This window comes from Eucyclogobius newberryi, unplaced genomic scaffold (genome assembly GCF_026437365.1).
Source record: "Eucyclogobius newberryi isolate DKJ021-1_F unplaced genomic scaffold, fEucNew1.0.hap1 SCAF_9, whole genome shotgun sequence".
Lineage (NCBI taxonomy): Eukaryota > Metazoa > Chordata > Actinopteri > Gobiiformes > Gobiidae > Eucyclogobius > Eucyclogobius newberryi.
In genome coordinates, this window is record NW_027316532.1 from 37,094,967 (window position 1) to 37,236,096 (window position 141,130).

Genomic DNA, 141,130 nt, shown 5'->3' on the forward strand with positions numbered 1-141,130 from the left:
TTGATTGCTTAAGGGACAGTTAGCGTTCATATTCTATTTATATGTCAAGTTGGAATAAACAATCAAAAATATAAAACTACTTTGTGGATCTTCTGAAAATGTCATTCAAAAACCTGGCCACTCCCATTTAGTGTCAAATTACCTGCTTAACAGAAAAATACTGAAAAAATTAGTTAATTGTGTGAATTTTACCAGTTGTGAACATTATTTGCATTATTTGTTCCCATAAGAAAAATGTCCTTTATGACTTAAAGAAGCACTTGACTTCTTCTTTAAAGGTGAACTATGTCATTTTGCAGGTTGAGGGTTCTCCACCCGCTCGTGTTCGTGGAGATGTCTTCGCTCAGTCTAGAATATGTCTAAATAGATTTTCAGTTTTCTCACCTGACATTTGCACCTTAATTGGACCGACAAATAAACCTCTTCATTTACTTTGCCTCGACAATCCCCCTAGCATTGTTTTCCTACCAGTTTGTTGTTGCTCTTTTCATTGCGACTAAATGTTTAATGTATCTTGCGTGGTGTGGATGAATGAGATTATACTGGCAGACAGACAGCAGCGAACAGAAACAGATAATTGCATTTGCACTTGGCTCTGATTAGAGGCTGCAGTGTGAGTGAGGGAGGTAAGCCTGCAGAGTTACACCAGATTAGGACATGTATCTATGGGATAAGGTTAGTTAGTGCGACCCTTCAGACCTCACCTCAGACCATCTGTTAGGACGTCCCAAAGCCTAACCGTCCATGGAACATAATCACATCCTAAGCGTCCTATACTGTAAAACTGAGCAGGAGGGCAGAGGTCTGAGGTAAAGTTACAGGGTTAAACAACATCTGATACCAATAGCACGAGGAAAATATGTCAATCACACCAAAATGTGATTAAAAATGTCTTTAAATGTATTAGTTGAGGTTTAATTATTGTAAACTGTATCACAAAAGTGCAGAAATATCACGATATAACTGGATTTGAACGTTTACATCATAACTTTTTAGTCAGTTGATTTTGTAGCATTTTTACTACAAACAATACAGTCAATATTAGAATTTTGCAAATTTTCAAAACAACTTTAAAACAACAAGAGCAATATTATCTACAGTTTGATATATTGACCAGCTCTGTTTCACAGTCAAATTAATGATGTGTTATAGTGGTTAGAGTTCAGTTCTAGCACCAAGTTCAAAGGTACACTGACTTTTCTGGTTATTGGAATGTTCCAGAGTATGGCATTTAAACATACAGTTCTGTACATGTCAATTATTATATGGACTGCTGATATTTAATATTTTTCTTCTAATACCAATTGTACTGTATATAATGTAAATGTATGTTTTGTATATTACAGCTGGACACTAAACTATAGCTTATAGTGGCACATGTGCACTGTCCCAGTTCAAATAAACTAATAATAAATCACTTCTTTTTTTTAAACCACTTGTTCCAAGTTACATAGATCTGTAGAAACGACCCTGCTAACAGTAAGAATGCATTTTCTGTACTAACAACATCTGTAATTATGTGTATACTGTATCTCCATGGTGACGAGCAGGTGCTGGACACTGCACCAGAAACGTTACATAGCGCGCCTTTAACATCTTTTCAGTCAGTGCGAGTGAATTAAAGTGACGATATACTTCAGAAAGTGGAGGCATTATTCAATCAATCCTTCAAAAATGATTAATGTCATCTAAAAAGAAATCAAACCGTAAGATTAAACTGAACATACTTAATAACCCTTTTAACATCCCATTTCAGCATTTGTGAATTTTGAGTTTGGATATTTCTTTCAAAAACTGTGAATGCAACTCACAAACTACACATTTACGGCTTTTTACAAACTGCTTATTGTTTCCCATTGTTTGCACACACTCCTCTGGTTAACCTAATTTAATTTTTGGCATTTAAACCCTTCTAAGACCCACTTTGAGAGGATCAGCGACGATATGAAAGGGTTAATTAGTATGACGCAGAGGTCAATCTAAGGTTCAGCAGTTTTAGGGGTACAGCACTGATGAAGTTGACAGGATTAAACGGACCGGCCTCTTAATCTTCACGGCATATTTCCTCATCCACTTTGAGGTCATTAAAGCGACGCAATTTCCCAACAAAAGCAGCCTCTTCGCTCCGGTTACTTCGGCGGCAGCGAAAAGTGTACTCGGGGGTCACCGTTCCTCTAAAGACCGGTGTATTACAGATCATTCGAATAGGTACTGCCAGTTCCCGTTCTACATTATCATTATCAATCTGCCGATGAATCAGAGCGTAAGGCTGGGACGTCCCACCTGGGGGTAAGGTGCACTGGACGGTGCCACGGGCCGCTTCAGGACAATGACTGGAGGGGTGCGGGCCGTGGAGCATGAGGTAAGTTCCTCTGTGTGTCTGCCCCCTTTGTCCTGATGCTCATGAGAGGCCCTGTTGGTTTAGGCCCTAAGCTTTCCCCCGGACACACCAACGATGGGCCCAGAGATAGAGAGTTCCAAAAAAGACAGGAAGAGAAAAACTAGAACATGTTAAAGAAAAGAGGACATATAATTTAAAACATACAAGTATCTGTATAAGGGGAAACGTTTAAGTTAAGATAACAATTGATTGGATGTGTTTGTCCCACACAGTAAATTTGACTTGAGCTTAAAGATAATTGATATTATCATGATTTGGAAAGGTTAACCGTCAATGAATCTTATTTGAATCAACTCAACAGGTCAAAATGACTACCTTAACATAAAACCCCTCAACAACAATGTAATGAATCAAAGAAAATAATATACATTTGAATCTATATGTATCCTCTGGAAATATGTTAAATGAATAAACACGTTTTTTTTCTGTTGATTGATTCTGTTGCAAATTGGAAAGCGCAAACTAGAGGATTTTTTGAGAGCAATTCCTGCCTAATTCAAGACCAGTGCCTTTTAGGTCTTAAATCCTTGTGTAAATTAATTTATTCATTACTACTTGTACCATGATAAACTATTGGTATTCCTTCTTTCATGAATCTGCACAAAACCTTCACACAAATGCATCTTTGAGACATTATTATTACCTTTATTTCCTTGAGTCAGCACCTGAAAGGTTTTGTTGCTGAATCAGATTTCTTAACTCACTGATTCCTCAACGAGACACCATATTAAGACACACTGAGACGCCGGATTAACAAGTTTAGCTTTTAAGGAGCAATGAGAAGTGCTTGTTTGGCGTTTCTCTGGCGGACTTAAAAAAACGATTAAATACACCCAGCGTGATGCTGAGTGAGGGCGACAGCGGACGCACAGGAGCTGCTCCTTTGGCAACACAAACAAACAGTGAGAAGTTGAAGAGGTGACATGTGCAAGTAAACAACTCAAACAGGTCCAGCCGAGGGAGACGCTCTGCCTTAGGGTGATGCAAATATAGGATTACTATAATATGGGACACGCTGGAAAATCCAATCATGGTTTTATGAGACTGGAAAGAAAATTCAAGATGAAAAAATGTGTTTGTTGAAGTTTTTCATGTATATTTTAAAAACTAGGCCTCAAAAAACAGGTGATGAAAAACAAAAAGACAACTAAATTATAAAAAAATGTAACATTTGAAAAAAATATAAATACAATTAGGTTGAATCCTAAATTTACTTAAAATCCTTAATTTTAAGTAATTTGTCCTAAAAATTGTTTGGTTGTTTGAGAAAATTCTCACATTTAAACTTTTTTCAGTAACATCTCAGCTCTCATTAGTTGTGCATATATTTGTATTCATTATATATTTCACCAATTGTAATTCCTAATAACTTAAAAAAACATTTATATATAAAATATACACACATCCTGCATTTAGATGATCCCACGTGTCTGTTTATTACTTTCAGCAAATATGAGAATGCGAAGACTACGAAACGCCAAAACGTGACAAATACCATTCAAACAGAAACAAACTAGCTAATGGGGGTAATACAGGTCGGGACATTGTTGGTGGACATGCCTGTGGACCATGGGACGAGGGGGGGCAGGGAATTTGTACAGAGGGGGCAGTGGTACTCGGAGCTGCACTCTCACAGACACACAGCAGCCTTCCTCTGTATCAGTCCAGCCGTACTTTAGTCCAGTGTGTGTGAGGGGTGTTCAACCGGACCCCGAACCACCACCAAACTCCACCTTTATGACAAACGGTAAGAGCACTTTTCCGCTTCCTCAGCTTTATCTCCGATCGCTGGTTTCATTTCTCTCTGAGTGTGAGTGGGACATTTTTGGGGTTGGCTTTTTGCCTGGTCCAGACTGAGGCCTCCACCACAGCCCAACACTGTTTGCTTTTCTTTTTTTTTACAATCCATTTGAAACGACAGGGGACAAAACTAATGAGCTGTAGCCAAGCTGGGCCACTATAGTCAAAGGTGGATTTTTAATTACAAGTTTCTCTTAATGATAACTATTAAACGTGAAGGGATGTAATTAGTATTGTCGGGCGAAACGACTCGGTGCTTCGACATCTTTCTTTGATGTAGTTCACACAGTAAAAATCCAATAGATCTGAAAAACACAGTGTTTTCATGTGAACTATGGGTTCGTAACGTTTTATAAAATGGTTTTCATCTACATTGGAGAAATTATGTGAAAGACAGACTATGTTAAACTAAAACTAAAGATGTTATAACCCAAAGTGTTCATGAGAATCTTTTTGGACACCTCACTTGTGACAGCAAAATATATACTACCTATAACCTTATTAATTATGTTTTCCTTATTGTACGCTGGCCTATTGAACCGTATCATCTCATTCATGTCATACAAGCAAATGCCATGTAGAGCAAAACGTTGCTGTTGGTAAAAAATAGCAAAATTAATTATGTTGAACTGTAAATTACTTGACAATTGCCTCAGTTTTTTCTCAGACAAATGGAAAGATTATGTATGTAGTATATATGTAATAATATATATGTAATATCAAGATCTCAGAGATGCTAATTGTTCTGGCGTCCAACTTAACAATATGACAAATGAAAATTAATTTTATAGTAGTAAAAAGGGCCATAATTAGCTGTAATTAGATTTTGTGAGCTCGTGGGGCATTGTGTGGTCCTGTGTTGGACATATTCATGGAGGTGATTGTTGTGTGTTATCCAAAGGCACGTGGGCAGGTAGTGGGGGATGTGTTGTGTGTGAGCGGCCCAAAGTACATACGTCTGTTGCAAATTCATAATAGTTACCACTGTACTAGTATTTTACCGTGACAATATTAGTAATGATTAATCAAAAGACAAACATCTGAACATTGTAACATGTTATGCTGCAACTAATAGTTAATACTTTTGTGTTGAATGTGTCAAACCCATTCTAAATAGATAAGATGGTTTAAGTCTAAACTAAAGTTTATTTATCTCACAGTCCCTGTTAAAATGATTATTTACTTGTCTACATAGTTTTGACTATTCTTTGTTCAGCTTTAGGAGAGAGGAGCCCAGGACACAGGCAGGGATCAGAGTGTCTATGAGCCACGCTGAGGCGGAGCAGTGGACCTGCTGTTGATCCTGAGCCAGGACTAGTCCTGACTAAGCTCCAGCACAGGCATCATGTCATCCCCCTCACTGCCCATGCCCTCACTGCCCCCCAGCCCTCTGGCAATGGAGTACCTCAACGACTTTGACCTGCTCAAGTTTGAGGTGAAATCGGACACTCCTCCTCTGCCGTCTCAGTGCTCCTTCTCTAAGTCAGGCCTGCCCCATGACCCCTCCAGCTCACCGTACACAGGACACCCTCCACAGGACTCCAGTCTCAACTCCAGCCCATACAACTCTCTGCCCCCATCGCCCACATTAAGTGATGCCCATCCCCCGCCCTCTGGAGCTTCCTCTCTGTCCTCCTCATCCTCCTCCATCTCCTTCCCTTTGTCCCTGTCCAGTGGCTTCTCCTCCAGCCTGGGCTCTGCGGCTCAGGGCACCGTGGAGGGCAGCCCGTCCCATGTTGGGGCTCAGGGTCCCACTCCGGCCTCTCTGGAGGACCTCATCTGGCTTGCAGCGCTGCAGCAGCAGTTTGGGGGAGAGGTGACAGGACCAGCCACCCTGCTGGGAGCCCTGGGGGGAGTCCCGGAGCGAGGGGACAGGGAGCGGGGGCCCGTCAATGGGTTCCTGGGATGTGAGGATGCTGTAGAGGCCCTGCTCAACTCTGCTGCTGCTGCTGTCAGCTCACAGGTAAAAGCCCTCAGAAAGAAAGCATAGAGGTTATTATTTCACTGTTCCATGATCAACTATTTAGAAAAACAACAAAGAAGCTAGTATTTGGTGTATATAATATCTTATTCTCCTTGTTTTCTTGTTTTCTTGTTCCCTGTAATGTTAGATAGTTTTCCTCACTTGGCAGGAACTCCCAAACTCAATGTGATCATGACTTGAATTAAGTTCCAAGATTTAACAAATGTTAAATAAATTAGCACTACTAATAATGCTAAAAGTGTAAAACTGTACATTATGTCAATGTCAAGAAGAGAAGCTACACTTGGCTGAATATTCTGTGTGTTTCAGTTCCCAGGCCTGTCCCAGAGCTCCAACAGTAACATGGGGGACTCGAGCAGCGACAGTGGGGCCGACATGTCGTGTGGTAAAGGGGCTGAGATGTGCCACCGCCCACTGGTCTTCCTCTCCTCTGGCCCTCAGTCTCTCAGTGGGGCAGGTCCCGGGACAGGGTCGTATCCTCAGCCCCTTAGTCCACAGGGCAGGCTACACCATCACCAGCACCACCCTCACCATTCCATGCACCATCACCACCATTCGCAACTGGGCCAGGTACAACCCAATACCACTGTCCCACTGACAAAAAAGGCCGGCAACATTTCCTTTGGATTCATTTAAATTGTGTCGAGAGAATAGCAGCTGAAAATAACAATGCGATTGGAGATAGAGGTCAAAAGAGAAGAGACAACCATGTATGCTTTTTTAGATTTAACCAGAATAAATGTAACCCAATTAACATGAACATATAAGTATTGCTATTTTTAATAAAATGTCCTCTTTGTAGAATTAAATTAACGTTAATTGAGCATAATTTGAGTGCTTGGGGTTAGTTACATTGTCGGACATTAATCTTTGAAGCAAATTGATGAATAATTAATTAAACCCATTACCTCACCCAAGACTCTTTTGATAAAGTACATTTTTAATTCCCGAACAATTGACACTCTCTTGGGCAGCATTTGTAAGGTTTTAATTAAACATTTTGAATAGTGTTAGGGACAATGGGCTGTCTGCTCACAGTGTGAACAGTGTATGAGATTATGATAATATCTGCTATTATTGCTGTGTGTAATCCTGATAACTGTCACCCACACTTAGTCAGATTACAGCACAGATTATGGACATGTGGTGCTCCAATGTGGCCCCTGACACACAGACGGCCTCACACGTCCCATATGATAAATCACAAGTACAACATTACGTGTATGATTAATAATGACTGTCTTCACCTCCTCCTTATATATAAGACTTTTAAATATCTGTCATTCCCAGTCTTTGGTCATTCTTTATAAAGTCTAATTAAAGAGTTCTTATTATAAAGTGTTGCCAGATTGTTCCGATAGGTGACAAATATATAGCGTTGTGATTTGGCAGGTTTTCATGCATAAAGCAGGCAACGTGGGCGATGACGGGTGACAGTGGCTGAGATCGGTTCAATCCCCGCTCCGGCCAGTGCATAATATTGTCATTGTGTTCTAGAGCAAGACACTTCCTCTAACTGGCCCATGTAGGTGTGTGAATGAGTAGTAAATGCCATTAGCGCAGATTGGTAACCACATTTACGTCAGTATGCCCCAGTGTGAGGATGGAATGATTTGAGACAGGCTTGTTTTCTGACAGGGTTCACATCAAGGCTGAAAACAGTTCAGTTTAGCAGTGCATATGACGGAAGGGATTTTACCTGCACTCTAAAAGTAAATTCATAATGATAATTTATGTTTTTATCTGTTTGTTTTGTGATTTTAATACATGTTGAAGCACTTTGAATTACTTTGTGTATGAATTGCGCTCTATAAATAGCCTTGCCTTGCCTAATGCAAAAAAAAAGGCCCATTTAACTGTCAAAAATATCAAGTCAAAGTATATTGTCTTGCCCAGGGACATAGCAACAGCATTGAACCAGCCTCTGTCCATTAAGCATACAACTGTGCCAATTCTGAAGTCCTTTGAACAAATTAAAAAACTAAAACCAAGGAAATGATACTTTGAACGTCACAGCCTTCATTTCAACACCAGGGCTCTGTCATTTTGCCTGTCACTTCTCACCATTAACAAATAACAGCATATTCTCCGCCTGTGTCTCCGTCTGTTCTCAGTGCGGGGCGAACGAGCGCTTCTCTGACGAGCAGCTGGTGAGTCTGTCGGTGCGGGAGTTGAACCGTCACCTGCGCGGCGTCAGTAAAGAGGAGGTGGTGAGGCTGAAACAGAAGCGCCGCACGCTCAAGAACCGCGGCTACGCTCAGTCCTGCCGCTACAAACGCCTACAGCACCGGCACGCGCTGGAGTCGGAGAAACACGTGCTCACACAACAGGTAACACGCTGTCATTGCGCTGGAAAAGATGCGTCAACAATGACAAATACATAGAAGATGAGTTGTAGGGGACGGCGGAGAATATTTATGTTTTTATTGTATTTTACATAGCAAGAACAAAATGCATTCATTATTTCAGTAAAGGGTATTTAGTAGTTTGTATCCTCCAAAATTGTGCAAACCCCTTTGTTGACTAAACATCTGACCTCGTCCCATTACAAAATAAAAACCCCGATCTGATGAAGCACTCTTGGTAAACATATTTTCTGGTCCTCTCAATAGCTCCGTATGGATGGATCATGCACAGGCTTAATGTTTCATCTTATTATCTGGAGGCTGCTTCTTACTCCAGGCCTAATTGTAACCTTCATATTAAGCTTCACATGTGGGATTGTGTGTCTAAAATAGCCTCTGTGGTCAAGGACAAGCAGTTTAACAAACATTAATTGCATTATAACCTCTTTGGAACAGATTTATCAGGTAAAGATCTAATGACTAAAGCCGGTTGTATTATAATCATTTATTTTACTCACTTTTTCAATTTGTTTTGGAGTCTTCTAGACCCTTAGGGTTTTCCCAGTAGATTTCCAATATTTTTAAATTACTCTCTGTCCTTTATAATGAAGCCTGAAAAGGCCAAAAATATAATTAGCGAAAGGCCAAGTCATCTGCACTACAAGATTTGTAGGTTTGACGTCAAAATTACACTTTTCCAACGTGGTTTTCTACCCAACAATGTCCAAATCAAATCTACTCTTCACGACAAATGTAATACATTTAAACAATACTTTTATGCCTTCAATAAACTCACAAGCCATCAATGCCCAATGAATAATAATAACAATTAGTAAAATAATTATATTATAAAAATATTAATACTTTTAAAATAATATTTTTTTTAATTTGACCCTGCTACAATATATAATATCAAAATACCATATTTTTGGCCTAAGGCCACCAACTGAGAATCAGTCATCTGTGTTTGGAGCAGTGATATTTACTTCCAGTCCATATAAATACAGTTTATGATCCACACACAATAACCACAACCTAACACTCTTCCCCTGCAGCTGGACCAGCTTCAGTGTGAGCTGAGCAGAGTCTTGAGGGAGAGAGACACCTACAAAGCCCGTTATGAGAAGCTCCTGGGCTCCACCCACAGCGGCAGCAGTGATGCCCCACCCACCCGCCTTAGTAACCCACCCTCACCGCCTCCGGACTACTTCCTCTAAGCTCAACCCACACCACCAGAGTGAACAAGACCAGAGCCAAGACCAGAGCCAAGACCAGAGCCAAGACCAGAGCCAAGACCAGAGCCAAGACCAGAGCCAAGACCAGAGCCAAGACCAGCCAACTCACTTACAGGTTGTGTTCATGTAACGTCACGGTATAGTTTCTTTCTGAGGTGAAGGACAGCTCAGCATCATATGGTTCAACTTGCCTGATTACTATGTCACTCCACATGAAACAAAAACTGGCACAAACCTCTTCTCTGTCAGCACAAAATGTTCTTTTTTTTCTTCTTTTTTTACTATAAAGGAAAATAGTAGTGGCACAAGCATTACTGATGACTATGGACAAAATATTTATGCCACAATCTTAATAACGCAAGTTGCTGCTCCAATCTCGATCCATTCTCTTTAAAAAATAGTTAGATAGCTGCGTTTTGTGGTTTGAATATCTCCTTCAAAGACACCTCATCATTAAATGCCAGCACGTGAACACAACCTATGAAAATCCGGCTGTGTGTGTCTGTCCAAAAGATGCACTGGCAAGTTACAACTGTGAGAACCACCTCCAGGGACTATTCTGAGCTCTGGACTGATACAGACTTGGCTTTAGGCTGCTTATTGAACTTACTTAACTGTGAATGATGGTTGCACATTTGGTTCCTTGCGATACTTGTGCAATGATGACAATCCTAAAAGGGCTTTATCTTGTCCATTATATTATCTATAACAGCAATGCAATATAGAGATGAAATGCACTTAAATGCTACACTTAAAGCAAGACACTTTGGGTGAATTCAGTGAGCTTTGTTTTTAAAGTAGTAATAAGGAAAAGGGTGCTTGCAAGGGCAACATAAGTAGTAGTGTATGACCCAAAATGTAGCTAAAAAACATAATGCAATTGATGAAAGAGCAACACGTTTCCCTACAGTGTCTCGCTTTATAAATGAGAGGCCTGGTTTAAAGTGTAGTTTTGTTTTTACAATAAGCTGCTAACGCTCTGGGGTCTTAGTGGTGCAGTGATGCTGATGTGGGGTGGTATCTGGGCTTGTATCCACATCGTGCAGTTGTATTTGCCAGCTAACATTTCACAGTTGCCTACCAAAAATCATGTTGAAGCTCACCAGGATTTGTTCTTCTGTGTAAGAATAATCATATATAAAAGAATGTATAAGGAGCTCTTTTAGGGGACCTCAAGTGATTGTGCTAAATAAATGATAGGATACTGACTTGGTGTACAAACCTTAAACATGTACCTTTTACTAGTTGGAAGTGGTGACTTGCTTGAAGTGGAGATGATAGTCCACACTACTGCCAGCCGCTGGTAAAGGAGACACAAAGAATTGCTAAATTGGGCGGTTGTGTCCACGGAAAGCTATCTGTGGCATTACCACTGATTCTGTGCAATGTGCAGCACACAGAGCGGGTCACTGTGGACTGAACTCTGTGAGCTACAGGTGCAACGTGAGGATGCAGGGAAACCAATACAAAAATACATTCTGACTCATTGCCAGGGTTAAAAGACTAGAGATATTTATTTTGTTTGGGTGTAGGTTCAGTACATTGTTCTTTTATTTATTTACTTATTTATTCAGTATTTATTATTTGTTTATGTACAACTCTGAGAACTGGACTGGTTTTATTTCACTACTTGGGTGTATTTTTACATTCTTACAGTTGATCATCAAGTGTTGATTTATCAATTGTGATTAGGTTCACACAATGGACCATCTGATGCTTCTCTTGTAGTGTGGTATACAAAATAAACAGTACTTTACCAACCCCCCCCCATGTGGCTCCTGGGTGCTTTGTTCCAAAAAAAAAAGAACAAAAAAAAAGGGTTTTAATCTCTGCCTCTTTTCCATTCATGGAGCCTCACAATTTGAGTCTTCCGCTGGCTTTTGGACGCACGACGCAGCGCCAGCTTCTCTCCCTAGTCCTACATATTCTCTGTGTCCCCTTCTATAGTGAGGCGTTGACCCTGGTGAGTGGTGTTTGGGATGACCTCATCTCCAGCTTTACCTCCGTCGCTCTCTGTCTCTCTCTGGACTGATATAATGGAGCAGGATTAGGGCCATAATAGTGTCCAGGCTGCGCACTGCCGGAGTCTATTGTAGCTTTGTGTGGGAGGGACCCAACCAGTGCTGCTTTCTCTGCTCACGACCAACTCTCACATACTGACAGAAAACATGTCCATCTGCACATAGAACAGGCCTGATTCAATGCAATGTAAAGGAGTCTGATTAGATGATGAGTGTAAGTGTGAGGCCGGTGACGACTAAAGAGACGAGACTAAGAGACAGACAAAGCATCTGAGAGCTGGAGTGTCTATTTATGTAGTCTAAGAATACACAAGTGGCACATTATAGCAATAATCCTCGAAGGACACACTTTCTGCTCATAAACAAGGCCAATTAGTGACAGGAAGGTGGTGATGTACCGCGCCCTAGTGGTGGTGGAGAGAACGGCAGTGCAACAGGAGACAGGCTCCTCTTTTAGGGACATCAGTGGACACCAAAACATCCATCCTGTGCCTGCATTGAAAGTTAAAAGAAAATCACATCATACTGGGATGGTACAGGTTAACACTTAAGTGCAAATACCAATGGAAGACAAACTACACAAGACAAAACACACATCAATAATGGACGGATAAAATACAGTCATCATTTGAGGAAACTAAGAAAGAAGGGAGTGACTAAGGAAGAGAGAGAGAGAGTGTGTGTGTGTGTGTGTGTGTGTGTGTGTATGTGTGTGTGTGTGTGTGTATGTGTGTGTGTGTGTGTGTGTATGTGTGTGTGTGTGTGTGTGTATGTTTGAGAGGGAGAGAGCGAGAGAGTGTGTGTGTGTGTGTGTGTGTGTGTATGTGTGTGTGTGTGTGTGTATGTGTGTGTGTGTGTGTGTGTATGTGTGTGTGTGTGTGTGTGTATGTTTGAGAGGGAGAGAGCGAGAGAGTGTGTGTGTGTGTGTGTGTGTGTGTGTATGTTTGAGAGGGAGAGAGCGAGAGAGAGAGTGTGTGTGTGTGTGTGTATGTGTGTGTGTTTGAGAGGGAGAGAGCGAGAGAGTGTGTGTGTGTGTGTGTGCGTGTGTGTGTATGTATGTGTGTGTTTGAGAGAGAGAGGTAGAGAGAAAGAGGGAGAGAGAGAATGGGCGCAGGGGAGGGAAAAGGAAGGAGGGACAGAGGGAAACAGCCGTGGCTCACTTTGGTCTCTTCCCGAGCGCCGCAGGTGAGCGAGCAGCAGCATGGTGGGCGGTCTGGGGTCCACAAAGTGAGTGGGTGGGGCTGATAGACGGTGAAGTGTGAGAGGTGGGGCATTCAGTTTCAGCTCTTTCTTTTTCTTTTCTTTTCTTTTTTTTTTTTACTTCTTCTCTGTGGGATTATTATTATTATTCACGAGGACCACTTCCTCAGCTCCTGTCTTCAGATGCCGACAGATGCGCCAGAGGAAAGCAGACTCAGCACCAATGAGGACAAGACCAAGGTGGGTTCAATAAGAGCGCGCTGCCTTCACCTGCTTTCATCGATCTGTGCATCCAACCAACAATCAGAGCGGTGTCTCGAGCTGCGGAAATGTTCAGTGAAAAGCCTTTAGTTAATAAGGACTAGGGATTGGAAATAAAGGCTTTATAGAGCGTAGTTCGTGCAGTATTGAACAAACTGCTCAATCTGTCTATTTTAATGCTTGTGTTAAAATAGTGTTAATAGTGTTAACATGACAACTATCATAAGGGTTTGGGTTAGACACTGACCGACAGTCCATTGTATATCATGTATTTGACAGAAGGGTTTAATTAAGAGTGCCATAGATGCTGCAGGGTGGAGCGGGGATGTCCTCCGGAATGACAAAAGCATTGCAACAAAATGACTCACTCACCTGCCAATCCAAATGTACCACACTGTGCAACTTTGACACAGTGTGACACGTTTGTCACTTTACTCAAAATGACAAATGATGTAATAGACTGTGCAAACTTAAGTGTTCTAATGGGCTTACACTATACACCCATCTGATGTGGTGGGGATGTTTTACTATAGGCAAAGGCTAATAGTTTTAGGTCTTTATTTCTTCTTCAATGCCCAACAGTTTCATCAGCCGTCAGACCACCTCAAAGAGTGGTGCACTTTTATTTAGCCCCAGATTCAGAATCTGATATAACCGTGGAGCCCTGGCGCCTGAGGGGAAAAACACAAAAACATGTACTTATGTACTTATTGTACGTGTTTATGGTGTTTGGGATAATGTTTTGGATCATTCTCCACTGAGGGAGTCACATTGCCGAGGTTGACAGACAGAATTCTTCTAATCTGAGCTAAACGTTTTGGAATTGTCATCTGTAACTCACTTGCTGTTGGTTTTAAGTCAAACACATGGCAATCTAATGTTTTTAGATAAATAATCCCTGTCACAATTCAGACATAGCCGACTGTGTCTTCTAAACCATAGAACTTTGTCAGTTGTGATGTTTGGTTGAGTCTCTTCTTATCCCCTTCCCAGAGTGAGAGCATGACTTTGTCCAGCGCCACAACAGTCCGCAGAGGAAGCACCCCTCTTCCCATAAAGCACCAGCTCAGACGTGAGGAGGCGGTCCACGATGAAGCAGACTGGTCCTCGGGTGCAGCAGGTCCCTCTGTCTCTCCGGCCTTTGACAACACTCTGACCATCACAGTGGACGGCAGGTCCGACTACGGCCCACTGAGGATCGCTCTACTTGGGCAAAACGGGGTGGGGAAGTCCTCTCTTGCCATGGCCCTCGCTGGAGACATAGACAGGACTGCATCTGTGGATTCTGATGGTACAAAACATTTAGATGTGGCTTACTACAGTACGTTGACACAGGTAGTCTACAGTTACTAAATATCCAAATACCCAAAACAGCCAAAATGGAACAAGATCAAAATCTTGAAGTGGCCTAGACCGAGATATGGTGAGATATGGAGCGGAGATGAAAAAAAAGCCCAAATATAAAGGCTTCCATGCTAAATTTCAAATTTGAAGAGTGTATAATTTTAAAATTGTGGAAGCTGCAGTATCTTTGCAACAGTGTCTGTCACAGTGTTTTGCCCCTCTGTAGTTTCCAGTTAGTAGTGGCACAGATACAGCTATATACTATTACTAACCTTTTTTTGGTTCAGTAGACTCCCACCAAAGCTGTGTTGTGCATTTAACCTTCCTTGCCATTTGTGATTGGATTTTACAACTCATACAACTCATGATTGTATGAATGTATCATTATGAAAAGCTGCTCGCATAGTTCCATGATGTAAAGTGCTATAAATGCACAAGGTGGAAGAGACGTGTCGTCTAAACATGACCATTAACTTAACATGAAAAATCGATATTAATATACATAGTATGTAGATTGGTGGAGGGTCTTGGTTATACTCAAACTTGTAGTTTTGAAATGAGCCTGAGTCAAACCAGTGAGTTGCAGGTACATGTGAGGGAATTGCAGCAGCGTTTGCCCCAGTGTGAGCCTTCCTCTGCTTTTGTGTGCCTAGGGGAGGGTTATGTGCGCACAGTCACCGTCGATGACGAGGAGAGCACCATCGTTATCTATGACAACTGGAGACAGGTGAGCCACACAACACTTCACCGCTGTTCCCTTGCTACAGAAACAGTCCCACTGACTCAATAATAGGGCTGCCAACATTTATTATCATGGTTATTGTGAGACATGATCGTATGATTATTGTCACAGAGAAAATAAACTGTTGCACTGGATAATATCCCCGGAGACATTAGACAGAGGGTGCATCATTCACACTTGCACATTCACTGAACCAGGGGCTGTTTCGAAAAACCTGCTCGGAAAAGTAAAACTTTATTTCATACTTCTCTCTTGACAAAGCATAAACATAAGATTTCATGCTTAGTCTGTTTCACTGGTCAGAAGAGGAGAGGAATTACATTAGTAAACAGGTCAACTTTATAACACGTGCTACGAATGGCCCTCTTAATAAAAGTACATGCAATTAATATTTTTATTTCAAGACCTACCGTTTTCATCATTTTCACACTTGAGCCATGAACAGCGTCTCAGACAGTTTTGGGGAAATTCACTGACGTGATGCTACAGGATCAGCAACTCATCTGGTTTTTCTTCACCTTTAGCACTTTTCTGTGGCCTCGTCTCTAGACTTTCTCGTGAATCCAAAAGAATCCAAAGTACCAGGAGCAGGTCCGTTTTGTGGGTTATAAGGCTCAAGTAAGTCGATCCGCTGCTCTTTTGAACTGACCGTTACGAAGTCGGCGTCAGGACGCTGCTCTGCCCATGCCCCGCCTCAGTCGATGCGTTGCCATTTTTATTACTCCGGAATAAATTGGTTTTCAAGATTTATTAGCCACCCATCTTTTTCACCCACGACTACCACAGACGCTCTCGCAGAACAGCCATGTGCCGGCTGACCTGGTCAAATAAACATTTGGGACGTTATTGAGTGTAGTTTTCTGAACTATGTGACAGCATCATATGTGACTTGCCAATATTGAAAATATCCATATTGTTAATAGGACATCATTTTTGATAAAGATTAACTTTTGTTGGTCTATCTACAGTATAAATCATAATTATAACTTTACAATTTGTAAATATCAAGTTTTCACAAGTCATATTCATCTCATAATAAAAACATGTTTTGGGACATTAATCCAGTTATTCTTTCCTCTTGAAAATGTAATAAAAGTGCAATGTTCACACAGAACTCAGACTCTTTAAATGCTCATTTAGACTTTAAAGGCCAATTTATACTTATACTTATACTCATAAGAAACAAGAAGTTTGTTTATTTACTAGTGCTGCGGCACAAGAACAATCATCAATCAAATCAATCATATTTCGACAGAGGCACCGCAGACGTCTCCTCTTAACCCGCCCCCCGTGATCTCCGACATCTATTTCTACGCTGTTGCTATGGAGATTATTATCACAGACAGCTCAGTTGATGTGGTTTAGCCAATCAGAGCCTAGTTGTCGGCAGTCTTCCTGGACAAAGTGCTGCTCAGCTGAGTTGTCAAGAACAAGCTGCGAGAACTGCTGAACAAAAGCCCGAGGCGCACAACAAACTTCTGGCTTCTTATGAATTGCCCCAGATCAGTCCAAGTTTACTGTCTAAGTTGCCATAGCGACTGAGTGAGCCTGATTTATGAAACTCAAATGACAACAAAGTAAGTCACACTCAGCTTAGAAAGTGAACGAGTTTTATGAAACATGCCTCCAAACTAAGCCCAAAACTCAGACCTGAACTAAACAAGGACTAGAACAGGTTAATTTAGGACCATATAAGTACAAATGTGAACACACCCTAGATTATGGTGGCGTCTATTTAACCTTTATTTCAGTTAAATTTTTATATATTTAGTATGGTTAATTTTATATTTATGGCGAAGCAAAAAGTTAAATTTGCTAAACTGACTTTGATTTGATCTCAGTTCATGCTTTTGTCTTTAAAAGGTGACAATGAATAATCATCTCTATTTGACAGCGTTCACTCACTCAAGTGTGACAAAGGCTGAAAAGTGAGAGGGAAAATGTGGCTGTGTTGATCATAGAGCTGCATGTGACCAAAAAGTCACTAAAAATCATATCATTTCACAAAACTGGTGGCTTGTCACAGCATAGTCCAGCCCTATTGGTTTAATACTTATTTTATGTTTAAAAATCAAATTAGACTTATAAAGCTACCACAAGTCATTACAACTGATACACTCGATGAAAAAATATAGCAAAGAGTATTTTGCATTTGTCTTCTCTCTTCTCTGCTCTTCGGGTGCTTTAAGGGTGCCACACACATTGTCGACCCCCCAGTGTGCAGTGATTTGCACATTAGGTTTGGCATTTGAGCATTTCCGACGGAGCCCCTGTGGCTCTTCTGCATTCCCCCAAATGGAGATGTTATCATATTGATTGCACCAGACAGCCCGAGATTAGAGTTTTATGAGGAGAATATGGTATGAGGAATTTGTGGGATTTTGGTTGTATTTGAAATAGTGAGTTTTCTGTTTCCTCTTTATGTTTTTGGGTAAGTCATAAATCATCTACCTCTAAACACGTTATGATCATAGAACCGTCCATTACACTATTTTAACGATTCATAATTGTAGTGCTTGTAGTGTCGTTTACTATGTACGTTTTCTGGCCAAATTACGGATCGGCTCTATGGAGAAGCGAGCTCGCTCACAGTAACAAGGTTTTTAGCAATAAAAGACCTTTTATTGAGTAAAAGCAAGATAGATAATATGTTTAATGCAATTCTTTGGAGCGTTACAAGTAAAGCTATAACAGCTCCATGGAGACAAGCAGGTGACAGAAAAGAAATACAGAGACAAACCTGATAATGTTCTTTGTTTTGTCACCGCGTCATGTAAAGGATATCCACAGGAGGACATTGAGTTGATAGAAAATAGTTCATAATTTGACTGAATACAATGGAGTTCATGCTCCTCTATGTTTCATCAGCGGGAGGCAGCGCATGCCATGAACCCAAACAAAAAACTTAATTGCTATCTTGCAGCCACGTTATTTTTTCCTGCCATGACTCATTTCTATTGTACTATATCTGCTCTGTATTTGATCAGCGGGTTCCATTGTTTGCACTAAAACCAACAAAAATGCTGGAGAGAAAGGCGAAAGGAGGACAATGGCGGCGCTGCATCTGCTCCGGGTTTGAGTGAGGAGGCTCATTATCAGCTTGTTTTGCACAGTTTTCCTTCTCGTCCCTGGAGTGTTCATCTGTGAGGGACGAGCGGCCCACGGAGCAGATGTGCCAAATGACAGATACACATTTAGGTTCATGTGTGGACAAATTCAACACACACAGCTCTAAGGCGAAGAATCCCAGTGTGTCTCATGATTCATCACAATATAAGACACTATAAGAGACAAAAACAGGTTTATTTTCTTCAAATAAGGAAGAAAATGACAAGTACTGACAAAATGTTCAGTCAGTCAGAAGTCTGGGGTATTAAGACAGTATCACAAAATAAAGTATCATTATACACGTTGTAGAAAAAGCTCCAGTTGTCAGTTTCTACAATGGAACACGCCTGGATGAATGAGGGATTACACCGACATATCATTATATATATTTAATAATTCCCTTCTCACCCTCCGCAGGTGGTCTCGTCCCTTCTTTATACGCATACATACATACACACATATTCATATACATACATGTAGACTCTGTATGCTACTCCATAATGAGCTTCCTTTGTTGTACCACAGATGGGAAGGTAGAACTCCCAAATGACCGGCCTTATGTAATTGCACTGACGTCATTAGGGAAAAAAACAACATAACAAAGAGGTTTTAAGGCTGGCTTTATTTCTGTTTGTCATCAGAGACATTCGACTTTTGTGAAGAGCCAAACCTTTGTTACTATGAGTTACAGCCATTGTCTGCGAAAGCATGTGACAAAATACATATTCAAATCCATGCACAGTAGGGGGAAGATTTTCGTTTGGTGACCTTTAAAAAGAACAGGCAAAAGCACTGCACTTATTTCCAACTGACAGTTCTGACAAAACACTGTCTGAATGAATTCACGATCTAAAATGAGAACGCTTTTGACAATGACATTTTAATGATACACATTTTATGACACTGCCACTGACATCTGAAAGCTTTAAATCACAGCTTTCATCTCTAAGCTCAATCAAGCCTTTATTCCCGCACGATAACGGTTGTGTAACGTGAGTGTGTCTGTCTGTCGCTCAGGACCTGTCCATGCTGCAGTGTGAGGTGTCTGTGCTGGTGTTTTCAGTCACAGACAGACGGAGTTTCCACCGCACGGCTCAACTACGACTGCTCCTCAGAGAGACCCAGCCCCAAACGTCCATAATCCTTGTGGGCAATAAGAGCGATCTAGTGAGGTCCAGAGAGGTTTCCGCTCAAGGTAACAAGGCCATATTTGTCTCTTCTACCTTGGAGTCAGTGCAAAAAAAAGTCAGTTGACAGTTCATACTTCACTATGGTTGGTTCATTTCACACATTCAGAAACACAGATTACACACTCTTATTTTATGTCTTTGATCTCCAATTATGTACACGAGAAGACCATAAGGAAACACAAGGTCATTTATTTGAATACAGAATATAATTTATATCACCTAAATATCTACAGAATTTTGTAATTGCTATTTTGACCGTTCTGATTGGGATTTGGTTTCAATTTCAATGTTGGTGGAGGGTCAGCCACCTGCTTGTCCCAGTGGGCATTGCTTTGCTTGGAATGTTCCACAATATGGCATTAAACATATCAGTCTCCATGGAAACAAGCAGGTCAATTGTACGTCAGATGTAGGTGGTACAAGTTGTTCAATAAAGATAAACAAGTTCAGTGCGAAACTGTAGCACATTAAGGCAAAGCAGTAACATCTCAAGACCCTCCAGCAGAAAAGTTACAGAGTGCTCCTTTAAATGATGATAAAGGGTCAGGCAGGATGTGAAGATGATGCAGAATACTGAGTAAATGCATCTGAATCTCGGTTCATCCCATGTCTTGCTTAGAACTGCTCACAGTAAGAAATAACGAATGCTTTATGTAAATGTTATCTTTTTTTTGTTCTCATGTGTAATGTGGGAGTGTAAAAGATCTGCATAAATGAAAGCACTTACTGTGAGCCCAAATACATTATTAACTTCAATTTATCTTCACCAGATGAGATAAAGTTGACTCCTAATGTTTCTCAAATGATCATGTTCAGCATCACAAATGAATAATAAATACACCCAGAACCATCAATAAAAATAATAACCAATATAAATTGGTTTTCTCTGCAGATTTTCTTCATTTTGTTATATAACCATAGAAATAATATTTACAAGCTGCGTTCATGTTTCATTTTGGCATTACATGGTACTTCAAATCATCCGGCCCAGCGTGGTCTGAACTGTGTGACTGCTTTGCTGGAGTGATGTGCAGAGTGTGCAGAGTGTGCAGAGTGTGCAGAGTGTGCAGAGAGTGCAGAGTGTGCAGAGAGTGCAGAGTGTGCAGAGTGTGCAGAGAGTGCAGAGTGTGCAGAGAGTGCAGAGTGTGCAGAGTGTGCAGAGAGTGCAGAGTGTGCAGAGTGTGCAGAGAGTGCAGAGAGTGCAGAGTGTGCAGAGTGTGCAGAGAGTGCAGAGTGTGCAGAGTGTGCAGAGAGTGCAGAGAGTGCAGAGTGTGCAGAGTGTGCAGAGTGTGCAGAGAGTGCAGAGTTTACATGTTCTTCGTGTGTTTGGGGGTTTTCTCTGGGGGCTTTGACCTCAGTTCAGGTCTTGATCAAACCAAGCTCCAGTGGTGGAAAAGTATAAAAGTAAATTTTACAGTGAATACTTTTTTCTTTACTATATTTGAGAATAGATGTCTGTACTTTCTACTCCACTACATTCTGCTACATAAAAAAACCTTTTGTGCAGCTTGAGGGGTTATTTTTTAGCACATTTATGGTGACATCTGGTGACTATGAGTTCTAGTCCAGGTTTTGATTTTGATTTAATTTTTTTAAATTTCTTTTACAGAAAATAAATATTGAGAAATATGCTACTTAGGAAAAAAAACGCAGTACTTCGTCCACCACTGCCAAGCTCCAGATCTAGGATCCTGGGGGCCGGTTGCTGCAGCAGCATTGAGGACGGGTCAAATGCAGTCAAAAAATAACATGGTGACAATAAGAGAACCTAAACCACAGTTTTTTTCAAACTCCTCCTTCAGGCGACACATGGATTTCTCTACAGTTCAAATAGTAGCGAAATTCACTGTTGACTTAACGTATATTTTGGGGTTAATCCTTGTTTATAACTAATATGGAAAGTCCTAATTTGCACCTGGTTTAGCCCTAAAAAATAATACAAATGTTACTAATATTTTCATTTTGCTTGACACTCGAGAACATATTACTGAGGTTTAAAAGACAGAAAGAATACAACTGGAAACACATACAATTAACAATACGGAAAAAGTTAAAAGAGGGTTTTGACCGTGGTTTTGAACATGGATAAAGAATCTGAAAGCTCTGCCCTCCACGAATAGTCCTGTTTTAGATCTGCTTTGGATCTGGTGGCACTCGGAAGGCCAAATATGTATGCAGGTGTTTGAGAGCCACTGCATTAACCTAAAGAAATGATCAAATGTGATACATATCTTTGTCTTCCCTTCAGAGGCCATGTCCAGTGCTGCCCTCTTCAACTGCCTGTACTTGGAGATCTCTGCCTCTCTGGACCACCGCACACCAGAGCTGCTGGAATGTGCGGTGCGGTTAGCGAGGGGCCAGTCTCCTTGGCCCCCGGGGACCAGTATGGAGGACATGAGCGGAGGAGGCCAAAAAGAGAGCATCACGTCGCGGGCCAAACGCTTCCTGTCCAGCCTCGTCCCACGCTACCCCAAAGAACGCGAGGTGGGCAAGTTTCTGAGGCAAAAATCGCGCTCGTGCCACGATCTCGGAGCCCTGTAATAATCAATGGGAGTAGTAATTAAGAATGTAGTAGACAAATAAATAAACAATGATCAGGCGTAACATTATGACCACTGACAGGCAATGTAACAAAGCGTGTGGGGTGTTCCCGGTGTGCAGCCAGGTCACTACGGACTGAACATCATTATATTTAAGATTTTACTAAATATTTTGACAATTTTTATGAAGTGTATAAATGTACATCCTGGTAAGCAGCAGATATGACAAAGGTCGCCATAACTGTTACCTAGCAACCATATTGTAAACAAGGCCCAAAATCCATATAAAATACACAATAATTATCATTTGACCAATAATAACACCTGATTACACCCTTATCTTGTTAAATGATGGCTGGAATGATGAAATGTCACTTATTGATGACAAAGACGGAGGCATTCTGTTTTATAACTCACCTCTACCTTTTCTCTAACTTCAACATAACTGCTGTAAAACCATGATAACATGTTCTATCCCACCAAACAAAGAAATCATTTGCACTTTAAGTTGTTCTACAAAAACAGTATAATGTCTTTGCTCAAACTTGATCATGCATTTGGCAGATGGACCTTACACATAATCTTCTGACTACTGCAAATCAGAGGTGGTCATAATGTTCTGCTTGACCGGTGTAAATTAGCCCCTGTGGGAGAGGTACTGTTGACCAATGGAGAGCGATTACAAACTTGTCATGAGGGCACAGTTGAGAACGCACATCGTAGAATCAATGCTACACTATTATTATTTATGATCTTAATGTTTCTTACAAAAGCAAATGGATAGCTGTTGTAGACCATATGTAAATATAGTAGTTATACTAAAAATGCCACTCTCAAAATAAAAATGTTTTTCTGAGTCTGGTTAGTCTGGAGTGTCATCATTGTTAAGACTGCACAGGCCTGATTGCACATAAAAACTCATAAGTTGGCAGAGGATTCATGTTGTTCTACTCTCAGCTGTTCTAGTTTCCAAGAAGTTTGTTAGATCAGAAATGTTCTTAAAAGGCCTTGAATAAAAACACAGAGACAGAGATGCAGTTTGTTGCACATGAACCGAATGTTGCCAGGTTACAGTCGTCTTGGAAACAGATTTGGATTTATGCTTTGTATTTTGGAACGCACAGCCAATCTACATGCTAAAATATGTGCGACCAACTGCATTCTCTTGGCATGAAAGTCAAGTTAAAATTCAATTGCAGAGGAATACATCTCCACTATAGTAGAACACTCTTCCCTCGGCGCTTCCTCCCACGGACACCCACACACGAGCAAAGATTCAGCATCAGAGGTTGTTAAATCCGTGATTGAAAGCCCTATAATAGAACAAATAAAATCAAATTGTGCCATGCAGTGAGTCATTCCCTTGGCTGAAATTTACTGGAACAAATTTAAAGGTTAAATGTGGCAAATACCGTTAGTCCATGAGCTCCCTCTAGTGGCATCACTGCTGCAATACAATTAAGGGATTTGTGATGAGATGAAAGCCAACTTTACTGTTTACACTTTTGAATACTGTTTTGTACCTGTAAAATATGTCGTAGCCCTTTTAAATCCCCAGTTTGCACGTGTCAGTGAGACATTGAGTCTTTCAAAGGGGGTCACCTACTCCGACTTGGGTTAACTCTGGATTTGGTGTTACGAGTTAAGATTATAATTTCAATTGAATTCTTTCAAAGCCCTTTGTATCCGCTGGTTCAGAATGCTGCAGCACGGCTTCTCTCCATTGCCTCCAAACAGGCTCACACCACTCGTCCTCCGCGCTCTTCATTGGCTCCCGGTGCAGTTCAGAATAGACTTTAAAGTGCTTGTTTGAACAAAAAGGTCCTCAATGGTCACTGCTCCAGCTGACCACTCAGATCTTCTGTCCACCATCCAATCGGGGCACTACAATACTCTGACCACACCCCTCTGGAGGTTCCAAGGTCCAGGTATAAAGAAGTGAGGCTTTTTCAGTTTATCGTCCCAGGCTCTGGAACGGCAGTCCTCCTGAAGTGTGGTCTATAACTGAACTGTCACTAACCAAAGCAGCCCAACCATAAATACCAGTCAAGTCAATAGTTTTAAAGAGATTTTAATGGAATGCAGTAAGTAATAAAGTATGTGACAATACGAGGCCGTTAGTTGGCCCAAGGTGAACAGAAATACACCTTTTAGAGCAGCACTCAGATACTACACGCTTGGAGCTTTTTGTCAGCCAGCTTTAGAGAGACCCAGGTGTTAAGCATGGACGCCCTGAGCTTGCACCACACCAGGTGATTTGTCAGTCCAAAAATCTGTGCAGCAAACTGGGCCGCAGCGTCAGGGGAAAGGACAGTGGAGCAGCCAAGACCTACGGAAACAAACACCATTATACAAAGAGATTTTTTTTAAATCTGGAATGTAATTCTTCACTAGGGCTACAATCTGAGTAAAATAATAATTAGCAGCAGGTTTGCAAACTAAAAATTAAAAAGCACAGTCAAATGTAAGAGAAATTAGGTCTTAGCTATTACAAAGATCACAACACCAGAGCCAAGTGGTAAATGACAATTTAGGATTTACAGAAACTTTGCTCATTTAAATAAAAGCAATGAAAAAGACCCAATTAAAAAAAAAAAAGTCAATCTGAGCACTGAGGCCAACAGCGCAACTGGTTTATTTTTGTAGTAGCCGGGTGAATGATATGATCTTACCACTTGGCATGCGGAGCGACGACCACACGTCTTGAGCACCCCAGTCTGGAGTGAGAGGAGGACAGTTGATCACTGGGAAGGCAGTGTTTCCGGACATGACGGGGCCAAGACCATTACTTCTGCCCGCTACGGCCACAAAGACGGTAGCCACGCCATCACCTAGCGATGACAGAAAAATGTGTGAAGAAACATTCAGGTTGTTCACCGCGGTAATCCAAGGGAAAGCATGCGATTCAAGTCTACACAAACCTTCATATTCAGCCTTAATGCGGAGCGTCTCGTCCGGGCCTTTATGTGCAGACGTCACTCTCAGAATGCAGGGAATGCCATAGGAAGTGCAGGCCTTTTTGATCTTTTCACAATGAGCCATGTCTGAAGTGGAGCCCATCAAGACGACCACTCTGCCATTAGTTTGGGATGCGTGCAGAAGCTGAACACAAACGCAGTGTGAATTTAAAATCATTCAAGTCATGTTATAATGGATTAAAAAGTTGGAAATGTTCAGCAAACCTGCACTTTCTCTGCAACCCACTCAAAGTTTCTCTTCACCATTTGCATCGCTTCAGGCGTAACCTCCTTAAGATCACGATAAACCTGGAGAAAGATGGATAAAGATTTAAGTCTGGGACAAAACATTCACCGTAAGTAAAACAAATAATCCAGGCAATGGGTACCTGCTTGTCCTTCTGGAGGCTTCGATCACCAGACGGCCACAACCTCCAGGAATCATTGTCAATTACGTCAGCCAGGACAATCTCTTGAGTTTTTACATTCACACCAAACTCAATCTGAAAACCAAGAGATTTAAGAGGTTATCATAACTTGTCCACAGTCAATGATGTTTAATCACTGAACAGCAGAAATGCATAGTAATGAGTTATATTTACCTAGAGGCTTTTAAAAAGAAATTGTACTTCTAAATATATTTTGCCCTTGACCAATAGCTACAAATAATATGCATTTTAGCTAGATTTATTTACCCATGACTAAATCCCTGAATTTGCCCAATATTTAAAAAGAACTCTGTATAATAGCATAATTTAAGTGAAAAAGATGCAGTTCGCCTAATATCTTTACTCTGCGGTATTTATTTAAATGACTGCTCTGAACAGCAGAGGACAGTGTTGCACAGCTCACCTTCATATCCACCAGAGTGCAGTCCTGAGTGGCCCAGGCCTTCTCCAGAATCTCAAAAATGGCCACAGTGCTGCGACTCATGACGTCCACTTCACATTTGCCGATAGCAAGTCCTGCCAGGTTGAAGTTGGCTACAAGAATCTGCTCCTCTGACCACTGAGGATCATTGTTGGCATCATCCTGTGAAACATTAGTAACAGCTATAGAACATTGACAGAACTGGAAGTATATTAAATAAAAAGGGTATTAAATGTGGATAAATGCACCTTGAAGAACATCTCCATCTTGAGAGGGGAAAAGCGGTAGCCCTCCTTGACTCCAGGATTTCTTTTGAGGAAAGAACCTGTTGCTATACGTCGACAAACCCACTCGATGGGAATCATTTCACAATGTGCTGCAATGAACGCAGTGTCTGAGTGCTGTTTTACGAAGGCAGTTTTAACACCTGGGAAAAAAATAAAATACACCAATATTAAGCATGATTATTTAATTGTATATTTTATACAGGTGCTTTTATCTGTGATTAAAGCTTTCGGAATTGAAAGCAGCAAGTCAGAGGTTTTTCATTTGGAAGTCGGCTGACACACAGCAGGTTTGTGAGCGTCATGTGAGGAAACTTTGCATTTTCAATTAAAATCTCAAAGTCCTCGGGTAAGTCGAGGTCTGTAATTAAAAGCACGTGGCAGCCATTGCCATTATACACAAGCATCTTGAAAGTTAAAACCTTCTTTGGTACTTTTCCATTATTATCTTAAACAAATAAACTAAAGGTTGCATTACAACCTCAGTCCCCTCATGACCCTTTATCAGAGGTCATAGGTCGGAGGACACATGTTGTCCGAGCACAAAAGATCATTAGAACCATACGATGATAAAAAGGATTGTGAATTGTGCACAACTCAGGTTGCAAAATCTGCAGAAGTAGTAGGAAAAAAAATTAAATCAGGCCAAAGAATTCATGCATTGGTAACATCACTTGTAAATTAATTATAAATGGTTGTGCCTGTAACTTTATTATTAGGCACAAACTACTAGTTTTTTCCCCTCGCCTCGACTAAAGTTGCAAAAAATGTAATTATAATTGTTGTCAGGCCTTCACACTCTACAAAAAGTGCAAATCCAATAATATCTAAACAATACAGTCAATCTTTTACCATTTTATTTCCATACAAGGCACGGGATAGTCCTAGTGCCCAACTATGAAGCCATGTGTGTCAGTGCAGTTGAACACAGTGTCACAACAGCTCTAGTCTCAGCTCTAATCTCTGCGCTTACAAGAGTTCTAGTCTCTGCGCTTACAAGAGTTCTAGTCTCTGCGCTTACAAGAGTTCTAGTCTCTGCGCTTACAAGAGTTCTAGTCTCTGCGCTTACAAGAGTTCTAGTCTCTGCGCTTACAAGAGTTCTAGTCTCTGCGCTTACAAGAGTTCTAGTCTCTGCGCTTACAAGAGTTCTAGTCTCTGCGCTTACAAGAGTTCTAGTCTCTGCTCTTACAAGAGTTCTAGTCTCTGCTCTTACAAGAGTTCTAGTCTCTGCTCTTACAAGAGTTCTAGTCTCTGCTCTTACAAGAGTTCTAGTCTCTGCTCTTACAAGAGTTCTAGTCTCTGCTCTTACAAGAGTTCTAGTCTCTGCTCTTACAAGAGTTCTAGTCTCTGCGCTTACAAGAGTTCTAGTCTCTGCGCTTACAAGAGTTCTAGTCTCTGCTCTTACAAGAGTTCTAGTCTCTGCTCTTACAAGAGTTCTAGTCTCTGCTCTTACAAGAGTTCTAGTCTCTGCTCTTACAAGAGTTCTAGTCTCTGCTCTTACAAGAGTTCTAGTCTCTGCTCTTACAAGAGTTCTAGTCTCTGCTCTTACAAGAGTTCTAGTCTCTGCTCTTACAAGAGTTCTAGTCTCTGCTCTTACAAGAGTTCTAGTCTCACCAGATTCCTGCAGCAGCTTAAACACGCAGCTCGTGGTCTTGTTGGCGATGGCAGCCTTGCCCTCCATCTGGTCCTTCCTCACCGCATTCCCGGCCGTGATCTGGTCCTTGGACTGGACTAGGACGTGTCCGGGCTCATCCTCCAGCACAAAGATCTGCTTCGTCTTTCCCTCGTTCAGCTTTTGTCCAACTTTCAACTCTACCAAAAAAATCAGCCATTAAAAAACAACAACACGTGCCGTTAGATGCGTCAATGCAATACAACAAAGACGCAGTACAGTGACAAATCTTTACCTGACGCGGGCGCCATGATCGTCTGAAAGAGTCCGGGGTCCTAAAAACAAAGAAATTAAAGGAATAAAAACTTTGGGAGAAGTTGGCGGAGATGCGGAGGTAGCAAGAGGCGCGCGGTCGAGGAAGAGGGAAGTGGAGGATTCTTACGTGCTCTCTAAACCAATCAGAGCACACTACCTGATGCCACTAACCAATCAATGGCTGTATTCTTGGTCACATGGGTGGGAGATGCCCCGCATGACAAATAATCGCGAGGATGAGTAACTTTTTGGAGATTATCGCAAACTACTCGCATTTTGCGTCGGACGTGGACAAAGATTGACTCAAGTTTGATGAACACGTGTCAATATCTTACTTTAAAAGACACACGTGGGTCCGCCAACTTATCGCTCAAAGACCACGTGTTATTGATTACGTTTTATTGATTTATGCGGAATCCCACAATTCACGGACTTTCTCTTCCCTCAAAGTCGCATTTTTTTGCCCGGGCCGTTCTGCGACACTCGGAGGAGGATGTCACCGTCTTTTTTGTCTTTTTGAATAACCCCACATTGTTGCATAAAGCGTGCAGCACGTGGTAGAAGACAGAAGAAGCCCCGGGGCCACGGACTGACGCACGGGCAGACGCAGACGCACGCGGCCGGAGATGGAGTTCGAAGCGTCGGGGATCGGGGAAGAGTGCGGGGTGTTCGGCTGCGTGGCCGCGGGAGAGTGGCCCACGCAGCTGGAGGTCGCACAGGTCCTCACACTGGGGCTGGTGGCTTTGCAGCACAGGTAAATATGATTTGAACATGCATAAACTCAACATTTACACATGTGATCAGAGGTGAGACACATGTGATCAGAGGTGAGACACATGTGATCAGAGGTGAGACACATGTGATTAGAGGTGAGAGACACATGTGATCAGAGGTGAGACACATGTGATCAGAGGTGAGAGACACATGTGATCAGAGGTGAGAGACACATGTGATCAGAGGTGAGACACATGTGATCAGAGGTGAGACACATGTGATCAGAGGTGAGACACATGTGATCAGAGGTGAGACACATGTGATTAGAGGTGAGAGACACATGTGATCAGAGGTGAGACACATGTGATCAGAGGTGAGACACATGTGATCAGAGGTGAGACACATGTGATCAGAGGTGAGACACATGTGATCAGAGGTGAGAGACACATGTGATTAGAGGTGAGACACATGATCAGAGGTGAGACACATGTGATCAGAGGTGAGACACATGTGATCAGAGGTGAGACACTTGTGATCAGAGGAGGTGAGACACTTGTGATCAGAGGTGAGACACTTGTGATCAGAGGAGGTGAGACACTTGTGATCAGAGGAGGTGAGACACTTGTGATCAGAGGAGGTGAGACACATGTGATCAGAGGTGAGACACATGTGATCAGAGGTGAGACACATTATGATCAGAGGTGAGACACATTATGATCAGAGGTGAGACACATTATGATCAGAGGTGAGACACATGATCAGAGGTGAGACACATGATCAGAGGTGAGACACATGTGATCAGAGGTGAGACACATGTGATCAGAGGTGAGACACATGTGATCAGAGGTGAGACACATTATGATCAGAGGTGAGACACATGTGATCAGAGGTGAGACACATGTGATCAGAGGTGAGACACTTGTGATCAGAGGAGGTGAGACACTTGTGATCAGAGGAGGTGAGACACTTGTGATCAGAGGAGGTGAGACACTTGTGATCAGAGGAGGTGAGACACATGTGATCAGAGGTGAGACACATGTGATCAGAGGTGAGACACATTATGATCAGAGGTGAGACACATTATGATCAGAGGTGAGACACATTATGATCAGAGGTGAGACACATTATGATCAGAGGTGAGACACATTATGATCAGAGGTGAGACACATTATGATCAGAGGTGAGACACATTATGATCAGAGGTGAGACACATTATGATCAGAGGTGAGACACATTATGATCAGAGGTGAGACACATTATGATCAGAGGTGAGACACATTATGATCAGAGGTGAGACACATTATGATCAGAGGTGAGACACATTATGATCAGAGGTGAGACACATGTTTACCTGCGTGTCCTGGGACGTGTCAGAAGAGGCCATGGAATGAACTGAATTGATTGTTATAATGGGAAAGTGGCCTTGCTCCTCTTTGCAGCAGTCCTCCCTCTGGACTGTGACTCCAGGGTTCATTCTTTTCCCTGAGATGGACTTGGCCGTGGCTGCTGAAAGGTGGAAGAGCACGTATCATCATCCAAATGTATATATTCTTGTATATTTTTGTCTTTGTTTTCACAGTTCATTAGATCAAACTTGTTATCTTGCTCTGATAAGATGAATGTTGAGTTGAGAAACGCCAACAATCTTCGTTTTACTTATTTAAAGCACATTATTGGTCCATGGCAGCATCATGGGACCAAGTGACTAGATTAGACGAGTCACTGAGGCCAATTGTTGTTGTCATGTGACTAAGTGATAACTGCAGGAGATAGAAAGTCAACCTTGGTCCTCTGCTTTCCTCTTCTGTCCACGATTTGTTGAAGGAACGGTCATTCTTTCTGGTCTTTTCTCCACCGGGATTGGGACTGCAGATGGAACACAATTAAAATAACATTCATAACCTTTTTGAGATTCACAGTTATAGAAATGTATATTATGTTTATTTTAATGCTTTTTTTCACAACATGCATGTGTTAGGCAAAATTAGTGACTCTAAATTGGCCCTAGTGAATGAATGTGAGAGTGAATGGCTGTCTGTAATGTCTGTGTCTCTGTGTTGACCCTGTGACGAGTTGTTCACTGTCCAGGGTGTGCCCCGCCTAAGGCCCGAAGTCACTGGGATAGGCTCCAGTCACCCGCGACCCCGAAAGGGAACAAGCGGTAGAAAATGGATGGATATAAACTGCCTTATTCATTTGGCCGGAAGCTCTTGTGTGTTGCCAGGATCATATGCCCTTGTCTGCAGTCTTTGGTTTACTGGAGTAAAGTCACTTTGTTCACAAGAATGTGTGAACAAAAACACTTTTTTCACACATTCTTGGACAGAGGGGTGAAAACAAAACAGTCAAACTTTTGTCCCTTTGAACTGTGACTTATTTGGTTGACTTCTGAACTTTCTGAGGAGGTGGATTTTACTCTACCAGGCTTGTACAAGGGATAAAAGTTTGTTGCAGCGTGTCTTAAATTCAATTGGGTTCACCAGGGGTGTTTGGAGGTGGTTTTGTAAATGCCGGAGGGCTCACCAGTGGCAATGAGGACAAATTATGGAACTGGTTGAAACAATGACCTCATCACAGGCCAGGTTTGAACCTGTGGCTATCCCACTATGCCACTGTCAAAATATAACTTCAACCTTACGTTTACACTGCTCATTGTCTTACCAGTCTCATGTTCTTGTTTGTTCATGCTGTTGTGTGCGTTTGTCGATCTCTTCTGCTCCTGACTGTTGGGCGTGAGTTCAAAGGTTACAGGGATCGCAGATTCAGAGGTGCTTTCCGGCAGCGCTGCGAAGAATGGGACATTATTAACTTCAGTCAAATACGCGTCCATGTGGTCATCATTGTCCAAAGTGGGGATCTGCGCAGTGTCCAGGCTGTAGTCCAGGTGCAACGTTGTGTCTTGTGGTGAGCTGTGGTTATTTTTGGGACGATTCATAATGATGTCCAGCTCCTCATAGAAGCGCATGAGGTGTCGGGGGTCGGACTTCTCTGTCTTGCTCCTCTGCAGTGACCTGTACAGGTACTTGAGGTTCTTGTACTTAGTGTGACACTGTTTCCAGTCGCGCTCAATGCCCTGCTGCATCAGCAAGTTTGAGATTTGGATGAAAATGTCCCTCTTTCTCGTTGAGCTTTCCAGTTGCGTCCGAACGCGCTCGTCAGACCATACTTGGATGAGAGCTCTTACTTCCTGGTCACTCCAGTTACGACCTGTGTCCGATATGGTCACCACCTGGATTTGGTCAGAGTTTGATGCATCTGTAGTGTGAAAAAGACCAATTAGTAACTGTCAGTTCACAGAAAAACAGCTTATCGATACATTTTAGAAATGCAAAAATAATATTGTAGTTTTATTTACCAGTTCCTTTCCAGTTCCCAGTGTCCACTTCTCCCTCAGCATCATACTCATCACTGTTGTCATCTGGCAACATAAAATTATCAATAAATTCATACATTCTTTTCATAAAACCACAATTTAGATCTCACTTTAGTAAAAGATGAAACAAAAACAAAATCCCTTCTCTTGTACTTTATACATTGCCCCGTTGCAGATCTTGTCTTGAATATTTCATGACCATTTATAATGCTCACCATCATCTATTTCAATGACCGCCTCATTTTCGGGGCCCCTTGTATTTAGTGTTGCCATTTCTCCATCGAACACTCTCTTCTGCATTTCCAGTGACCCTCGCTCCAGTCCATGGTCCAGCATTATGGCCTCCACTTCCTCAAAAAACTTCATGTACTTGTTTGGTCCCGCGACACTGCTGCTGCCACCCGCATCAAGAGTCGTCTTCACAGTTTTGTAGTCATACTTCAGGTTCTTGTATTTGGTGCGGCACTGCTTCCAATTGCGTACGATCCCAAAATGTTTCTCCATCAGGCGGGACATCTCCTGGAAGATTGTCTTGTTGCGTAGTGTACATTTGAGTCGCTCCCTAATGTTCTTGTTGGCCCAAACGCACAGGAGCGCTCTCACCTCGTCGTCTGACCAGTGGCGACCGCCCTCTTCAGGGGCGTCAGCGTTGTAGGGCAGTGCACGATGGACAATGACCTTCATCCCTGTAAAAAACATGTAAAGTAATTGGGATTAGAGGCAAGCAGATTATTGAAATGGAAGATGGAACTGTTATTGGCTTGAGCCTTCTTGCCATGGTTTATTATTATTATTATGCTTAATATTGTTTTGTATGCTAAAATTTTGCCACAATTCGGGCATTTTTGACCCCCTAACATTGATGAATGTCAAACATGGGGTCATAGGTCACACATGGGGACATAGGTCACACATGGGGACATGGGTCACACATGGGGACATAGGTCACACATGGGGTCATAGACGCGATCGGCTCGGCCCGAACTTGAATAAAATGGAGGTTGTGAGAATGCCCGTCACAACAGTGCCGACTAGTTCGCTTAATCTTTGGCCTAGGCACATGAGACTTGGGACAGTGATAGAGCTACCTTTGACCTCTGACCTTTGACGAGTAAAACACACCTGGCAGCATCGCTCTATGATAAACAGGAAGTCAGCCATGTTGAATCAAAGTGGCACCGCCACGTTTGACTTTTTTATTCAAAATCGTACTTGTCCTAGGTTTTTGTCCGATCGAGCTCAAAACAACACTTTTTGCCTCTAAAGACATTGGAATTTAATAAATATTCAAATGAATGTTGATATTCTTTACGGTCTCTGCGTAACACGCCCTCAAAAAAGGCTTAATTTCCTGTTTTTCAAGGACAAGTCACGCCTTTTGGAAATGATCTACGGAGCTCATATTTCAATCACTAATGTGTTTTTATGTCTGATTGGAAATAAATACCCATGTAACAAATTGACTCTATAGCGCCCCCTACCCATTGTGTGAAAAACTCAACATTGTCTGCTCTGTTTAAAACTCATGGATTATATTCTCCTCGAGACGCCATGAAAAAAAGTGCATTGCAGATATTGTGTATTTTCACAATTGGCCAGCAGGGGCGCAATGAATGCCTTCACTTCCTCTTCCGCTTTTATTTTGATGGGACATTTCCTCTCGTGCCACATTAGAATTATTATTCTTTAGACTTTATTCCTTAGGCTTTATTCTTTAGACTTAATTCTTTTGACTTTATTCTTTCTGCCACAACTCGAGAGGAAGAGCGATTGTAGGATTTTTGACGCGTTCCCACTCTGTAGCCCGGGTCATTTTGTAGTCTCACTCCATTTTTGTAGTTTCTCCTCTTTATTTTCCTGCCTCTGGACAGGCGGGAAGGCGGTTGTGTGGGAGGCGAGAGCCATCATTGCCGCTGCTTTAATTGTGATTTAATGTTGTTTTGAAGATGTAAAACATTTGTATTTTGTGTATATCTTGCACCTCAACTCCTCAATGCCTCCTTCTAAGAACTGAAGAGGACAGGCAACAAGTAAAGGAGAGCTTGATGAGGAAACGCATAAGTTCCATCAAGCAGCGAGCAACTCTTCATGCTCAAAGCACCTGTCCCTGTAGCCATGCTGATACAGACTCTGCTTCAATCAATGAGTTAAAACAGCAAATGAAGAAACTGCAGCAACAAATGTCAGCACTCCTCGCTCAAACCACCCCGACTTCGAAAAACACCAATCGCAGCAAAGCACATTCTTTCCAATCACCAGGCGGAAGCCAAAGCCAGAATGCAAGACCAAGACCCGGATTCTGTTTCAAGTGTGGAGAAGATGGCCACATTGCTAGTACATGCAACCAACCAGCTAATCCTACACTGGTACAGCAAAAGAAATTACGATTACAACAAAAACAGGCACAGTGGGAGCAGAACAACAATCAAAGCCATTTAAACTAGGATCAGTCTCTCCTGCGGGACAAGCGGAGGCTGCCTCATCTTGGTGTCCCAAACATGAAACTCGACAAGCTTTCAACACATTACCAAGGGGACTAATCGGTACCAAATGTACTACTCAAGTTGGATACTGGTTCACAAATTACCACCATTCCTGAATCAGTTTACAACGCTCATCTATCAGACCATCAACTCAGATCCTGAAACAAACCCTCCAGATCCTGAAAGTGATGACTCAATTGCTGACTGTCTCTGAACCTGACTCACCACATTCAGTGCAGACCCTACCTTCTGGTCCCGAGTCTGAAACATTCACCCCGGAACAACCAAAAAGAAGCTCAACAAGAGCAAGACGCCCACCAGACAGACTACACTACAGCCATCTGGGCCATCCAATCCTGAAAAGCATACAATCACTATTTGATGGACTTGGAAAAGTGTTTTCAATTGCCGTGCCTGAGGAGGATATTGGTTATCGACACTCTCCTGGCCATCCATCTGACAGCTGTCAGTCCAGCCCATGTACGGCGACGTACATGAGGTCAGGGGGGGACCCTGTAACTCATTTCTCAAATTCGGTTCTCAATGATTGACATTGCCCTCTTACATTTTCATTGGCCCAACCACAAGGGGCGCTAGTATAAAAATGACACGACCACCAAGCCATTTCCGCTTCCTGCTCCGGCTGTGGACTGAAACGTCTGGTTGTGAACTGTAGAAAACGTCTCGCAACTAACCGAATCGTTTACAGATAATTCCAAGACTCAATGGTGAGTGAATTACATATACATCTAATTGAACCGCTTTGTTAAAAATGTATTTACTTTCGTTGTTGTTTAGATATTTGAAAATGAATGAAGAATGAATGAAGCTGAATTTGATTTGCCATGAATGAACTACATTCAATTAACTTTACTTTTTTAATTAACTCGAATTGAATATTTAAGATAATGGTCAAACATTGTTATTGATTGTAATTATATATGTGTTGTATGTATATTATGGTGGATTTTTTTACTACACCTCTGTTTTATAGGTCAGGTTTTTTCCCCCCCTGATACCCCCTGATTTTTATCCTCCGCAAGAGGTGGCGAGCGACCGAAGTGAACTGAGAATCTGGTAGGATCACTCTTTGTTTTTTTCCCCGGATACGGACACCCTAAGTTGGAATATTTTTTGCGTTTCACTCGGAATATATTCACTTTTTTTGAGATCTTACAAACTGAACTTAAGAACCCAAAGGAACTGAACTTTGCTGGAAACCTTTTTGTTGTTTTGAATATTTGTTTATATTTATTTATTATTAATACAATTTATACTGTAACGTCCTCCTGTGTTATTACTTTCCCCCCCCATTCCCCACAAGCTCCTGTGGCCGAACTTAATCACTTCTGACAGTCACATGCGTATTATTCTCCTTGCTCATACTCAGCCTTATAAATACTCATACTTGATAAATAAGCTTTTAAGTTAGTGTTACACATTTAAAGACGAGTTTTAACACATATCTTTTAGGCTGACATAATATTGTTGAAAATGTCACCCCCAAGTACATATGATTTTATTTATTTAATATAAATACTTTTATATCTAAATAAATACTTGAATGATCAATAATCAAGTACTCATTCAGTTTTCTGTTCAGTGAGTATACAACAAACTTTCAGGTGTGGTGGAGACTTTGCACACACATGCTAAACTGACTCTTTACCTTCTTGCATTTGTGACTGGAACATTCCTCTGGTGTTGCCCCCTCCGTGCTCCTCCTCCCAGTCTTCCTTCACTGCGGTGGGGTCCATTCTGAGCCTCTCTGGGTTGTAGTCTAGGCCTGGGTCCTCCTCTTTAGTGTTGGTGCAGTGCAGTCCTAGAATCCTGCACTGGGCCTGGCACTCCCTCCAGCCGCGCAGCACCCTGAGCCTCCTCAGAGCGTCAGAGAGCAGCTCGTATGTGGCTCCGCTCTCATCTCTGGGCCCTAAGTCGCTCCACACTTTCATCAGGGCCAGCACCTCGGCCTCTGACCACTGCACCGTGCTCTCCACCAGGACACTGTCACCTCCTCTTTGTTTCTGTGCTCTGTTCTCCATGTCTGAGCTGACCTCAAATGAAACGCTTGCTTTGCTTTTCTGTCTTTTGCACCATCCCCCGTCTGGCACTGCTGCCTCGTTCCCTAGGCAACCAGGCGGCTAAGCCCGTTAGCTACGCCTCTGTTCCTGAGAGCTGCCTTATGACTGGCTTAAGCTGTGTGTTGTGGGGGAGGGGCCGGCTGTAATTTGAGAAGCAGCTTGGTGAATAGACTGAGAAACTGCAGCAATATGGCAGCTCAGAGTGAAAAACAAGCGGCTTGTTTTTCCAGTTTTACTCTGAGCGTCTCAAACTGCTATAAATACAGCTGGATGTACCTCAATTCTGACGTGGCATTCTGATTTTGAATCTTGTTGACTAGACATCAATATTGAAATGCTCCGTTAGGTTTCAAGACATTTCGCTTCCGCACCATCCCCCATCCGACTGAATCTGCCTTTTTATTACAAAAAAGCTGCTTTAGTGGCTTAAGCGGTGTGGTGCTGTAGTTTCACCAAAACATTACATTTTTAGCCCAATCCCACCAATTTACAGGGACTTCTGCGTTTTATCAGGCCTCAGTCGGGTGTGTCTTTAGTTTTTTGTATGAAATTAAACGAGATTATCAATTAAACATGCTAAAGACCCTTAAATAACTCATTATTGGACATTCACAGCTTACTCTGATGTAAAAGACGCACATGGATTTGAGAGGTTTCTTCACCAGAGACTTTTACTGTGAGGTGTTAGGGGCAAGTGTGATCTGCTTAGCCCTGTTCACTAACACAGGTTTGTGTGCTGAATAATGATAATATTATTATTTTATTTTAATTAAGAAGCAATCCTTAATGTCCTGATTTAGTTAAGTTTAGTTGTAGAATGGTTTCACCCTCATCATTTACATCCTGGCTCATCACCTGGCTTTAGTCAGTTACTTTCAAAGCCAACTCTTTCTAAGATTGTGAAACCAGTTTGTGATTTGCCTTGGGCTCAAATAGCATTGAGATAGTTCAAGACTGATCATGTCCCGTCGAATCATGCCAAAACAATGGTGCTTACAATCTGCCGCAGTGCTTCATATGTGATTTTGTTTCCCACAGGGGCCAGGAGAGTGCAGGGGTCGTCACAAGTAATGGAGCCAGCCCACCCACATACACCGCCCACAAGGTAAAGATTTGTCAGTCCAGTTTTGGTATATTAAAATGACTTCTACGCCTCATTAGTATATAACCTGCCACTGACTCTAAACATGTAACGTACAAGAGTGAAAGAGAAAAGAGATGGTAATAGATGCTTGTTTTCAGAAGATCATAAAAAATAACTTAATAGTATATAAAATTGTTAAGAATCTCCAAAAACTATATTTTGTTTTTTATAAATTTGTTTATGTTAAATAATGTGTTTCAAAGAGTTATCTGGAACAGCAGTAAGTTGCATTGATTGATACTGTGGCATAATAATAACATGAATAAGGTTCTATCTTTTGTATTGCGTGTCAACAAAACCTAGAATCACATTTCTGTACATTTTAATGCCAATTTCCTGTCAGCATTACAATGTTGTGTGTCCTGTTTAGGGGATGGGATTAGTGAGCACTGCCTTTCCCCCTGAAGCGCTCCAGAAACTGCGCCATGGAAACCTGGGAATCTGCCACACGCGATACTCGACGACCGGGTTCTCTGAGCTGCAGAACTGTCAGCCGTTTGTGGTCGACACACTGCACGGCAAGATCGCAGTGGCTCACAACGGAGAGCTGGTGAACGCACTGGCACTCAGGAAGAAGGTGAACTCTTGACTCTAGTGGATGGATTTAGATTCTGCTCAAATCTGTCAATGCCATTATTAATGTACAAACTAAAAAGTGTAAAAAAAAAACATGTGTGGACAATAAAGGATTATCTTATCTTAAAACTATCTTATCTTAAAACTATTGTCTCTGACTGTAATTCTCAGCATAAACACATTGTATTCTCAAATTGTGTATGCACTAATTACTGCCATTTATACACCTCATTATCTCATTATATGAGATGATTAACTTAATGATAGAACCATCATTCAGTTTAGGTCACGCTGTTGCTCAGTTTGTCTATAAAAACACAATCACACAATCATGACTTGACGTATGGTCACGGGACAAGTATTGAGTAAATTTGATCTGATGCTGCCACTTTGTTACAGAAAATACAGTGACATGAAATGTTATAAAATACTTGTCGTTCAGGTGATGCGTCACGGCGTGGGCCTCTCCACCAGTTCGGACAGTGAGCTGATCACCCAGCTGCTGGCCCTCACGCCACCCATGGAGGAGCTGGACAACCCAGACTGGGTTGCCAGGTCAGTGGAGTCGTACACCAAATACTGTTGCAGAATGCAACAGACTACAACAGGATTATTATGCAGTTCCCTCATCAAAATACCCCGTTGTGTGTTGTTTTATTCATGTGCACTTGTGTTGTGTTGCACACTGCCACTGTTCTGGTCAACGCAGCTTGCTCAGAAAAGCATTTGCCCTGCTCTACATTTCTTTCTCTGAACAAACACACATGGTTTGTTTAGCCAGGGAAGCGCGCATTCCCACAGAGCTCTGCTCACTTGTCATGGAAATCCATTTGGAGATCAGCTGATATCTTCTCACTTGGTTTACGGTGCGGCATTTGGGGTGAATAATGAGCTTAATGACATGCTGCATAATTAGTCCAGCTCCTTTTCAATTCTCCAAACACAGATTTACTGAATAGATTAGGGCCCACCGATATGGATTTTTGGGTTCCGATAAGATACCGTTATAAAAGGAGGTTTGCGGTGCCGAAAGCGAATATAACTGCCAATATATTTAGTCATGTAAAATAAATTATTTTATAGGCAGCTGATTATTAAAAACTCAGGCTCTATTAATTCTAAATGGAATTGTGTTCATTAAGGTGACATTTAGCGTTATTCTGCCGCTTAATAGTGAATTTTAAAGGCTTAGGGTCTATAATTTTGATATACTTTAATTATTGAAGTGAATTCATGAGCCTAAAGGTATGGTAAGCCTTATTGATGCATGCACCCTGCGATAATGAATATGTGTAAATGAAAAAAACCATGTGTTAATTAACGTCTCTTTTTAGAACTCAGAACATCACAACATCACAGACGTGAGCGTCACTCTGGAGCTGCATTCAGCTGCACTACGGCCTCAGACACACAACCAACTACTGCAGAGACATGGAACTATGTTACATATTGGGGGATTAATCTGTCAATAAAATTGTTTAAATGGTTCTATTCTAGAGAGTCTAAGCTTTAAAATGATGTATAAAAGACCCAGGTGGAATATCGGCACTATCTGCCAATTAGTGGGTGGTTTTACATGTTACGTTCTTTTACATAAGGACAAAGGACTAATAAAATCATTTGTGTACACAGTATTTCAAGTGTATGGTTGTTGTTTTTTGTTTTTTAGAATTAAAAACCTTATGACAGAGACTCCCACATCCTACTCACTGTTGATGATGTTCAAAGATGTGATCTTCGCTGTGAGAGACCCGTATGGGAATCGGCCTCTTTGCATCGGGCGGGTGGTCCCCGTCTCCAGACTGCACAGTTCAGGTAAAGCAATGCGAGGTACAAATGACCGCTAAAGGATGGCCCATTACTCAGAGCAGAACATTTTATCAGAGTTGGACTGTAACCGTTTAGTCACAGGTCAGTTTTGAGGATCCTTTTCCTTTTGTTTGATGTTCAGGAGCCGAGGAGGAGGACACTGAGGGATGGGTTGTGTCTTCAGAGTCTTGCAGCTTTCAGTCCATTGGTGCCAGGTAAGTGTCAAGCACTTTGCTAAACATTATTTCATGCTTCATGATGTGTAACAGTTTTATGTTCCTTTTTATATTATCAGGTATTACAGAGAAGTGTTGCCAGGGGAAATTGTACAAATCTCAAAACACGGAGTCAAGACTCTGAGCATTGTCCCCCGTCCAGAAGGAGACCCTCCCGCCTTCTGTATATTCGAATATGTTTACTTCGCCAGGCCGGACTCTATATTTGAGGGTAAGACTTGTGGTTTTACCCCTCATCTATTGTAATAAATTAAAATGTCCCAGTGTTCTTTAGGTCAGATGGTGTACACTGTGAGACATCGCTGTGGTCGGCAGTTGGCCATTGAAGCCCCCACAATTGCAGACATGGTCAGCACTGTCCCTGAATCTGCCACCCCTGCGGCCCTGGGATACGCACAACAGGTGGGTTCTCCCTCAGTCACTGATGTACACTAGCTAAATAATTACATTTTAACATGTATCGGCCCATTTCCACGCTTCTTTAATAATCTAGTTTTGCAAATGTATTGAAAGATATAATGGAACAATATTGGAAGCGAAAATATGCAAACTTTGGAGGTTAAATGAATAGGATGAAGCAGTAACTGGGCTATGGGATAGTTTTTGTCTGTACACGTCTGCAACAACAACAAATACACCTAGTGGTTAGTATTCTTTTTCTTTTCCAGTCTGGGTTGCCGTACATGGAGGTTTTGTGCAAGAACCGCTATGTTGGCCGGACATTTATTCAACCAAACACCCGACTGAGGCAGCTGGGTGTGGCCAAAAAGTTTGGAGCATTAACTGACAACTTTGCTGGGAAACGAGTTGTGCTCGTCGACGACTCCATTGTCAGAGGGAACACCATCTCACCCATTATTAAACTATTGAAGGAAGCTGGTGCAACAGAGGTGACATTCTATAAGAGAGGCACATAGTCAAGTGTTCCCTTTCAACACGCTATTAAAAATGTTTGTCCTTTTTTCTGTTGCAGGTCCACATCAGAGTAGCCTCTCCACCAATCCGATATCCTTGTTACATGGGTATTAATATCCCCACCAAAGAGGAGCTAATTGCCAATAAGCCAGAGTTTCAGGACATTGCTGGATACATTGGTATGTTGTGTATATTCAGTTTACTATTAAGTGAGTGTCGAGTTTACATTTTTCCTCACCTTTCTTTTGTCTAGGTGCTGACAGTGTTCAGTATTTGACCGTGGAGGGTCTTATTTTGGCTGTGCAAGGGGGAATTGCCTCAAAAAACAAAGATGAAATGATCAGTAGTAATAAGCCCAGCAGCAGAGTGGGCCACTGCACTGCCTGCCTCACAGGGAAATACCCAGTGGAGTTGGAGTGGTAGCAAATGCCACATTATACCATTTACATGAAAATATTCTTGACCAAAGCAAAAATATAAACTAGTTGCTTTTAAAAGCAACAAGCCATTTGCATTGACCATAATTAATACAGCAATATTAGTAATAGTGTATCTAAAAAAACTAAAGTGACAACCTTGTGTAAAATATTCTGGTGAACTTATGTAAGATTTGTTTGGTCAATACTCTTGCATCAAATTGTGCCAACATAGTTTTTGTGGTATTTTCAAAGTACCTAAGCTTGTGTATGTTACTTTTTTTTTAGAACTATGTTCTCTTTACACTATTTGTCAGAAACGCACACAAGACTCATTTCTTAACTGAATTATGGTTCTTTGTTGACCTGGTCTTTTGTAAATGAAAAATAAAATTAAAATGCATTATAATTTTGCTTCTTAATTTTACCCAATTTATGGATGATTGTCGTAAAGACCATTTCACAAATATGACAAAGCCATATGGTCTCTTATCTAGAGATTTTATTGATAAAACAAGTCAAATACATGTTTAAACCATTTGAATATAAGAAAGCATTAACATGTTTTCATTCACCTCATTAAACAAGGGAAAACATTTATACAAACAATCTTACAATAGTATTCTACTGACTTATAAAGAACATTAACATGTGTTCAGGCAGATAGCAGGAGCGGTTTCTTTTTCCTAATACAGATATTTGGTGAAGTGTCCTTCCTTGAAGCGCTTGGACTGAGGGAAACTGTCCAAATCCCGACGTCGTTTCCTCAGAAGTGGACGATGTGGCGACAACGCGAGAGCTGCCAAATTTGAGAAAGAGTGCCCCCTGGTGGCGTCAGAGTTCTTTGCACAGTATCTGCAGGGATTGCCTTGCATGGGGGAAGATGTGTTCAGACAGACGAGTTTGTGGTAGAGTTTTATGAAGTCGTTGTCAAAGTCCTTTGTTGTGTAAGACTCACGGCTCAATGTCAGAGAGGAGGAATCGAAAGAAAGATTGCGGCGGAATCCACGGGGTTGTCTCTGTGATTTGCTCATTTGAGGTGAACCCAGCTGAGGGGAGAGGTGCCAATCTGAATATTCAAGTGTCCTCCTGGGTACTGTGAGATTTGGCGACATGGATGGGACAAGGTTAGATGCGGATTTGAATCTACTCGCCTCTCTGAAGATACTTTGCTTCATATATGGGGATTTGGGGCTTGGAACATGATAAGTTGACTGCCGAGGACTTTCCTTGCTTAAGTGCACCTTGAAAGGACTTTTCCTCACAGGAGAGCCATAGATGTCAGTTTGTTCACCAAAGCCATTTCTGATCCCCGCCCTGGATTTGTAAGGGCTTTGACTGACTGGGGATGAATATGTTTCTTTGAATGGTGAGTTTTCTGCTGTATGCCCAGAGTAGCCAGCAGTTTGCATGCGGCGTGGAGACGTACAGGACTCCTTCATCCTAAAGGAGAGATCTTGGGATAGCCCATTTGAGGGATAGGAAGATCTTGAGGGACTAAATGTGTACGCGGAGGAGTTTACAGATGGTTCATATACTGTGAATGTTCTGTAAAGCTCTCTGTCATGCGGTTCTGAGAGAGCAGACATGTCCATCACAACTGCAGTGGCTGGTGCCATTCTTCTTCTCATTGGAGAGAAATAGTTGTTCGTTAACATCTTAGCAGGAGACGGTGAACCAGCTTTAATCATCGCAGATGTAAGGCTTTTTACTGGACTTTCGAGGTTGCGGTGAGGTTTATTGAAATCCTCTCTTTTCCTTGTCACTTTGATATTATTGGGTCTTTGTGGTGCATGGAAAGAGTTCATCAATTGCGTTCTGTTCGTACGCCATCTGCGGTATCTTCTCAGCACAGAATCAGCTGCTTCAGAGACATGTTGTCGTCGCACGGCCTTCCCGATCTGACTGATCATGTCTGGGTAGAGCTCTCCCAGAGAACTGCCTTGACTCAAGAGAGTCATTTCTAGTTGTTCATCTTCATCTTCTGGTTGGTCAGATGTGACTGTGTTGTTTCCCTGTATTTCATCCAGGCGGCTTACAGTGGGACTTGTGGCTTCAATTTCTGCGTCAAAAGGGGTAAATGGTACATTATAAATAATACAGTAATCTTAATCCCACGTTAACATGCCAAAGGTTTTAGACATATTAAAGTAAATATTTCTTAATATACATAACATTCGGTTACAATCACATTATTACCATCTTCTGATGAGCAGGTGATTTCAAAGTGGTCACTTCCATCTTTGAACGTGTAGTCCAACTATTAGAATGCAAACACAAGGAAAATCATCACTGAAACTGTTCAAATTAATGCAACTGTAAATTAAGTTAAAACTTTATCTGAAATAAAAGGTTTATACCTGGGAATATCTTCTACTGTCATGTACTGTGGAAAGAAATATAAAAACAATAAATTTGAGACATTATCTGAGTATTTCTATAATAAAACTTACACGGTTGTGCTTCCTCTTTTGATTCCGCAAAACTCTGAATTAAGAAACCAATTATTAATATCAGAAGTAGTTTTCCATTTGTGCATGAATAGATATTGAATGAAACCAAACCTTAGACATTTTGTTGAGATTCTTCTTTGACAAAGTCATATAACGCTCTAACGCTAATAAAGCAAAGATCACGTTAGAGAATCTTAATAAAGAGACATGTGCATAATAAAGAGACATGTGCATAATAAAGAGACATGTGCATAATAAAGAGAAATGTACATATTTAGGCACATTTGGATTGATTTGCGTACTTTCTATATGGGTATTGTCCAGGTCCACTTCTATTGCATAGTCTTCACATTGTTGTAGCTTAGAGTACTTTATAATAAAAAAGCATGAAATGGGTATGTTAAAATCAATCCACTTGACAGAAAAAAACGAGCTAATGTTAGCAACACTTAGCTCGTAACTTCGCACCTTTTCACCGAGTCTGTCCACGAATCGTTGGAAGCGCTTGGCATTACGCTGCAGTTGATGTTCAAACTCTCCCTCCATGGCTATGAAACTGAAATGGCTACTGCTGAGAATTAATCCAAGAATTTGACAGTAAATTAAAAATGAAATCCACAAAAGAGGGACAAAGGCGCTCAGGATTTGAAAATCCGTCAACCTCTGAATAGTGAGCGCTGATTGGACAAACGAATGCAATGTTCAAATGCAGTAAGAACATCTGGGTCATAATTCTTAAAACAACGAGAAATAAAAAAATAAAAAAAATCCAACGCCATACATATATAGTATAAAAGTAATTATTCAACAACACGTTCAAGATACGATAATGTATTTTAATTTAAAGCTAAATTTACCATTGGATCTACTAGACCAAGAGTGGTTAGCCAATTTCCAATGGTTGGTAAACTAGCGTTCATACATACGTCATATTTAGTCGACAAGTGCGCCACTCAAAACAACAGCAAATAAGTTTTAAAGGATGGTAACGGATATACAGAGCTTATAATGACTATGGAGTGTCCTACACTATACGACATGTTTGCTCAGGCTTCGTCCGTGTGCAGTGAGCAGACTGCGGTGACTTTTGACGACGGCACAGGGAAACCCGAGTGTCTGCGCTATAAACACCTGCGCGCACTCGCGGCTGAACTGTGCAGTATCCTCCGGGAGACGTGTCATCCGAATAAAGGCGTAATTGGCCTGTACTGTCGAGAAAACCTGCTATTGCCCGTCTGGATTCTGGGGTCAGTATCAAAAATCAGGGTGAATAAATGTTTCCCCAGTTTCCCCACGATGTGCTCCTTGTGCTGTCCAACAAACACACCTCAAACTACCCAAATGTCATCCATCAATAACGTGACACTTCATTATGTTTTATTTTGATTTTATTTATTTAATTTTTTGCATAAGAGCCATAACCATCTACTCTAAATGATATAACTAAACCTTCCCAACATATTCTTATACGTTTTGAATGCATGTCTCACATTGTAGACGTGACTCACATGAAAATCAGGCCTTGCTGCTCTGGGATGGTAACTGTGATTGTGTTTGGTAGGATCCTGCAGACGCCTGCTGCTTACGCCCCTCTGGACCCTGCTGACCCTGGTCTGCTCTCCTGCAGAGTCATGGAGCGCTGTGGGCTCCTGTACTGCGCTGTCCAGACCGAACTCCTACAGGTACAATACAGAATATAACACACAAGATAACGTGGACTTTGAACAAGTATGTTTTGTAAGAAAAACAAGACTGATGAAAATAATCTATGCTTATTGTTTAACTTTTCTAATGGCATTCATTGATTACATTATACCTTTTTACCTCACAGACGTGACGCAAATAATTGATTTCAGTTGCTTATTATATTATTATTATTATTATTATTATTATTATTATTATTAACCCCCACATTTTTCCTAAAACACCTAAACCAAAATGAGCTCCGAGTCAAACTGAAGCTGTTTCTGAACCCTTTGGAGTACAAACCAATGGCTAGACTCTTTGTAGAGCTGAGACTCTGTGTTTTTCTTTTTTTAATTCTGATATTCTGGTTTACTCTAATTATAAGTAGAAAAAAAGCTTTGCAGAGAGGAAAATCAGATTCTAAATTCCACTTAGGTTTTCTTTGTTAAATATAAAACATTCACTAAAAATTTTGTTTAGGGACAAGTATTTTTTTAAAGTCCTGACGGTCTATACAAAATCCTATTCATTTTTGTTTTTTAAGGGTCATTTTTTGGGTTACAGCTTTCTTTTTAAGTGAAACATATCAGCAGTTTAAGTTAGATGGTGGAAAACATTTAATAATAAAGTAAAAGTCCAGCATTCCACCTGTGGAATGTCCTGGTCATAAGATTAATATTACAATTCACACAACTTCTTTCTGCTATCTCTGAGTAGCAATAAAACAGTTTTGGTGTTTGTTGTCTTTGTTTTTTTAAAGAAATTCCAGAAAAGTCTTGGAGAAATGTTATTGCTGGCAGTTTGTGTGGTGTTGCCCAAGTTTCAGCTCACATTGGTAAGAGTGAAATACCCACATGAAGCTGAGCAGGATAAACAAACTGAACAAACCGAACCCCAGACAGTAGATGGCACAGCTGAGCACAAGGACAGTTTTGCCTATGTGCTCCATACATCTGGAACAACAGGAAACCCAAAGATTGTGAAAGTACCACACAAATGTATACACCCCAATATATCAGACTTACGGTGAGTCTAAACTCTTTTATCTTTGTCAGTGCGAAACATTGATTTATCTTCTTCATCTTTGTAGTTTATTGCTTCAGATTACAAAAGAAGATGTGATTTTCCTCGCATCACCTTTGACTTTTGATCCGTCTGTGGTGGAGATGTTCATGGCATTAACCTCTGGAGCAACACTTTTAATTGTTCCATCACTTCTAAAGAAGTTGCCAAAGCGATTGTCACAGCTGCTGTTCAAGTCTCACAAGACAACAATTCTTCAGGTAATGAATCTAGCCATTTATTATCTTCTGTCTGTACCTCAAATATGACTAAATCATTTCAAACAATCCTGGATTTACCGGTAATATGTGATCTGGATTCATGCCTAAATGAAGTTCTTTTGCAGGCTACACCATCTTTATTCTGTCGCTTTGGTCCAGATATCCTGAAAGAAGATGTTTTGTCAGCTAACTCCTCGTTGCGTATTTTACTTCTGGGGGGAGAGTCCTGCCCCACTCCAGAACATCTCGCAGAATGGAAACACAAGGAAAACCAAACAGAGATTTATAACATCTACGGCATCACTGAAGTGTCCTGCTGGGCCTGCTGCTACAGGATCACAGACAGAGAGCTGCACTCACGTCTAACGTGTGTATCGTCCATCAACTTTATTTTATTTGTTTGTTTTAGAGCTGCACAAACATGACAATGATGACGTAATTGATTAAATTAACATTTATATAATATTTTGACAAAACAAATCAAAATTGGGTATTTTCTTTGATCACATTTGATCATGCACATTCAGATTTCTGTCATTTTAGTGCCATTAAACATTTTGATGCATTCAGTTATTTCTCATTGTCTACTGTCTATTTGGTTTGATTCTCTAGTTCTCCCGTACCGCTTGGAGTTCCACTTTCAGGAACTGAGGTGGAGGTCAGAGATGAACATGGAGCTGTTGTGAAAGAAGGAGAGGGACAAGTGTATATCGGTGAGTGAGAGAACCTGTCAGCAAAGTATTACAAACCTGATCATGACCGATCATGTCATGTTACTACACAAGTACAAAAACACCTAAGTTAACTTTATAACATGCACTGGTTCAATAACTTTGTAAAATGTAATATACTTCTGCTCTAAACACAAATGTTTGCGTTCCTGGAGCAGGAGGAGAGCACAGGGTGTGTCTGTTGGATAATGAGGACACATTGGTCCCTGCAACGATAAGAGCCACTGGGGACTGGGTGAACCTCAAAGACAAACAGATGCACTTCCTCGGACGCAGAGACCGAATGATTAAACGGCATGGACAGCGCCTCAGTCTGGACGAGGTGCAGCAGGTGAGAAGTCACTGGTCCATGGGTCAAACTGGAAACATGGTTGAACATTCTGGTTGAACATTTAATCCTGCACCACTGTTGTCCCCATCTCATTTGTACACTCAACACAATGATTCTGAGTGGCCTAAACTAACGAAAAACTAAATACAATTAAATGCAAGTGTGATGATTGGTTTAGCCAGAATTACAACAACAAATAATCTAAAGTGTAATTCATGTATTAAAGTTATGTATTAGTTCACTTCTTTTTAAAAACTATTTCAGGCAACAGTAAACAAACAACTGACATTAAACCTTTCAGGTGGAGAGGTGCCATTTGCTTGTCTTCATTGAGATATCATTGGTTTGCCTGGATGGTTCCACAGTATCAACATGTCTATCTCCATGGAAACAAACTGATGGCAGACCTCCCCACCATAAAAGTCACATAGTGCACTTTTAACAGTGCACTTCCTCCTCCACATTACATCATAACCACCTACATTTTTACACACTAACATTTTATTTCTATGTTTTCAGCTGATCTTAACTGCACCACTGGTGGAGGCCTGTGCTGTGGGTCTTTATGAAAACCATCGGCTCATTGCGTTTATAGCGACGTCTCAGTCTGAGGACAGTAGAGCGTCACCGGTCGTCGTGTGCGATGCCACAGAGGCGCAGGAGGGAGGGGCGGGAGAAGTCTGTAGAACCATACTAAAAGAGTTATCCCAAACCCTGGCACACTTCAGTGTACCAGACACTGTGGTGATTGTCCCTGAAATACTACTGACCGCTCATGGTGAGTAATAATCCAATTCGAAACTGTAAAAGCATTCAAGGCGTATTCACTGATAAACTGTGTATAAACAGGTAAAGTGGACACGAAGGCTCTTATGAAGATTTATCAAACACATAGAAGTGGATTACTGAGGACTTCACTGAGAGACTTCACAAAGGAAACTCTGGAGTCTTTGTGGCAGGTATTGCACAAATCACTGAACAGAATTGTCCTAATTTGGGCTTATATTAAGTATACTCTTACCAAAATTGCGACATATGTACAGTACTAGGCAGATGTTGAATTCATATTGTATTTTTGAGTTTTCTTTGGACACCCACACTGTTCTTTTGTGTGTTCAACAGACTTCTCTTGGCCTTCCTAAAGACATGCCCATAAAGGAAGACTCCAACTTCCTGCTCAGTGGAGGAGACTCTCTCAAAGCATTAGTTTTCCACGAGGACCTTGTCGCCACGTCTGGTCTAACCTCTCCAAATCTGTTAGAAATCATTCTCGATGGCACTTTCACAGATATATTACATCACATTTCTCTGGTTGGACAGCAAGTCAAACAAGAAGCAACAAAACGGCCTTTGGAAAAAACATATGAAGTAATAGCAAAACGAGAACGCACTTTATCTGAAATGGAAACGTTTAAAGTTATCAAAAGAGGGAGTCAGATGATTGAGATGCATTGTCCTAAATCTACAGGACTAACACAGACCATTGGGGATGTAAAGTTGAATGAAACCTGTGGACTGAAAACCGTGTCATTGAAAAGGCACTGGTTGTCTGACACTGGGAGATGTGTGGACGCCTCGCCTGTTGTTCTCCTGCACCAGAGCGACAGAAGCACCGTGTTCATCGGGTCTCACTCGCACCGGGTCCAGGCCCTGGACTTGGACTCAGGAGGTCTGGTTTGGGAGCGGGTTCTGGGGGACAGGATCGAAGCCTCAGCCACTGTGTCTCCGTGTGGGACTCTTGTGATTGTAGGTCAGTACAATTTATCAATCTGCAGTAAAATGTTGAGGACACCAAATGGCACTAAATTCTGAAACTAACTTTGTATTTCCATTCTAATTGTACAGAAACGTAGAACTGTCAGTTTGATGTGAACATTATTTACAAGTATTAAGTTAAAACAAGAACATTTACCAGTTATAACAAGTTAAGTTTCAGGCTTTAACAAAAAAGAATTCACGTTTAAAAAAACATATTTTCTTGTTGTACCAACTTGTTGTGTCAAGACATTTCCGTCATTAAAACCTGAAACTCGTTAAAAGAGATACAATCTCCATAGAGACAGCAGGCGGCAGACCCCACCAGAAAAGTGACAGTGCACCTTTAAAGCACTTTACATTTGACAAATACCTTGACTCATAGTCACTTAATGTACCACTGTCTAAAATGTGGGTTAAATGAAGTGTTTTGTTTATTCTTCAGGTTGTTACGACGGCGGTGTATATTTCTTAAATGTGTCGTCGGGGGAGACGGAGTGGGTCTTTAAAACTGGAGACGCAGTAAAGTGCTGTCCTGCTGTTGATGCTGAAACTGGTTTGGTTCTGGTCGGGTCACATGACGGACACGTTTATGCTCTGGACCCAAAAGTGAGTTTGTCTGTCATCTTTGACTTTATTTGGTTAAACAATATCATCATGTTTGGATTGAACCTGATTTTAGGTCCAATTATGGGATTTATACATTTATAAAACTACGTAGAATTATAACTAAGTGTGCGTACGGACAAAACACAAACCCTGAGCTGAAGTGAGAATCTTTCCTCTTTGAGCTCAGATTTCCTTCTGGTCTGATTTGAAAGCCAGAGTTTTGGTGCTGCCCGGTGATGGAGCGATTGGGACGCACAGCACACGTGTGACGGGCTCCTGGGGCCCGCCGCGGTGTCGTGGGTTTGGGTCCTGACTCCAACGTTTTGCTGCGTGTCCTCCCCTCTCTCTCATCCCCCATTTCGAGCTGTCTTTTCTGTTTGGTAAAACCTACGGGTCAAAAACCGTAAAAATGAAAAATAAATAAGAAGGCAGCCAAGTTCAGAGTTTTGGGACCGAACACACATTTTAAAGTTAAGTGGTCGTTTTATAGATGACAAGAAATCATACATAACATTTTTTAAAGTTCACTCGCATATAAATGAGACCTCTGACCTGTCACTGGGCCTGATGGTGCCAGGGGCAGACGTGCAGGTGCAGACGTGCAGGGGCAGACGTGCAGGGGCAGACGTGCAGGGGCAGACGTGCAGGGGCAGACGTGCAGGTGCAGACGTGCAGGGGCAGACGTGCAGGTGCAGACGTGCAGGGGCAGACGTGCAGGTGCAGACGTGCAGGTGCAGACGTGCAGGTGCAGACGTGCAGGTGCAGACGTGCAGGTGCAGACGTGCAGGTGCAGACGTGCAGGTGCAGACGTGCAGGTGCAGACGTGCAGGGGCAGACGTGCAGGTGCAGACGTGCAGGTGCAGACGTGCAGGTGCAGACGTGCAGGTGCAGACGTGCAGGTGCAGACGTGCAGGTGCAGACGTGCATGTGCAGGTGCAGACGTGCAGATGGAGAAAAGTTACACGCTGATGCTAAAAATAATGTTTTATTCATGCAGACTCACCATTGTGTGTGGAAGCGTCCGTGTGGAGGAGGAGCACTCTTCTCCTCTCCGTTCATTCATCCCTCACTCAGACATTTGTTTGTGGCGACTTTGGGAGGTCGTCTTCTGTGCCTAAACGTGGTAAGAAGAACAAAAACGTCAATCTAACTTAAACTAATATATGTTTGCTTTTGATTCATTTAGATTCTTCCTTTTATTTTCTAAATCCTAGGACTCTGCGGAGGAGCTGTGGTCCTTCTCCAAAGATGTGCCCTTTTTCTCATCTCCGGTCAGCTCTGAGACACACGTTGTGATCGGTTCTGCCGATGGGAACATTTACAGTTTGAGCCCGGATGGAAAACTGGTGAGTTGGACTTACGTTGCGTTTGATTCAATACTATTATATCATTTAATTCCAACTACTAAACAAACAAAGTAAATACATTTGAATGGTAAATATAAGATTTAAAACACTATCAAGAATACTTCCTTTTTAATAGATCTTCCTTTCTGTGCTTGTAATACTCTCTTTGTAAACATTTATTTAATGTTAACCACTAAACCAGCCTTGACTAGGTGTAAAATATAGTACATTTATTTTTTTCTGATCATGTCATTTGAATAAGCCATTATCTTATTTATCTGTGATCTCCTCTGCAGCTCTGGCAGTTCTTGACTCAGGCTCCGGTCTTCTCGTCCCCGTGTCTGACTCCAGACCAGCAGCAAGTGCTGTGTGGCTCTCACGACGGTCACATCTACTGCTTAAACCTTTGGGACGGGGCCCAGGTTTGGAGATTTGAGACGTCAGGTAGAGTCTACTCCAGCCCTTTTGTGTTTGACGCCTCTGCTCTTGGGACGAGGTGCTCTCTGGTGGCTCTGGCGTCCACAGACGGGACAGTGTGGATCCTGGATGTTAAAACTGGACTGAAGAGAGCCTCACACAAACTTCCAGGAGAGTTGTTTTCGTCCCCGGTCGTGCATAAGGACTCATTTCTTATTGGCTGCCGAAATGATTACGTGTATTGTTTAAAACTGGAGGTAACTTAAGACATTTCTATCAGTAATTTTAAAATCTATATAATTAAGCTCTCAAGAGACATAAATATGATCAAATGTGTGACTCATTTAATCACATTGTGAAATAAATATAAAGTATCTTTTTACCCTTGTCAGTAGTTTGTATTTCAAACTGGACAATTCCCTTTTACCTTTCCAACTGTAGCAGAAAATATAGAAGAAATAGACATTTGATTCAGACATAAGTGTTTAATTTACTTTATTCATAACATTTTGTTTCTCTTTTTAGAATTTTCTTTTTTATATCTCTTAAGTGAAACAAAAAAAAGTGCAAATTATACCAAACATTTTGTTACATTAACACTGCGTACACTACACTATTGTGCAGACCAAAGTTATAAACAAAATGAGGGAGTGACTGAGCTACAGCGCCTCCTTCTCTCCAAAGCTCGTAGTGCCTTTGACTTAGTTACAGAAGTACTCACAAACATACAGGTCTTTGAGTGGAAAGGGAGGGGTTGTCTGTTCATTCAGGAAATGTTCCATTACGTTTACAGAAAGAGATGGCTAACAAAACACAAGTGTGAAATGGAATAGGTAAGAGTTTTATGTTACAGCAAGCAGGAAGTCCAGATACATCTGTGAGGAGAAGTGCAGTCAATGCCCAGGTAACACTTGTGGTCTTCAGTGCTGTGTTCAGGTGCATCCACCTCATTATAAATCACCAATCAGCCAAAACATTATGGCCATCTACCTGTTACATTCTAGCCTCTAATGAAACAAACTGGAGCCAAGTATTTTGTGAGGAAAGAGTTAAACTTTCTGGTAGTTTGAAGCTACATAACTGGGTCTGTCAGGCCACATATAACGGCCCACACTCCCCATCTTTGGGCATAATGTTATGGCTGATCTGCGTATTGTTACTGTCACAGTCAACACGGACACAGTTATTTTCCATTAAGTAAAAAAGAGAAAAGGCTCATAAGATACAGTAGTGTTAAACACAGACAAATCCATTGCTTTACATAAATAACACCGGCGGGGCAGCTGGAGAGACGCTTATAACACTTCTCATATCAGATCATTGTTACTGTAGCCCTTAAAACACCATTCATAAACACTGTAATATATTCACCTCTCATACAGAAGTGTCCCGATTATGTTAAGTGAGCTATTTACATCCATGGTGGGGCAGTTGGCTACTAAATACAAAAGTTGGCTATTGCATTGGCCAGCCACGTTTGGGATTGGCTGCTTGGAAAAGTCCCCTGAATGTGGCAGATTTAGCAAATATTTTCTCCCTTCGTTTGTACATGAAGTGATGTGCGCATGCCTGCAGTACATACTACATAAGAGTGTACGTTGTATTTTTAGATGATGCGCACGTTAGCAAGATAAGGGAACCATCCAGTGTGGATATAAGGTTATGGGGCAGGAGATTAGGGGTACAGCTTTATGGAAAAATAAGAGACCACCATTCTCTCACCTCCCTCTACGTTTGACATAATCCCAGGCTGGTTACAGTAAGTACTTACAACACATAATCGGTTGTTCTTAAATATAAATGGGCTCAGGATGAACATTTGGACCATATCAAAACCAAAATCGAGACAAAATGTCAAATATTTAGGGATTAAAAAAGAGGAGTTGTCCCACAAACTGAAACCCTGTGAGTCTGATAGTTCTTTTTGTTTTACATGAAGCTAGTCCCCCATTTGTTTACCCATTACTATGGTGATGCCCACAGCGTAGTGATATAGAACAGTGCGTTAGCTGTTGCCGAACTACTTGCACGTTATGCAATATTAATGCATGCCAGTTAGCATTGGATTTCTCATTGACCGTGGTATACGTACTTATAACTAATATTATTTTGCCATAACAATACTCTGCTCACCCACCAGTGACAAAGGAATATTTTCATAGCTTAGTTTTTTTGATATTGCACCAAAAGACACAAACTTCTTCTCACATTGGTCTCTTATTTTTCTCCGATCTGTATATGTTACAGAGCCAAAGTCTATTTAAGCCACATCAGAGGCGTCTGTGTCTCTATTTGATTATCTGTGGACAGTCGCTCCAGGCTTTGGCCTTCCTCTTGGCCAGAGCCAGCCAGGCTGGCTCAGTGGAAACCTGCGCCGAGTCGCTGGAGGGGAAGCGCTTTGCCACGTCCTTGACAGCAGGAGGCGAAGGTGTAGAGTCTGCAATCTCCACTGCAAAGAAGCACACACCACACCATTTATGAAGCAGAGCATTCACCATCACGGCACCGAGGAAAATGCAACTCAAACAACAGGCCAAAAAGATCTAGGTATAGAATCTACTAATGCAGGTCAAACTGAGCTGTTGTTTTGCATATGAATTTAGTTTTATTCCAGAAATCCCTGGGTCAGGTGGTGCTGCTGACCAAGACGGGCTCAAGATCTAGAGAGAAGGACCTGCTCCTGACAGCTCGCCCCAGCACCCGCCAAAAATGGATGAAATGCACAGGTCAGCACAGATATTCAATCAATACACAATTAAAGATAATGAGCGAGATGTGTTTAGGAGGAAGAAGATGTTTAGATATAAAAGAGGTTCATGTTTGTGGTGTTTGTTCTCACCCGTGACAGAGCTGGGGAGGGTGCTGGCCTTCTTCAGTTGTTCTCGCCGCTCGAATCGTCCCAGAAGAGAATCCGGTCTCTTGAGCTCTTCAGGGGTCTGAGGCTTTGAGCTCGGGCTGGTGCTGCCACTTCCTCTGCTCTCTGTGGGACTGGGTAATGTGAGCTGCAACAAGAGGAAGTGACCATTGAATGATTATCAAAATGAATGAGTACTATCTAGACGTGTTGTTAAATAATGTATAAAACCAAATCAGAACTAGGACTAAAATGTGGATGGAACCAGGACTAAACCAGGAATGGATCAAGATTAATTCAGGAATGACCCAGGGCTATTTATAAACCAGGTCAAAACTAAAACTCATCTTATCCTGCATGAACTATTTTAAGAAGCTGAGATTAACTTGAGTAACACCAGAAGCTGACTTCCCACTACAGTTTGAGATTATACTCTAAACATAAAACCATGTGACAGTAGAAATATGAGCTTGTACATACACTGTCCCTGTCCCTGCTCTGTTTCTCTGCCAGTTTGGCCTCTCTGAGGCTGCGTCGGTCCTCTCGGTTCTGCTGCTGCTCCCTGAAGCCCTTCTGCTTCTGCAGTGCCAGGTGAATCCACAGGGGGGCGCCCTCCTTCTCATGGACCTTAGCACTGTCCAGAGAGTGCCTGCTCTGAAGAGATGGTTTCTCTGTGGAACAAACATAATGACATATTATCATTGTGTATAGATCACACTCAAATGAAGCTTAGATAAATACATTCAGTGCATTGTTAAAATGTCTTCATTTGGAAGATTATTGACCCATTTCATTTCTGTTTCTCTAAATTGATTCAATGTTCAACTGGCTGACTCATTTTTGATTTAATTTCAGTTTTATTGACTAGCTTGCAGAACATAAACATGTATCAGTGTTATAAAGATACACACATGATATTTTCTGTCCTATCCCCACAAAGCTAAACAATGTCTTTTCTTGGTATTGTGCTCTCATTAAGCAGCTTTAAACAGCTCTAAGAAGGTGTGTTATTTCTTCAGGGTAAAAATGACATCTGCAGCTGTATTTGTCAATGAATGAATACAAATATTAATGGTAAGAACATGTTTTTTCCATAGTGAAAGACTTGGGTCTGGAGGCAGTGCTGAATTAGGTGACGGTAGAAGGTGGACATAGATAATCAATGATTTAATATGTTTTATTGTGTAGATAAGAATGAAATAGCAGAATCATTATTATATAATCTGTGCGGCTTTGATGCAGCACCACCCGCCCTGCTGCATCATGGGACTTGTTTGCATATTTGGTGAGCAGCAGTAGAACAACTCCCTCGTTCCTTTGCCCAGTAATAGTATTTGGGGTTAACATTTGGTGTGTGGAAGAAAACAAACACAAACCAGGGAAAAAATGAGAAATAAAACACATATTGAAGGTTTTATGATTTAAAAAAATCACCAATATAACATGTATTTTAACCATCCCAAACTTTTTACCTTTATCAATTAACACCTTTCACTACATGTATTTAATATGAATGTATTTAATGGCATTTAGTTTACTTTAACAAATGTTCTCACTAACACAAACTGTACATGTAAAACAACATTTACCTAAAGTTCGTCTGTTATTCAGCTCATTCATGATTATATACTACCCATAATACTACCCACTGTTGACAAAGTTTACTTTACATTTGTGCTTATATTGTTGTATTTTAGTTATTTATTTATTATACTATATATATATCTGGATGTTGTAGGACTGTCTTGGTTGACACGTCTCTGCAACATCGCGTGGCGTTCGGGGACAGTGCCTCTGGACTGGCAGACCGGGGTGGTGGTCCCTCTGTTCAAGAAGGGGGACCGGAGGGTGTGTTCCAACTACAGAGGGATCACACTCCTCAGCCTCCCAGGTAAGGTCTATTCCAAGGTACTGGAGAGGAGAATCCGACCGATAGTCGAACCTCGGATTCAGGAGGAGCAGAGTGGTTTTCGTCCCGGTCGTGGAACACTGGACCAGCTCTATACCCTCCATCGGGTGCTCGAGGGCTCATGGGAGTTTGCCCAACCGGTCCACATGTGCTTTGTGGATCTGGAGAAGGCTTTCGACCGTGTCCCTCGGGGTGTTCTTTGGGGGGTGCTCCGGGAGTACGGGGTCCGGGGCCCTTTGCTCAGGGCTGTCCGGTCCCTGTATGACCGGAGCAGGAGCTGTGTTCGCATTGCCGGCAGTAAGTCAGACCTGTTCCCAGTGCATGTTGGACTCCGCCAGGGCTGCCCTTTGTCACCGGTTCTGTTTATTGTTTTTATGGACAGAATTTCTAGGCGCAGTCAGGGGTCGGAGGGTGTCCGGTTTGGGGACCACAGGATCTCATCTCTGCTGTTTGCAGACGATGTTGTCCTGATGGCTCCATCAAACCCGGACCTGCAACATGCACTGGGACGGTTTGCAGCCGAGTGTGAAGCGGCTGGGATGAGAATCAGCACCTCCAAATCCGAGGCCATGGTTCTCGACCGGAAAAAGGTGGCTTGCCCTCTCCAGGTGGGTGGGGAGTCCTTGCCCCAAGTGGAGGAGTTCAAGTATCTCGGGGTCTTGTTCACGAGTGAGGGAAGGATGGAGCGTGAGATCGACAGGCGGATCGGTGCAGCGGCTGCAGTGATGCAGTCGCTGCATCGGACCGTTGTGGTAAAGAGGGAGCTGAGCCGAAAGGCAAAGCTCTCTATTTACCGGTCGGTCTACGTTCTGACCTCACCTATGGTCATGAGCTTTGGGTAGTGACCGAAAGAACAAGATCGCGGATACAAGCGGTCGAAATGAGTTTCCTCCGCCGTGTGGCTGGGCGCTCCCTTAGAGATAAGGTGAGGAGCTCGGCCACACGGGGGGAGCTCGGAGTAGAGCCGCTGCTCCTCCACGTCGAGAGGAGCCAGCTGAGGTGGCTCGGGCATCTGTTCCGGATGCCTCCTGGGCGCCTCCCTTGGGAGGTGTTTCAGGCATGTCCCACTGGGAAGAGGCCCCGGGGAAGACCCAGGACACGCTGGAGAGACTATGTCTCTCGGCTGGCCTGGGAACGCCTCGGGATCCCCCCGGAGGAGTTAGAGGAAGTGTCTGGGGAGAAGGAAGTCTGGGAGTCCCTGCTCAGACTGCTGCCCCCGCGACCCGGCCCCGGATAAAGCGGCAGAAAATGGATGGATGGATGGATATTTATTATACTTTCCATGTTAATCTGTTCTAAATTAATATACTTAATTTTAGCAGTGCTTGATTAGCTATTTTTCCATTTTGCCTTCCAATATTAAGCTTAATTATACTTTAAGTACTACTTTTTACATTTACTTGAGTCTTTTTGCTCGAGTACATCTTTTATTACAAATGTCCTGCCCTCAAAGGAGCTTAATCCACTGACCTTTTCGGAGGAGCTCTGTTTTGCGGTCCGTCTTCTCTCTCCAGGGAATGTTAATAGACGGAAAGAAGGACCTTTTCTCCTTGTGCTCCTCCTCTCCCGGCGAGTGTCCTTGCGAGTGTCCTTGCGAGTGCCCTTGCGAGTGTCCTTGGCCGCTCCGCAGCATCTCCTCTCCTCTGCCTCCGCCTCCTACCAGTTCATGACTCGTGGACTCTACCACCGCCTCCCTCGGACTGTGCATCCCGTGTTGCGCTTTAGGCAGGGGCGATGGCGGGGGAGTCGGGACGGACCCGGATGGTTTGGGCGAGGTCGCGGGCCTCCTGTAGACCGGAGGTTTGGAGATCACTTTCTCACTCTCGGCGTGCGGAGTGGGGCTTGGTGACTTTGCCGGTTTGGCCCTGGGGGACTGGATGTACTTGCTGCCCACGCCGTCCTTTTGCGGCGACATGGGGCTGAGTCTTTCCGAAAAAACGGAGGAAACGTCCGAGTCTGGCTCTATGGGCGTGAGAGGTGAAGGAACGCCGTCGAAGCTATCCCCATCGCTGTATCGTTTCTTTCGCTTTTCCGTCGATTGTTCATTATGGAAACGCAAAGAGAAGTTAGTCCGCCTCAGCTTGATCCCAAAAGGAGATGGCGCATCGTCTCCGTCCTGGTTCAAATCTTCTTCTAATTCCTTACTTTCATAGCTCTCGCTGTACGTCCTAGTCTTTAACATCTCTGAATCAGGTTTAGCACCAGGGACGAGGAACGATGGCAAGTCTTTGGCAAAAACGCATTCATCTGAGGCCCTCTCCACAATTCTGACACTTTTGCTTTTAGGTCTGGGCGCTGGAGAAACTGGAGGTTCATAAGACGTTTCACTGACATCTTCTGGGCTAAAAACCTCAGAGTTCCTGTTTGAATCGCCAAATTTCTTTTTTGCAGGCGTGATCGAGAACTTGGCGCTGGCTGACATGGTTTTTCTGAGATGCGAGTGGGAAAAGTCAGATTGCTCTTCTGGGGACGGTTGGGATTTTGTCACCTCTGGATCGGGATAACTTCCATCTTCAACCCCTTTGAAAATCTTTGATCGAATGCTTGCCCACTCTGCCAGGGCATCTGAACTGGGCTGGTCGGTGGTATAGGAGGCTTCGCTGAGGGATTTGGTTTTGCCAGATTTTCGGTCTGGTGAAGTTTTGTTTTTATTTGGGGTCCCGGGGGTCTTCTTCTCCTCCAAACCCAGGAGAGATTTGCACGCCGTGTCCTTGATCTGGTCCAGGTTCACAGCGGGGCCACAAAGCTGCGCCCCAGTCACTAAGATGGCCGTGTGCGGGATGTAGGTGGAGGGCGACACGTTCGAAGTGTCTTCAGAGGGCTTAGTGCTCTCTTTGTGATCTGCCACAGCGCCGCCCTGGTGGTGAGTGGATCCATGTGTTACAGGCGTCAAGTTAACCTGGAGAGGGGAAAATAATAATGTCATTGTGTCATTCTATTTGTCATTCTAAGCATATTTATTATTATTACTTTGCGTCTAACAGCACATTCTTAGTTTGTGGCTTTGGTTCACTCATATTGACAGTAAAGCTTAATATGATTTATTATATAAGACACATAAATAGTCTTGATACTCAACCTTTTGGAACAGGATCTGCTTCTCTCCAGACGACACCTTGAATGAGAATGGCTTCTGTCTCTCCTCCATCTCCTTCCACCTCAGCTCCTCCTCCTTTTCTTTCCTCACTCTCTCCTCCTCCTGTTGTTTCCTTTTGTCCTCTTTCCTCTTCCTCGTTTCCTCCTCCTCTTGCCTCCTCCTCTCCTCTTCTTCCCTCCTTTTCCTAGCCTCCTCTTCCTCCTTCAGTCGCTTCTCCAGTAGTTCCCGCTGCCTTCTCGCCTTCTCCTCCTCTTCTCGCCTCCTCGTCTCCTCTTCCTCACGTCTCTTCCTCTCCTCTTCCGCTCGTGTCCGCTCCTCTTCCTCCCTCTGTCGCCGCAGCAGCTCTTCCCTCGCCCGCCGCTCCTCTGCCTCTCTATGAAGCCTCTCCTCCTCTTCTCTGCGTCTACGCTCTTCCTCCAGCTCCCTAATCCTCTGCTCCTCGGCGCGTTTCCTTTCTTCCTCCGCTCGTCTCCTCTCCTCTTCCTCCCTCCTCTTCCTCACTTCCTCCTCGTGCTGTCTCCTCCTCACGCTCTCGAAGGGCTGGAGCGGCTCGGAGGCTGATGCTCTGCGCTGGGCGTCCGCCGCAGAGAAGCAGGGAGCCTCAGAGTCCTCCTCCAGCACGCCCGGGATAGAGACCTCCTGTAAGTCCTGGGTCAGAAACCATCATTTTAGCCCAAAGAAATGCACTTACAACACGGTCAGAGGGATCGTGTCAAACATCTGAGAAAGGAACAGAACTATATCTTACACAGTATAAAGCCAACTGCAATCAGAGAAAGATTGTAACTTGTGAGCTCGATGTAACTTTTCAGGTGGATGGTCCAAAGCCTTGTTTTAACCAGGAAAGTTCCACAAAATGGCACAAAACATTCCAATCTCCATCATTCAACATTAAACATCCTTTAAAAATGAACTTAATCAATGTTTCCAAGCTAAAATCTCAAGAGTGTTTTAGTCAATCACGATGGAATCCTGTTACTACGATACTTTCTTTAACGTATTGAGCCCTCTCGTTATATCACCATAAACAATCCCGTCCTCGTCACTTCTCACCTGTGTGAAACGCCGGTGTTTGCGGGACACTCTCTGGTTCTTGGGTTTGACAGACAGTTTATGCTTTGCCGCTGCGTTGTCCAAATGAGGGCCGCTCTGTGGAACTGCGTCCAGGTTTATGGACTCGATGGTGCCAGTGCGTGGAAGAACTCGTTTGGATCTTGGAGACTTTGCCGGGGGGCTACTGTGAGGGTCGGCTGGTGGGGCGGCCTGGAGACATTGAATAAAAGAACATCAGCCTTAAACATGCTCAGATGTGCATGCAATAGTGCAATGAACTGGAAACATTATTGTTCTCAGCTTATGCAATATCCGTTTATTTTGTCAAAGAGGATAATAAAATATTGCAATAATAACATCACATATTAAAGAGAACAGACGTTTTTCCATATGATACATCCATACTATGTTATTTATCTGCTGAGCATTTAGATGTCCTATGGAGAGGAGATTGCTACAGTTGTTACGGCTAACTCACTTTCGGCTCAGGTTGGGGCGGTTCTGCTTCGACCGGGGCCTGGACTTGAGCCTGGACTTGAGCCGGGACTTGAGCCTGGACTTGAGCCCGGACTTGAGCCTGGACTTGAGCCGGGACTTGAGCCGGGACTTGGCCCTTCATGGGACTCCTGAGAACCTCCTCGTCGTCTGTACTCCCCTCATCTCCTTCACTTCGGCGCATGGAGGGCGGCTTCTGTCCAAACTTTATACTCGATGCAATCTGCCTCTGTCAAATCATGAAAGACATGTTTATGCATCATGAGTTTAGCATCAAATTAATTAAAATGGCTTTGGATTCAGCGCCTTTTGAGATACTAAAAGTGGTTTACAATGATTTAGTCATGATGCCACATGAAAGGGCACATTTCCATATCGCTCAAATATGGACTTATCCATGTTTACAATTAATCAAATTAGATTTTCCTTTAGAGATTACTTTCAGATGTGTGTTTTGTGTACAGGAGCTGAGGGTCTGGGACAAATAAACAACACGCGAGAGGGTTCTGGGTCCCCCAGGAAAGTTTAGATTTAATAGATGTATTTTTCTTGTGGCATTCTTGGCATTGACATGTGTTTTAGTCTCCGTGTGCAGCTTCAGTTTTTATGCTTATGTTCTTGTGTTATGTTGCCTTTATGAGAATTAAACTGATCTGTTCTGAGAAATGTGCTGCACTTTGCCGTGGTATACTTGTGTATTTGGTCTGCAGACATATTATTTCAACTGTTTTGCTCTTAAAATGATGAATTAGAGGCGCCTCATAATTATTTTGTAAAGTTTGCATCCGAGTTCAAGGCTAAGCAACTTGAAGTTGACATTGGGAGTGCTTCTAATGACCACTAAACAACCTTTAAATGTTATATTAGTGAGAATGACAGGTCATGGTACTCATAATTTCATTGTTATTAATTTATGGACACAATACTCAATCTGGCAACAACAAAATAGTTACGTCTAATGCTTTCAACCCATTTAACCCGTTTCATCTGTTAAATTCGTACTACTACTATTACTTACTACTTACTACTACCACTACCACTACCACTACTACTACTACTGTAAACAAAGCTCATTACATATTTCTATTGATAAGCATGACTAAAATTACATTTCCCGCTCCCCATTGACCACAGTACTTTGACCACAGTACTTTGACCACAGTACTTTGACCACAGTACTTTGACCACAGTACTTTGACCACAGTACTTTGACCACAGTACTTTTAGTGGCAAAGTCACATTTATGGCAGGATCTATACCATCTCTAAATGTCTGCACTCAGTGATTGACCTGGTTTGCATTACTGGAAATAATGTTCCTGTCACTGCCTTACCTCTTTGTGCTCATTGCCTCCCTGACATGTCTGACTTCTGCCTGGATTTCTGTGGAACTCACGATCCCATAAATTAACCAGTTTTCCCATTGACAAACCTGCAGATTCCTGACTTTATCGGAAACGTTTTCCTGGGACATGGTGTGCTCTCCGGCTCCGTCTTCCTCCTGTTTGGACGTAGTTTCTTCTGGGATAAAGATGCTGTCGTGAGAGAGCGCACGAGCTCCTATGGGGTTCACCTTCCTGAAAAGGAATTAAAATACATTTCAAATAAAAACCTAAAACATAGCACCATTTGGCAGGATAGAATCATCGTCTATCACTGACAGAACTTACACGCTGCAGTGTGGCTCGCTCAATCATTCTCCACAATAGAGATGAATGAGCTCTCTACACACCAGCACTTTTACTACATAAATAAAACCTGTCAAAGGGCTTTTTATGATCTGTTTTTGACCAGAGCCTCACCCTTTACTCAGCTGATTTGGTAATTACAGCCTTTACAGACGTGAAGTTTAGCTCCGTGGCAACACACGTGGTGGACTGAACCAAACTCTAAAGCTGTAGTAGGCTTATAATAGTAACAAAACATAAACTAAAATGTAGTGTTCAACAAGGGTCTATAGCTAAACAAAATCAATGCTTCTCTGCAATAATTGAGTTGTGAAATGATCCTAAACATAAAACAGAAGTTACAAGAACTCAAAGGATTAAAAATAGCAAGAAGGAAAGAAAAGAAAGACAGCAAAGGGGATATTTACCACTGGGCTGTTAATAAATGATGCAAAACACTAAAATAGAACAAAGGGAGACTGAAAAGGAACAACATGAAATTAAAATTAGGTCATGATTTTGAAATATTTGATCATTTTCCCTCAGGGACAAAAGACTGGTGGAAGGACACATTTCATGCCTCTTGACTTTACTTCACAACTTGACTTTACTTCAACACGTAACCGCAGATGCTGACGGAATTCCTCATTATTTGACACTACTTGCTCACAATACAGTGAAAAATGTACTATGGCATTACCAAAATGTCCTGCTATTACAAGAGACAAAAAGAAAGATCACTCCATATCCTGCTGTAAGTTCATTCCCTCATAAAACTAATACTACTACATTATTATTAAACGGATCTTACCTCAGATGTTGACTGGCCTCTTCATCCTCGGACACTACTCCATTGCAAACCTCTCCAGTGGAAAAGCTGGGCTGAAGCGTAGCGCCATCAAACCCAGGTTTGGGATCTCTCTTCTTCTTTTTCCCAAAGAGTCTTTTGAACGGCTGGAATTTGCCCTGTCGCCTTCTCTCTACGGACACAAAACACATGACAATAAAAATCACCTTTATATCACCAGATAAAGTCCAAGGACACATGAAGAAGCTGACGTAATGAAGTAGTGTGACTTTGGATATTGGGGAAGTGAATCTTAAGTAATGCATGAGATGAGGACGCTGACTCGTCTTCAGATGTGATCACACGAAGGAGGAAGGACGGATAAACAACGGAATATTTCCAATAGAAAAAAGTGAATCCTTTGAATGCCAATTAGTGTTTACGCAGACATTTAAAATAATGCGTGGAGAAAGTAATTGAGTACTTATACTGGAACATATTTTGGTGCATTTTTCATTCAAACACACAAACAACTGCACATTATCCCATTAATACCAAGAACATGTCAACAGTGCTGAATAATGCTGGTGACTGAGGAAAAGAGAGACAATTTCTTTCTAATTACACTGATTCAACTAGTCATGGGTTTGTAAGGTGGACAATTTTCACATAATCTTTTATCCACAATTTCATTAAACATATGATTGCAAGAGAAATACTGACAGGGTCTTTTGAAATGTGATTATGCTTTGTTTCTACTAAGAAGAGGGAGCATTTCCTAGGGACTTACACCCATGATCTTGTCTGTAACCATGTGTCTTAATTCATCTTTGTATAGCCCTGGTGGTGGAAGAAAATACTTTTATATCATGTTGGACGTGTGAAAAATCAAGCCAACCTGTCAGAAAGACTAAGGGGGGAACCAAAGTTTAGTTCCGTGTTTCTGGACGGCCCTCTTTTACTGTTACTATTCAAGCTAACTATTCAGCAGCACCACATATTGTGTGCGTAATTACTATAAAAGTGAGTATTTGGTCGTGTTAATGTTTATCAATTGTATATTGTTGATGTTTATCCTTATCTTTGACAGTTAATGCACTGTATTCAGCTAAACTGCCGCGATCCATTACTTATCGCTGTTTTCGCCGTCAACTAGCTTGTTCTAAAAATAGCTCCGTCATCGGCGCATATGTAGGTTACTAATGTAACCCGAGTTCTATACCGCATATACTGTGCAATGTAGAAGTTTAGTAATGTGACTTAATTCATGTTTACTGTCTTTCTGTTCCCAGACCACACACACCACCAATTTGTAATATGTACAAATTAAAGGACATTCTCAATCAATCCAGTTTCCCCTGATTCTCTAACCGGAATCAACGGCCCATACTGTCCGCTCCAATCAGCGTTATTTCCCCTTGGCTAATGTGGATATTTCTACACAACCAATCCAACAGCTTCTACCTTCCACCCACAGGATGAATGGATGGATGAGGATGGGGAGAACTGAAGGAAAATGATCAACTTTCTGTCTGAACAACCCACAAATCAGAGCGTGATAGAGGCTAGTTGTAGATCTGTGTCTGTGTCTGTTTGAGCATCGAGCTGCATTATAAAAAAAAGTACGAATCACAATACAATAACACAGAATTTAGTCTGTGGAGCTACTGTATTGTCTCATTAAACATTTAAATGTCAGTTTCCATGTATCCATATAAAGGTGTTTCTTCTCGGTTGCTTTGATTGTGCAGAGGCAGCTGTTGGTTAAAGGCAGGGGGTGATAAAGGAGGCTTTCCCCTGTCCTCAACACAATCTCGGGGACAGAAAAGGGTAGTTCATAAATTTAGTGAGTCATAAATGTGTGACCTTTCTTTTATTCATAGGCAGTCAACTAGTACCATAATATATATAGTATGAGGACAATAACTGTACCACTGAAGCTATTATGAAAAAAACATTCCTTTTTGTTTCTTGTGGATATGCCACAGAGATAATTACAGAGATATGAACCATAAATGTGGTCTGACATCTGCAATCTGACAGTTAAACAGATATTTTTACCATATAATTCTGACTTGTCCAGCTCAATTTTAAACTATAAGGATTCTAAAACGTTGTGATATCACATGAATGCAAAACCCATGAACAATCTCTCAAAATGAGGAGATTACAATTTGATTTGATGTTGTTATTTAGGCCAACATTTATGAAACAAACATTCCCAGTAGCAGCAGGCAAACGTCCATGTGTTCCGTGACATGATGTAATCCTCGTGTGTAAACATTGCAGCTTTAATAGTCAGTAGTGTGGTGTCATTTGTATGCGGGTGACTTCCTGGTTGGTTCCACGGCCCTCAGAGTGCAGTGGGTGAGCTCACAAGGCCACTCTACACCAGACTTCTTCAGCGCGGATCCCTTTACGGCTAAAAGTAGAAACTGGTGTGGGATTTCACTGGCCAACCCTCCACAGCACCACAGGAAATGTAACAAAGAACTCACAGAGACGCTGCTGTCTGGAGGGACGGGCGATATTTTGGGCCAAAAAAGTAAACACTGGGGTTTGTTTTAGGGTTTAAGCTTTAGAGACAACACACTGAGTCAAGAGAGGACCGGCAGTTATCTATAATGTCCCCAATAAAAACACGATTGCAACTACATTTATAAAAGTTGTATGTAGGCTCGTTACAAAATTTACTATAGCAATTTATTGTTCAACAAATGATAGTAGAATAAATATTTTGGAGGACTAAACATTTATTGCATGTACCTTTTATATGCACTTATTTTTATTCTATTACATTCACATTTGAGCTGTATAGTGTTGAATGATTAACATACTGTATCTTTTTTTATATCGTAGCTCGTGTTTTTATGATATCTTGATTTCAGAAAAGGTTTATTGGGATTATCCTGCTTTAATATTATTTTGTCAGTGGCAAAAAGTAGCTTCAATATCATCGTTTATCACATTCATTTCATTTGCAACATATCATGCTTCAAAATGTGTCATGACAGGTGTATTTGTATGATGTGAAAGAGAAAAGTAAAGGAAAGTAAAGTAATTTGACCTAACAAAAACTAAACAACACTAACAAAAAATATACTTTCTCATTGTATAATGCTTTTGGAATAAAATGTAAGCTAACACGAGTTCACTGGGGACAGAATGTGATGTTGCACTGATGCTCAGACTTGTCCCTTCTCTGCACTTCCCATAATGCTTTGCTCTGGGCACTCTCACACACTCATGCATGAAACAGGACAGGGCACTTTTGGAGACACGGCACATCACTCGGTTTAACTGCTGCGTCTGCTGCTCCCGTCTGCTGCTCCTACACTTTTCAGCTGCTCTGCTCCTGCAAATGCACCTGTTTTTTATTTTATTTTGCAGAACATGTGAAAGGCTGGATCACGTCAAGGCCTTTTGAAGTGAACACAGCGGATTATATGCAGTACACCCACATGGAGGCAGTCAGGGTTCTCACGAAAGTCAATCGAAAACATGCTTCGAATTTATACGGTCTCTCTATGGACAGCGTATATCAAAAAGTATTGACCCAGTGCAAATCGTAGCATCGCTTTAGAATGGGGAACATATTCAGAGTTTAAAGACTTAATTAATGGTTGGTTGGACACCTACTAGGCTGTGTTTGTTACATAAAAATAAGTTATAGTTATTAACCGTTAATAGGTAAAAAAACACAGCTCATATTACCAAATGCAAATTAAGATCATAGTTATCTCTTAACAATCTCTTAACATCATATTAATCAGAAGTTATAAGGAGTTTATGAATAGAAAAGTGTTAATAAATGTCTAATTAGCAGCAGAATAAGGTTATGCTGAATAAGACATTAATAAGGGCAGATTAAGTACTAATAAGCTACTAATTTACCACTTACTAGTATGTTAATTAGCATCTAGTTAGACGTTAATATGTAAAGTGTTACCAATATTATTATTATTATTATTATTATTATTATTATTTATTATTATGCCAGCTGTACGGTACAGTTGTTATATCATTATTATATTGTCAAAGAAAACTAAGATCACATAACTAAATCGTGGCTGTTGCTATAATAAAGATAGTGGCAAAACGATTAGGATTTATGGTGACTATTTGAAAAGTCAATAGGTCAAGAGTCAAGAGCAATATAATAATAAGAATGAAGCGTCAAACTTTGTATAAACCTGAACCACAGCAAACTGTTTAAAAACAGTGAAATCCTCAAACCAATCACAGCACACCATGCATCACTTAAAGGGACAGTGCTCTCGTGCATGTGGAGCGTCAATCAAATCCTGAACTGTCCCTTTAAGATGACAACGCACTCCTTTTCCTGTTTACCTGGGCCCTTGGGTTGGGTTACCTCTACACGCATGTCACTCCGGGTTTCCGTGGCGTCTGTTGCCATGGTTGCTGCAGCAGAAGAAGCAGGAAGTGAACGAGAGGAGAGGGTTTGAGTGTGGTTTTAATTATGAAACACAACAACCTTAACTCTAAAATGTATTGAGATGTTCAAAGTGACACAACATTTACACCGTCTCTAGTTTCCCCACTGGAAGTTCCAAAAAATATACAATACTTTAAAAACACAAACAAGCTGATTTATTTGATTTAGGGAAAAAAATTAAAATTTGTAACCTACAGATAAAGAAAATAATGATGATCAAAGCCAGTTCCACCTCGGACTAAACCAGACAGAACCAGGACTAAACCAGGACTAAACCAGACAGAACCAGGACTAAACCAGGACTAAACCAGACAGAACCAGGACTAAACCAGGACTAAACCAGGACTAAACCAGACAGAACCAGGACTAAACCAGGACTAAACCAGACAGACCCAGGACTAAACCAGGACTAAACCAGACAGAACCAGGACTAAACCAGGACTAAACCAGGACTAAACCAGACAGAACCAGGACTAAACCAGGACTAAACCAGACAGAACCAGGACTAAACCAGGACTAAACCAGACAGAACCAGGACTAAACCAGGACTAAACCAGACAGAACCAGGACTAAACCAGGACTAAACCAGACAGACCCAGGACTAAACCAGGACTAAACCAGACAGAACCAGGACTAAACCAGGACTAAACCAGGACTAAACCAGACAGAACCAGGACTAAATCAGGACTAAACCAGACAGAACCAGGACTAAACCAGGACTAAACCAGACAGAACCAGGACTAAACCAGGACTAAACCAGGACTAAACCAGACAGAACCAGGACTAAACCAGGACTAAACCAGGACTAAACCAGACATAACCAGGACTAAACCAGGACTTAACCAGGACTAAACCAGACAGAACCAGGACTAAACCAGGACTAAACCAAACAGAACCAGGACTAAACCAGGACTAAACCAGGACTAAACCAGACAGAACCAGGACTAAACCAGGACTAAACCAGGACTAAACCAGACAGAACCAGGACTAAACCAGGACTAAACCAGGACTAAACCAGACAGAACCAGGACTAAACCAGGACTAAACCAGACAGAACCAGGACTAAACCAGGACTAAACCAGACAGAACCAGGATTAAACCAGGACTAAACCAGACAGAACCAGGACTAAACCAGGACTAAACCAGGACTAAACCAGACAGAACCAGGACTAAACCAGGACTAAACCAGACAGAACCAGGACTAAACCAGGACTAAACCAGACAGAACCAGGACTAAACCAGGACTAAACCAGGACTAAACCAGACAGAACCAGGACTAAACCAGGACTAAACCAGACAGAACCAGGACTAAACCAGGACTAAACCAGGACTAAACCAGGACTAAACCAGGACTAAACCAGACAGAACCAGGACTAAACCAGGACTAAACCAGACAGAACCAGGACTAAACCAGGACTAAACCAGACAGAACCAGGACTAAACCAGGACTAAACCAGGACTAAACCAGACAGAACCAGGACTAAACCAGGACTAAACCAGGACTAAACCAGACAGAACCAGGACTAAACCAGGACTAAACCAGACAGAACCAGGACTAAACCAGGACTAAACCAGGACTAAACCAGACAGAACCAGGACTAAACCAGGACTAAACCAGGACTAAACCAGACAGAACCAGGACTAAACCAGGACTAAACCAGACAGAACCAGGACTAAACCAGGACTAAACCAGACAGAACCAGGACTAAACCAGGACTAAACCAGACAGAACCAGGACTAAACCAGGACTAAACCAGGACTAAACCAGACAGAACCAGGACTAAACCAGGACTAAACCAGACAGAACCAGGACTAAACCAGGACTAAACCAGGACTAAACCAGACAGAACCAGGACTAAACCAGGACTAAACCAGACAGAACCAGGACTAAACCAGGACTAAACCAGGACTAAACCAGACAGAACCAGGACTAAACCAGGACTAAACCAGACAGAACCAGGACTAAACCAGGACTAAACCAGACAGAACCAGGACTAAACCAGGACTAAACCAGGACTAAACCAGGACTTAACCAGACAGAACCAGGACTAAACCAGGATTAAACCAGGACTAAACCAGGGCCAAGAGCTAGACCAATATACTGGGTCGATATACGCTTTTTAACAGCTTTAATTGTCCAGCACAGGTCAATTTTTTAATGGGCCAACTAAGAACACACTTCAAACTTTATTTTAATATATAATACACTCTTACGGGTTTGTAGTCAATTTTAATAACACAATTTGCAAAAATGTAATCAAAACTGGTCCTAAACATCGGTTTCAAGTTCTAAACAATAAGTATCACCACATGAGTCGATCTCAAGTTATACTATTAGATCTAAATGATATCTAAACTAGAAATCTGACCATATCAAAATTAATTTTGTCCAAATACAACTATTAACCATCACCAGAACTATATTTTATAATACAGTTCATAATAAGGCACAAGCCAGAGGTTTCCTGAAGCACAGAAATGCTCATGTCCTAAAACACAAGGAGACAACAGTGTGTGTGAGACTGTGTCCTGAGAGAGCGTGTCCCCAGTGGGATCAACATGCCATAGGCTTCCTCTTCCATTGGAACAGAGACTCTAACACTCTTCCACTGATGTCTGGCACAGAAAAAGGAACTCTTTGTCCTGCAGACCAGAGCAGAACAAGCAGCAAACAGGCTTAGAGTTTGCCCATCTCTGCTAGAATTGAACCGCTCTTTAGAGAGATACAGTGAATCTCAAATAGTCACACCAAAATACCACAATCAGGCATAACATTACCACCACTGACTGGTAATGTGAAAAACAGAAATGTAACAATATTCAGACAGTACAATAGAATCAACTGTATATGTATTATAACATTGTTAGGCTCACTGTTCATTTGATGTCAAAATGACCTGAGGTTCCCATATGGTTTTCATTTAGGGCTGCAACGGTTAATCTAGTGACAGTAAAATATGAATTCTTGTCTTATTTTGATAGATTGTTATCTAGACTACAGACACTAACACAGATACAAAAAATATATGTTAAAAAACAGTGGCATTAATAAATCAAAATACTCCAGATTGGTTGGTTAATCATTTATTTTAAAAGTCCAAATGTATAATAGAAATAATTGTTTGACTAATCAGTTTTTTAAAATGCTGTCTAATCGACTACACGTTATCATTACTATCTTATTCCAAAGGATTAGTAATTATTCTATATGATGTATTATTATACAGTTATGAGAGATTTTTGTTATTGTTAAATTGTTTAAAGTCATAAACAAGACCTCAACACTCAGTAAAAGGAGGTTAAGCGTTGACATCTTCAGAATTCCTTTGCCGTACATTGTGCTTTTAATGCAATTTATTTCTATCTTGGTGATGAGTAATTAACCTCTACGAACAGAAAGTAGAAATAAGATCTGCAGAGGCAAGGCCAGTATATTTGTAGAGCACAATTCAAACACACAACAGGAAAAATGCATTAAACTCACAAAACATCATATGCGCAGCTAAACAAAACTGTTTTTAGTTTAGATTTGAACATTGTCAGAGCAGAACCCGTCTCACATCTTCAAGAAGACTGATCCAGATTTTAGCTGCATAAAACTGAAACACAGATTCTCTATGTTTAGTCCTGACTCTGGCACCAGCAGGAGGCCGCTCCATGTTTAGTCCTGACTCTGGGCACCAGCAGGAGGCCGGTCCATGTTTAGTCCTGACTCTGGCACCAGCAGGAGGCCGGTCTATGTTTAGTCCTGACTCTGGCACCAGCAGGAGGCCGCTCCATGTTTAGTCCTGACTCTGGGCACCAGCAGGAGGCCGGTCCATGTTTAGTCCTGACTCTGGCACCAGCAGGAGGCCGGTCCATGTTTAGTCCTGACTCTGGCACCAGCAGGAGGCCGGTCCATGTTTAGTCCTGACTCTGGCACCAGCAGGAGGCCGGTCTATGTTTAGTCCTGACTCTGGCACCAGCAGGAGGCCGCTCCATGTTTAGTCCTGACTCTGGGCACCAGCAAGAGGCCGGTCCATGTTTAGTCCTGACTCTGGCACCAGCAGGAGGCCGGTCCATGTTTAGTCCTGACTCTGGCACCAGCAGGAGGCCGGTCCATGTTTAGTCCTGACTCTGGCACCAGCAGGAGGCCGGTCCATGTTTAGTCCTGACTCTGGCACCAGCAGGAGGCCGGTCCATGTTTAGTCCTGACTCTGGCACCAGCAGGAGGCCGGTCCATGTTTAGTCCTGACTCTGGCACCAGCAGGAGGCCGGTCCATGTTTAGTCCTGACTCTGGCACCAGCAGGAGGCCGGTCCATGTTTAGTCCTGACTCTGGCACCGGCAGGAGGCCGGTCCATGTTTAGTCCTGACTCTGGCACCAGCAGGAGGCCGGTCCATGTTTAGTCCTGACTCTGGCACCGGCAGGAGGCCGGTCCATGTTTAGTCCTGACTCTGGCACCAGCAGGAGGCCGGTCCATGTTTAGTCCTGACTCTGGCACCAGGAGGAGGCAGGTCCATGTTTATTCCTGACTCTGGCACCAGCAGGAGGCCGGTCCATGTTTAATCCTGACTCTGGCACCAGCAGGAGGCCGGTCCATGTTTAATCCTGACTCTGGCACCAGCAGGAGGCCGGTCCCTGAGGTCCTCAGAGTCAGAGATGGTTCATATGGCACTAACAATGCAATGCAAAGCAATGTTTTGAGTCCATTATTACCACCAGATTTCTAACTTGGTTTGTAGGTTTCAGAGCGAGACTCTGGAGGTGACGCTAACACTTTCTCTCGTTTCTGTGACAAAGACGATGATTTCAGTCTTGTCTGAGTTCAGCTGGAGAAAGTTGTTTTGCCTCCACACACTGATCTGTTTAATGCAGTGACAGAGTGAATCCACTGGTCCATATTCACCTGCGACAGTGAAATATTGATCTGCTTGCACACATTTTCGCTGCGTATCAACTGACCTAACGGCAGCATGTAGAGGTTGAACAGAAGGGGTCCCAGGGCTGACCCTCGGGGCACCCCACAGGTCAGGGGCATGTGGTCTGAGACACAGCTACCAATTTCAAGAAAGTACTTCCTGTCTTCCAGATAGGACATTAACACATTTTGGGCAGTGCTCTATTTTTACATTCAAAAATACTTTTAATTTCAACTTTTGAGAAATGTAAGCAGAGATATTTAGCGATTCTTTGGGCAAACAAAGTTATCCAACTCCATTCTTGTATTGTTTGTTCATATACGAGTGGAGCATCTGTCAGTTCTATCTTTGCAGACGTCTTTATGTGTTTTATGCTGAAAACAAACTCTGGGCTGGAGACGAGGGAGGCACAAGGAGACGAAGGAGGCACAAGGAGACGAGGGAGGCACAAGGAGACGAAGGAGGCACAAGGAGACGAGGGAGGCACAAGGAGACGAGGGAGGCACAAGGAGACGAGGGAGGCACAAGGAGACGAGGGAGGCACAAGAAGACGAAGGAGGCACAAGAAGACGAACGAGGCACAAGGAGACGAAGTAGGCACAAGGAGACGAGGGAGGCACAAGGAGACGAGGGAGGCACAAGGAGACGAGGGAGGTACAAGGAGACGAGGGAGGCACAAAGGAGGCACAAGGAGACGAAGGAGGCACAAGGAGACGAGGGAGGCACCAAGGAGACGAAGGAGGCACCAAGGAGACGAAGGAGGCACAAGGAGACGAGGGAGGCACAAGGAGACGAGGGAGGCACAAGGAGACGAGGGAGGCACAAGGAGACGAAGGAGGCACAAGGAGACGAGGAAGGCACAAGGAGAGAAGGACAAGGAGACGAGGGAGGCACAAGGAGATGAGGGAGGCACAAGGAGACGAAGGAGGCACAAGGAGACGAGGAAGGCACAAGGAGAGAAGGACAAGGAGACGAGGGAGGCACAAGGAGACGAGGGAGGCACAAGGAGACGAGGGAGGCACAAGGAGACGAGGGAGGCACAAGGAGACGAAGGAGGCACAAGGAGACGAGGAAGGCACAAGGAGAGAAGGACAAGGAGACGAGGGAGGCACAAGGAGACGAGGGAGGCACAAGGAGACGAAGGAGGCACAAGGAGACGAGGAAGGCACAAGGAGAGAAGGACAAGGAGACGAGGGAGGCACAAGGAGATGAGGGAGGCACAAGGAGACGAGGGAGGCACAAGGAGACGAGGGAGGCACAAGGAGACGAGGGAGGCACAAGGAGACGAAGTAGGCACAAGGAGACGCATGTGCTCCAGCGAGGAAGAGAATGTGATCTGACAGGAAAACATCAGCGGTGATACAGGGCGACACTGAAGAAAGATAAAAATAAAACTCTTCACATGATAATTATTGTATTTTGTATATTTGAATAGAGGCCGATACAAAACATGGACAAACTGTAGCACAAGAACACAGAAACCTTCCTTATTCATTTAATTATAATACTAAAAGCAAGTAATTACATGGATATTATATGGTTGGGATAATAAATAAATAAAATAAATAAATGCAAATTCAAGACGATTTTACACTTGGTTTAACACTTATTTACATATATAACATTACATTATTCTCTTTACTGTCCATTTATTTAGTTGTTTTGCTGATGGGCTGCTCTAATGAGAATGCAATATTATACAAGTGTGAACTGGGACACACTGGGACGCACTGGCCCACACTGGGACACACTGGGACACACTGGGACGCACTGGCCCACACTGGGACACACTGGGACACACTGGGACGCACTGGCCCACACTGGGACACACTGGGACACACTGGGACGCACTGGCCCACACTGGGACACACTGGGACACACTGGCCCACGCTGGCCCACACTGGGACACGCTGGCCCACACTGGGACACGCTGGCCCACACTGGGACACACTGGGACACGCTGGCCCACACTGGGACACACTGGGAAGCACTGGGACGCACTGGGACACACTGGGGGGGTCACAGCCCTGCACCTCAACAATGGCGCTACAAGAGCCTCATAAAACGTGTCTTTGCCATTACCATCAGCACAGATCAGACCGCTGACTAAGCAGACTAAGTTGACTAAGCAGACTAAGCAGACTAAGCTGACTTAGCAGACTAAGCAGACTAAGCAGACTAAGAAGACTAAGAAGACTAAGAAGACTAAGCAGACTAAGCTGACTAAGCAGACTAAGCAGACTAAGCAGACTAAGCAGACTAAGCAGACTAAGAAGACTAAGCTGACTAAGCAGACTAAGCTGACTTAGCAGACTAAGCAGACTAAGAAGACTAAGAAGACTAAGAAGACTAAGAAGACTAAGACTAAGAAGACTAAGCAGACTAAGCAGACTAAGAAAACTAAGAAGACTAAGCAGACTAAGCTGACTAAGCAGACTAAGCTGACTAAGCAGACTAAGAAGACTAAGAAGACTAAGCTGACTAAGCAGACTAAGCTGACTAAGCAGACTAAGAAGACTAAGCAGACTAAGAAAACTAAGAAGACTAAGCAGACTAAGCAGACTAAGCTGACTAAGCGGACTAAGCTGACTAAGAAGACTAAGAAGACTAAGCAGACTAAGTAGACTAAGTAGACTAAGCAGACTAAGCTGACTAAGCTGACTAAGCAGACTAAGAAGACTAAGCAGACTAAGCAGACTAAGTAGACTAAGAAGACTAAGCAGAATAAGCTGACTAAGCAGACTAAGAAGACTAAGTAGACTAAGCAGACTAAGCAGACTAAGAAGACTAAGACTAAGAAGACTAAGCAGACTAAGCAGACTAAGAAAACTAAGACGACTAAGCAGACTAAGCTGACTTAGCAGACTAAGCAGACTAAGCAGACTAAGCAGACTAAGTTGACTAAGCAGACTAAGCAGACTAAGAAGACTAAGCTGACTAAGCAGACTAAGCTGACTTAGCAGACTAAGCAGACTAAGCAGACTAAGAAGACTAAGAAGACTAAGAAGACTAAGCAGACTAAGCTGACTAAGCAGACTAAGCAGACTAAGCAGACTAAGCAGACTAAGAAGACTAAGCTGACTAAGCAGACTAAGCTGACTTAGCAGACTAAGCAGACTAAGAAGACTAAGAAGACTAAGAAGACTAAGACTAAGAAGACTAAGCAGACTAAGCAGACTAAGAAAACTAAGAAGACTAAGCAGACTAAGCTGACTAAGCAGACTAAGCTGACTAAGCAGACTAAGAAGACTAAGAAGACTAAGCTGACTAAGCAGACTAAGCTGACTAAGCAGACTAAGAAGACTAAGCAGACTAAGAAAACTAAGAAGACTAAGCAGACTAAGCAGACTAAGCTGACTAAGCGGACTAAGCTGACTAAGAAGACTAAGAAGACTAAGCAGACTAAGTAGACTAAGTAGACTAAGCAGACTAAGCTGACTAAGCTGACTAAGCAGACTAAGAAGACTAAGCAGACTAAGCAGACTAAGTAGACTAAGAAGACTAAGCAGAATAAGCTGACTAAGCAGACTAAGAAGACTAAGTAGACTAAGCAGACTAAGCAGACTAAGAAGACTAAGACTAAGAAGACTAAGCAGACTAAGCAGACTAAGAAAACTAAGACGACTAAGCAGACTAAGCTGACTTAGCAGACTAAGCAGACTAAGCAGACTAAGCTGACTAAGCAGACTAAGCAGACTAAGCTGACTAAGTAGACTAAGCAGACTAAGAAGACTAAGAAGACTAAGACTAAGAAGACTAAGCAGACTAAGCAGACTAAGAAGACTAAGCAGACTAAGCGGACTAAGCGGACTAAGAAGACTAAGCTGACTAAGCTGACTAAGCTGACTAAGAAGACTAAGCAGACTAAGCAGACTAAGCAGACTAAGGAGACTAAGAAGACTAAGCAGACTAAGCAGACTAAGAAGACTAAGTAGACTAAGCAGACTAAGCAGACTAAGAAGACTAAGACTAAGAAGACTAAGCAGACTAAGCAGACTAAGCAGACTAAGAAGACTAAGACTAAGACTAAGAAGACTAAGCAGACTAAGCAGACTAAGAAAACTAAGACGACTAAGCAGACTAAGCAGACTAAGCAGACTAAGCAGACTAAGAAAACTAAGACGACTAAGCAGACTAAGCAGACTAAGCGGACTAAGCAGACTAAGCTGACTAAGCAGACTAAGCAGACTAAGAAGACTAAGCAGACTAAGAAGACTAAGCTGACTAAGCAGACTAAGCAGACTAAGAAGACTAAGCTGACTAAGCAGATTAAGCAGACTAAGCTGACTAAGCAGACTAAGCTGACTAAGCTGACTAAGCTGACTAAGCAGACTAAGCAGACTAAGACTAAGAAGACTAAGCAGACTAAGAAGACTAAGCAGACTAAGCTGACTTAGCAGACTAAGCTGACTAAGCAGACTAAGAAGACTAAGTAGACTAAGCAGACTAAGCACACTAAGCAGACTAAGAAGACTAAGACTAAGAAGACTAAGCAGACTAAGCAGACTAAGAAAACTAAGAAGACTAAGCAGACTAAGCAGACTAAGATGACTAAGCAGACTAAGCTGACTAAGCAGACTAAGCTGACTAAGTAGACTAAGCAGACTAAGCAGACTAAGACGACTAAGCAGACTAAGCAGACTAAGCGGACTAAGCAGACTAAGCTGACTAAGCAGACTAAGAAGACTAAGCAGACTAAGCAGACTAAGAAGACTAAGCAGACTAAGCTGACTAAGCAGACTAAGCAGACTAAGAAGACTAAGCTGACTAAGCAGACTAAGCTGACTAAGCAGACTAAGAAGACTAAGCTGACTAAGCTGACTAAGCTGACTTAGCAGATTAAGCAGACTAAGCTGACTAAGCAGACTAAGCTGACTAAGCTGACTAAGCTGACTAAGCAGACTAAGAAGACTAAGCAGACTAAGCTGACTTAGCAGACTAAGCTGACTAAGCAGACTAAGAAGACTAAGTAGACTAAGCAGACTAAGCACACTAAGCAGACTAAGAAGACTAAGACTAAGCAGACTAAGAAAACTAAGAAGACTAAGCAGACTAAGCAGACTAAGAAGACTAAGATGACTAAACTGACTTAGCAGACTAAGCAGACTAAGCAGACTAAGCAGACTAAGAAGACTAAGAAGACTAAGCAGACTAAGCTGACTAAGCAGACTAAGAAGACTAAGCAGACTAAGCTGACTAAGCAGACTAAGCAGACTAAGAAGACTAAGAAGACTAAGCTGACTAAGCAGACTAAGAAGACAAAGCAGACTAAGAAGACTAAGCTGACTAAGAAGACTAAGCAGACTAAGCAGACTAAGAAGACTAAGAAGACTAAGAAGACGAAGCAGACTAAGCTGACTAAGCAGACTAAGAAGACTAAGAAGACTAAGTAGACTAAGCAGACTAAGCAGACTAAGCAGACTAAGAAGACTAAGACTAAGAAGACTAAGCTGACTAAGCAGACTAAGCAGACTAAGAAGACTAAGAAGACTAAGAAGACTAAGCTGACTAAGCAGACTAAGCTGACTAAGCAGACTAAGCTGACTAAGCAGACTAAGAAGACTAAGCTGACTAAGCAGACTAAGCTGACTAAGCAGACTAAGAAGACTAAGCTGACTAAGCAGACTAAGTAGACTAAGCAGACTAAGCAGACTAAGCAGACTAAGAAGACTAAGACTAAGAAGACTAAGAAGACTAAGCAGACTAAGAAAACTAAGAAGACTAAGCAGACTAAGCTGACTAAGCGGACTAAGCAGACTAAGCAGACTAAGCAGACTAAGAAGACTAAGAAGACTAAGCAGACTAAGAAGACTAAGAAGACTAAGCAGACTAAGCTGACTAAGCGGACTAAGCAGACTAAGCAGACTAAGCAGACTAAGCAGACTAAGCTGACTAAGAAGACTAAGAAGACTAAGCAGACTAAGCAGACTAAGAAGACTAAGAAGACTAAGCTGACTAAGCTGACTAAGCTGACTAAGCTGACTTAGCAGACTAAGCAGACTAAGCAGACTAAGAAGACTAAGACTAAGAAGACTAAGCAGACTAAGAAGACTAAGAAGACTAAGCAGACTAAGCAGACTAAGCAGACTAAGAAAACTAAGAAGACTAAGCAGACTAAGCTGACTAAGCAGACTAAGAAGACTAAGCAGACTAAGCTGACTAAGCAGACTAAGAAGACTAAGAAGACTAAGCAGACTAAGCAGACTAAGAAGACTAATACTAAGAAGACTAAGCAGACTAAGCAGACTAAGAAGACTAAGAAGACTAAGCAGACTAAGCAGACTAAGAAGACTAAGAAGACTAAGCAGACTAAGAAAACTAAGACGACTAAGCAGACTAAGCAGACTAAGCGGACTAAGCAGACTAAGAAAACTAAGAAGACTAAGCAGACTAAGCTGACTAAGCAGACTAAGAAGACTAAGAAGACTAAGCAGACTAAGCAGACTAAGCAGACTAAGAAGACTAAGCAGACTAAGAAGACTAAGACTAAGAAGACTAAGCAGACTAAGCAGACTAAGAAGACTAAGCAGACTAAGCAGACTAAGCAGACTAAGAAAACTAAGAAGACTAAGCAGACTAAGCTGACTAAGCAGACTAAGAAGACTAAGAAGACTAAGCAGACTAAGCAGACTAAGCAGACTAAGCAGACTAAGACTAAGAAGACTAAGCAGACTAAGCAGACTAAGAAGACTAAGAAGACTAAGCAGACTAAGCAGACTAAGCGGACTAAGCGGACTAAGCAGACTAAGCTGACTAAGCAGACTAAGAAGACTAAGCAGACTAAGCAGACTAAGCAGACTAAGCAGACTAAGCAGACTAAGCAGACTAAGCTGACTAAGCAGACTAAGCAGACTAAGCAGACTAAGCAGACAGGGAACAGCTGCAGTAAAACCCGGGGGACATGGAGTTGGCCCTTTGCACAAAGATTATTTTACACTGACGAAACAGATGCACTTTTCTCTGCTGCATGTGCTCGGGAAATGTGAGAATGTTGGATTTTCTTTAGTTTTGTTGCCTAAATTAATAACTAATAGTATTTTCTTCTGCCTTTTATACCGCTTTTAAATCACCAAGACAAGTTCCTATGTTTTGTTCATTGACAACGGCAATAAATCTATTCTGATTCTGATAAACAAAGCTCCAAATCACTCGCTCTTTTGGTGGTGAAAAGCCACTTGTGCTTTGTGTTCTGCTCTCGGACAGAGCACAAAAGGGAAAACTAGGGTCAAAGAGTCAAGAATATGAACTAAAACGACTATAATAACTAGAACGCAGGAGAACTAGTAACAAGACGTTTAATTCCAGGAAACAATGTCGACTGAAGCCATTGGTTCTTTCGTTTTCTATTTTATTGTAGCATAGAAACTACCAAATAGAATCATACGAGACAGTATAAGTAAAACAGCCTAACATAAGCAAACAAAGACAAATTCAACATCCCAGGAATCCCAGTATAGTTCTCTCCCACAGCCCTGGTTACTATGGCAACCTGATTACAGCCAGACACTCTGAACGAGCCTCTCACTCTCACTTAACGCTACAATGAGAACAAACCTGTCCAGACAGATGAGCGTGTAAACAAATATTAGAGCAAATCATTATGTTCTCCAACCAGAGTTCATTTGGAGGACTAAACGTTTAGTTTTCTGTGTGTTTGTTGATGTGTTTGTTGATGTGTTTGTTGATGTGAATGAACAGAAGACGTTTTTATTGTATTATTTAATTCATCTTTTGAATTTCTTTTCTTTTTAATATATGTTATTTCGCCACCGCTCATGTAAAACTAGTTAATACATTTTAAATAAAAGTTTTCAGTAATAGTAGTAGTAATATTTTTCCATTCTAAAGCTAAATGACTAAAATTTTGACTAAATTTAATGTTTAATTAATAAAAAACATACAATGTCCTTAAATAAAGGACAAGTGGAACCTATCCAAGCTCCTTAATGTAATACTTTGTACTGTGCGATAATACATTTCAAATATATATTCATTTTCTCAACTAAACGTACATATATTCAAACATCCAAATTTAAGTTAAACATCTTCCTCTGGACTTCCTACAGGACATCCTCTTTGCTTTTCCCAAACATTCTTCACACGTTCCTCTGGTCCACGTCCCACCACCAGATGCAGTGTTATTTGTGTCCCTTAATGCACACTGTAGAGGTGGAGGTCAGGCCAGTTCTGAATATGGAAAATAAACACTGTGCAGTGATTAATAACTCGGCATTTACAGCTGCCAAAAGTGTTGACATGGCAACTTCAGCACAAGGAGAATGAACTGTCCCCTGGTAGTACGTTTGATTTGCATGTAAAGAGATGTTGGCAAACACATTTATTTTTAATTTTGTGTGTGTGACAGTTAAAGGCACCAACTGCTCGTTTCCATGGAGATGTTATTGCTTTGCCTGGAATGCTCAACAGTGTGGCATTAAACACATCTGGCATTCATTCAATTACAGGTGCTTTTATGAGAGTGGGGTTGACTCTCCACTGACGGCTCCTGTTTGTCTCCATGGAAACAGATACATTTAAGGCCATACTATGGAACATTCCAGGCACCTCTGTGACGTTTTTATTTAGGAGAAGGAGGAGGAGAAGGAGGAAGAAGAAGAAGAAGAAGAAGGAGGAAGGAGAAGAAGGAGGAAGGAGAAGAAGGAGGAAGGAGAAGAAGGAGGAAGAAGAAGAAGGAGGAAGAAGAAGAAGAAGAAGAAGGAGGAAGGAGAAGAAGGAGGAAGAAGAAGAAGGAGGAAGAAGAAGAAGAAGAAGAAGAAGGAGGAAGGAGAAGAAGGAGGAAGAAGAAGAAGGAGGAAGAAGAAGAAGGAGGAAGGAGAAGAAGGAGGAAGGAGAAGAAGGAGGAAGGAGAAGAAGGAGGAAGGAGAAGGAAGGAGGAGGAAGGAGAAGGAAGGAGGAGGAAGGAGGAGGAAGGAGGAGGAAGAAGGAGGAAGAAGGAGGAAGAAGGAGGAAGAAGAAGAAGAAGAAGAAGAAGAAGGAGAAGAAGGAAGAAGGAAGAAGAAGAAGAAGAAGAAGAAGAAGAAGAAGAAGAAGAAGAAGAAGAAGAAGAAGAAGAAGAAGAAGAAGAAGAAGAAGAAGAAGAAGAAGAAGAAGAAGAAGAAGAAGAAGAAGAAGAAGAAGAAGAAGAAGAAGAAGAAGAAGAAGAAGAAGAAGAAGAAGAAGAAGAAGAAGAAGAAGAAGAAGAAGAAGAAGAAGAAGAAGAAGAAGAAGAAGAAGAAGAAGAAGAAGAAGAAGAAGAAGAAGAAGAAGAAGAAGGACCACTTGGGTATCACTCAGTTGCAGAGCTGTGGATGTAACTGACAGGACTGTGGACTTGATAAACTGAGAGGCGTATGGAAAAACTGGTAATTAGTTTTTCTCTGTCGCTGTCAAAGTATCAATTCACTGTAAATGACTGAAGCCCATTCACTTTGCATCATCAGCAGTAACAAGCTGATCACCCACTCAATCATCAAGTACAAAACAAGAAGATTAGTGGCTTTCGTTTCAATTTAATGCACCTGAATCAGAACTAATACAGGTCTGAGGACTAAAATGCAGAAATATTAGACTGTTAAATAAAGTCAACAGAGGGATTTCAGAATGAAGTCTAAACCAGGACTAAGCCAAGTCCAATAAAGGTGGAACCTCAAACTGAAGTACTAAATCAGTGTTGAACCAAACCAAACCAAACCCAGATAAAAACATGGATCAACCCTGGACTAACCAAGGACAAAACACAACCAGGTTTAGGAATAGGCCTGATATAAGGACTGCTAAACCGGGACAAAAAAAAAGTCCAAAAGCGAAGTGGAAGTAAGAATGGGCTAAACCAGGACTAGACCTGCAGATCTTCAGTCATACATATACATACATATTTACTATGAGGCTTTGCACTAAGCTGCTATTGAAGCCATACATTAATCCATTAACCATAAAAGTGGTTACATTACACTTTTATCGCCGCTTTATGCATGTAGGTGTCCTCAGTATTTGTTATTTCTGTATTTATCCAGGGCGTGTGGAGAAACAATGGGCATTAGAGGAGCCCGCAGCTAGTATTACAAGCGCGTGCTTAATTTTTCCACACTACTCAACGCTCAAGTGGACAAAAACAACACGAGCAAGTGCTGAGTTTCCTGGTGAATATCCCAAACCAAAATGGGATAACCAGGATTAAGGAATCAAGCTGACCAATAATGGTATGGAATTTAATAAATGGCACCACTCTGTTTACCAAACTAAGCTGAGACAATATATGCAGACATTTTTGTTTTATCTTTGATGTTAGGATTTTATTTGCTTGCTCTCTGTGTTGTGTCCTTTGCTGTGTATTTAATTTTTTTAAATTTAAAAATATTTGGAGAAAAATAAAATAAAAGGTGTTTGAGGACAATCTACTGTTATATAAATATATAAGCTACAAAACAAAGCAAACAGCACAAACTACTACTATTCAGTCTATGCAGAATACTGTACAACATGCCACAGACAGACTAGACAGACAATAAAATAAAATAAATGTAATTTTAGTGTACTTTATTCGATTCAAGTTTGTTCATTAGAGTACAAATACTACTACTACTTACTGTATGCTATTATTAAAGCAACTTGTGTAAACATAATCCACATTATCCAATCATTTGTGCCCTTTATTGAGGGTGGACCTTTAATTTGCCTAATTTGGAAACTCAAGATTAGATTCAACAATTGGATAAAATGGCAGAGGAAAAAAAAGCATGTATGAGTCTGTCTATGCTCAAAGTATTGAAACAGGAGATGCACAAGGAGAAGCATTAATGATGGACAAGTAGTCTATAAACATGCTACTACAGTCTGTGTGAAAACCATATCCAGTCATTATTGCATTGAGTTATTTTAGCATCTTCAAACCTCTCACACTGACAACTGTTTAATGGACAAACAGATCCACTTGCTCTCTAGAACATTCTGTATAGCTGCTTCCTCTCCGTGTCACTTAAGTCCAAGTGTAGCCTAAATATTGCTTGTCTGCATGTCTTACCGTGCTGTGGTCTCTCTGTGCAGGTCGTGTTTGAGAGTCCCTGTGTTCCACCTGCCTGCTGTCACCGAGCATCTAGGGCAATACCTGGAGTCAGGTGTCAGCAGCAGTTTATGTGTGAGCGAGGGAGACGAGCCTTTACTATGAACGTGTAGGCGGGCAGAGCATCCACTCTTACTCTGCTGTATGTATGAAAAATTGATTGTTCCTCCGAGGCGCAGTCATGTGGAGTAATGTAAAAGAGTGGTTCAAGGGACATACAGCACTGGGCAGAAGCGCGTGGGCAATGGCACGGTGTATATGCATGTAAAAGTATATGAAAATCTATGACATGGTGCTGGGCTGGTCCATGCAGCATCCAGAGGGGGGTCTTCTACTTCATGGGTAAATGCTCTTTTCCTTTGGCAAAAATATAGGAAGTATGTTGGTCAAAAAGGTTTAATATCCTTAAAACAGTTTATGGTTGCACTGGGGATTCATTAAGTTAAGTGATGTGGCCCTGACATGGCTGGATCCTTGTTTATTGTCTTGATTTAAAGGTAACTTTTTGTTATCGATCGATTGATTCAAGAGCATAGCGTTATTCTGTGTTGAAATGTACATTCTACTGTGTAAAAGAAATGTGTTTATTATCATCCTGGTATTGAAATCAGTAATCAAGCTTTTTCCTTAATACTAAAATGTCAACGTCGTCTCTTAGCATCAGACCTTTGCCCAGTGCTGAATATTCTTAGACTCTGAATGTAGAAGGTGTGTCAGCGAGTACAGGGCCCGTCTGAGATCTGCTGAAGAGGCACAAAGTGATGCGTTGTTTCCTCCGGCGCGTGAGAACAGAACGGCATTCAGCCTTTCAACAGACCACCTCCACAAAGACGCTCATTGTGGGGCCCGACTGTAACTGTCCATACACGTGCTGTTGTTGTTGTTGTTGTTGTTGTTGTTAAAAAGCCTCGTAATGTGGTTCACCGCAATTTATAGATGTAATGTATGCATTATAGAGGGCCAGATGTGCGGTCAAATGGAGATTATACATGTGTGGATAAGCTTTCATGTGGATGCTCTGTTGATGTCACAGAAATGCATTAGAGTGCACATATTAAAGGTTTATTTACCATTTCAATGTAGAGCAATTCAAACAGAGCGTGAAATAGCTTGACCAGTGTTTGATAAACCGTCTGCACTGATGACATGGAACAAGGATGTCTAATCACACACTGCAGGGGAATAGAAGACTGGAATTGGGATCTTCATAAATATAAAAAAATATTTATCATCAAATTAATCATCATGTACTGTTGTTGTATAAAAATAATATTATATAATATTTCAGCACATATATGAGGCACCAATAGCACTGTAAGAAGGTTAAAAGCTCTGAAAAGTCCATTTCGCCTGATATGGGACCTTTAAGGCATCTGTAAAATGGCCCAAAAAATAGATAAAGCAAGGTTTAAATCAAGACTTTTTTTGGGGGTTGACATTTAGACATTTACAGAGGGGATTTTATCTTATTCTGTATTTAGTGAATTAGTACAAACTGAAAATGGTTGTAAAATTGTCAGTGGTGTACAGTATTGTAGGTGCTGCTAGTCCCAAGTAAAATTAAACATGCAAAGTGGGAAAAAAATATGTTGGTACAGATTGGACAATATGATTTTTTTATAACATGATTATGCGATGCAAAATAAAGAGAGACACAAATAAAAAGAAAATATGTTAAAAGATGTGTTTACCATAAAGAAACACTCATGGGAGTAAACCAGGCTTTTTTGAGAATCATCACAGTATAATTATGAATATGGAATTATCCTAAACAAAGCGAAGACCAAGGACGAAACATCACATCTTATAGTATATTCTCAAACTAAAGTAATGAAGGCCCAGTATTTCATAAATATCAGAATTCTCGCTCGCTCTCAGTAGATTTTGGCGTCCTCTCAGCGCTACGCTAATGATGGGGCTATAGCAACCTGCTCTGTTGCCTCCAATACAGCAGCAGCAGCCTCACACTTCAAAGACACAGAGCTGACTGACTGAGAACAGAAATAGTCTCCCCCGGTGGTAAACATGCACATTAATATCACATCCACACATATAAGGCTGGGCAGACGTGTGGCTGTCAGCATTAGTGCACTGCTTGACATTTAGTGAAGCCGACTTAGGTGATCTTTACTGATATTAATGCCTGGAGTGTTCAAGTAAAGCTGGCATTCAATATTTCAGAGCATCAATGATAATACAGTAACTCTTGGTGCAGATGTCAGTGGTAAAGCAGGGGCGGGGCCAGGGGGAGTGGGCGTCGCTCTCTGCAATGGCCAATACAATCCCCAATGACCGGTCCAAAGATTTTCCTCTTTTTCATAAGACTTCCAGTCGCAACAACAACAACAAAAAACTAAAAAAAAGCCACACAGTGTTCAAAATGAGGCTACAATAACGTGACTTTTACACTAGGTTTTATAAATCTCTGCAGGTACAATTGTTAAAAACACTGAGGCAAACATGAAATGCAAGCTGTATATTTGCACTTCAGAAAGTCAGTAAATAAAAGAGATTGTTCTGTTCACAACTGAGCTCTCCTCCTGTTACTTTGACTGATCATTGACTGTTGCCGTAGATTGATCGTAAATGCAAAAGGACCAAGATTCCAAAATAACAGACACTGCTCGATATCACAGCTCGTCTTTGATCATACAGCCATTTTAAGTTTAATCTTTGTCCCTGTTTTTGAGCCATGGCACTTTTTATTTCTTCCACAATCAGTCATCTTCAATCACAAATAAAATACAAACGTATGCTTTGTATTGTGGCACTGATTTGATAATAAAGCCATTATTATTATTATTATTTGACAGGACAACAGAGCAATGGCAGAAAAGCATGAGAGGCGGCAGGGCAAATGTTGTAAACATAATTGTAGTAATGATAGCAGCAGTAGTTGTATTAGCAATAGTAGTTGGCTATAGTTAAGATTTATAATATCTATTTTGTAGATCTAGTGTAGACCTCCCAAGAATTTGTAAAATGGTAAAACTGCCTGTGTGTCCTTGACTCTCATACTGTATGAACCGTACTATGAGAAGCAACGCTGAAACGGCCAGTTCATTATACAATGGTGTTTGAAAGAGAGAAAAAATAACAAAAAAATGTACAGAAGAAAAACAGAATTGAAAAATATTTTTCGAATAAGTCAAATAAGTAATTTGTTTGTGCAACAAATTAGTTTAGAGAATACATACAACTATAGAGCGTTAAGAGTAATCAGTGTAATATCACTGTAATTACTGTTTCAAACTGAAACAAAAACAGACAAAAAAGTGAAATATCTTCTCCGTCAGGACAAATATGAGGGGAAACCACAAACATCAGTTACAAAAGCATTCTCAGTTGAATGGACTTTATGCCATAAGACCACATACATTTGTGGATCTTCAGTATTGTTATTTATTTCAAAAATAGTGAAGTTATAAAGGTCTTATGACGTCTAGTTTGTCGTGAACACAACCTATTACATCCTTTAAAACTGTGCTAAAAGTCCAACATGAACATGGTAACACAGGATGAATGTGCAGACTCAGGAATCAAACTGTAGGCGAGAGAAGCACTAACCACTCTGCCACTGTGTAACCAAACACTTTTGATCTGGATGTTTTAGATATGCAGTGTACATGTTTGTGTAATAGGCCGACTTTGGAACTTGAACTGCAGCAGGATCCAAGGCCAAATTTGACATCTAAATATAGTTAGACTTCCTATGCAAATGTACGGGAAAGATCACTTTACTTTGTATGCAAAATACCTGCATAATTAGTTTGATTAGTCATGGAACGGCCCGAACACTGCAGCACCGGCCCTGGTTTACACAGTGAATCTACAGTGGCCCCTGAGTCAGCCCCTGTGATTACATTCAAGTCAATAGTTACAGTCTGGAGTCGACAGGGCAGGAAATATGGATCGGAGGTTTTGCATATCGCAGCCGCTCCATATGTTCATTAAATGTGTCTGTGAGTCAGCTTTTCTCTGATGACAGCGTTGTTTACTGTGCGATCCAATTTGACAAACTCAATCACGAGCCTCACTCAGAGCAAATGCACAGAATGGTTAACAGTGATCACTAAAGCCCTTCTGTTGCTGTGACATTTGAATCCATTGAATCCATATCAGAGCCATTATTGCAATAACTGCTATAAATGACTTTGAATGCCCGTGTTTGTCTAGAGCTCCTTAGACAATTATGCAAAACCAGTTAGAGTTTTATAAGGTTAAATGGTCATTATCAGGTGAACCATTCAGTAAATGCAGATAATTTGGGAATTGTCATACACCGCACGCTTAAATAAGACATTTCATTCTTGTAAAATGTTGTAAAGAATATTTTCAGAAGCTCTTATCTGACTTAGGGAAGATTATTTAACTTGATACACAGCATTTCTACAGCTTGTAACGTTATTGCAACTATTTACAACCAAATTCCATTGTTGGCAGAGAGAAACCACTGCATCTTTCTACCCGTGCATCCTCCTCTAGACATGTCCTCTCACCTCAGGACATTAAATACTCCTCTGGTGAGCACTCCATTCCAATCTTGACCATCCTCGTCACTTTCATAGAGAATCTCAGCATGTTCACACATAGATTTTTAAATGCACAACCACTGTAATAGTCAAATATCGTGTGACCTACTTTCGTTTCTTCCCGTCACGCCCCTGTAGCATCCTTTACAGAGCACATGACCGACTCTCAGGTGATAACGACCACAGCACAGACTCCACAGACGCAGACACAAGCTTAAGCACACACACAAAATCAAAATGTTGTTTTTTTCTCCACTCGCTCCACCACTGGGCCTCTGTGGCACACGCCAATGGAGCTGACAGCGCGCGAGATTGATTTAGGGGGATCCATAATTTCATTTCGCACACCGAGGCCCACGCCACAGAACGCAATCCACCTGACGCGTCCATAGCCGCGTTGTCCAGCAGCAGAGAGAGAGCTTCCACAGTGAGAGCATCCACAGTGAAAGCTTCCACAGAGAGAGCATCCACAGTGAAAGCTTCCACAGAGAGAGCATCCACAGTGAAAGCTTCCACAGTGTGAGCATCCACAGTGTGAGCATCCACAGAGAGAGCTTCCACAGAGAGAGCTTCCACAGTGAGAGCTTCCACAGTGAGAGCTTCCACAGTGAGAGCTTCCACAGTGTGAGCATCCACAGAGAGAGCATCCACAGAGAGAGCTTCCACAGAGAGAGCTTCCACAGTGAGAGCTTCCACAGTGAGAGCTTCCACAGTGAGAGCTTCCACAGTGTGAGCATCCACAGTGAAAGCTTCCACAGAGAGAGCATCCACAGTGAGAGCATCCACAGAGAGAGCTTCCACAGAGAGAGCTTCCACAGAGAGAGCATCCACAGTGAGAGCATCCACAGTGAGAGCATCCACAGTGAAAGCTTCCACAGAGAGAGCATCCACAGTGAGAGCATCCACAGAGAGAGCTTCCACAGAGAGAGCTTCCACAGAGAGAGCTTCCACAGAGAGAGCTTCCACAGAGAGAGCTTCCACAGAGAGAGCTTCCACAGAGAGAGCTTCCACAGAGAGAGCATCCACAGAGAGAGCTTCCACAGAGAGAGCATCCACAGAGAGAGCATCCACAGAGAGAGCATCCACGGTGAGAGCATCCACAGAGAGAGCATCCACAGAGAGAGCATCCACAGAGAGAGCATCCACAGAGAGAGCATCCACAGATAGAGCTTCCACAGTGAAAGCTTCCACAGTGAGAGCATCCACAGAGAGAGCATCCACAGAGAGAGCTTCCACAGAGAGAGCATCCACAGAGAGAGCATCCACAGAGAGAGCTTCCACAGAGAGAGCTTCCACAGTGTGAGCATCCACAGTGTGAGCATCCACAGAGAGAGCATCCACAGAGAGAGCATCCACAGAGAGAGCTTCCACAGAGAGAGCTTCCACAGTGTGAGCATCCACAGTGTGAGCATCCACAGTGAAAGCTTCCACAGAGAGAGCATCCACAGTGAGAGCATCCACAGAGAGAGCTTCCACAGAGAGAGCTTCCACAGAGAGAGCTTCCACAGAGAGAGCTTCCACAGAGAGAGCTTCCACAGAGAGAGCTTCCACAGAGAGAGCATCCACAGAGAGAGCTTCCACAGAGAGAGCATCCACAGAGAGAGCATCCACAGAGAGAGCATCCACGGTGAGAGCATCCACAGAGAGAGCATCCACGGTGAGAGCATCCACAGTGAGAGCATCCACAGTGAGAGCATCCACAGAGAGAGCTTCCACAGAGAGAGCATCCACAGTGAGAGCATCCACAGAGAGAGCATCCACAGAGAGAGCATCCACAGAGAGAGCATCCACAGAGAGAGCATCCACAGAGAGAGCTTCCACAGAGAGAGCATCCACAGAGAGAGCATCCACAGAGAGAGCTTCCACAGAGAGAGCTTCCACAGAGAGAGCATCCACAGAGAGAGCTTCCACAGAGAGAGCATCCACAGAGAGAGCATCCACAGAGAGAGCATCCACAGAGAGAGCTTCCACAGAGAGAGCTTCCACAGAGAGAGCATCCACAGAGAGAGCATCCACGGTGAGAGCATCCACAGTGAGAGCATCCACAGTGAGAGCATCCACAGAGAGAGCTTCCACAGAGAGAGCATCCACAGTGAGAGCATCCACAGAGAGAGCATCCACAGTGAGAGCATCCACAGAGAGAGCATCCACAGAGAGAGCATCCACAGAGAGAGCATCCACAGAGAGAGCATCCACAGATAGAGCTTCCACAGTGAAAGCTTCCACAGTGAGAGCATCCACAGAGAGAGCATCCACAGAGAGAGCATCCACAGAGAGAGCTTCCACAGAGAGAGCTTCCACAGTGAGAGCTTCCACAGTGTGAGCATCCACAGTGAAAGCTTCCACAGAGAGAGCATCCACAGTGAGAGCATCCACAGTGAGAGCATCCACAGTGAGAGCTTCCACAGTGTGAGCATCCACAGTGAAAGCTTCCACAGAGAGAGCTTCCACAGAGAGAGCTTCCACAGTGAGAGCTTCCACAGTGAAAGCTTCCACAGTGAAAGCTTCCACAGAGAGAGCATCCACAGTGAGAGCATCCACAGAGAGAGCATCCACAGATAGAGCTTCCACAGTGAAAGCTTCCACAGTGAGAGCATCCACAGAGAGAGCATCCACAGAGAGAGCTTCCACAGTGTGAGCATCCACAGAGAGAGCATCCACAGAGAGAGCTTCCACAGAGAGAGCTTCCACAGTGAGAGCTTCCACAGTGAGAGCTTCCACAGTGAGAGCTTCCACAGTGTGAGCATCCACAGAGAGAGCTTCCACAGTGTGAGCATCCACAGTGTGAGCATCCACAGTGTGAGCATCCACAGAGAGAGCTTCCACAGAGAGAGCTTCCACAGTGAGAGCTTCCACAGTGAGAGCTTCCACAGTGTGAGCATCCACAGTGTGAGCTTCCACAGTGAGAGCTTCCACAGAGAGAGCATCCACAGTGAGAGCATCCACAGAGAGAGCTTCCACAGAGAGAGCTTCCACAGAGAGAGCTTCCACAGAGAGAGCTTCCACAGAGAGAGCTTCCACAGAGAGAGCTTCCACAGAGAGAGCATCCACAGAGAGAGCTTCCACAGAGAGAGCATCCACAGAGAGAGCATCCACAGAGAGAGCATCCACGGTGAGAGCATCCACAGAGAGAGCATCCACAGAGAGAGCATCCACAGAGAGAGCATCCACAGAGAGAGCATCCACAGATAGAGCTTCCACAGTGAAAGCTTCCACAGTGAGAGCATCCACAGAGAGAGCATCCACAGAGAGAGCATCCACAGAGAGAGCTTCCACAGAGAGAGCTTCCACAGTGTGAGCATCCACAGTGTGAGCATCCACAGTGAAAGCTTCCACAGAGAGAGCATCCACAGTGAGAGCATCCACAGAGAGAGCATCCACAGAGAGAGCTTCCACAGAGAGAGCTTCCACAGAGAGAGCTTCCACAGAGAGAGCTTCCACAGAGAGAGCTTCCACAGAGAGAGCTTCCACAGAGAGAGCATCCACAGAGAGAGCATCCACAGAGAGAGCATCCACGGTGAGAGCATCCACAGAGAGAGCATCCACGGTGAGAGCATCCACAGTGAGAGCATCCACAGTGAGAGCATCCACAGAGAGAGCTTCCACAGAGAGAGCATCCACAGTGAGAGCATCCACAGAGAGAGCATCCACAGAGAGAGCATCCACAGAGAGAGCATCCACAGAGAGAGCTTCCACAGAGAGAGCATCCACAGAGAGAGCTTCCACAGAGAGAGCTTCCACAGAGAGAGCATCCACAGAGAGAGCTTCCACAGAGAGAGCATCCACAGAGAGAGCATCCACAGAGAGAGCATCCACAGAGAGAGCATCCACAGAGAGAGCATCCACAGATAGAGCTTCCACAGTGAAAGCTTCCACAGTGAGAGCATCCACAGAGAGAGCATCCACAGAGAGAGCTTCCACAGAGAGAGCATCCACAGAGAGAGCATCCACAGAGAGAGCTTCCACAGAGAGAGCTTCCACAGTGTGAGCATCCACAGTGTGAGCATCCACAGAGAGAGCATCCACAGAGAGAGCATCCACAGAGAGAGCTTCCACAGAGAGAGCTTCCACAGTGTGAGCATCCACAGTGTGAGCATCCACAGTGAAAGCTTCCACAGAGAGAGCATCCACAGTGAGAGCATCCACAGAGAGAGCTTCCACAGAGAGAGCTTCCACAGAGAGAGCTTCCACAGAGAGAGCTTCCACAGAGAGAGCTTCCACAGAGAGAGCTTCCACAGAGAGAGCATCCACAGAGAGAGCTTCCACAGAGAGAGCATCCACAGAGAGAGCATCCACAGAGAGAGCATCCACGGTGAGAGCATCCACAGAGAGAGCATCCACGGTGAGAGCATCCACAGTGAGAGCATCCACAGTGAGAGCATCCACAGAGAGAGCTTCCACAGAGAGAGCATCCACAGTGAGAGCATCCACAGAGAGAGCATCCACAGAGAGAGCATCCACAGAGAGAGCATCCACAGAGAGAGCATCCACAGAGAGAGCTTCCACAGAGAGAGCATCCACAGAGAGAGCATCCACAGAGAGAGCTTCCACAGAGAGAGCTTCCACAGAGAGAGCATCCACAGAGAGAGCTTCCACAGAGAGAGCATCCACAGAGAGAGCATCCACAGAGAGAGCATCCACAGAGAGAGCTTCCACAGAGAGAGCTTCCACAGAGAGAGCATCCACAGAGAGAGCATCCACGGTGAGAGCATCCACAGTGAGAGCATCCACAGTGAGAGCATCCACAGAGAGAGCTTCCACAGAGAGAGCATCCACAGTGAGAGCATCCACAGAGAGAGCATCCACAGTGAGAGCATCCACAGAGAGAGCATCCACAGAGAGAGCATCCACAGAGAGAGCATCCACAGAGAGAGCATCCACAGATAGAGCTTCCACAGTGAAAGCTTCCACAGTGAGAGCATCCACAGAGAGAGCATCCACAGAGAGAGCATCCACAGAGAGAGCTTCCACAGAGAGAGCTTCCACAGTGAGAGCTTCCACAGTGTGAGCATCCACAGTGAAAGCTTCCACAGAGAGAGCATCCACAGTGAGAGCATCCACAGTGAGAGCATCCACAGTGAGAGCTTCCACAGTGTGAGCATCCACAGTGAAAGCTTCCACAGAGAGAGCTTCCACAGAGAGAGCTTCCACAGTGAGAGCTTCCACAGTGAAAGCTTCCACAGTGAAAGCTTCCACAGAGAGAGCATCCACAGTGAGAGCATCCACAGAGAGAGCATCCACAGATAGAGCTTCCACAGTGAAAGCTTCCACAGTGAGAGCATCCACAGAGAGAGCATCCACAGAGAGAGCTTCCACAGTGTGAGCATCCACAGAGAGAGCATCCACAGAGAGAGCTTCCACAGAGAGAGCTTCCACAGTGAGAGCTTCCACAGTGAGAGCTTCCACAGTGAGAGCTTCCACAGTGTGAGCATCCACAGAGAGAGCTTCCACAGTGTGAGCATCCACAGTGTGAGCATCCACAGTGTGAGCATCCACAGAGAGAGCTTCCACAGAGAGAGCTTCCACAGTGAGAGCTTCCACAGTGAGAGCTTCCACAGTGTGAGCATCCACAGTGTGAGCTTCCACAGTGAGAGCTTCCACAGAGAGAGCATCCACAGTGAGAGCATCCACAGAGAGAGCTTCCACAGAGAGAGCTTCCACAGAGAGAGCTTCCACAGAGAGAGCTTCCACAGAGAGAGCTTCCACAGAGAGAGCTTCCACAGAGAGAGCATCCACAGAGAGAGCTTCCACAGAGAGAGCATCCACAGAGAGAGCATCCACAGAGAGAGCATCCACGGTGAGAGCATCCACAGAGAGAGCATCCACAGAGAGAGCATCCACAGAGAGAGCATCCACAGAGAGAGCATCCACAGATAGAGCTTCCACAGTGAAAGCTTCCACAGTGAGAGCATCCACAGAGAGAGCATCCACAGAGAGAGCATCCACAGAGAGAGCTTCCACAGAGAGAGCTTCCACAGTGTGAGCATCCACAGTGTGAGCATCCACAGTGAAAGCTTCCACAGAGAGAGCATCCACAGTGAGAGCATCCACAGAGAGAGCATCCACAGAGAGAGCTTCCACAGAGAGAGCTTCCACAGAGAGAGCTTCCACAGAGAGAGCTTCCACAGAGAGAGCTTCCACAGAGAGAGCTTCCACAGAGAGAGCATCCACAGAGAGAGCATCCACAGAGAGAGCATCCACGGTGAGAGCATCCACAGAGAGAGCATCCACGGTGAGAGCATCCACAGTGAGAGCATCCACAGTGAGAGCATCCACAGAGAGAGCTTCCACAGAGAGAGCATCCACAGTGAGAGCATCCACAGAGAGAGCATCCACAGAGAGAGCATCCACAGAGAGAGCATCCACAGAGAGAGCTTCCACAGAGAGAGCATCCACAGAGAGAGCTTCCACAGAGAGAGCTTCCACAGAGAGAGCATCCACAGAGAGAGCTTCCACAGAGAGAGCATCCACAGAGAGAGCATCCACAGAGAGAGCATCCACAGAGAGAGCTTCCACAGAGAGAGCTTCCACAGAGAGAGCTTCCACAGAGAGAGCATCCACAGAGAGAGCATCCACAGTGAGAGCATCCACAGTGAGAGCATCCACAGTGAGAGCTTCCACAGAGAGAGCATCCACAGTGAGAGCATCCACAGAGAGAGCATCCACAGAGAGAGCATCCACAGAGAGAGCATCCACAGAGAGAGCATCCACAGATAGAGCTTCCACAGTGAAAGCTTCCACAGTGAGAGCATCCACAGAGAGAGCATCCACAGAGAGAGCATCCACAGAGAGAGCTTCCACAGAGAGAGCTTCCACAGTGTGAGCATCCACAGTGTGAGCATCCACAGTGAAAGCTTCCACAGAGAGAGCTTCCACAGTGAGAGCTTCCACAGTGAGAGCTTCCACAGTGTGAGCATCCACAGAGAGAGCTTCCACAGAGAGAGCATCCACAGAGAGAGCTTCCACAGAGAGAGCTTCCACAGAGAGAGCATCCACAGTGAGAGCATCCACAGTGACAGCATCCACAGAGAGAGCATCCACAGAGAGAGCATCCACAGAGAGAGCTTCCACAGAGATAGCTTCCACAGAGAGAGCATCCACAGAGAGAGCTTCCACAGAGAGAGCATCCACAGAGAGAGCATCCACAGAGAGAGCATCCACAGAGAGAGCATCCACAGAGAGAGCATCCACAGTGAGAGCATCCACGGTGAGAGCTTCCACAGAGAGAGCATCCACAGAGAGAGCATCCACAGAGAGAGCTTCCACAGAGAGAGCTTCCACAGAGAGAGCATCCACAGAGAGAGCATCCACAGAGAGAGCATCCACAGAGAGAGCATCCACAGAGAGAGCATCCACAGAGAGAGCATCCACAGTGAGAGCATCCACGGTGAGAGCCTGCATCATCAACAAAGAGCACGAGCGTGGATCAATACGCTGCGTTAATGGCAGATAAGCGGATGCAAGGCGCGCGGGGATGACACAGTCTAATAATTGAAGGATACATGCACAAGGAGAACAAAGAACCTATAGCCTTAAGAGCCTGGGCATTTGGTTACGCAGTGAAGACACTACTGACATTTCTTTTTAGAAACAACGTTGGTTCAAAATTGGCATGTTGACGTCCCTTTTACGCATTCAGGGCAGATGAAGACGGGAAGCACCGGCCCAATGCTCAGGAGCGCAAGTCCGGCTCCAGGACGGAGGCGACGGTACAATGTGTGCGGATCGATCAGGACCGAGAGGTGAGCGATGCAAGGTCACGAGTGGCGCGAGACCGGACGACAAGGAGACGCACAGACGCAATAAACATGGAGCAAATGGAGAAAATGGCACGGCACCTTTTTTGGGACGCGATTCCTCGTCCTCGCGGCTCGTGCAGAGGTAGAACCCGCGACTCTATTGTGTTGCTGATGCTGCGGGTGCGCGACGTGAGCGGGGCGCGGAGGGAGGAGGCGGACCATGGATGAGAGGCAGGCGCGCAGGCGAAGCAGTCGGTGCCCCCTGCACAGCTGCACACGCGGAGGAGCTGGAGGAGCCGGAGGAGCGGGATCTGGGGAGGATCTGGAGAGGGTGTGGCAGCGATCGGGAGCAGGCGAGAGATGATGGCACACGCGAGCTTCTGTCACGACGTTACAACGACCTAGGCTCGTGGACTTGGACTGAACCAGAGCGTCATCAGTCAAGATAAAACGTCAATGAGGCGACTGGTCCCACTGGTTGATAGAGTGGACAGGCTGTAATGGGGTCATATGTCTGCTGGATGAAAACCAGAGCATTGATTATGAATAGGCTTAGTTATAGCCATCAAAAGGCTTAGTTATAGCCATAATATATATATATATATATATATATATATATATATATATATATATATATATATATATATATATATATATATATATATATATATATATATATATATATATATATATAAGATAAGATATTCCTTTATTGTCCCACATGGGGAAATTTCATTGGTGCAACGCAGGTAGATACAGAGGTAGATACAGAAGAACAGATCACTTATAGGAAGTCTGAAAAACACTTTCAGTAGAAGATCTCCTATAAATAAATAAATACTCCCAATATATATATATATATATATATATATATATATATATAATATGTATATATATATATATAAATCTAAAATATATATATATATATATAAATCTAAAATATATATATATATAAATCTAAAATATATGTATCCATCCATTTTCTACCGCTTGTTCCCTTTCGGGGTCGCGGGTGACTGGAGCCTATCCCAGTGACTTCGGGCCTTAGGCGGGGTACACCCTGGACAGTGGCCAACTTGTCGCAGGGCCAACACAGAGACATAGACATTACAGACAGTTCACGCTCACATTCATTCACTAGGGTCAATTTAGAGTCACCAATTTTACCTAACACATACATGTCTTTGGACAGTGGGAGGAAGCCGGAGAACCCGGAGAGAACCCACGGTAACACGGGGAGAACATGCAAACTCCACCCAGAGAGATCATGTGATGTTGGTCTGGTCCAGGAATCGAACCCATGATCTCCTTCTTGGGTATATCTATATATATATATATAAATATATTTATATATATCTATCTAAAATATATATAAATATTTATATATTTATAAAATATATATATATATATATTTTAGATAGATATATATAAATATATTTATATATATATAAATATATATAATATATATATATATTATATATATTATATATATATAATATATATATATATTATATATATAAAAATATATATATAAAATATAATATATATATATAAAATTAATCGAAATAAATCAAAAATAAATAAATATATATATGTATATTATAATGCTATAATATATGATAAAATCAGTTATACCATCAAATTAATGTTTGTGAGTTTTAACATGCACAATATAGGTCTTGGAGTTTCCATTTCATAGCCATCTTTCTTTCAGCGTATCCCTCGATGAAATAAATATTGAAATATACATTATTTTAATATTTTATAAATAAAACAAATTTAAATCATTGTTCTCTGTTGGCCTCGGCTATTTAGAGACAAAACAAAGAAAATATGTTTTTGTGCCTTTTCTTCACATTTTTGTGTGAGTAACCGGAAGAGGCGTGGCTTTCTTCTCCGAGCTCCCAAACTTCTGCTTCTTCAAACTTCACTCATGGACTTCAGTGGACGTGGGAGCGGACCTTACGGACCTGAACGGACCTGAACGGACCTGAACGGACCTGAACACGCTGCAGCTCGATAACGGGCCGGAGCATGTTTCCTCTCCAGGCGGAGCGCTCGGGGCAGAGGCTCGGGGCCGCTCGGAGCGGACCGCACGGGAAACTTCGGGTCACCATGAAGTCTGCGCCGCCGGGGCGCCGCAACTCTGCCGTGCTGCCGTCCGTGCTGACCTTCCTGGTGATCGTGGCATCGGGAGGCCTGCTCATGATGATCGAGAAGGGCATGTTGAGCTCCGTGGAGGCTCCGGGACCGCGGGCCATGGGCGGGAGGCTCCACAAGGCCGAGGGGACTGGAAACAGCCATGGAGACGAGGACGTGGACTTCCAGGTAAAACCCCGGGATCAGCGTCAGAGACTTAAAGACACAAACAGTTCTGCAGCTCAAGCTTCTCCTGAACAAGAGGAACAAGAAGCACAAAGAGACAGGCTTTTTGCGTCTAATGCGTCATTAAACACATGTCTTTGTTACTAACGCGCTCTCTGCACTTTACATGTTACAGAAGGTCATTTAGAGAGAGTAAACAACATAATAATAATAATGCATAAACACTGTCTGAGGTGTTATTGCTCTGATTTTACTCACTATTTGCTTGGTAAACAGAAAGTCATGTCTGATAGGATCATGATTACATTATTATTTACATGTGTTTATTACAGCAGATGTATGAAGTCTTCAAATCCTGCAGTTTGGTACAAAATAAGTTGTGTGAATAGAGGTAAATAATAATAACCGTTTGTATAGTATTGTTGAGCGCTCAGTGAAGTTCTGTTGAAAGTACAGCTCTTTGGTTTGTATAACTGCTGTTTATAGAGCACATGACGTCATAGAAAATGGACCAAACGGTTTATTTTGAACAGTTTAGCAATTACAGTGCGTCGCTGTGAGTTTCAGACGTGTAGGTTATACTTTCCATGTTATGTCAAGTACAAAGTGTGTGTGGCAATATGGTTCTCACACAGACACACAGAGAGACACAGACAGACAGACAGACAGACAGAGACACACACAGACAGACAGACAGAGAGAGAGAGAGACAGACAGATAGACACACACACACAAGCTTGACAATTTGATGAATGTCTCTCCCCATGTCACATCAAAGTGCAGCTGCTCAGTCAAATAAAACCTACAAGACCAAAACTGTTCATAAAGTTAATGGTCTTAACTTTGCCGTCTGTCATAGTGAGATTGTGATCGTTCCGGTTTGTGTGTTTGTGTCTGAAGGTTTCCCAGGACATCCGGAACCGGACCATCAAGACCATGTGCAGTCAGAGGAACACGCCTCACGACATTTGGTCCCTTCACCCGGCGCAGAGGCGGATGTTACTCCAACACATCCTCGTCAACGACCGATACGGTTTCCTCTACTGCTACGTGCCCAAAGTCGCCTGCTCCAACTGGAAGAGGGTTCTGAAAGTTTTGAGCGGGGCCCTGGAGAACGTCAACGTCAATATCAAGATGAACCACAAAAGCGATCTTGTGTTTTTGGGATCGTTGAAACCAGATGAAATAAAGTACCGACTCAAGCACTACTTCAAGTTTATGTTCGTGCGGGAACCAATGGCGCGTCTGCTTTCCGCGTACAGGAACAAGTTCGGCGAGATCGAGTCGTATCAGAAGAAATATGGCGTTGAAATTATAAAAAGATACAGGAAAGGATACATCAAGGACTCAAAGATCGCGGGAGATGACGTGACGTTTGACGAGTTTGTCCGTTACTTGCTTGATGAGGATATTGAGCGGATGAACGAACACTGGATGCCCATGTACAACTTGTGCCAGCCTTGTGCCGTGCCCTACGACTTCATTGGCTCTTATGAGAACCTGGAACGGGACGCAGAGTATGTGCTTCAACAAATCAAAGCGCCGGTGCATTTCCCAGAAAGGCAGGCGTGGTACAAGCCGATCACAGCAGAAACCTTACATTATTATCTCTGCAGCCTCCCGCAAAGACTGCTAAAAGAACTTCTGCCCAAGTACATCCTAGACTTTTCACTGTTTGCCTATCCACTTCCCAACATCACCTCTGAGTACTGTCGACATTAGCTGCAGGTTTTTATAGTTACAAGCACAAGTCAAAGAATTAGAATGTGGGGGGGCATTGTATGTTATTTGAGTAAAAGTATTTTTTTAAATAGTGATTTTTGGGTGGTTATTGCCCTCCAGCGAGATGGTTTTACCTTTGAGCGCCAAAGTCAATCTCAGCTCAATTTAACTGTGCATTAGACGAGACACTATCGGAAAATAAATGGAATTTTTACTGGTTCAGCATTTTAAAAATTACAATTTAGTATTGTTTTTGTATTATTGGGGCAAACGATTATTTGTGTTGTTACATGTCCAGGTGAATGATGGAAAATTCATGAAAACCACTTGAGGACGGAAATGTCCATTTACAATTTCATGCACTGTTACATGGCATCTGACTGTAAGATGTATATTAGATCACATTTATTAGATCACATTTCATTTATGTGGCATTTTCTGTATGTGATCCACAGGTTGTCAATGGAAACGGCTGCTGGAGTTTAGCTTGGCTGAACAGATACAATTTTCACTGTGTTGAAAACTTCTATGGGTCTCTTATTATTCCTAAACCTTCTATATTTTAATAAAACCAAATATTTCTAAAAGTTGTTTTGATTGACAAAGTGGAGAATGAGTGTAATGTAATATTTGCGTTACTTAAGTGCTTCTGATGGTGGAACGCTGCAAGAACATTTGTGATTAATGTGTTTTTTTTACCTGATTTGCTGGATTTAGCATTGTTTTGTATTGGCCTGGTTTAGACACAACTTAGTGTAAGTTTAGAGCTGGTTGGTTTCTATCAAATCAAATTGGTCTTTGTTAAGACGGTTTAGTTTATGCCCTTTTGGAGGTATTTTTATAATATTCATTTGTGTTTAAAGAATCAGCCTTAAGTTTGTTTTTGGTTAATTTTAGTGTAATTACTGAGCACATATTGAAAGGTCATTTCTTGTTCGCATCTTTGGAAGTGTGGAGTTAAAAAGAGCAAAATTACAAAATATCTCTTTATGTTAATAATAATTTAATAACTTAAACATTTACAAAAGTAACACATCGTAACATCATAGTATAACAAAGTAAGTCCTTCACAATCCAGCTATAAATATAATCCATTCCATATTTCTGTTTTGAGAGGTATGATATTGGCATTGTGGCATTATTCATGGTTCACTTTCATCCACATCGTGTCAGGTTTGGCAGGTTTGAGACTCTCTGGGACATAATCGACCAATAGAGACTGTTATAAATGCGTTGGTGGTTTGGAGACTCACTCAGTGGCTCCTCAGTTGTTAGAAGTCGTTACTCTTTGAAGCTCACACTTCTGAAATCAAAATGCACAGAATTAATAGAAAGTATAGAATCATACAGTACATAGTAAAATCAATGGCTAAAATAAGCAAAGACAGCAGCAAAATTCTCTTGTTTTTAAGGGTTTAATCCTTTGCCCAAAATATTGAGAACTGTGGGCTTAAAATGTATGTATAGATTTATAAATACAGAAGCATTAGTGCCACTTATCAAACATAATCAAACATAAGGTCACAGAATGATGACAATTCTAAGTATGACGGATCCTCATTAAAAAATGTCTTGTTCCCAGACGTCCTCGAGTCACTGAAGGAGAAGCGCTGATAATAATTACCAATCACTACGAAATACAGTTTATCTATGTGCGAATATTTATGAAGGGCAGAATGATGCTCACTTGTCCACGGTCTGGGACTCACTGGACCGGTCCGGAGGTTGGTCTAGACTTCGGTGGATGGAGCGTTCCGTAGAGGAGTAAGACGTGGAGGAGACATTATGAGGTGACAAACTCCTCAGGGACGAGAAGGACAAACCCTGTTTCCTCATCTCCTGGACGGCTCTCTCCCTGTGGAATAATAAACAATGAACACCCAGGCTATTATTAGTCAAAATGGATTTGTTTTCATTTATTTGATGGTGCTATTATTGACAAATTCAGCACGTCTCTGCTTTCTGACCTGGTGGCACTAAAACAGACTTCTGGCTCTCAGCGTGACTTTTGTGTTAAATCAAAGATACACATCCACATCATAACTCCATTTTAACCGAAGTTCATACAAACTATATCCGGCATTATGTCCAAAGTTTGAAGCTATGAAGCTCTAGTTCCTCCTGTAAATCACCGATTCCTTCCTCAGGTATGAAACATTTAGTTAAAGCTCCATTTGTCTCACCGTTCAAAGCGTTCACTCGTCAGCTGTCTTTTCAACACGTCCATCTCAGTCTGCAGCTGGGAAACTTTACGGCGCATTTCAGAAACCTCTCGGGTATGTTCAGCGCTAACAAAGGGAAATACACGAACATCATCACAAATGAAAAATATTTGACTTCATTCGAATACGTCGGCTGATGAAGTTACTTCTTGCTGTCAGCGAGGGTGAGCCGGTCCCGCAGTATTTTCAGCTCAGACTCCTTCTCGCTGGCCGTGAGGTGCGTCTGGAACTCCTTTTGTCGGTTGGTGGAGAGCAGCGTCTCCAGGTTGCGAACAGCCAATCTCTCACTAGCCAGTTGCTTCTTTAGGAGCTCTGCCTCCGATCGAACGTCCTCCAGCTTCGCCGTAACCTTCAAACACAGACCGTGTACACGCTTTTTAGATTCATGTTTATTACCTGCTCAGTATATAGTTTCATTCAGTATATCATCATCATAAGAACAAGTCAATCTGGCTTTAGTTGCTACTGCATGTTTATTCTAATATTGTGCAACGACAGCTTTACAACCACTGCATTCCTCAGATTTATAGGGGCATAAGAAAACGGTTAACGTGGCCTCACTCGCTCCAGATCCATGCTCTTGTTGGTGAGATGTCGCGCGGTGATTTCTTTCCCAGAGTCTAATTTAACGCAGAGCTCTCGGACAGAAGCCAGGTCAGACAGCAAAGCGGCCTTCTCCTCTTGGGCCGTGTGCAGCTCCTGCTCCAGACGGGACATCCCACGAACCAGTGACGACACCTGCCCCTCGTACGCCTGTAGAGCCTGCATGTGCTGCAATGGAGAAAAACACATTACAATAACTAACACATCAAGTCAAGCAAAAGCAGTGCATATTTTAGTCAACTTTTTTAGTATCTTGTAAAAGCAGCACTTGAAACAGGATCAGAAAATGAGTCAGTTGTGCACTCTTAATAGTCTAATAGTGAAGTATTAACTAACTTGTAACCTTTCATTACAATGACGTTTCCCCAGCATAATTTGATAAACATAATTAGTCATTCAAGTTGTATTTCGATAGATTTCTGCATGTGTAAGTAATCCTGTATTGTCCCCTCCCACATCTCAGTGCATAGGTTGTCAAAAATAAAAACACGTACATGATAATTAGCTGTTTTCTGCAGTGAAATGTCACTGAAGAGCTTATCCGTTCTGCTATTCTGGACAGGACCTGATTCTGAGCGGTTTTGATCAATATTGCGGTTTCCAATTTACTTTAAAAATCATGATCTACCTATGTTTTAATTCAAAAGTATGATACATCTCCTTTAAACAATGCTTTAGCAAACATTTACTTGCCTGTGAGAGAGTTCATTCTACACAGAAGTTAGACATTTTAAGGATTTTCTTTCAAGTTAGCATTTTGTTGTCATCTCGAGTAATAACTGGCAGGGCCTGTGTTTATGTCTCTGAAAGCAGTGCTAGGATGGTCCACCCCATTTTCACTTCATTTTCTGACCGTTTTAAATGTCTGTGTGTCTATTAACCATGTGCCAAAGGTTTTGTGAGAGCTTGAGCTCGGGACTACTGGTTATACAGTGTGAAAATCAGGTGCCACCCCCAGCAAGTTTTATGTAGTGTAAATATAACCAGCAAATCCACATAATGTATTAAATGGACAAAATACACTTTTCCAATCAAAAATATTACCTGAATCATGGAAACAACTTTGTGCATTTCCAATTAGTCAGAAAAATACAATCATGACCCACTGTTACATTGCTTACAGACATTGCGTACCTCGTCTATGTTACAGAAACACTGAGCTACATTTGGCATGTCCAGCTTAAATGACCTGTTTGATTTCCCTCTCCTGGTTGTTGACGGCGTCTCTCAAATGTCTGCGTTCCGTGTCGGTGGAGAGCAGCTCCAGTCGGATGGTGGTGTTGATGCCCTCCGCCTGCTGAAGCTTCTGCTCTTGCTCCTCCACATCTGTATGAGCCATTCTGAAGCGCTCCAGGATGTCTCCGTTCTCCTGCTCCTGTGGATTGGAACCAAAACCCCAGTCAGAAAAGTAAATGCTGTTATCGAAATGTTTAGAAAAGAGGCTTCTGACCTTAGCGGCAATGACTTTTTCCATTCTGGCCACTTCGGTGATGTAGGAGTGGACTCTTAGCTTAAACTCATCTTTTTCATGTAAAGCTTCTTCCATCTCTGTGTGCACGACCTAAACACAATCAAGACATTAGTCACATTGGACCTAAATGTATGATGATTGTGAGGAATTGTCTAGAAGCTTGTGATGTGTGTTTGCTTGCAGGCTTTTTGAGAAGAGCTGAGACATCACAAACATCTAGAGTGTCGTCCCAAGGATAAATGTGAATGAAGATGAACCTGGTTTTCTCTGGTCATTGTGGCGAGATCGTCCTGCAGCCTCCTGTTCTCCCGCACGGTGATTTCTCTGTCTCTCTTGAGTACAGACACTTCTTCTAGACAAGTGTCCAACTGTTTCCTCAGACTGGCCACCTCCCTCTCACGGCTGTTCAAAGCCCCCTGAAGCTGGCTGCAAACAGCATGATCAAAAGTATCTGTTAAGTCAATGAAAATGTCCGATATGACCATTTCTGCCCTTATAAACACGAGATATTGAAATAGTTAATTGCCATTTCTCTATGTTTGCATGTTTTTTTCTTTCTTTCTAGTAGTAAACCAAACAATTCGTGACAGTGACATTTATCGTTCTGAATCAAGTGTATAAAATATAACGTGATTGACACATTGTTTGAGGTTGAAGAGTTCTTGGCAGAATAATTAAGAGCCAGAAATAATGGGCAGAAAAAGATTCCAATCTCAGTGACTAAAGGTCAATAAAGGTTAAATTTAAAAACAGAAATTATAGATAACTTTTTTGTATTCACACAGAGGAAATGTCTTTTCTTAAATCTATTAAAAATAAACTCAGAATAAATAAATGAATAAAAATAAAACATAATGAATACTTACGCCAGTGAGTTGTCCATGTTAGTAACTGTGAGTCTCACTTCTTCAATGATCTTCTCCTGCAAAAACATAAACGCAGATCTCAATTTGGTAAATTATAATCAAAATGAAATGGGAAAGGTTTGTTTAAGAACTAACTGTTACCTTCTTGTTTAGCTCGTCTTGCAGCGCGACCAGCTTCTCCGCCTTTAGGTCCACCTCGTCCTGCAGAGCGTCCTTCTCTCTGTCCAGCGCCGAGATGGACTTCTGCAGCAGAGACACTTCCTCCTCGTGCCTAAAGTCCAGCTGAGTCAACTCAACTGAGAGAAAACAATCAGGAGAATGAATGCTACATGGCAGAAAAGACTTGAGCCAGTTTAACTGTAGTCAATCTAGTGATTTACATGTTTATACCACTCAATATTTTACAAACAAGCTAAATAATGTAAACTCAGTAATAAAATAAACTACCATAAACAGTATAATGATATGAAGTTGGGTCAGAACATTTGAAATACTGACCTACTCTCTGCTCCATGTTGTCCATCTGCTCTTGAGCCGCGCAGAGTTCGTTCATCTTCACAGTGAGTCTGTGTTGTGTGTCAGAGAGAGACCGCTCCATTTGCTCCTGCAATAATCTGTACAATAGAATAACTTATTGATCCCACAGTGACAGCGAGGAGAAATGCACTAGTCAAATAATAATATGGACTCTGTATATATGTGTACTCTGTATGTACTCTGGATACTGTACTTTGGTTAGACTTGGTACACCACAAACCCATAACTACAAGCAGCCCAAGTTTAATACATCTTCTGTCCATGATAATGACCTTTATGAGGGATATTATCTGACTGAAAACAAGACGCTAACCTCACACACACCTCACACACCTCACACACACCTCACACACACCTCAAACACACCTCACACACACCTCACACACACCTCACACACCTCACACACCCCTCAAACACACCTCACACACACCTCACACACACCTCACACACACCTCACACACACCTCAAACACCCCTCACACACACCTCAAACACCTCAAACACCCCTCACACACACACCTTAAACACACCTTAAACACACCCCTCACACACACCTGACACACCCCTCACACACACCTCAAACACCCCTCACACACACACCTCTCACACACACCTCTCACACACACCTCTCACACACACCTCTCACACACACCTCTCTCACACACCTCTCTCACACACCTCTCTCACACACCTCTCACACACACCTCTCACACACACCTCTCACACACACCTCTCACACACACCTCACACACACACCTCACACACACCTCAAACACACACCTCAAACACACCTCAAACACCCCTCACACACACCTCACACACACCTCACACACACCACACACCTCAAACACCCCTCACACACACCTCACACACACCTCACACACACCTCACACACACACCTCTCACACACACCTCTCACACACACCTCAAACACACCACACACACCTCTCACACACACCTCTCACACACACCTCTCACACACACCTCACACACACACCTCACACACACACCTCACACACACACCTCTCTCACACACCTCTCACACACACCTCTCACACACACCTCTCACACACACCTCTCACACACACACCTCTCACACACACCTCTCACACACACCTCTCACACACACCTCTCACACACACCTCTCACACACACCTCTCACACACACCTCTCACACACACCTCTCACACACACCTCACACACACACCTCACACACACACCTCACACACACACCTCTCACACACACCTCTCACACACACCTCTCACACACACCTCACACACACACCTCACACCTCACACACACACCTCACACACACACCTCACACACACACCTCACACACACACCTCACACACACACCTCACACACACACCTCACACCTCACACACACACCTCACACACACACCTCTCACACACACCTCACACACACACCTCACACACACACCTCACACCTCACACACACACCTCACACACACACCTCACACACACCTCACACACACCTCACACACACCACACACCTCACACACACCTCACACACACCACACACACACCTCACACACACCTCACACACACCTCACACACACCACACACCTCACACACACCACACACACACCACACACCTCACACACACCTCACACACACCTCACACACACCACACACCTCACACACACCTCACACACACCACACACACACCTCACACACACCTCACACACACCTCACACACACCACACACCTCACACACACCACACACCTCACACACACCTCACACACACCACACACCTCACACACACTAGTATCTTGAAAGCAGCTTAGTTTTGATGTATGCATTTGGTTTTAATATGGGCAACACAAGAAAGGAATGACAGTACAAATGTTTTCTAGAGTGTTGTATTCAGAAGTAATAATTGTAAATATTGATCAGATATGCAAGAATAAAAATAATTATATTTAGTGTTAGGCTTAATAATTAATTAAACCATTGAAAAATAGTGTTTGAATATAAAAAGCTGTGAATGTCACTTCAAGTGGCACCTGAGCTAACACAATGACAGAAGCTTTACAACGGGACAAATTAGCAACTCATTTTAAGGTGAATCCGTCGTGCAGTTTTGGTCTGTAAACAACTGTGATCAAATCACTACAAGAAGCAAAGTGACCCACTGTCCTGATTTCCTGAGCCCGGGAGAGAAACACTCTGAACATGACCTTCTTTTTGATAAAGTGTGTCAGTGTGTCTCTATCCAAACATCAGCCTTTTGGGGGATTCTAGTTTAGCCACTCTTGCTCTTAGGCTAATCACTACTATATCGAGTTATCTTTCAATAAATAATAGATGGAAAAATATATTTATAGTGTGTAGGCCTGCTTGTACAGTTTTTAAGGCTACAGTTAATATAGGAAACTCAAAACTCAAGCACAGCAAAGACTGTTGATTTCTGATGTATCTAAGGCAAACATGTATTATGTGCTGGTTTACACACTGTTCCATTCTTTTGTAAGCAAGAAGCTCCCAACACCAACGCCAAGTGCCTTTGTGGGAACTCGGCGCGGTCCTCTGTACCTCAGGGCACCAGCCTCCGCTCTTTGTTGAACCGTCTCCTCAGCGTTTTGGGCCAGAGCTGCACAGCGAGTCTTCAGCTCGTCCTCCACCGCTTCCCTGCTCTCCTTCAGCAGAGATACCTGGGCACGCAAGTCCAGTCGCTCACGCTCCAACTGTGGAAACACCAAAATAGTATGAGCAAAATCAATAGTATCAAAATATCAGAGACGTTTTATTCCAATATCCTTACAATCTTAACATAATTCTCGAGGTTGATGATCTTCTTTTCACTCTCTTGTCTGTTATTGAGAGCAGAGGCCTGTGTAACCTGGAAGAAAAATATTTGTATTGAATCGAATCATCTATTTTTGTCCTTGACCAGCCCACTCACAAACTTGTGCTGTAATGACAGTAGTAAAAGCTGTACTCACCTCTAATCTGTCCAATAGTGAGTCTCTTTCTGAGGTCAACTGTCGTATTTTGAGCTCAGCCGCTTTCATCTCATCCTCCAGTTTTAAAACGCCAAGCGAGTCTCTCCTCTTGGAGCCCTTCAAATCATCTTGTGCCTGAAAATCACAGTTACCAGGGATTCGTGTTAACTTATTAGTCTTTTCACAAGCTAGAAATTAATTGCTGCTATTTCTTGATTATGCAGTTTGTGGTCATCTTAAACATTTGTCTTCACATTTCCCTTCTAATCATGATACATTACTTTGCACATTATACACTATTAAACCTGGTGTGACTTGTAAAGCGATCAATCAGTCAAAATATCTTTTAGCAGAAGGCTGATGTGCAGGGCTCCGTGAGCCCAGGGTGGTGAGTGAAACAGTAAAAGTACGAAAGGGGCTCAGATCGCACGCCGTGCAGTGTGGTGGAGCTAGCAGAGGAGCTCTGGATTCTTTCTGGATTTAGCTTTCAATTTCAATCCACTGGACGCCGGAACCCACAAAAGCCTTTTCTCTATATTCATGATTTGTGAGAGCAAATGATCTTGTGAGTGACCATCAAAGCCTGTGTCCGCAACCGCACCGCAGGGCTCTGATCCAAATGTGATCAAAACACCACAAGAACACCGCTCCAACACAGCAACTGGAGCGGAGTGCAGTGTGAGCGAGGCGATAAGCTCTGGTTATAGACATAATAATACATTGTGAAACAGTGACTCAGAGGTCTATTTAAAATCACTCACCTGTTTTAATAACAGCTTTAGTTTATCCCGCTCAGTGGTCAGGGGTTTTACATTGTTTTGAATGTCTTCCATGTGTTTCTCAAAGTCCAACAGGGCATTTCTCAGCTCGTCTCTCTCCTTAACCAACCGTAGAACTTCCCCCTCTGTTACTCCTCTCTGCAAGAAACATTCATGGTGTTTTGAAAACAGTGTTTAAAACTGTGGCTTACAGGCTTCACCTGATAGTTAAGAATATATTAAAAGTTCAAGCCCTGACTTGGTAAAGACTATCCCTGGTTACCTCATGGTTTAATCCAGATGTACACATGAGATTCTTTCAGAACATGAGTTATGCCAATTTTATGTACAATATCTACTGGTCCTAGTTTTAATTAGTGTAAGCATAGCTTAGTATGATGTTGTCATGGTAAATATCTGATTTAATTCAAAATGTTGTCTTACTTTAGGACTTCTGCCTCTGACAGGACTGGATCTTTTGTATCGCTCTGCCTCTTGTCGATAGTAATCTCTTTCTTCTTCTAAACTTTTAACAAAAGCGTCAAGTCGTGACGGAGAGCACCCCCTTCCACACATTCCATATTTAGTCCGCATGGCCTCCAACTCAAGCACCAGGTCTTTATCTAGAGTACGTACACAAAATTGTACAGGATAATAGTTGTTATAATAATCATATAATAATTGTATATTGACGTTAAACTGTTGCTCACCAGAGGCCAGAGTTTTCACCATTTTTCCTTGTAGCCTGGTCTTTTCTCCTTCCAAGAAGTTGATCAAACCTTCCATTTTTACATTTTGATCTTTAAGATCAGCCATTTCATCTCTGAGGCGGTCTTTCTCAAAGTCCATGTCAGACTGCTCCTGTATCACCAAAGCAATGACATTTTAATAAAACTCTCATCAAAATAATCATAAAGTGAATATTTTTAGTGCTGTCAATCGATTAAAAACATGAATCAGATTAATCACAAATATGAAGTATGATTAATCAGGGTCAGTCGTATATTTCCTTTTTTTAAATGTCATTGTTTAAATCTCCATTTTGAAGTATTTTTGCCATTTAAAAAAAAAAAAAAAATGTTAAAGGTTGAATGGACGATTTTTTTTGGCCCAAATCTAAGTCTTATTTCCTCGTGGCGTGGACTGCCGATTAGTCCTGCCACGTATCAATCATAAAACGCACCTACTGCTCACCTGCAGCCGCGTGCGGCACGTCCCACATTTCCGCGTGTCTAAGCGCATTGATCTATCATAATATAGTTCCCTCAGTGTACGGGACAAAATGAAGACGGAGAAAGACAGTTCGAGCTGATGCAGAAGTAGACGGAAATCTACGGGAGACGAGAGATGTGATGTGATCCGTCGCGCTAATAAACAAACGCATGTGTGTGTTGTATCAGTCCGCACGGGGGAGTGGCATGCGCACTTCCGACTGCGTTCTCAAATCGCCGAAAAATCGTCCATTGCGCCTTTAACTCTAACCGAAAAATGTTCAATCTAACCCAAATTTCTTAAAGCCAAAGTGGCTATAATTTAAGTCAAGGAACTGAATTCCATAATGATTCTTCATGGTTACATGTTTCAGGTAATTTTCATGACCAAAAACAGGTATAGTGGGTCTTTTATTGCCATTTCCAGCTGTAAGTGGTTGTTATTGGGGGAGATGAAGCTGCTGGTGTCGGCTTGGTCTCTTCTGTTGTATTTTGGTGAAATGTTTGGTCCATTTCAGAAGTTTCAGTGTTCACACCCTCGTCCAGCTCTGCGCTTGTTAAGAGCAGACACTGAGCGAGCTGCACTCGAACACGTAAAATCCATAAGTCCTCATGTGGACATTTAACAGCTCCTGAACTTCCTCTTTGGCTCAGGTAAAGCCTCTGTGTAATCTAAAAGAGCACCTTTGATCAAAATTGCGTGAATAATCTGCGTCACTTCATAATTAATGATCAATTGTTTATCATTAATCGCATGAGTTAATCGTTAACTTTGACAACCCTAATTAGGCCCGAGCGCCACAAGCTGGCGAGAGGCCTATTAATTTCGTAAGGCCGTGCGAAGCACGGCTGCGAAAGTGCGCACGTAGTGCGCACGAAATCGAGCGCGAAGCGCTCGCCCACTTCCAAACACTCACTAACGCACTCCTCCACTCATGCACGCCCCGTGCATACTAATTAGTTGTAGGAAAATGGAACATTACCGTTGTAAACGGGCGAAGCCCGTGCAAAAGTGCGCACTAAACGAGCACTTTACATTGAGATGACGACCGCTTCGCGGTCGTCATCCCCATATAAAGCACTCATTTGCGCTAAGTACCTCACGAATACGTTCCCCATCTCTTGCATGTTCCGTGCATATAAGCATGTAATGCAAAAATTGAACATTATTACTGTTTAGAGGGCCAAAAACACAAAGTGGGCGGAGCCCACTCAAAATTAACGAAAGTACCCGTCAGTGACCAGGGACCCACACCATGAGGTAGGAAAGCGCGAGCGCTTTCCGAAAATGTATAGTTTATGATATTTGAAAAATGGGAAACATTGTTTTCGCATCGGAATATTATTCTTTCTTTCTTTCTTTCTTCTCGGGACCAACCCCCCTATTTTTCACCCTGTGAACATTGACGAAAAGTCACAAAAATGTTCACACCTCTAAAAATCGTGCCTCTCTACATTCTGGCTATTTCCCTTTTCTAAAATAAAAAAAATTGGCGCGTCAGCGCCCCCAAATGTACCAAAAATGCATTGAGAGATGGGAAATGACCCAAAAAAAATCTGATCGTAGAATCATGAAATTTGGCGCAGAGGTAGATGGTGACAAGAGAAGTAAAAAATATTACGGCAACGCCGTCCGCCCAACCAAATGTCGGCCATATTGCTTCAAAAATGGCTAAACATGACTTCAGAGTTTTTCCAAACGTCGTACTTTTACAAACTCCTCCCAGGGCGTTGGCCCTAAAAAGCTGAAATTTGGTGAAAATGCTACTGAGGAGTGGCTGAGGAGTGGGACATCAAAAGTTATCCAAATTACATTGATACCTCTCACGGTCTCTGTGCGGCGAAGCCGCAAACTTTAGCTAGAATTTCAGAAATCTCCCAAATTTAACATTTCTGCCGTTTGCGCAGATAAAGTCCGAATTGCGTCAAATTAGAATCAGTTGTTAAACTCTTTGCCCTAAACCTACTTGAAGTGAAATAAATTAATTTGGAGCCACAGCGCCCCCTACAGATTTTATATGGAGGTTAAATATTTAGTTTTGCGAAATTATATGAAATTTGACACACAACTCAATTTTGGCCCCATCAAAAAAGTAAATGAGACCCATGTCATAATTGTTATGGCTTTGCCGTAACGATGACCGAAACCTTCCATGTTATTCCAATGGGGAAATCGCCAGAACATGTTTACACTTTAGACTTTCACAAACTCCTCTTAGGGCGTCAGCCCTATTAACCTGAAATTTGGTGAGACTCATCTTCAGGGGTGGACCATCAAAAGTTATCCACATTTTTATTCAAAAAGTCACGGTCTCTGTGCGGCAAAGCCGCACATTTTGCCAAGAATTCAAAATAAAATTGCTTTTTGATGGTAAAACAAAGGGGAGAAGATGTGACAGCGTCACAGATTCAGCAGTAGGCGTAATAAAAGGACAATTGGGGCGCGTTAGCGCCCCCTCCTCTTGCGGCGTGGCAGCGGCGGCGTGGCGAGGGCCGATCATTGCCGCTTGCGGCTATATTTAACATTATTGTTGTAACATTATTTGGTCTTTAACACAGGACCCGGGTGTAGCTCTTACCCTCCGAAGTGTTGTGATGATATCCTCCAGATTTCCAATGATTTTTTGCTGACTCTGGATTTTTTCCTATGAACAATAAAAACTTGATGATCAATAGTATCAATAGTATACTGAAAGGCACATTCATTGCCATATACACTGAATATATGTACACTTAGTATCAGATAGTTATTCTCATCTTCACTTGTAATTGACATATCACATCCTCATCCTTCAAAGTGAGACGTGACTGATGAGGTCAAAGTGATTATCAACTAATCACACAACATATTGTCTGCTTCAAAGAAAAGAATTCTTGTTATACTTTGCTTTCTAGAAGCTCCTGATCCGCCGTCTCCAACGCTTGGTCTTTTTCCATCTCTAACTTCTTAGCGAGGTCATCAATGTGAGTCAGCTCTTCACAAAGCTCCAGGTTTTTCAGAGACAGATTGGATACTTGGCTGGAGGTGAGTTTCTTCCTCTGCTGCAGTTCCTGAGACTTCTGCGTCCTATTGGCCTCTTGGAGATACTCAATCTGCAAGATCACAGGTCACAGGTCGTAAGAATAGATTTTTAGCTCTTTTTTCTTCTTCTTAAAAGTCTACAATCTGCTGATAAGAACAAAAAAGGAGGTACTTGCCTGCAGATTGAGGTGCGCGATCATCTTCTCATTGCTGACATTTTGTGCCTCAAGAGAAATTATGTCATGAGGTCGTCCCCCATGAAGCACGCGATTCAAACGGTCAATCTCTTGATCCCTCCCCTCCACCTAGAAGGTTCAGCAGAAGTTGTATTATTCATAGTGTATTTATAGGACATGATGATTGATTACTTTTATATGGAGATTAGTTTCTAATACTGTGCAAGCCTCATATATTGCGGACTTCTCTTACTTGAATGTTGAGGTGTTTTATTGTTTCATGGCAGTTCTCCAGATCTAGTTTGAGCTTTATTACATCTTCCTGTAGCTCATAGATTCTATAAAATACAGAATAATAAAATATAAGACAATTCTTTCAATCATAACAGATCAGACTCATAATTTCGATCGAACCTTCCATCGACCAAAAGCAACATGTCAGCTACATAAGGGTCATCCGGCTGTGGCACAGGATATGAAGACGATGACGAGAGAGGAATCAGATTGTCAACTTGCATCCGCTGACGCCTGAAGGGAATACTGTGTTTTTTGCCGCCTGTATGAAGAATATATGAGCTTATCTTGATCTCAAATTATAGCAGAAAATACCTGATGTGTGTCAAAGTACCTGGGGTTTGCACCACTGCTTGCATGTTCTTCTCCTGCAGTTGCTGGATGCGTTCTCCTTTAGCTTTACTGTCCTTTTCAAGGCAGCGGACTTTGTGCACATATTGGTTATTTAAAAACTTCAGGTCAGTCGTGTCGTGGTCCAATTTTCTGACATGTGCCTTCAGTTCTGCAATGGAAATACGTGCATTTATTTCTAAATCTCTGAATGTAAATATGTTCTAGCTAATAGGAGGAGCATACCTGTAATAACACGACCCTTGTCCTCCTTCAGCTTCAGTAGATCCAAGTGGAGCTCATTGTTCTCTCTGACCAGTCGGGCATTTTCTGTCTTGTACGGGTCAAGTAAATCATCAAAGTTTTTGCTTTCTTTCTCAGTCTTCCCAACAGAAAGCTGTGCACTGCGCAAACTCTCTGTTGTATGGACCAGGTCACTAGAGACAGCAGAGACACGCATTATACACCAGTGGATGTACATATACTGGAGTGGCCACTGACAGATGAGTTCAGGGGTTCAGTTCACTCACTTGAAAAGTTTCTCCACCAGGGGAAGTGATTCAATGCCCAGAGGATGTCTGTAGCCCAACTGGTCCAGACGCTTTCTCAGGTTGACAAACTTTCTCTCCACGTTGCTGTTCATGGTTGTAATGCTGTGCTGTCATTACAAAATAATGATATATTAATGATTAGTTAGCCGTCTTGTGAACTCTCCAGGGGATTTAATGCCTCTGTTGTGTTTTGCCATGAATGAAGTTAGCATTAATGTTAGCTAGCTTGTGATATTAGCCTTAACTTACCGTTCGTACAAACTGATATTTATTTTCTGTGTGTCCACAAAGTCTGCCTTTTGTATGGTTGGTTTTATATGTATTTGGCATAGCTAAATCAAGCTAAATCAATGTTATTAGCCCATTAGCTCGCTCTGCCCTGAGAAGTTCACTTCTAAACGCTTTTAACTCACCAGTGGTTTTATGACGAATTTGACAGCGTAGCGACAACAAAGCTTCAAGAGACGCCCTGCATGGGACAAATACTGCTCATTACGTTTGTTTTATATGTGTAAAACATCACTATCAGTGATAGTTCTCTTCCCGTTTCTTGGTTTCAGCGGTAAGATGTTTAAAAAGAGCGCCGATGTGTTGAGATTGGATTCGTCGCCATGGAAGTGCGTAACTGTGAGGGGCGTTTGTTTACAGTCCCAGGACACACCGCGGGAGGGCGGAGACAAGCGTTAAAGCGTGGAATCTATCTATCTATCTATCTATCTATCTATCTATCTATCTATCTATCTATCTATCTATCTATCTATCTATCTATCTATCTATCTAAGAGAGAGAGAGAGAGAGAGAGAGAGAGAGAGAGAGAGAGAGAGAGAGAGAGAGAGAGAGAGAGAGAGAGAGAGAGAGAGAGAGAGAGAGAGAGAGAGAGAGAGAGAGAGAGAGAGAGAGAGAGAGAGAGAGAGAGAGAGAGAGAGAGAGAGAGAGAGAGAGAGAGAGAGAGAGAGAGAGAGAGAGAGAGAGAGAGAGAGAGAGAGAGAGAGAGAGAGAGAGAGAGAGAATGTTAAGTCTGAAGAATAAAGTTTGGCGGTAACAACAACATGTTTTTCAATGCAACAATAAAACACTTAGAACATGAACACTGTAGAATAAATGCAAGACAGGTTTAATAGAATAGTGTGGCACAAAAAGAGAGAAAGTTACTTAGTGCATATTTAATACATTATTTATTAAAAAAAAAAAGAAAATGCCATAAGCTCTCATCCACTCAAAAAAAATAAATGTCATTATATACACTAACTAAGTAAATAAGATGCAAATTTCAGCCAGTATCATGTAGTGGATGGAGTCATTGTTGCAGAGCGTTTAGTGTGATTGGGCGATGCTAGAGAAGTACTCCAGCATGTCCTGAATGGTAAACTCCATGGTGATTCCAGAGCCCGGGTAGCATCTCCCTATTAAATCTTCAAAGTGCTTGTACTGTCTTATAAACTCATCTTGCATGGAGTGCCACACCACCTAGTGGATAAAAAGAAGCAATGTAAAGCAATGCGATCTATAAATGCGGAGCGTTTTAATGGAGCTGAGCAGATCTCACTTGAAGCAGACTCTCTTCCTCACACAGATGTTTGTCCACTTTCCTGTAGAGGTTGTCAAGTCCCTTCTTCACTTCTTTGCCTGGATATTCTTTGATAACTTTGCGAAGTTCTTGTTTATTGAAGGCCAGTTGATAGCTCACCTCCTCTTCACGCACACCCTGAGCGACACGTGCTTCCACTCCTTCAAAGAAATGCTACAGAAGACAGATTGCGTTTGAACAAAAAATACATACATTCATTTATATACATTTTTTGTCTTCGCTTCTTACATTGAGTTTTTCCAGAGGCTGACCCAGAGAGTTGATGACATAGGACTGGAGATGATCTGTGTATTTCTGCTTAGCTTCGCGTCTCTCTGCGTCCAAACATGAGATCTTCAGACGTGACAGTGTAGAAAAGATGTGATGAAAATTCTCCATCATCACAACATCGCGTGGCGTCTTCTGGCTTTCATTGGCCACTTTCTCCACTGTCAAGACAAAAAAAGATTTTCTAAGTAACATCAATAACTCACAAGTAAAAATCAGTCATCATCAATCAGAGTTCCTTGTGATTACCATTCATAAATACAGCTCTGATAAGTTTGACATAAGCTTTATCCAAGTCCCCACGGCGTTCAGCGTTACGAAAAATGGTTTCAGCCAGCTCGGCAAACTCTTCAAATCCAGTAACGAAAGGCAGGATACCAACTTTGCTCTTCTTTGAGATTTTAACTTCTTCCATCTGTCTTATCTGACCAGACTACAAAAGAAAACACAAAAATAAAGGGTATGGTATTTATCTCTAATAGAATACTGCAACCACAGACGTGAGAAGCTTTGATCATAGAACATTATGTCATTTCTTTAATCAGGAGGTTGTTACACAATGTGTGACTTACAATGCATTTATCAAAGTTCCTCTTGACCGTGACCAGCACATTTCCCAAAGTGGTGCTGAGATATGAGGCCGGGTCCACGTTCTCCGCTGTCCAAACGTGGTGACTCATTTTCACTAACATGTACAGGGAGTTGAAGCTGTCGATCTTGTCCCCCAAAGCGATGAGACTGTTCAGCTCCGTCTCTATGCTCTGGAAGAGTTTATTCATCATCAGACGCACCATATCTTTCCTACAATAAACACAGTTTGTTGAAATAAAATGGTGCATGAGTGACTTAGGTGTAAAATATCAAATCCACTGCTCACTCAGAAGACAAGGAGTGTCTTTGTTCAGTGTGATGAGATATTCTGGTCTGGATCCCCCCGTCTAGCTCCTCTGTCTCCGGCTGACAGAAAAACACAAATACACATCACAATTCAATGCATATATGTACAAATCAATATTAAGTATATGCTTAATAGAGACGAAAACGACCCTCTGCTCTTATTGTAGCTTAACTGTGCTGTTTAGTGATAAAAGTAAGTATTCTAACACCGAAGCAATTCATTATCTAATAGATGACAGATGTTTTAATTACATTCTTTATCACAATTACAAACCTGATTAGAGATGGAAGTTTTATTAGACAAAAAAAAAGATTTAATTAAATTTGGACTGAATAAGAAAATTATGATATCAATATTCTTATTTGAACTTTCTCTTTCTGTCCTGATGGAAGCTATGGATGTTATTGAGATATATTTAGTTTGTTGCAATATTTTTTCAGTCAATATTGCAATATCAATACTCTACATAGTATTGATATTGCAATATTGTATACACAAAATGAACAAAGTCATAAGCAATAGGCAATTTCCCAGTAAACATAAAATAACTATACTTTACCTGGGCGAGTGGCGGTATGACTGCTTGGTGCTGTTGCAGTTTAAAGAATTTACTGAGAAAGTCTTGTTCAGCAAGACATAACGGCTCCAACTCGCTGAGAACCTGCTCAAAGATCTGAAAGCACACAACAGTTGTATCTATGTTTGAAAGTAATACACACAAACAACAGAATTACGTAACGCATTAAGACTAGAGTATGTCACCTTGTCAAATTTGGTCCTGTCGGCCACGTCCAAATCAGAGGCCGACATGTTTCCCATGTCGAGCAGGGACGAGGACTGGGAGCGTCTGCTGTTGGAGCCCTGAACCGTGAGTTTGTTCAGACTCGAGGTGGAGCCCGTCAGTTTCCCAGAGCTGCCGTGGAGGCCTAACACGACACACAAGGTTATGGTTTGGAAAGAGGGTCACATTTTACCTGCTAAACACTCACAAAACCATACGCGTGGATAGACAGTGGTGAATAAGGTTGCACAATGAATTGAAAGGTTTCTTTTGATATTGGTCCGATTAGTAAAGTCAAACTAAGTTTCAATTTGATTGTAAAATTGACAAATTAAGTTCAAAATGAAAACATGCAGCTTTAAATTAGGTATAATCCATTTAACTGGGAGAAGTTATATTGTTTCCACAGTTTTTTGACAGTTTCGGGATGAAAACAGTGATTGTGGTTACGTCGTACTTACACACTCCAAATTGGAATATTATTTTTGGAATGAAAAGATTATTAAAATGATGTGTAAACTGCAAAAATCATCACATTTCTTTCTGTTCAAGATCCCGATCAGATTTAGTGGTTTGAATATCATCTAAATAATCTTAAAAGTTCAGTCAGATGCATGCGCATGTGTACAAAGCCCGTCGAGTGCAGCTTCAACAACCAGACATTTACAAAATATTGCACATACACATACATATTTCTAAGCATGGTTTGATGAGCAATAGAGGATGTATTACTACTACAATGACATTTAACCTCAGAGTACAACGCCGATCAACTATTTCAGGACTTTGTGTCATTATTGGTGATGGAGACAAATAGTAAAAAAAAATCACAATAAAAAGCCGTTTATTTACGTTAAAAGTCTTTGAGCTTGATACTTACTTTCAGTTTCCGTTTTGAGTGCACTCTCTTTCCGAGGAAGCGTGGCTGCAGCCGGTTAGAAAGGCAGGCATCAAAGACAGAGACATGTTAGGCTCAGAACATGCAGCAATGGGAGGGTGAGAGGTTAGATGTTCAGTGGCTTAAGAACGCTAGCACAAACTTAGGAAAACAAAATATATCATTTGTTTTCCGAAAAAAGCCGACACAGGACATACAGTAGATGAGTGATGTAAACTCACCTTACCCAAACATACAAATACAGTAAGCAAAAGCCATTTATTAATTTGAAACATATATGACATTAAAAGCATAAGGCAGATATTCATGTTGGCTGTAAAACAGTGAATATAGTGTACTCATGCAGAGAGGTCATTTTCAAATGTATTTGGATTTCAGGCCTTACCAAACTTGCCCTTTGCTTCCTTGCTTGTTCCCGCCATCTTGATCTTGGCAACTTCAAAGAAATCTTTAATTTCACGTTCATACAGGCGGCTCATGTAATCTACGTAAGTCTGTTGATTAATAAGAGAGAAAGAGTGATATTCATGGCACCGATTCAGACTTAGACCTGGTTTTTGCAATAATTAAAGATAAGATAACCTTTAATTGTCCCACAATGGGGAAATTCCAGTGTTGCAACACAGATTAGGCACAGAAACAGATTAGGCACAGAAGTGTAATAATAATAATAAGTCCTAGTTTTAGTAGTTGTTTCTGTCTTAGTTCAGTGCAAGTTTAGCCACTGTTCTTTCCCCCCCCCCAATTATTTCTGTTAACCAAGAAGTTTGTATTCTTTGGTTTGTACCCACCAGTTAGAATATTGATAAAAAAAATGTCATAATCAGTTTTATAGTAATAATGATGACACCCACCCTGGACAGGCCGTCATATTTCTCTTTGTGTGTGTTTTTCAGCCACTCCATGAGTTTGGCGTAGCGCAGCAGGTCTCTGTGCAGAGGGCTGTGTTTGGGCAGGCTCAACTCTGCCGTGTTCTGGGCCAGTGTGGAGCTCTGGTCATGGCCCTACAACACAAAATTATAAATAAATAATAATACATTCAAAATTGATCAAGGAATCCCGAAATATGAAAGACAAACTGCAACGTCTAAAATTCAGGTGCATGTCAGTAAATCAGAAAAATAAGAGCAGAGCAAGAGTCAAATAAATCACAGGTATTTGAATTATATTTGACTATGAGGGGAATTGATTGATAAACACCTCTATCATTGTTTAACCATGATGGACATGCACCTGTATTTTAATTATTATTTCTTCATCATCCGTCGTCATTTCCATTTTAGCTCATTCATACATGCACACAGCAGTCAGGCAATGAACTGGGTTAGCATGACAGCCAACCAACCCATGTAAAAAACTGTTTAATTGACGTGTTAATTTACTGCCGTTTGTAGCTTTAAATCAAAAGACAAATGCTATTAAATAGTCAAAGCAGTAGACCATGACCCAAACTCTCTTACATAAAGAAATGTAAGTTAGAATGAAGAATGAGAGGTCATCCAGAGGCAGACATGAGCAAGTACTCACTGGGAGTGACTGACAGGAAGACCTATAGAACTGAGGGATGGTCATTTTGAAGTAACTGAAGTGGTTGAACTGATACAGAAAGAGTAAAAGAGTAAGAGAGAGAAGAGGGGATGAATGAAGAGTGAAACGTGGGGTCAGAAAGAGAAGGAACACAGCAGATCAGAAAACCACACAGGAAATAGAGCTGTGGAAAACAGGAAGTCTATCCTAAGATACAGGATGTCAGAAGAATTTGGAAGCAGCCATGTGCCCCGCTATCTCCAAGTGCTGTAACTCTACTGTGAATTGAGTGAAATAGTTTCCATTTCAGTTTGTTTTTATGGTTTTGAAGTTGCATATTTTTTCTTGCACAATTTAAGTTTGTATTTTTAACTACAAACAAAAATCACATAACACTGTTGTTGTTTCTTGGAAAGAAAGCAATCTTGGTAGAGTGTCAACAGCAAGTTTAGCTTGAATTGCTTCCACGTGACTCGCATTACCTGGTGAACAAACACATTGTTGAGGTGATTGGTGAGGCGTCGGGCAAAGGTGTCTCTGAGCTCCGCAAACAGGTGCTGCTGCTGTTTTACTGCAGACAGCTTCTCATGACCTGGGAAGTGACATAACCGATGAACAATGTGCAGAAAATATGAATATTAAATGCTTTAATAACATTTCATTGCAATAACATACCTGGTCGGAGAGCCACATTCATGCACTGCAGAAGAGCTTCAGAGGCGTTGATACAGGCTTCAATCCCTTTGGGAGACGTAAGATCTCCCTCCTGTAACGCTCTGATGTGTCCCTTTGACAAGTCCAGGTAATTCTAGAGAGATAAATAGCAATTATGTCCACACACCAGTATCTTAGGGATTTGTTTTAAATTGAAGGCAATTACATTTGAAATGTATACATCAGTTTGATAGACTAACCATTAGTTTAGTCTTATTATTCTTATATTTGAGATGGTGGTGGTCCTTATTACTCATTCAAATTCCAAATTGTTACTTTTTTTCAGTTTCAAACACAGTATTTTTAGTAACAATTACTTCTCTTGCTTGTCTTATACAACCCACTAACAGATGCTATGATTAAAAGACATCTGCTTTTACACCCGGTGAAATGCTTTGCTTATTAGTGCATTTCAATTGAAATACAGTCGTAATTATAGATATAAATATATAATTTACCACTAAGAACTGAATCTCATCAAGTAGTTTTCCGTTGTTGGTGTTGCTGATCTGAATGAGGCGGTTGCTCTGGGAGATCTGGTCCATTTGGTCCTTCACGCTCTGCAGCATCTCTTCGTAGCTGCTCAGTTTCCCCTCAATCGTGTCAACCTCAGTCAGTGCTTCATCCAAAAGTTGCATTAGGATATTAACCTGCTTCTCTGACGCCATAATGGAATGGATGTTGGCCTGGAAGAAGGGAGGAGAGTAGGTTAGGATTATGTTGTTATGGTTACATAGAATAAAACTGATTCCACTTTTTCCACTTCACAACAGTAATGTTCAGTCATGTGTCAATGTTTATAATTTTGATGTTGTAAAAACTTGATCTCCCCTTTCCAGAGGCCCCCAATGGTTATATAGGATCAAACGATGGCTCAGTTATGCTTCATTATTTCTTTTGAGCACACATTTTGACTACTCTTCCCAACCATATATTGCCTTAAGTACCTTAAACATCCAGTGTAGTAATATGTTCACTGAAAATCACAATAAATCACAAAAACTAACTCCACTAAAGCCTATATCAGGCCTTACATATGAACAAGAAAACATTGAACTCTTTTTGTTTCACATGTAAAGGCCTTGTAATTCCAGGGATAGAAACCATAACATTTTGTAATTGTATAACGAAGATCAACCCTAAAATTCTGCCTTATACCTCAGTTTCAAACTACAGGCTCATTATGTAACTGACCCCATCCAGGACTTGCAGTTCCCTAGAAAGTTGCTCTGCAAAAGCCTCCGCGTTGGAGATGGCGTATTCGCACATCTCCATCATTCCCTCGATGTCCTGCTCCTCGCGGGTGCTCAGTTCCTGGTACTCATCAAGAGAGTCTTCATCGCCCCCAGCAACACTCTGGCTTTCTCCACTTGGAACTGATTCTATGAAAAAAATATATACATTTATCTAATTATTGACTAATGTCATGACATATTAAAGAGGATTCCTTGATTAACATAAAAATAGGGAACAACCAGGAAGGGGTGATAGGAGGAAAACTGGACTTACAGTTGAACAACGTATGATGTAAGGCTAATAGAGATGTAGTGAGGATGCACAGTCAAGCTAAAGATGGGTAAGCAGCAATAAATCAAAGTTGGCAAGAATAAGAGCAGCATGTTTCAATACCATTTACTGTTGACTAAATAATGCATCATTTTCATTTGATAAATATCTGCAAATTAATATTAATCTGAGACCAGTTCAAATAAAACATAAAACATTTGCAGAACTGATCATAATGCTAACAAAATAATACGAAACTAAGTCATGATTAGTATAAACTAAATCTCACTAAAGTGCACATAACTTAATACATACTACCTGAAGTGTTTTGACGGATAAACAAAGCATTTACTGTTGATAGCATTTTAACACTAGGGTGAATCAGCTATACTGTGCAATTATTTATGCTTGTAATGTTTAGCTAAATGAACCTCTTATTAGATGATGTGGTGAGTTTAGTGAATGGATCTGTATCATGTATTTATAATAGAACTTGTTACGATGAAGAGGAGTGAGGGGGAAGTCAAGTCCTACCAACCTTCCGCTTTAGGAAGTTCTGGCCAGAGAAAAGTCAAGAGAAAAAGTCAGAATAAAGAAGAGTTTATCACTAAAAGCCATATGACAAACCAGGATTCAAAGAAGATGCAGTGTGTAAGCATAGTTGCATTAAGTAAATAAATAACACAAGCAAACGTAACAATTAGCTGCAGAGTTAACAGTAGCAACATAATACAGCAAGGCATGCATTTAAAGAAGACATATTATGCTTTTATCTGATATATACTTATAATCTAAGACACCTCATCTCAATTATCGTTTTATATTATTTTAAATTGCAATATTGAGCAAAAACGGCAGCTTTGAATCGTACGTGTGTCACTATTTAAGAAAGAAAGCTCTGAGAATGAAGTAAGTAAAGAGCAGTGGGCGCATAAGAGGGTTAAATGGCATCTTGATTAAACATTACTCAAACAGGGCTTAATCCCTCCCAGTGGGTAGATGAGAAGGGGGAAACAATTACAACACGGTTAAAAGGTTTTAAAAGTCAGTTTTGTATAATATGTCACCTTTAAAGGACATTAAACCAAACCATGTGATCACTAATGGTAAAGTGTAATATTGCCCATACCCTCCAGCAGCTGAGGACTGACATTCACAAATTCAAGCTTCTTTCTCAAGTATCGTTGGTTCAGTTTCCAGATGCAGGAGATGAAGGAGTTTTTCTCAGCGGTGCTACTGGCCACCCACTTGTACACCTTCTCAAAGTGCAGGTCAAACTCCGGGTTTTCCTAATACAATAGGCAAATACAACAGACTGTGAAGATGGTGGTTTGCAGGTACATTACTGAAAGGTTGAACAGTGAACTATACAATATACCTTGCTTGCATCTTTGGCATCTACTTCAGTCAAGTCTCGAAGCTCCCAGGTGTGCTGTCTTTTATAAAAGTCCCCCTTGTCAGATTTTTTCACCTTTACGACCTTCACTTGAACTGGTCTCTCTGTGGTGACTAAACAAAACATACACATTATTATGGTTATTACACCGGTGTTCAATGAGGAGTTTGGTTGGACAAAGGTAGTTTATTGACATCTAGTATTACCCGTGGCACACAAAAAGCAGTTCTTCTTCTTCTTCCCAGCTTTGCACACATTAACGATACCGAGGAGCCGCTCATCGTTGGGAGTGAAGATGTCCCTTTGGAGAGCATGCTTTATGGCTGTCATGGTGGAGGCTGCTGTCACATGGAAAACAAACAAGATCAACAATATTACCACACTTTAATGCAGAGGTGATATCGTTTGTCCAGAGATCAGTCATAACAAAGATTGAATGAAGTGGAAGAACACCAGACCAGGTTGTTATTTACATTAAAGACAGTGTTTCATACATTTTTGTTACACGACATTTGTGGACAAACGCAAATATTCTCATTTGTTATTCAAAACACACCCGCGTTTGAAAAGCTAACAAACCAATCACTGGGTGAAAACCATTGTCTTGTATAAATTATAAGGTTTCACAGACATAAAAATCCCACTAACAAAGCAGAAGACGTCTGCAGAAACAGTGTTAGCTTATACAATGCTAGCTGGCCAAGAAAACACAAACTACTGGATATATTGATCTCGCAGCGGATGCATTTGTAACATGATGGATACAGTGGTCAATGTCTCATTTAAAAGTCCTCCAATGTGAACAAATGTTTAAGATAAAGGCAGCTATTACCTCGTCACACCGCCACCAGCCTTTAGCCGAAAGCAGTAGCACCCTCTTGTTTCCGGGTTATGTCACGTGACCATCACACGCAATCCCACGCGCCCAGACAACACTTTAGTACTGTATTATAACTAAGAGTAAGACACGTACACAATGTCTTCACTGCTCAAGGTGGAACTCTAAAGTTAAGGTTCAAGTTATCAAACCAATCAAATCAATTTCCTCATAAAATTAGGCTATTTGTATTTCATTATAAATAATACTAGTATTTTTCCCTTCTCTTTGAACAGTTGTTTGTATAATGCACATCCCAGTTTGGGTTTAGATTATATGGAATAGAGAAAACTGAACTGTGGGGAGCTGTTTTCCAGTTTAATCAAATCACAATGTATCAACATTAGGGTCGAGTGTCCTCATTTGCATATCAGAAAATGAAGACATGCCATGAAATGTACACATACACCAACAATAACATAATAACAGATACATTCGCTGTGATGCAGATTATACTGCCCTCATGATGACTTCTAAAGCAAATAATGCTATATTAACAGCAGATGGCATTGTTGAACCATCTGAAATAGTGTGAACATGTACTCCTTCACAAGGCTATACATTTATATATAAAGTTGCCTATATTTGGACTATTTATCCTTATTTATATAGGCTACTCTTGCAATCCCTGAATAAAAACTGTGCACGGCAGTATTATGAGGCATATTTGTATTTAGCCTCAGGTGGGCATCCCAACATTGATAGGGTTGCACTGGTTCTATAGTGCAACACATATTATAGCCTAATGCAAGTCCTAAAAGATAAAACACTCTATGCTCAAAATAATTATTTTTGAATGGACATAATGTACCATCAAATTGCTGTAACATCTTGGTACAACTAATCGCAGCGAAATCATTATTGCACCTAACATTGTAAGTCCACTGTAGGCTCAAATCCCAAATTATGTATAAATATGTTCCATGTTTGTCTTTCATCACTGCCCCAGTTACTCTGTGATACTCTGTGAATGTCTAAATGGCATGAGGCTGTTACAATAATGTTTATAACATGAATGTAAAATCTCGGACAGTTATAAATCATAGACAGAAATGGGTATTACTCAGTAACATTTAGATCCACTTGTGTAACTTTAAAGTATTATTCTTCTCAGAGGTTTTGGACACCATACTTTTACTCCTACTTGAGTAAAATATTGTACAGCGTAACAGTACTCTTGAACTCTTTTTGGTTCCTCTTCCCACTGTGAGAAAATCTTCAAAAGACAAAAAGCTTTATGTCGACAATATTATGATTTGAACATTTGCGTTTTTTGCACTTTATTATTAAGTTATTTCATTTTTGTTTTTTATAATTCTTCGTGGTTTGTGAAAATACCAAACTTTGTGCCTTATTTTTACAATAACTTATAAATGATATTATAGTTACGCAATGCACAAAGTTACTTTTACTTGAATATATTTTCCCGAACGAACATTTGTCAATTCATATTTATATGATGGTAATAGAAAGATTGCACAGCGGGTTGTGTTCTTCTCAACAGTGTGAATTGAGTCTTGGTGCTGAATGAAAGAATGAGTGAGTGAATAATTGAAAGAACTTGAATAGTGTTATTTTTTGGACTCAGCAACATGGCCCATTATTATGATTCATCTACACTTAATGCAGCTTTATATTGCATCAAAGAGGAAAGTAGCTAAAGCGTATTCTGATTGATTGATTGATTGATTGATTGATTGGACTGGATGGTGGAGGTCGACCAAGATGAGGTCTTCCTCAATCGTCCAGTAGCAGAATTCTAATTTTCCTTTGCCATCAATCTGCCTTTTACAGTGTGATATCCTCCAGTTTTATTTTGTTTGTAGCTGCAATTACAATGTACTGAAACATGTAAAGAACACTTTCTTGAAGAAAGAAAGGGTCTTTAATACACATCACCCATATTATTTAGAATGAAAATAGTTTTTTCTTGGGTGCTAAGTATTCTGAGGATACAAAACAGAGAACATAACTGTAGTTCATGCCCTATGGCGCTGTCTTATTTGTTGTTTGCATGAGGTGTCCCCATAATAATACACCTGATGATGGCTCAGGAGCCCCAGAGTCACAGAGACATGAGCCTAATGAAGCAGTGCATCATCAGGGGACAGTGATTACATCTGTCTAATCTCCATTTGACATTCACACAGCTGATCAGGACCCGATAGCATTTCTATTTCTGTTTAGATCTGAAATGTTTCAGGTGCTATCTGCTTGGCATTTCATTCTGCCTTTTAATACGCCTGAAGAACACTGTGTTTGAGCCGTAGTTGAGATACAGGAATATGTTCATACTTGATGCTTTTGTGAGAGAGCCTATTATAGTTTTGTTTTCTGCAATTTTATGGAGTGTTTGTTGAATTTTCACTTCCAGTTTAGCGTTGTCGACACAGTAAATAATTTGCCTTTAGGATCCATTGATGAACACATTTATGTACCCAATCGTGAAGCATCTTTCTCTAAGTATGTGAGCGACAGAGTATACATATGTACAAAAGTCGATACGTGTAGTTCAGTCCATTTATTGTGTATGTTATATTCTTAGTTATTTACCTATTTTACCCACTACATGTTTAGTATTTCATAAATGTGTATGCAAAATTTGTAATGGTACCTATTTTGTCCTATTGTGTCCTTATTTTGTTATTTTATTTCAGAGTTTGTCATTGACCATTCATAACTTGAATTTAAGAGATTAAAACAAAATTACATTTTAATAAGTTTGCTGTTCAAAATATGCTGTTCTATAAATAATTTGGTTTTCCTGCTTGATTGTGAATTAAACCATGGTCAGTGGCTCTTCTAACATTTTGACATTGAAATGAAACTCCAGCATTAAGATGAAAGTTTCAAGTTTAGTTGAAGTCTATAGGTCTAATCTTGTGTTGTTATGCTCTGGTGGACAATTGATGTTAGACAATAGCTACTGTATGTTGTTTGGGTTGATCAGTTTTCTCAAACATCCTTTGTTTGTAATGGCATTTTTTCTCCCACTCTGCCCTTTGGTACGAGGAAAACGACAAGATATACAAAGCCAAAAGTGCTTTTTACAGACACAGCCCACTTTGGTAACCTGACGCCAAGGTAACGTCGTCAGATAACACGCTAACAGCAACATGTAGACCGCCCAAACTACTGTGAGCAAGAGAGCTGCTATTACATGAGCAATGCTGCATACAGCTCTCTGCTTGTTAGGCCTTGATCATTTGTGCCGTTTGGTTTTAAAGTAATCATGTAATTTAAAATACGCATGTGGATTTGTCTATGACTTAGAGGGCAGATCATCAATAGAAAATTTTCCGCAGATTTACTACTATATCTTGTCAGTTGAGTTTGAACAAATGCAAGGAAAGCATAAAGCGTGCACACAAAAAGAACATTGTCCACTTTGAGATAGGGAATAGCTTTAATACACTTAAATACGACCCTTCTGCTTCTAATCCATATTAACTCACTGTTTCCTGCATGAATCGTAATACTGTCAATAATATCAACGAAATATTAGTTATAAAATACCACAACTATTATATCTCACTTACTTATATCGTTCCTTACTCTCAACACAGAAATATTATGATTGATCTGGAACAGCCAGCATCCACACAAAAAGCATCACAAAAGCAAGAAACAGTAGCTAGATATAAATAAACAGCAACGAAGGGGCCAAAATACTTATATTCCTGTATTATTAAACTGCAAAGGATAGAACAATGCCAGTGTCTGATGTAATGACATTTTATATTCAGATTACTAATTCTAATCTCCCTTCAGTACCGCTCTCTCTCTCACCTGGAGAAACCTGGCCATGCTGTGAGGATTCTGTTTCTCTCAACACCATCAGCCGCTGCTCCTGAGGGACAAGCTGGAGACGGCTGGTGTGGATCCAGACCTGGCAAAGTGAATCCTGGACTACCTCACGAAACCAACGGGACTGAGTGTCTGACACTCGGACCTGCAGTGTGGGGGCGCCCCAGGGCCCCGTCTTTGCGCCCTTTCTCTTCACCCTCTACACTGCAGACTTCAGACACAACACGGACAGCTGTGTCCTGCAGAAGTTCTCTGATGACTCTGCCATCATCGGACTCAACACGGCCGACGACGATGTGGAGGACAGAGGACTAGTGCAGGACTTGTGGACTGGTGTCAGCAGAACGACCTCCTCACCAATGTGAGGAAGACCAAGGAGATGGTGGTGGACTTCCACAGAGGCCACTCTGCTGCCCCCTCACCAGTGAACATCCAGGGAAGGGACATTGAGAGAGTGACTCATACAAGTACCTGGGTGTTCATCTGAACCACAAACTGGACTGGACTCATAACACAGACGCACTGTACAGGAAGAGCCAGAGTCGGCTCTACTTCCTGAGGAGACTCAGTTCCTTTGGAGTGACAGGGCCACTCCTGAAGACCTTCTACGACTCTGTGGTGGCATCAGCCCTCCTGTACGGTGTGGCCTGCTGGAGCAGCAGCATCACAGAGAGGGAGAGGAAGAAGCTGGACAAAGTCATCAAGAAGTCCAGCTCCGTCCTGGGCTGTGCTCTGGACTCGGTGCAGGAGGTGGGGGACAGAAGGGTCCTGGCTAAACTCACATCTGTGCTGGACCATGAGTGTCGCCCCCTGCAGGACACTCTGTCCGCTCTGGAGAGCAGCTTCAGTGAGAGACTGATCCACCCTCGATGTGTGAAGGAGACGTTTCACAGGTCTTTCCTTCCTGTTGCTGTCAGACTCTACAATAAAAACTCTTAGCCCTGAATATGTGTCATTCAGCTTTTTATAATTCATGTGCAATACAGTAATAATCATGCGCAATACTGTGACATAATGTTAATAATCCCTAGTGCAATATTTTATGTCCATATGTTATTATTATTAAGGTTATGAGAGTTGTTTCTAAGTGATCTGTTTTTATCACTATACTTCTGCTCCCAATCTGTGTTGCAACACTCAAATTTCCCCATTGTGGAACAAATAAAGGTTATCTTATCTTGTCTTAATAGCCTTTCTTTTTAGGTGACCAATTTTTGGAATGGGAAGTATAGCGAACTTCCAGAGGGTGACGGTTTTGCAGAGTTCCAGAGAAGATGTGACAGAATCCACAAGTTGCTCTGTGCAGTTTCTGCAAGTTTCACTGCAAGTGAAATTTTAAATAAATATTAAGAAATCAGAGTCGGAAAAGGTTTATTGCCATTGCTTATGAACAGAATTCACAAACAGGAACTTGCTTTGGTGATACGGTGCAACACAAAACAATGAACAATGATAAAACAACCTATATAAAATCAAAAAGAAAAAACGATTTAAATCTGCTATAGGATGAAAATAAATAAAAAATAGGCTTTCTATGCACACTAAATTTACAGTTGAATTTACAGATTTAGTGCAGTGCGTGATGGATTAAATTATGACAGGTGTTGGAAGTGTTCATGAGTTCAACAGCAGAGGGTTCTGGTCCGAATGGACCGTAGCTTCCTGCCTGCGGGGAGTGGCCTCCTGCCTGAGGGGAGTGGCCTCCTGCCTGAGGGGAGTGGCTCAAATAATCCATGTCCAGGGTGAGAAGGGTCACGGCTGTGATCCGACCTGCTCATCCCAGAGTCTTGGAGACATACAGGTCCTGCACAGGTGGAAGTCTGCACCCGACCACCTTCTCAGCGCAAAATGTACAGTAGTCTCTGTTTGTCCCTGGCTGTGGCTCCAGCGTACCACACGGTGATGGAGGAGGTGAGGATGGACTCAATGATGGCTGTGTAGAACTGCACCATCATCTCCGCTGGCAGCTTGGCTTTCCTCAGCTGCTGCAGGAAGTACATCCTCTGCTGGGCCTTCTTGATGAGGGAGCTGATGGTGGGCTCTCACTTGAGGTCCTGGGTGATGGTGGTGCTGAGGAAGCGGAGGGAGTCCACACTCAGTGGTGATGTGGGAGTGATGGGGGGCTGTGACTTTCCTGAAGTCCACAATCATTTCCACTGTCTTCTGGGCGTTGAGCTCCAGGTTGTTACCGCTGCACCAGGACACCGGCCGGTCCACTTTCCTCCTGTAGACAGACTAATTCCTGTCCGAGATAAGCCCAATGAGGGTGGTGTTGTCCGCAAACTTGATCAGTTTTACGGAGTCGTTCTGGAGGTGCAGCAGTTTGTGTGCAAGGAGAAGAACAGGGGAGAAAGTACACAGACCTGTGGAACTCCTGTGCTAATAGTCTGAGTGTCTGAGACACTCTTCCCCAGCCTCCGATCCGTCAGGAAGTCAGTGCTCCCCCTGCAGATGGAGTCAGGCACGTTGAGCTGGGAGAGCTTGTCCTGGAGCAGAGCAGGAGGATGGTGCTGAATGCAGAGCTGAAGTCCACAAACAGGATCCTGGCATAGGTTCCTGACATGCTGCATGATGAAGTGGAGAGCCACGTTGATGGCATCGTCCACAGACCTGTTGGCTCTGTAGACGAACTGCAGGGGTCCAGCAGGGGGAAGGTAAAGGACTTGAGGTGGGACAAGACCAGGCGTTCAAATGACTTCATGACTACAGACGTCAGCGCCACAGGCCAAGCGATAAGTCCAGCGATCCGGGGCTTCTTGGGGACAGGGACAATGATGGACAACTTGAAGCAGGCTGGGATGTCTCCAGGGGTGTGTTAAAAATGTCCCACTTGCACAGTGTCTTAAGGTGGCGGGAGTGACACCGTCTGGCCCAGCAGCTCTTCGGAGGTTGGATTTCCAAAATAGTCTGGTCGTTGAAGGCGTTGCTGAGTGTTGTGTAACAGTGATCCAGCGTGTTCTCGGGTCTAGTCGGGACTTTAATAAACTGTCTGTACTTTGGTAGTTCGTGGCTGAGATTCCCTTTGTTAAAATCGCCCAGGATAATACTCAATATTATATTTGAATATTAAACATTAAATATTCACATTTACTTTTTTGGTTCATTCATCTTCTATGTCTTCTAGGGGTTGTAGTGGGTGGCTCTAACCAACAAGGAGAAGGAGGCGAGGTAGCCATCAACTAATTAAATTTAAAGTTACCAATTTACATGCACCTGGATTATGTCTTGAAGAGACACAATAGAATAAAGAATAAAGAGAGCCCCGGACAACTTATCTAGCTTGTAGTAATAGACTAACATTAATCAACATTCTTGCTCTGCCCCCACCTATGGCAGTGATTGCAGTTTAATGTTTGCTGTCTGGTCTAAGACATTGGCTCATATCCATAATATTATTGCCTTTTGTTACATTATACTCACGTGTCATAAATTGCATAAATTTCATTTTATGAGAAGCAGGAAATAACCAGATTCATCACAATATCACTGTGAATAAACTGTGAAGAAAATATACTGTGACTAAAAGGGGAAATATAAAACCTTATCGCTATATAGCGTCTACCAAAATGGTACCTAAACATATTCATACTTCACAACAAACCCTGATTCATCGTAATCGGTATCTCTAGATTATTAAGATTTAATTAAGACACTTGAACACATAGATCCATAGCCTGACAAAAGTAGCTTGTTGAAATAAGGTGACATTATGGGACAACATGATGACAAACCAACAATAACATTCTTCTTCTTACCTCCGGGCTTTGCCACATTCCGAAGTACTCCCAGTCAACCTGTAATAAAGTCTGTAAAGGTTATGACATTTGCGAACATCTCAAAAATGCTGAACCAATGGGAGCGTTCCATAGAAGGCAGCTAAATGCACGACCTCCTCCAGTGAATACTCAGGGTTGTTGTGAATGTGTGGGCTAAAACCAGTCTGACGGTGGTAGAATATTGTAAGGCTTTTCCACCAGCAGCAATAAAATCACATGCAATGGTATTTATTTATTTTATCTTTATTATTTTTTCCCTCCATCTCTTGTTGGGAAATGGGAGGTTTTGTCTATAGGAGTTTTTGTTTATAAGAGATCTTCTATTGAGTGTTTTTCATCTGTTCTTTTCCTCTGTATCTACCTCCATATCTACCTGCGTTGCAACAATGAAATTTCCCCATGTGTGGACAATAAAGGATTATCTTATCTTATCTTAATAGTTCTTTCAGTGTTCACAACAAAACTCATTATGCCACTCATTAATATGTCCCTATAAATGTAGATATCAAAGGCCTATGCCAAAATGTGTCTTTTCAGAGCGGAGATTCAGTCAGTCAGTAATGATTGTAAGGTTGCACGAAAATGCCAGGCAATTTGGTTTGTCTCCATCATCCAAAAGTAAAGAAAAAAACCACCAGTGAGTTTGTAATTACTCCAAATTGACAAACAGACATTGTGGAATTCTCTGTTTTATTTCATAGTCATTTGTACAATTACGTAGTTTGTGTACATTCATGTCTCTGAACGCTCTCATTCCCGCGGTGCCTAAAGCATCAATTCACTTTTTACGCGCCGAGCGCCAATGACGCAGTCTAACGGTCCGTGCGCGCGGAGGGTGTGACACGCGCCTTCATATTTCTCTGACGTGGGATAGTTACTGTCAGAAGGGGCACAATTTAAACCAACACAAACCCAAAAACGCGAGAAAAAAGTGAAAGAAAGAGATGCAGACTTTTCTGAGCCAAAGCCGTGCGCGACGCGGAGCCGCCAACACCCGCAGCAGCAGCGCGCACATCACGCACCTCCGCGCCATGAGTCCCGTTACTTTGGTCCGCATCACCGCGGCCGCGCTCCTCATCCTCACCGCGCCAGGCTGCAAAAGTAAGTTATGGACGGATTTGTTTAGCTCTATTGGAAATTGAGTTAGGCTGTGCTGTTACTGTTCACAACTAAAATGGGTACTGCCGTTTGTGAAACAATTTAACAAGCCTCAAATAGTCTTTTTTATGATTATTAGTATTGTTATTATCATTATTATTCGTTGACCTCTTTTTTAGTTGTGCGCAAAATGACAAGAATGCATTTCTCACATTTGTGTGTACATCTGCACACATCTGGACTTGTGATCAAAGGTTTTCGACTTTTGAAAATAAGACAGATATGTTTTCATTTACTATTTGCATCTGTGGGATCCTTTTTAAGCCGTCCCGTTGGCAAATATTTTTGGACTTGTTGGAGCAGCAGCAGTGATTTAGCCCGAACATAACAGTAGTTTTTAATACTGTTTAAAACCCAACTATAAGTATCAATTAGTTTATCCAACTCACTCCAGCCTATAACTCGAGCATCGATTACCCCTGAATTCTTGTCATTGTGAGAGCTGATTGATGGACAGGGCTCTTACTGCAGGACTTGTCAGGTCACGTAAAAGACACTAATCACCCGTGAATGATGGGTGACATCCTCTATTACGTCAATGTTTTTGGAGTTGTCATTTGACATTAACTCTTGTCTTGATATAGATTTTGTTTCCCACAATTTCTGGTGTATAAATATGTGTGTCATTAGTCTATGTTGCTCCAGTGCATCATTGTGAAATAACTCTATGTTCTACAATGGTGCTTTTATCCTTGCTAATGGCCTGAAAGTAATCATGCCAAAGCAGAGAATTTTCTCCCACAATCATCACATTCATCACCACTGACATGGGCAGTTCAGCAATAAAGCCTTTGTGAGCTTAATACTTTCAAAACATGTGACATGATATTGTGTTTTGATCTGCACTTGGTGAACACAGGTGCCCCAGCAAAAGTAGCAGAAGTTACAACAGACCAAAGGCAGTTGTTCAATCAGGTACGCTCCACAAAACCCTGGCCTTCATTAGATTTCCTGTCAACTATTTTACTGGTATTTTGCAGATAAATGCAGTGTGCTCATCCTACCTCTCAGCAGAATACAAGTTTTGGGTGAGTATTAGGAAAAGCTCACAATGCAATAAAAGAGAACCAACCTACATAAAAGCACATTTTATTTGTCAGCTTGAATTTGGGCCTTTAGTTAGCCTAAGAAAGTCAGATTTTACAAATAGAACTAACAATAGTTAACACGTTGTTGGCAAAGACTTACTATGTTATCCTGTTGTGTCACCTATAGGCTTGCATGATTTGATGTGACAACAATGGACTGAAAATATGCTATTCATGTTAATTTTGTATTTCTTTTCCTCTCATGTAGGCATCAGATCCTTTAGGAGAGCTGTGTATCCTAATGCTGGTTCAAAGATCAAAGGTACCCTTTTATTTTCCTATAAAATGAGATACGTACAATAAAAATATGATCTATTTTCTTTCCAGGAGTTAAAAACAAGAGAAAGCAAAAGAGTAAGTACTGTACACCACTGTACTAAATGTAGACAATACTGTGGTTGTGTTAGAAACGGCTTAAAAACTGATTCAATGCTCCTATAGTGTTAGAACAGTATTTAATGGAGATAAATGTCAAGAGATTACCCTGCATCTGGATATGAATGTCGCTGCTATGATGTACACATCCTAGCGACCTTCATAGCATATGCAGCATCTCCATCTCTTTTGTCCCATATGTGTCGTCAGAGTCAAGTTATTTCTGTAATTTTACAGCATTTAATGCATGTAATACATTTTCAACAATATTAAACCTATTCATTTTTCTTTTACTGTAAAGAATAAACATGATTTATGTTTAACGACATGTTCAAGTTGTAATAATAGCTGTGCATTTGTACTTGTGTATTTGCAAAAAACGATGTGTGTTGTTTTGCTTTGTTTGTTATCTTTTTAAATTATTCTCTGGTAGTTGTTGATCACTGCTTCCACATCCTCAGACGCCATGCCCTAGAATCTTAAATTGAACAAAAAGTGCACAATCTTGTATCAATGGGCCAATGTTTACATGGGGGAAAGGGCCAACACTAAAAGTCATTTGTTGTTCCACTTTATGAGTATTACATGTAACACAGTGGTTTGATATACGCACAGCTGTGCTTCTGTGTGCGCAAGCTCAGTCTACATTAGCTGTTCTTTCCCATGCCAGCGGTAATTATGGGCTAAAATTGGTGCTGCTGACAGGTGAACTTATGCCTCTTTGCAATCAATCACTCACAACATGGACATGCGGTAGATATGGCCGGAAATGGTTTTGGAAAGCGGTTATAGATCCTGAAAAAAATAAAATTATATATATACACACATACATATATATATATATATATATATATATATATATATATATATATATATATATATATACACATATATACTATACTATACTATACTATATATATATATATATATATATATATATATATATATAATAACATAATAGACAAAATATAACGTTTTGTTCTTCTGAGGCCTATCCAAATTGATATTGTGACCCATGTATTGAATGGTGAGAAAACTATATTGTCGCATCTCTAGTAATAAGTGTGGATAATTTATTTATCCAAAGAACATACAAGTTCACCTGCAGAAATATTTTCACTGTGCTAGCTAGGCACCTTAGTGTCTAAGTCAACTCTTAACAATTTAAATGAATCTTTGGTGTAGGTTCAATGGTCAGGACTAGTAGGATTAAACACTATTAAAAAGGTATGCAAGTTTAATTTAGAGAGAAATGTAAAAATATTATGAAACAAATGTACACCAATGGCAAATAGGCAGGTTTGAAAATATCTGCGTGAATAAAAGAGAGTCAGATATTGGAAGAGGATTTATCCTGACTACCCACCACACATTTAACTGGAACTGTTAGACTTTCAGACATATAGGACGACTTGGCTCCATCAGACACCTACTATAGCTTCATGGGTTATAAAATCACACTTATTCTAGTCTGCTGCATTCAATTTTCACAGAGGTCCTGTAATGATAATAGGAATTTTGTACAGTTTTGTGCATAAGGGGTGGATTAGATAGATAGATTACAGGGCCAGTGTCACTTCTTCCACCTAATCTAGAGTTAAACCCTACTCTGCGTGAGTAAAATACAGGAGGGCGGCCTTTCTTTACCATAAATAATGTGCTGTGAAATGTATACAAAAGATGAAGATGTTTCATTTCTTTTTAACCACTACCAGGCTGAGTTCCAGGGACCAGGGGACATCCAGAGTAGACGCTACTTTCTCTATCGGGTAAGACAATACTACCGGTAATTAGGGAAAATATGTGTATTAATATAAACTTATAATGCTGTGTTCTTACTTTCAGCCAAGAAATGGAAGAAGATCTTTAGAGTATGAATGAATATAAGGTTTGTGTGACGCAAGGTCATATTGTATTTTACCACATCTGTTCAATTCTAAACATTAAACTGATTACAGATTAAAACAGACCTGTTTGCACCTGGACAGAGAAACATGGACTTCGCTGTATATCACCTGAATGTATAGAAAGTGTTACACATTATTAATATTATTATATTTTATGTGGATTAAAATGGCCAACCCAGCATGGTTGCATAAAAACACAAAACTTGATTAATTCTTCTTCTTGATTTAATTCTTGTACAGATGTGGATTATAATTTGTGTCAATGTAAATAGCCTATGTAATTTTCTGTTATTGTTTTCCCATTGTCTGTGAGTTTGTACACCTAAAGATGAATAAACAATGAATTAAGCTGAACATGCAAGAAATCATTATTTGGTACAATTTGGTATAATTTGGTATTTCTGAAAGTTATTTCTAGTAGTTCTAGAATAGATGTAATTCTAAAAAGACCCAGCAGATGTCCCCATTGTTTATGAATTATATTAGCGTTCGTATATTATTGCACCTACAAAAGTACTATTGTAGGTGCTATTAAATTATATGCATATGTATTTTTCATGTATGTGTGATTTGCTTAACTTAATGCTAAGTATTTCCTATTTAAAAAAAATAATTACATAATTAAATAAATAAAAAAATCCAGTCCCACAAGATGCAGACTGAACAAAACAGTCTTACAAGACTCTTGTTCTTCTGAACACTTGTTCTCTACTTTTTGGAAAGGGAAGATAAGGTAGTGGCAGAAAATTATGATTAAATCTTCATTGTGCCCAATATCAACCAGAGAAGAGCTGTGATGGATGCAGCCTGTAAGTGTTTGTACCTCCTCCACTTGACTTGATGTTACCTTCACTTAGTCCATGCTGCATGGACCATGCAGCATGGTCCATGCTGCATGGTCCATGCTGCATGGTCCATGCTGCATGGTCCATGCTGCATGGTCCATGCTGCATGGTCCATGCTGCATGGTCCATGCTGCATGGTCCATGCTGCATGGTCCATGCTGCATGGTCCATGCAGACCAAACACGTCATCTGTTGATCTCCCCCTGTGGGCGCTCGATGGTGTTACAGTTCATCCACTTCGGTTGTTTCCATGGAGACGAGCAGCGCGCCGAAGATCCCCAACAGAAGGATCTATATCACTGCAATACAAAAACATTTGATTAACAATAATAATAACAACTTAACTTTGGGTTAAAAGTTACTTTACTGCTACTACTACTGCTAGTAGGCCTACTACTACCTATAATGATTTAAAAGTTTTAATGTTAGTTTTTAATAACTTTATTGTGTTTGAACTATAGTTTTCTTCTCAATTATCTGCTATACTTGTATATGCTTTTAAACGACTGTAGAATGAGATTTCGGGTTGGTAACAAAATTATTAACCATTTTATGCATGCTGATGACTTAGTGATGCTGTGTCCACACACAGTGCTGGGTTAGATATGTTACAGGTGTTTGACATTCAGTACAATGCTAAGAAAAGTAAGGGTTAGGGTTAGGGTTATAGAGAAATGACAAAAAGAACAGCATGCATAGATTAAATGTGGCATTTATGATGCCATTCGGATGCTGCTTAGGGTCCCACGATAGAGTAGTGCAAGCCAAATATATTTGTGAATGTGGATGTGCCCACCTGTCCTGCAGTGCTGCGCAGACTCATGCACAGCTGCATGCGCAGACTCATGCACAGCTGCATGCGCAGACCCATGTACAGCTGCATGCGCAGACTCATGTACAGCTGCATGCGCAGACCCATGTACAGCTGCATGCGCAGACTCATGTACAGCTGCATGCGCAGACCCATGTACAGCTGCATGCGCAGACTCATGTACAGCTGCATGCGCAGACCCATGTACAGCTGCATGCGCAGACCCATGTGGAGCTGCATGCGCAGACTCATGCGCAGACCCATGAACTGCTGCATGCGCAGACCCATGTGGAGCTGCATGCGCAGACTCATGCGCAGACCCATGAACAGCTGCATGCGCAGACCCATGTACAGAACAGTACAAACAGTAGTATCGTTACACTGACTAATCCGACACAAAGTTCGGTTCTTTTCAAGCATCTTGAATGTACCTGGAATATAATGTATATAATGTACCTTTGTCTTTGTTGTTCTGTTTGTCAATGCGCTGTCTTTTATTTTTAATTCTATGGACCAAGTGTCCCAAAAGAAAGATAAGATAAGATAAACCTTTATTTGTCCACACAACGAGGATATTCCAGTGTTGCAACACAAAGTAGGTACAGAAGTAAAAGAACAGATAACTTATAGAAAACTTAAAAAAAAAAAACCACTTTTAATTGAAAACCTCTTATATTCTTAATAAAAAAGTTGTAAAAAATTATAGTAACAAAAGTAACAGTAAGATGAAGATGATGATGA

The 141,130-nt window shown here is 42.0% G+C and overlaps 12 protein-coding genes and 1 long non-coding RNA gene across 21 annotated transcripts; 6 read left to right on the forward strand and 7 right to left on the reverse strand.

The window, feature by feature from the left end:
* Positions 1-4,010: 4,010 nt before the first annotated feature.
* Positions 4,011-9,813, forward strand: nrl (neural retina leucine zipper). Its single transcript, XM_072439319.1, has 5 exons — positions 4,011-4,148; positions 5,418-6,164; positions 6,495-6,755; positions 8,300-8,515; positions 9,586-9,813. The coding sequence occupies exons 2-5, from the start codon at positions 5,547-5,549 to the stop codon at positions 9,745-9,747; spliced, it is 1,257 nt and encodes a 418-aa protein (XP_072295420.1). The 5' UTR covers positions 4,011-4,148; positions 5,418-5,546; the 3' UTR covers positions 9,748-9,813.
* Positions 9,814-13,099: 3,286 nt separating this feature from the next.
* LOC140353727 (GTP-binding protein REM 2-like) lies at positions 13,100-22,236 on the forward strand. Its single transcript, XM_072438424.1, has 5 exons — positions 13,100-13,226; positions 14,241-14,538; positions 15,245-15,318; positions 19,459-19,636; positions 21,880-22,236. Exons 1-5 carry the CDS (start codon positions 13,170-13,172, stop codon positions 22,170-22,172), a joined length of 900 nt encoding a protein of 299 aa, XP_072294525.1. The 5' UTR covers positions 13,100-13,169; the 3' UTR covers positions 22,173-22,236.
* Positions 22,237-24,226: 1,990 nt separating this feature from the next.
* On the reverse strand, positions 24,227-28,320 carry LOC140353414 (multifunctional protein ADE2-like). Its single transcript, XM_072437965.1, has 9 exons — positions 28,190-28,320; positions 27,897-28,094; positions 26,247-26,425; positions 25,981-26,160; positions 25,518-25,631; positions 25,354-25,437; positions 25,093-25,273; positions 24,844-25,002; positions 24,227-24,500 (listed from the first exon to the last, which is right to left on the reverse strand). The coding sequence occupies exons 1-9, from the start codon at positions 28,203-28,205 to the stop codon at positions 24,334-24,336; spliced, it is 1,278 nt and encodes a 425-aa protein (XP_072294066.1). The 5' UTR covers positions 28,206-28,320; the 3' UTR covers positions 24,227-24,333.
* A 469-nt stretch (positions 28,321-28,789) lies between these two features.
* ppat (phosphoribosyl pyrophosphate amidotransferase) lies at positions 28,790-42,071 on the forward strand. Its single transcript, XM_072437964.1, has 11 exons — positions 28,790-28,963; positions 37,899-37,965; positions 38,375-38,581; positions 39,023-39,135; positions 40,250-40,395; positions 40,532-40,604; positions 40,685-40,836; positions 40,900-41,027; positions 41,294-41,515; positions 41,599-41,719; positions 41,794-42,071. Exons 1-11 carry the CDS (start codon positions 28,836-28,838, stop codon positions 41,961-41,963), a joined length of 1,527 nt encoding a protein of 508 aa, XP_072294065.1. The 5' UTR covers positions 28,790-28,835; the 3' UTR covers positions 41,964-42,071.
* On the reverse strand, positions 30,701-36,958 carry LOC140354274 (uncharacterized). Its single transcript, XM_072439223.1, has 5 exons — positions 36,449-36,958; positions 32,512-32,982; positions 32,279-32,341; positions 31,585-32,178; positions 30,701-30,789 (listed from the first exon to the last, which is right to left on the reverse strand). Exons 1-5 carry the CDS (start codon positions 36,819-36,821, stop codon positions 30,701-30,703), a joined length of 1,590 nt encoding a protein of 529 aa, XP_072295324.1. The 5' UTR covers positions 36,822-36,958.
* Positions 42,072-42,618: 547 nt separating the features above from the next.
* Positions 42,619-44,133, reverse strand: LOC140353514 (uncharacterized). Its single transcript, XM_072438088.1, has 2 exons — positions 44,127-44,133; positions 42,619-44,063 (listed from the first exon to the last, which is right to left on the reverse strand). The coding sequence occupies exons 1-2, from the start codon at positions 44,131-44,133 to the stop codon at positions 42,643-42,645; spliced, it is 1,428 nt and encodes a 475-aa protein (XP_072294189.1). The 3' UTR covers positions 42,619-42,642.
* A 339-nt stretch (positions 44,134-44,472) lies between these two features.
* Positions 44,473-45,088, reverse strand: LOC140354432 (uncharacterized). Its single transcript, XR_011925968.1, has 3 exons — positions 44,878-45,088; positions 44,712-44,778; positions 44,473-44,573 (listed from the first exon to the last, which is right to left on the reverse strand). It is a non-coding gene; the product is annotated as an uncharacterized lncRNA (long non-coding RNA).
* A 302-nt stretch (positions 45,089-45,390) lies between these two features.
* aasdh (aminoadipate-semialdehyde dehydrogenase) lies at positions 45,391-52,863 on the forward strand. Of its 2 annotated transcripts, XM_072438866.1 has the most exons (14): positions 45,391-45,656; positions 45,971-46,091; positions 46,856-47,121; positions 47,186-47,378; positions 47,504-47,745; positions 47,991-48,091; positions 48,268-48,440; positions 48,960-49,218; positions 49,290-49,399; positions 49,563-50,190; positions 50,641-50,804; positions 51,802-51,927; positions 52,019-52,150; positions 52,447-52,863. In XM_072438866.1, the coding sequence occupies exons 1-14, from the start codon at positions 45,418-45,420 to the stop codon at positions 52,831-52,833; spliced, it is 3,141 nt and encodes a 1,046-aa protein (XP_072294967.1). In that variant the 5' UTR covers positions 45,391-45,417; the 3' UTR covers positions 52,834-52,863. The 2 variants fall into 2 exon arrangements, with proteins under 2 accessions (XP_072294967.1, XP_072294968.1); XM_072438867.1 differs by lacking the exons at positions 45,391-45,656; positions 45,971-46,091 and having other exon boundaries at positions 46,905-47,121; positions 47,199-47,378; positions 52,447-52,861.
* A 169-nt stretch (positions 52,864-53,032) lies between these two features.
* On the reverse strand, positions 53,033-64,638 carry cracd (capping protein inhibiting regulator of actin dynamics). Its single transcript, XM_072438170.1, has 10 exons — positions 64,453-64,638; positions 63,407-63,551; positions 62,093-62,204; positions 61,959-62,026; positions 61,481-61,690; positions 60,410-61,075; positions 58,801-60,229; positions 55,902-56,092; positions 55,407-55,569; positions 53,033-55,016 (listed from the first exon to the last, which is right to left on the reverse strand). Exons 2-10 carry the CDS (start codon positions 63,446-63,448, stop codon positions 54,856-54,858), a joined length of 3,042 nt encoding a protein of 1,013 aa, XP_072294271.1. The 5' UTR covers positions 63,449-63,551; positions 64,453-64,638; the 3' UTR covers positions 53,033-54,855.
* Positions 64,639-99,083: 34,445 nt separating this feature from the next.
* chst14 (carbohydrate (N-acetylgalactosamine 4-0) sulfotransferase 14) lies at positions 99,084-101,749 on the forward strand. The gene is made up of 2 exons (XM_072439115.1): positions 99,084-99,443; positions 100,341-101,749. Exons 1-2 carry the CDS (start codon positions 99,150-99,152, stop codon positions 101,160-101,162), a joined length of 1,116 nt encoding a protein of 371 aa, XP_072295216.1. The 5' UTR covers positions 99,084-99,149; the 3' UTR covers positions 101,163-101,749.
* A 399-nt stretch (positions 101,750-102,148) lies between these two features.
* On the reverse strand, positions 102,149-116,794 carry cep135 (centrosomal protein 135). 2 transcript variants are annotated; one of them, XM_072438813.1, is made up of 26 exons: positions 116,584-116,794; positions 116,150-116,277; positions 115,866-116,056; positions 115,624-115,791; positions 115,410-115,551; positions 115,249-115,333; positions 114,996-115,124; positions 114,681-114,890; positions 114,377-114,442; positions 111,297-111,447; positions 111,031-111,209; positions 110,590-110,745; positions 109,829-109,963; positions 109,648-109,725; positions 109,419-109,570; positions 106,823-106,938; positions 106,466-106,620; positions 106,325-106,380; positions 105,716-105,884; positions 105,438-105,548; positions 105,177-105,362; positions 103,946-104,155; positions 103,531-103,733; positions 103,346-103,450; positions 102,850-103,017; positions 102,149-102,465 (listed from the first exon to the last, which is right to left on the reverse strand). In XM_072438813.1, the coding sequence occupies exons 2-26, from the start codon at positions 116,260-116,262 to the stop codon at positions 102,444-102,446; spliced, it is 3,456 nt and encodes a 1,151-aa protein (XP_072294914.1). In that variant the 5' UTR covers positions 116,263-116,277; positions 116,584-116,794; the 3' UTR covers positions 102,149-102,443. The 2 variants fall into 2 exon arrangements, with proteins under 2 accessions (XP_072294914.1, XP_072294915.1); XM_072438814.1 differs by lacking the exon at positions 102,149-102,465 and having other exon boundaries at positions 102,846-103,017.
* Positions 116,795-117,268: 474 nt separating this feature from the next.
* Positions 117,269-126,671, reverse strand: exoc1 (exocyst complex component 1). 7 transcript variants are annotated; one of them, XM_072438243.1, is made up of 21 exons: positions 126,578-126,671; positions 125,952-126,086; positions 125,728-125,858; positions 125,479-125,638; positions 124,888-124,905; positions 124,038-124,225; positions 123,302-123,529; positions 122,805-122,937; positions 122,612-122,721; positions 122,130-122,198; positions 121,457-121,606; positions 120,988-121,096; positions 120,585-120,629; positions 119,686-119,849; positions 119,483-119,596; positions 118,903-118,982; positions 118,598-118,826; positions 118,275-118,458; positions 117,987-118,186; positions 117,717-117,911; positions 117,269-117,637 (listed from the first exon to the last, which is right to left on the reverse strand). In XM_072438243.1, exons 2-21 carry the CDS (start codon positions 126,073-126,075, stop codon positions 117,485-117,487), a joined length of 2,784 nt encoding a protein of 927 aa, XP_072294344.1. In that variant the 5' UTR covers positions 126,076-126,086; positions 126,578-126,671; the 3' UTR covers positions 117,269-117,484. The 7 variants fall into 7 exon arrangements, with proteins under 7 accessions (XP_072294344.1, XP_072294345.1, XP_072294346.1 ...); XM_072438244.1 differs by having other exon boundaries at positions 125,952-126,083; positions 126,578-126,660; XM_072438245.1 differs by lacking the exon at positions 124,888-124,905.
* Positions 126,672-136,185: 9,514 nt separating this feature from the next.
* On the forward strand, positions 136,186-138,737 carry nmu (neuromedin U). The gene is made up of 6 exons (XM_072438089.1): positions 136,186-136,278; positions 136,344-136,391; positions 136,660-136,713; positions 136,779-136,805; positions 138,542-138,595; positions 138,672-138,737. Exons 1-6 carry the CDS (start codon positions 136,186-136,188, stop codon positions 138,705-138,707), a joined length of 312 nt encoding a protein of 103 aa, XP_072294190.1. The 3' UTR covers positions 138,708-138,737.
* Positions 138,738-141,130: the final 2,393 nt, after the last annotated feature.

Coding starts and splice junctions, on each gene's coding strand:
- cep135 (XM_072438813.1), bottom strand. CDS start 116,262: ATGAACAGCAACGTGGAGAGAAAGTTTGTCAACCTGAGAAAGCGTCTG. Junction 116,057..116,149: donor CTGGTGGAGAAACTTTTCAA/GTGAGTGAACTG, acceptor TGCTGTCTCTAG/TGACCTGGTCCATACAACAG. Junction 104,156..105,176: donor AGGAGAGGGAAATCAAACAG/GTCATTTAAGCT, acceptor TCTCCATTGCAG/CACATGCAGGCTCTACAGGC.
- ppat (XM_072437964.1), top strand. CDS start 28,836: ATGGAGTTCGAAGCGTCGGGGATCGGGGAAGAGTGCGGGGTGTTCGGC. Junction 39,136..40,249: donor AACCCAGACTGGGTTGCCAG/GTCAGTGGAGTC, acceptor TTTGTTTTTTAG/AATTAAAAACCTTATGACAG. Junction 41,720..41,793: donor GGACATTGCTGGATACATTG/GTATGTTGTGTA, acceptor TCTTTTGTCTAG/GTGCTGACAGTGTTCAGTAT.
- nrl (XM_072439319.1), top strand. CDS start 5,547: ATGTCATCCCCCTCACTGCCCATGCCCTCACTGCCCCCCAGCCCTCTG. Junction 6,756..8,299: donor ACCATTCGCAACTGGGCCAG/GTACAACCCAAT, acceptor GTCTGTTCTCAG/TGCGGGGCGAACGAGCGCTT. Junction 8,516..9,585: donor AACACGTGCTCACACAACAG/GTAACACGCTGT, acceptor CTTCCCCTGCAG/CTGGACCAGCTTCAGTGTGA.
- cracd (XM_072438170.1), bottom strand. CDS start 63,448: ATGTCCCAGGAAAACGTTTCCGATAAAGTCAGGAATCTGCAG. Junction 55,570..55,901: donor AGAGCAGGGACAGGGACAGT/GTATGTACAAGC, acceptor CTCTTGTTGCAG/CTCACATTACCCAGTCCCAC. Junction 55,017..55,406: donor CCTCCCCAGCTCTGTCACGG/GTGAGAACAAAC, acceptor GCTTCTTTGCAG/TGGAGATTGCAGACTCTACA.
- nmu (XM_072438089.1), top strand. CDS start 136,186: ATGATATTGTGTTTTGATCTGCACTTGGTGAACACAGGTGCCCCAGCA. Junction 136,392..136,659: donor CAGCAGAATACAAGTTTTGG/GTGAGTATTAGG, acceptor CCTCTCATGTAG/GCATCAGATCCTTTAGGAGA. Junction 136,806..138,541: donor AAACAAGAGAAAGCAAAAGA/GTAAGTACTGTA, acceptor AACCACTACCAG/GCTGAGTTCCAGGGACCAGG.
- aasdh (XM_072438866.1), top strand. CDS start 45,418: ATGACTATGGAGTGTCCTACACTATACGACATGTTTGCTCAGGCTTCG. Junction 47,746..47,990: donor GAGCTGCACTCACGTCTAAC/GTGTGTATCGTC, acceptor TTGATTCTCTAG/TTCTCCCGTACCGCTTGGAG. Junction 50,805..51,801: donor TTTATGCTCTGGACCCAAAA/GTGAGTTTGTCT, acceptor TTATTCATGCAG/ACTCACCATTGTGTGTGGAA.
- chst14 (XM_072439115.1), top strand. CDS start 99,150: ATGTTTCCTCTCCAGGCGGAGCGCTCGGGGCAGAGGCTCGGGGCCGCT. Junction 99,444..100,340: donor ACGAGGACGTGGACTTCCAG/GTAAAACCCCGG, acceptor TTGTGTCTGAAG/GTTTCCCAGGACATCCGGAA.
- exoc1 (XM_072438243.1), bottom strand. CDS start 126,075: ATGACAGCCATAAAGCATGCTCTCCAAAGGGACATCTTCACTCCCAAC. Junction 123,530..124,037: donor AACTGCAAGTCCTGGATGGG/GTCAGTTACATA, acceptor CCCTTCTTCCAG/GCCAACATCCATTCCATTAT. Junction 118,459..118,597: donor GGAACTTTGATAAATGCATT/GTAAGTCACACA, acceptor TTTCTTTTGTAG/TCTGGTCAGATAAGACAGAT.
- LOC140353414 (XM_072437965.1), bottom strand. Junction 26,161..26,246: donor AGATGGAGATGTTCTTCAAG/GTGCATTTATCC, acceptor AATGTTTCACAG/GATGATGCCAACAATGATCC. Junction 25,274..25,353: donor GGGTTGCAGAGAAAGTGCAG/GTTTGCTGAACA, acceptor GTTTGTGTTCAG/CTTCTGCACGCATCCCAAAC.
- LOC140354274 (XM_072439223.1), bottom strand. CDS start 36,821: ATGGAGAACAGAGCACAGAAACAAAGAGGAGGTGACAGTGTCCTGGTG. Junction 32,983..36,448: donor CCAGTCACAAATGCAAGAAG/GTAAAGAGTCAG, acceptor TGTTTTTTACAG/GGATGAAGGTCATTGTCCAT. Junction 30,790..31,584: donor CAAACAAGAACATGAGACTG/GTAAGACAATGA, acceptor TTCCATCTGCAG/TCCCAATCCCGGTGGAGAAA.
- LOC140353727 (XM_072438424.1), top strand. CDS start 13,170: ATGCCGACAGATGCGCCAGAGGAAAGCAGACTCAGCACCAATGAGGAC. Junction 15,319..19,458: donor TCTATGACAACTGGAGACAG/GTGAGCCACACA, acceptor TCTGTCGCTCAG/GACCTGTCCATGCTGCAGTG. Junction 19,637..21,879: donor CAGAGAGGTTTCCGCTCAAG/GTAACAAGGCCA, acceptor TCTTCCCTTCAG/AGGCCATGTCCAGTGCTGCC.